This window comes from Phocoena sinus, chromosome 18 (genome assembly GCF_008692025.1).
Source record: "Phocoena sinus isolate mPhoSin1 chromosome 18, mPhoSin1.pri, whole genome shotgun sequence".
NCBI lineage: Eukaryota > Metazoa > Chordata > Mammalia > Artiodactyla > Phocoenidae > Phocoena > Phocoena sinus.
The window spans coordinates 2,631,296-2,755,253 of NC_045780.1; the positions used below are offsets into that span (position 1 = coordinate 2,631,296).

Consider the following 123,958-nt stretch of genomic DNA (forward strand, 5'->3'; position numbering starts at 1 on the left):
TGTAGTGAGGATTAACTAAGTTAACACGTGTAAAACATTGCAAAGGGGGACCCGGCATGTGCTGAGTTTAGAGTTACACCTTCAGATCTGGGCTCCAGGCGGGTTAGACAGCAGGTGCACAAGTGGGAGGCCAGGCAGGGCTGCTAAGGTCATCGTAGGCTGGGAGGACACAAAGGTGACCTAAAACTGGAAGGGGTGGATTTAAGAGATACTTAAAGGGAGGATCTCAGAATTCGACAGGGTTGGATATCTGAGTGAAGCCTCAAGGATGACATCTCTAAGGTTAGATTGTCAGGAGAATGGAGTGCTAGAGACTAGGACAAGAAAAAACCCATGTTTGGAGGAAGAGGATGTGTGTGACTAAGACGGGATCGGATTTGGATGTGTTTAATTTGGTCACTAGTGGAATACCCAAATAGAGGTACAGAGTAAGCAGTTTCAAATGCTTCCCAAAACACAGGAGAAACAAAACCTATAAGATTTACCCTCTACTATTATTCGCATGGTGAATCTCCACTCAGTCCTCAAAATGTAGCTGCCCCCTCTGTGGACACTATTGTATTTATCAAATTGCACTGTATTTGTTTATACGTGTAACTTACTGAGCTCCTTAAGGAAAGTAACATGTCTTGTTTTCATCTTTTTTTTTTTTTTTTTTTTTTTACCGTATTTGGCTGAATTGACAAAGGGATATAAACATCGTCTTTAGAGTGCTGCTAATTTAAATCGCAGAGATGTACGAGGTTCCCAGGGAGGGTGAAAAGAGAGAGGAAACAGAAGACCAAGGGTAAATCTCCCCTTTAGGGGACGCCTACATTTAACGGTAAGAGAAAGTGGGGAAAGCAGTGAAAATCGGGCACAGAAGGAGAGGTAGCTGGAGAGTGCTGCCTCGGATGAGACAAGAGAAGAGATTTAGAAAAAAGAGGTCAGTGGTATCAGGCCGAGAGAGGCACAGGAGAGGGAAGGAAAACACAAACGCTGTGGGTGCCAGGACACGTGAAGTTGGCTGGGAGATACACTGGTTAGGGGTTGGGGGAAGGACCGTGGCCTCATTATGGGGGGCCAGCCTGCAGGGGACGTGGGCTCAGTAGATCCAAGTCTTCTGAGTTCTGAAGGAAAGCCAGAATGCAGATGCGCGTGTGAATATTCAGCAACTAACTCCAGTTCAGAAAATAAAAATGTGATGGCCAACGCTCTGTGGGGCAGACAAATCCCACCTGCCCTGGAGGCAGCCAGTTTCCAGCACCCAGGCCAGAGTGATGGGGCAGTGGGGGGAGAGGACAGACGCCGAAATGGTGTTCAGTGGTCAGTAGTTGTCAGGACAGGGCAGAAGTCACGTTACAAGGCGAAGCAGTGAGTAGAGCGTTGAGGACACAGAGGCAGGACACACAGCAAGTCATACCTCCTTGTGGTCTCTTGACTTCCTGACCAGGAAGAACAGCCACCTACGGGCGAGCTTGCCTCAGAGGCACCAGGCGCTCGCTTTGGCTCAGACAGCACGGGGAGTTCCATTTACTCATTTATGAAAGGAAAGCTCAGCGCAGGGAAAATGGAAGTTATTGTCTCTCTAAAAGCCTTTTCCTCTAATACCTGCAGGGGCCAGATAGCCCAGACTGGATTTAATCAGTTAAGGTCAGAGCCATTAGCATCCATTAAGGCGCTGCTATCTGGGGTGTCTTTTGAAGTTCCGTGTGGACCAGGCAGATCCTTTCAAGTCCTGAAGTGATTTTGTTTTGGCTGCGGCCAGCCAGCGGGGGAGCCAAGCCAGGGCCTCAGGGGACCCAGGATACGCTGCAAGCTGGGGCCCCGCCATCACCCAGCACAGAAAGGGCTCTGAGTGGGGTCTGCTCCAGGAGATGAGTCTAGCCTCTCAGAGGGTCTCTGCTCTGTCAGCACAAACTGAGTGTCTAGGTCAAGTTATCCCATCTACAAAATGGAAATGATGGTAATAAGGCTAAAACCTGATCCAGGAGGTTCCTGCATTTATCATAGTGTAACATGAAATTGAGTACTTAATAGAAGTGTGTGTGAGTGTGTGTGTGTGTGTGTGTGTGTGTTGAATAGAGAGCTTCCATCTAGTTAAAGAATTTAAAAACAGAGATTTTTTTCTCTTTAGTCCATTAACTCCAAATCACAGAACAGACAGACGTTACAGACGCGCATCCAATGGGCTGTTTATAACCACATTCTTCATTTCGTTGGAGGCACTCGTAATTGTTTCATTTCAAAGACAGTGCTATTTAAAGGTTATGACAAATCTTATTGGAAAGCTCCAGTAAACATACGTTATTTCGCTGAGCATTTCTGGAAATTACCTCAGAATTGTTCAAGATGGTACAGGGAAGGTTTGCTTCCCTCAGAAAGAAGCAAATGGTAATTTAGTAGCTGTGGATTCAAACTAAATAATGTTGCCAAAACAGCAGGAAACATCTCACTCAGGACCTTACCTTAATCAGTGGTGATAATTCTCATTTTCATGAAAGCTAAATACAACTTAGGGCTTCTGAAGCTCTCTACTAATGCACAGTTGGTTCGTTTAATGTTTCATCTTTCCACTGCTTTGATGTATGGATTTGTTTATTTTGTCATCATTTTGTTTAAAGACACTCTATGATTATTTGACGGCTATGCCCATTCTTGCCATCCTTGAGATTTTAAAAACTACCTGTCATGGGCAATCACTAGGACCATTCTGCTGAAAGAGAATAATGGGATTAAAATACCACACACGTGCAAGGAATATCTAGGAACATAGTGGAGTCGATTTAAGTGTATACTGAATCAAGGATAAATGCATTGGGTGGAACACAGATACAAGTTCATTCCACTTCAAGGTCTGTGAATGCAAAGCACATCTTTCCTCCAGGTAGTGCTGCTTGCTGGTGGCGAAGGGCTGGCTTTGGGTGGCCCTGAGACGTCTGTCTCCTTTTGGGTAACTCTGCCCCTGGCAAGGAGCTGGGTGAGGGTCACAGGCATGGCAAACTGTTCCACTGTGAACAGGGATTCTCACAGGCTTAAGAGAAAACGTTTTCTCAGAGCACAGCCCTCTGCCCTCAGATTCCACTTCTCACCTTCACCTGGACCTGCTCATCCCTTCAGAGCAAGGGCCACTCTCCCAGTGATGGGCTCCAGGGAGGGGTGTGGGTGAGAAGGCTACGGAGAAGCTGCTGAAGTTCCCTCCTGGACCACAACCTGGGAATTTTACAGACCTCTCACTGTACCACTTTCACCTTAAAAGGTCTGCTGCAGACTGAATGTGTCCCCCAGATCCCTATGTTGAAGTCCTGACCCCCAAGTGGGGGTATTAGGAGGTGGGCCTTTGGGGTTGATGAGGCCATGAAGGTGGGGCCCTCATGAATGGGATTAGTGCCCTTTTAAAAGAGACCACAGGGAGCTCCCTCACCCCTTCCACCATGTGATGTTACAGCTAAAAGACGACTGTCCGTGAACCAGGACTCCCAAGTCTGCCTGCTGGCGCCTTGATCTTGGACTTCCCAGCCTCCAGCACTGTGAGAAATAAGTGTTTGCTGTTTATAAGCTGCCCAGTAGATGGTATTCTGTGACAGCAGCCAAACTGATTAAGACAACACTAGAAGTAGAGAACCTCATTCAGGTTTCTCATAATCATGGTTTTTCATAATTAAAATTATGATATGACTTAACAGTGCTTGGTGTCCAGGTGCTTTTAAAATAAAAATGTGATCTCTATAATATTATTATGCTGTAAATAGTATGAAATAGAGTTAGTATGGTTCTTAATAGTCTGCAAAAGCACTTCCCTACAATTTAACTTGTTCAAGCCTAGAATGGAGGTAACAAACACAAGTGTTCTTACTGTGATGCTCATCTCAGGTGCAGATACTGAGATTTAGAGACATCTAAACTTAATATGTGTCAGAGTTGTCATCTGTCTGACCTACTAAAAGCCATTCTTTCCCACTTCACACCGTTATCCTTGATCAAAATTTTGTAAAATTCTTTTGTCATGCAGTCCTGGGGCAGGTGAAGTTCCTCATCCATTTACACAGTCACTGTAAAGCTAGATCAATAGTGCTGGAAACCTGGATCTAATAGAATCCTTTAAAACGTGACAAGCATTCAGTATACCTAAAGTAACAAAAAGAACTTGCTGTAGTGTTACTCTGCCACATATAGGCCTGAAAATGCCAGTCTGGGGACAGAGTTAATGAAACCACTGCCATTTTCTCTGGTTACAGTGGCCGAGTCCTCTGCAAACCATGGAACCCCAGCCCCCAGCATCGCTCCTGCCGGGAGCAAGCGTGCGGTCCATGTTTCCTGACTGCTTGTTGAAACATGCGGTTTATTTCTTGCTAAACACTGATTAACATTGGATTCATTTAAAGTGTTGAATAATAGACACATCATCAGGCCCACAAATATATCTCTCCTGTGACTAAACGAAATGTCCACCAACTTAGTCTATTTTCCCTCTTTCCTGACTTGCATTCCTATCACGAACAGAAGTCCTCTCTAGTGAGCTCTGTGCACCTCGGAAATCTCTCATCACTGTCTTTTTTTCCTCTAATGTCTTTGCCTCAGTTCAGCGACTCCACAATGTTGCTGATTTGATCCTTTCTAAGCTGCTCCTTGAAAGGCAGGCTGCCCGTGTCTACTCACAGGGAAGCAACTAGCAAATGGAGTTCCTGAGTTCGTGGAAACCGGCCAAATGCTTCTGGGGCTCCTGCTGGGGCTCCTGCTGGGGCCCGTCCACCTCTGCCGTCACCTAATCACAGTGTTGCTTTTCTCAGGGGACCAGAAACAGCCATCTTTCTTCTGTCATTCATTATTTCCCTTTTCAAACAGTTTTGAACCATGTTTTCTATCCATCCTCTTACAGAACTGGATCAAATATATTCTCTCACGAGGCTAATCTGAAATGTGAGTCTAGAGTACGGGATCTCGAACAATCCTTCCAGTTCAGAAGACACGGGCCCACAGGTAGGGGAAGGTACCTCTTTTGATTTAAAGTTGTTTCATCCAGAGGGAAAAAAAAAATCAAAGGGATTACTTAATAATTATTTCCAAGGTCCGTAAAGCCGGCCTCACCCTTAGTAGCAATGCTTTAAGACAGAAGAGGATGAATGGTCAAAATCAGCGGTTCTCAAGTCGAGGGGGCTTTTTGCCTCCCAGGGGACATTTGCAATGTCTGGAGATACTTTGCATTATCTTGACTGGGGCTTGGGAGCAGCTGCTACTCTCTTATAGCAGGTAGAGGTCAGGGGTGTGGCTGAACATCCTGCAGTGCAGGGGACAGCGCCCCCCACCCCCCGCAAAAGAATGTCGTTGTGTGAGATTGACACCTTCCTGACCACCACACACCTGTCTCTGAGCCACGACTAGGGGAGTTTTCCCAATCTTGTGACGCAGAGAAAATGCATAAGGGTGATGCTTATTGCCTTTCTCTTCTCACCTGCTGCTGATGCTGAGAAATAACTCCATGGTTGCATGTACATCCGTCCCTTCACTGTTGCTCTTCCCTTTGACAAGATTGTGGGGAATGCAGGCTTGCAGAGGGTTTTCAGAAGACCCATGTAATTTTAGACATTCTGGTCTGGATATATTTTTTCTCTTCATTTTCTGAACTGACTTGACTATAGATTAATATTGTCTTTACTCTGGTTTTAAGGTCTTAAAAGCAACTGTAGCCATTTAGAGGGTATCAGATGTCATTGAGGTGAGCAACCACGATCATCATTAGATCTGACTTGTGTTCCATCTGCCCACTCTGCCTTAAACTGTAGGCTCCATAATAACTAAATTTAACTTGGAAATGTTTTCTGTCGTGTTTATATAACATGTTTTGACCAGCTCTGCCTAGCAGCAAGCCAGAAGAGAAAACCGTAAATAGATTTTAAAAGTTTTATGATTCAGTGCAAACAGTAATCCACATTCAGGGTTAAACCTTGAAATTCCAGAAAGATTTGAAGGTTTTATAAGGTTTACCTACCTATTATGTTAACTTCTACCTTCTTTAGTATCTAACTTAATTGCTTTGAAAGACAGTTCTTACAATGACTGGTTTTGCTTTCTTTTGTGTTTAACCTAGATTTTGCCAATATATGTAGCTTATTTCACTAACTCTCAAATATTTGCTGCCTTTGGGGGATAATATCTTTAAAACTATAATAGATGACAGTAAGTCTGCCAGGATGCTGTCTTAGGTGGATAAGATTTCCGTGGTGGAGCTAATTATATAGGACACTGGGTGGTGTAGCATTTAAAATCCAGAACCAGAGTCCAACAGCCTGGGTTCATATTCAGCTTTACCACTGGAAGGTGGGAGTGTAGCCATTTGATTCAATCTCTCTGTTTCCTTGTGTGTAGCATGGGAGTAATAATTGCATCTCCCTCACAGGTATTTGTCAGAAGTAAATTAGTTAAATCAGTGGTTTTCAAAGTGTGGTCCGCAATCTGGTAGCAGCATCACCTGAGAACTATTTGAAATGCACATTTTCTGGCCCTGCCCAGACCCACTAAATCATAAGCCGTCCAGGTGGTTCTGATGCACACAAAACTTTGAGAACCACCAAGTTAAGCCACGTCATAATAAGCACACAAGTAAACCTTAGCTATTATTATCATGCAGTCTCCGTAAGGCTTCTCTTTTCTAAAGCAGTTTATACCACTGTCTGCTTATTTCTTTGGAAACATCTATCTCTGACGCGCCCTGGCTTCCATACCCTCCTGGCTTTCAGTCAAGCCCAAAGCGACTCACCCAGCCCAAAGCGACTCACCCAGACTCCGGCTCCTCCCTCACCCCTCCTCCTTCCTGGCTCTGGGGACTCCCCACCACCCGCTCCCTGCCCCGTGGTCCCCACCCTTCCTCCGCGAGGCCTGCGCAGACCTCGAGGCAGGGGAGGTGCTCTCTTTGCTTTCCCAGAACATATGACAATGTGAGAAAGGGCACATGCCCTGATGCCAGAAACCACAGGGACGTTGTAATGGTTTCCTTTAGGACACAGATCTCCACCTTTGTGGTTCATCACACCGCACAATTGCAGGGGGCACCGTTCGTACCATATTCCATGTAACCCTGCCCAGGTGTCTTCCAAAAGGGAATTTTTAGGACAGATAGGGAGGAGAGAAGATGACCTCACAGCCCTGAGAACAGTGTTTTTGGTGAAGTGGGGCCCCCGGCACGTCTCAGAGTGCTGGCCTTGCTTGCACAGCAGAAAGGAAAGGCTCGTTTGGGACTTGGACACCAAGCAGAAAGCAAAGAGGCAGTGTCATCCTAGAAGGACTTCGGAGAAAGAAAGCCTGGTGTGATACCAGCAGCATCCTTGTCCTCACTCAGCTTCACAGATTAATTTAACTGACAGAAAAAAGAAGAGCAAGCTTCCTTCTGAGGAGCGCAGCACAGAAAGGGGAGGGGAGAGAGTGACAAACACGACCTTGGCCAGGCAACCCTGGGCAACATCAACAGTCATAAACCATGCTGACAGCACATGCCCTTGATTTCATACGATATGGTGAAAAGGGCACTTCACCTCTGTGGTCTTCCTCCCCAAAGCCCATAGCCCTGGTCTAATCGTGAGAAGAACATTAGATGATCCCATCAGAGGGACAGACCACAAAATACCTGATTAGTGCTCCTCAGATGTCCAGGTCAGCAAGAATAAGGAACATCTGAGAAACTGTCAAAGACCAGGATCGACTAAGGCACCATGAGGACTAAATGTGACGTGTCCTCGATGGGCTCCTGCAACAGAAGAAGACATTAGGAAAAACTAAGGAAATCTGTCTAAAGTATGGACTTCAATAACAGTGCATCAATATTGATTCGTTCATTGTGACAAATGTACCATACTAATGTAAGATGTTAATGATAGGGGAAACTGGGTAAGAGGTATATGGGAAATCTTTTCAATATCTTCATAAATTTTCTTTAAATCTCAAATATTTCTAAGAGTTAACATTTGTTAAAAAGAAATAAAACAGTAAGACTTGAGGGGATTCAGCCACTATGGAGAGCAGTACGAGTTTCCTTAACAAACTAAAAATAGAGCTAACATATAATCCTGCAATCCCACTCCTGGGCTTATATATATCCAGAGAAAACCATAATTCGAAAAGGTACATGCGCTCCAATGTTCATAGCAGCACTATTTCCAATAGCCAAGACATGGAAGCAACCTAAATGTCCATCCACAGATGAACAGATAAAGAAGATGTGGTATATACATACAATGGAATATTACTCAGCCATGGAAAAGAATGAAATAATGCCATTTGCAGAAACCTGGATGGACCTAGAGATTATTATACGAAGTGAAGTAAATCAGACAGAGAAAGACAAATACCATATGGTATCGCTTATATGTGGAATCTAAAAAAAAGATACAAATGAACTTATTTACAAAACAGAAATAGACTCATAGCCATGGAAAACAAATTATGGTTACCAGAGGGGAAGGGGGGGCATAAATTAGGAGTCTGGGATTAGCATATACACACTACTATATATAAAACAGATAAACAACAAGGACCTACTGCATAGCACAGGGACCTCTACTCAATATTTTGTAATAACCTATAAGAACTTGAGAAATATATATATATATATGTATAACTGAATCACTTTGCTGTACACCTGAAACTAACACAACATTTGTAAATTGATTACACTTCAATTAAAGAAAAAAAGTCTTGAGGGGCGAGTGTGACAGTGGACATACATGACATTCATGTTGCAGTTCCAGCCAACATTTCTAGCCTTATTTCCTCTATTTAAACCTTACACATCAGCCAATATGACTATGATTTCCTTAAGGTCAGGATTTTACTGTTTATTCTCCACAGTCTTGCATACAGGATGTGCTTAATTGTTTGAGAAATTGACAGAAGGGAAGAGAGAAGAAGAAAGGGAGAGATATAACCTTTCAGAGAAACAAATGAATTTTCCTAATTTCTTGGAAGATACAAGAGATAAAGCTGAGGTCATAAAGTACAAGTTAAGGAAAAGTTCTACCTGAAGAAACTTCTAACACAGAACATGGTGGTGAGGAAAAGTAGTAGTGTTTAATTTATTATAAAAGATTTAGCAAATCAGTGGGGGAGCACATTGGATTTTAAAGGCTCTGCTTCAAGACATGCAAGCATTTTAAGGTCCTCCCTTAAGCACAAAGCCTGCTAGAGCTCATCAGTTCCAACAAAGCTTTGGTTGTGGTCATCTGCGGGATGTTTCCCTATCATGTCGTGTCTCCCACGAGACTCTTTAAACAAGGGCTCTGATGGTCCAGACTTCCTTTGCAGGCGCTGCTGCTGCTGGCCCACCCGATATCCATTCCCTCACCTTCCTTGCAAAGAACCCTGTCTGTTCAGGAGGCTCCCAGCATGCTCAGGAAAGGTGGGCTCTCCTAGGCCCAGGTGGTTACCTTTGATTGCCTATGACATCACGGTGATCCCAGTCACCTTTGCCACTGATGGTTTAAGGGTAGGGATGTTACTCATTCTGGTCAAGGATATGAGAGAAGTTTATTGGGAGGGGTTGTTTGCTTACATTGTTTAATGAGTACGGAGTTGCAGTTTTGCAAGATGAAAACGTTCTGGAGATCGGTTGCATGGCAATGTGAATATACTTAGCGCTACTGTACATTGAAAGATGGTTAAGATGGTAAATTTTGTTAAGTGTATTTTACCACAGTTAATACTTGAAAAAAATATATTGAGTATTCCAGTCTATAAACACAGTGTATCTATTTGTTCAGATATTCTTTCGTTTCTCACAGCAATGTTTTGTTGGTGGTGGTGGTTTTGGGTTGTTTTGTGGTACGCAGGCCTCTCACTGTTGTGGTCTCTCACTAATGTGGCCTCTCCCGCTGCAGAGCACAGGCTCCGGATGCGCAGACTCAGCGGCCATGGCTCGTGGGCCCAGCCGCTCCGTGGCATGTGGGATCTTCCTGGACCAGGGCACGAACCCGTGTCCCCTGCATCAGCAGGCGGACTCTCAACCACTGCGCCACCAGGGCAGCCCTCTCACAGCAATGTTTTTCAGTTTCCAATGACCAGATTTTACAATATTTTGTTAAATTTATTGCTAGGCACTTCATGGTTTTGATGTCATTGTAAATGGTGTTGTTCAAAGACAGTTTTACTACTTCCTCTTAATTTGTATTTCTTCCTTCCATCCTGCCTTCCTTCCTTCTCTTCTTTCTTTTTTGGCGATGTTGAGCTCAAGTGGGGAGACAGGCATCCTTGCCTTCCTCCCAGTCTTAGAGAGAAAATGTTCAGTCTTTCTCCATTAAGTATGTTGTTAATGCTAGGTTTTTCACAGATTACCGGATGGAGGAAGTTCCCTTTTATTCCTAGTTTGTTTAGAGTATTTACTATTAGCAGGTGTTGCATTTTGTCAAATACTTTTCCTTGCATGCACTGAGATTATCTGGAAGTTATGTGTATTCTGTTAATATGGTGAAGTATCTTGATGACCTTTAGCCATCCTTAGATTCCCAGCAGGAAACCCACTTAACCATGGTGCACTGTCCACTTCATGTATTAATGTGCTTGATTGGCTAACATTTGCTAAGGACTTTTTGCCTCTGTGTTCACAATATATCTTTGTAAATGGCTTTTTTCTTGTAATGTCATTCTCTGGATTTGGTATCTGGGCAATACTTACATCATAAAATTAAGAAGTATTCATTTCTGTATTTTCTCAAAGGTTGATAGAAAGACTTCGGGTAGAATTCAGCAGTCCAAAACTATCTGAGTCTGGAATTTTCTTTATCGAGAGATTTAACCACAGATTAAAATATTTAATAAGCATAGCCTATTCATATTTTCTGTTTCCTCTTGAATCGTGTTGGTAGTTTGTGTCTTTTGAGTGATTTGTCCATTTAAAGTTTTTTAATTTATTGACATAAAGTTGTCCACAATATCTCATTATCCTTTTAATATCTGCATGATCCATATGATGACCCACTCTCATTCCTAACATTAGTAATTTGTCTTTTTTTCTTAACCACTCTAGCTAGAGATTTGTAGATTATACTGATAATTACAGAAAATAGCTTTTGCTTACACTTATTTTCTCTACCGTTTGGTTGATTCCTAATGTATGAATATGTGCTCTAGTCCTTATTTTTTTTCCTTCCTTCTACTTTGGGTTTCATTTGTTCTTCTTTTTCTAGCCTATATAATACCTCTAAATACTACTTAAACTGCACCTTACAAATTTTTATATATTGTGTTTTCATTATCAACAGTACGTTGGGTATCGTTTGATTTCCACATACTTACAGACCTTGCATTTTTATTCAGTTTAGCAATCTCTAACTTTTAATTCAGTTGTTTAGATAATTTTTTTTTACAAGTCTGCCCATTTGGGTTTAAATCTGGCATGTTGCCGTCTATTTTTTCATTAACTCATCTGTTCTTTGCTTGTTTATTCTTTTATTCCTGCCTCCTTTTGGATTAATTTAGTATTTTTTACATATTCTCTTTTATCTGCATTATTGACTTATTGGCTATTCACCTTTTATTAGTATTAATATTTATTAGCTACTCTATATTTTACAATAAATATCTTTAATTTTTGTCTTATCTTCAAATAATATTGTAACTTTTCATGTGTAATGTAGGAGCCTATAACAGGATACTTCCCTTTCACTCCATCGCATTCTTTGTGCTGCTGTTGTCAGACATTTTACTTCTACATTTATTACAAACTACACAATACGTTCTTCTTTAAACTGTCATTTACATTTGCCTATACATTTCCCATTTCTGATGTTTTTCTCTCCTTTTTAAAATTCAAGTTACTGATATGATTTTACTTCTTCCTGAGGAATATCTTCTAACATTACTTACAGCACAAGCTGGGGAGAAGTCTCTCCAGATTTTGTTTGTCTGAAAATGACCATTTTGTCTTTATTTTTGAGGAATATTTTCACTGGATATATACTCCTGTGTTCCCACTTTTCTTTCAGGAATTTAAAGATGTCTTTCCATTGTTTTCTGGCTTTTACTGGTTATGATGAGAAGGATGGGACATTCTTAATTTTGTTCTTGTGTACATAATGCTCCCTCCCACCCTGGGGCTGCATTTAAAATTTTCTCTTCATCATTGGTTTTCAGTAATTTGAGTGTGATGTGCCTTAGTATGTTTTTTTTTCATGTTTCTTCTGCTTGGAATTTATTGAGCTTATTGGTTTATAGTTTCAATCAAATTTTGAAAATTTTGACTCTTATTTCAAAAAAATTTTTCCTGCCCTCTTCTCACTCAAATGATATGTTAAATCACTTATTTTCCCACATCACTAAAGCACTGTTCATTTTTGTCCAGTCATTTTTTTCCCTCTCTCCATGATTCAATTTGGAGTTTCCATTGCTATGTCTACAGTTTCACTTCCTTCTGCAGTGTTTAATCTGCTGTTAATCTCAGTGAGTGAGTTTTCTCTTTCCAGGTATTGTAATTTTCAACTCTAGAAGTAATACGATATGTGTACATCTGATTAAGTTCTTCCAGGTCTAAAGCCCAGAAGACAGTAGGACTCACACTGCTGGTTTCCCCTCCATCCAGAATCACACCCCTGTACTCGCTGTGGTCCAACATCTTCAAGCAGCTGTTTCAAAAATTTTGTCTCCTTTTCTGGTTCTCCATGGCAGAAGGCCAAGTCCATGACAACGATGACAGCATGACTGAAAGTGGAAGTTGTTGATAAGCTTTTAACACACTAATTATATAACCTTCTTCCCCTTACCCACCTTTTCTTGTTTTCAGTTTCTCCTACTAGAATGTAAGTTCTGTAAGGTCAGGGAATTCAGTCTGTTTCCTTCCTGCTACATCTCCATTACCTAAACTATACCGTAAATATTTGTTACATTATTGAATCAATTATTTATTTTTTTATGCAATTTGAAGTACTTTAGCCAAGAAAGAATGACACTATATTTGTTCCAGTAAACTCAGGTTTTGACATGGCACAGTCAATATTCGCGATCATGAGTCCACATTCAGGGGTGTTCAGCTAGTATCACACCAGTCAGCATGTGAAGCATCACTGATGAGCAAAATGTATGTGAAAAATGGGCTCTCATTGGTGAAATTGAAGGTATTCGGAATATGGGGCTAGGCTAGCGTATTTCAGAGACATTCCTCACCCTTATAGGACATAAGAATTCAGTGAGGCTGTAGTCTGAACCCTTAGTGATAGTATGACGCTCAATCTTTTTTTTTTTAATTAATTAATTAATTTTGGCTGCATTGTGTCTTTGTTGCTGCGCACAGGCCTTCTTCTGTTGCATTGAGCGGGGGTTACTCTTCGTTGCGGTGCATTGAGCGGGGGTTACTCTTCGTTGCGGTGCACAGGCTTCTCATTGCGGTGGCTTCTCTTGTTGTGGAGCATGGACTCCAGGCACCCGGGCTTCAGTAGTTGTGGCTTGTGGGCTCTAGACTGCAGGCTCAGTAGTTGTGGCGCACGGGCTTAGTTGCTGCACGGCATGTGGGATCTTCCCGGACCAGGGCTCGAACCCGTGTCCCCTGCATTGGCAGGTGAATTCTTAACCACTGCGCCACCAGGGAAGCCTGAGGCTTAATCTTTAAACAATCCTGTCTCCAGCCATTTCCAGGCAAATGTGTTTGCCTGACAGCAACTATGGAATGTTGTCATGCATTTTATGCAGAGCACTCAAATGTACAGAGAGCTGGAATTTCATCTAGATTAGAGAACGAGTTTCATATCTACTTTTTAATCAGTATCTGTTTAGTAAATGTTAGTATGTGAGCAGAAGTTGGCCTAAGATATGCTTTCATTATAGCTGGTAGGGAGGTTTTGGGGCAATAGCTAACCTTCTCCCACCACAAATTTTCAGGGGTTCCTGCTTTCTGCTAAATAGTAGCTAAGAGTTATGTGTAATCAAATTCACTTAGATCAGTTTGTGATTGACCAACTTGATTTATTCCCAAAAAAGTTAACTTAAGAAAAATCTAGTAAGGTGATTCATCTCATCAGTAGATAAAAGGAGGAAAATCTCATGATCATGTTAGAAGATGTATCACAGCTTTGACATATAATTTCTAACAAATTCATGATTTTGTAAAAGTTTAGCAAACAAGAAATGGAAGAGACCTTCTTTAACTTGAAAAGTATTATACCCAAATCTAAGATTAAATAAACTTACAGAATAAAATGAAAACCAAGGAACAGGTTTTTTTTTAATATATATGTGATACTATAGATGTAGCTTTACGAATCAGTGAGAAAAGTACGAAGTATTCAACCAATTTTGCCCCTTTTACTACCTGGAAGGAATTGACTTTTTGTTTTTTTCTGTGGTAATCTTAAGGTCCTAGCAATCTTTGATTAAAAAGTCTGAACTACTTTAACAGAACACTAAAAAGCTGAATACCTCATCTCTTACTAATAATATCTCAGATACAATCTTATTGTGTGCAAATAGTTATGTTGCATATGCTGGGATAATTGGCAGTCCCCTGGGGGAAAATGCATCTATTTCATTCCATGCACAAATGCATTTAAAAATCTAAGTGTAAAAAGTAAAAGGCTGAAAACTAGAAGGAAGCACTAGAGAATATCTTTATAACTTTGGAATAGGTTAAATATCCCTTAAACAAGACAGAAAAAGCAAACACCTTATCCATTCATCAGAAAGATTTATAAATTTCATTACATTAACATTCTTTAACTTCAGTATAAAAAAATAACTTAGGCAAAGATAAATGGTAATTGATACACATACAACCGGCCACAAATTAGTATCAAAATTTACGTGTAACATTCAGCAAATCAATAAGTAAAAGACAAACTGTGGCAGAAATTGGCAAAGTATATGAATGGGTAGTTCAAAGAAGAAGAAATAGAAATCGCTAGTAAGCATTTGAAAAGATATTCAACCTCACTCGTAATCAGGGAAATGAAGCTAAAAATAATGAAATATTATTTCATACTTATCAGCTGGCCAAAGCTTAAAGCCAAGCATTGGTTGAGGAGTGCTGGGAACCAGAACAGCCTCTTGGAAAGCAAGTTGGCAACAGCTAACAAATCCCTAAATTCCACGTTTAGATCCCCTTGTGAAGCTCTCGTATATGCGTACTTAGAGCTGTAGATAAAGACGTTTAGCGGATGTCCATTGCAGCATTTTGTAACAGTGAAAAGCTGGAAGCAACCTAAATGCTCAGCACCAGGGCAATGAATAAATATTAGACATTAAGATCTACATGGCCGAGGTGATTCTCAGCGCCTAGAACCATGCCCAGCTCTTAGTAGATGCTCAATTAATACTTGTTATATATACGTGTAAGTGAATTCTAGTACATTCACACCGTCTTGTCATACAGCACATAAAACAACCTACGTGCAAAAACATCAATGAATCTCAGAGAAAAGACTGCAAAAGAATTTGTGGAGCATAAATCCATACATGTAACTTTCAAAGCACACGTCTTCTCACCTAACACTCCATATATTTTACTTCGTATTTACTGTCTGTCCCTGCACTCTGTCAAATGTCAGCTCCAGGAGAGCAGGACTGTTTGTTTTATTTACTGCTGAATCCCCAGAAACTGGAACATTGCCTGGTGCAGAGTAGGCTCAGAATGAAATATAAAGGCACAGCGGTCAGGAGGCTGACCTCTTTCAGGACAGTGATTGCCTCTGGGGACCGAGAAATGTGGGTGGAATGTGGGGATGGCTCCAAATATATTTTGTACTGTTCTATGTTTTAATCAACAACAGAAGAATAGAAGCAAATGTGGCAAATGCTGGCATTAAACAAATCTAAGTGACACATCTTGTTGTCTGTTATATAATTTTTCATATTCTTTAAATTGATGAATAATATCTGTATAACAAAACACAATCATCTCAAATGTATAGCTTGATGAGATTTTATACACGTATATGCCCACGTGACCACCAGCTAAATGAACACTCACCTGTTCGGCACCCTGTGAAGTTTGCCTGTGCTCCTTCAGGTTCATACCACTTCTGACCCAGACAACCACTGTCCTGACTTCAGTAACTAGTAAATCTACCTGTGCTTGATATTCGTATGAATGGCTTCATACAGCTATGCTCTGTTAGTCAACTTAATGTCATTGAGATGTATCCATGTGCTTGCATGTAGCCGTAGATCACTTTTTAAAAAAATGTATAGTATTCCCTTGTGTGAATAGATCACAATTGTTTATCTGACCTTCTATGGTGGGAGTTTGATTTTGTTTCCCCTAGTTTTGGGCCTTTATGCATAAAGCATCTATACATTTCAGGAACATATTTGTTTGTGTACATATGCCTTCATTTCTCTTGCATAGATCCTGGAACTAGAATTTCTGAGTCTTAGGTTAGGGATATAACCTGCCGAGTGGTTTTCTGAAGTGGTTGCACCATCAACACCAGTGGTGTCTGAGTTTCAGCTTCTCCGGTCCTCACGAGCACCTGCTGCTACTGTCCGTCTTCTTAGGTTTTAGCTGTTCCGGTGGCTGTGGCAGCTTCTTGTTTAAGGTTCTAATGTGCATTTTCCTTCTTTTTTTATTATTATTTTTTACATTTTTATTTTATACTGGAGTACAGCTGATTAACCATGTTGTGTTAGTTTCAGGTGTACAGCACGGTGATTCAGTTATACATGTACATGTATCTATTCTTTTTCAAATTCTTTTCCCATTTAGGTTATTACGAAGTATTGAGCAGAGTTCCCTGTGCTGTACAGTAGGTCATTGTTGGTTATCTATTTTATTTATTTATTTATATTGGAATAGAATTGCTTTACAATGTTGTGTTATTTTCCACCATACAGTGAAGTGAATCAGCTGTATGTATACCTATATCCCCTCCCTCTTGGACCTCCCTTCCCCACATCCCATCCATCTAGGTCCTCACAGAGCACTGAGCTGAGCTTCCTGGGCTTTACAGCATGTTCCCACTAGCTATCTGTTTTACCGTAACTGAAAAGGACACATGCACCCCAGTGTTCATTGCAGCACTATTTACAATAGCCAGGTCATGGAAACAACCTAAATGCCCATCAACAGATGAATGGATAAAGAAGATGTGGCACATTATATACAATGGAATATTACTCAGCCATAAAAAGGAATGAAATTGGGTCATTTGTAGAGATGTGGGTGGCCCTAGAGTCTGTCATACAGAGTGAAGTAAGCCAGAAAGAGAAAAACAAATATCGTATATTAATGCATGTATGTGGTTATCTATTTTAAATATAGCAGTGTGTACATGTCATTCCCAAACTCCCAATCTATCCATCCCCTCCTTCCCCTCTGGCAACCATAAGTTCGTCCTCCATGTCTGTGCATCGGTTTCTGTTTTGTAAATAAGTTCATTTGTATCATTTTTTAGATTCTGCTTATAAGCAGTATCATATGATGTTTGTCTTTCTCTGTCTGACTTAACTTCACTTAGTGTGATAATCTCCAGGTCCATCCATGTTGCTGCAAATGGCATTATTTCATTCTTTTTAAAGGCTGAGTAATATTCCATTGTATATACGTACCACATCTTCTTTATCCAATCATCTGTCAATGGACGTTTAGGTTGCTTCCATGTCCTGGCTATTGTAAATAGTGCTGCAATGAACATTGGGGTGCATGTATCCTTTCAAACCATGTCTTTCTTTGGATATATGCCCAGGAGTAGGATTGCTGGGTCATATGGTAGCTCTATTTTCAGTTTCTTAAGGGACCTCCATACTGTTCTCCATAGTGGTTTTACAAATTTACATTCCCACCAACAGTGTAGGAGGGTTCCCTTTTCTCCACACCCTTTCCAGTATTTATTGTTTGTAGACTTTTTGATGATGGCCATTCTGCCTGGTGTGAGGTGATACCTCACTGTGGTTTTGATTTGCATTTCTCTAATAATTAGCGATGTTGAGCATCTTTTCATGTGCCTCTTGGCCATCTGTATGTCTCCTTTGGAGAAATGTCCATTTAGGTCTTCTGCCCATTTTCTGATCGGGTTGTTTGTTTTTTTTGATATTGAGCCACATGAGCTGTTTGTAAATTTTGGAGATTAATCCCTCGCCAGTTTCACTGTTTGCAAATATTTTCTCGCATTCTGTAGGTTGTCTTTCTGTTTTGTTTATGGTTTCCTTTGCTGTGCAAATTCTAAGTAATAACACTGAGCACCTTCATTTACTTGTTGGCCTTGGGAGCCCACTTTCGTGAAGTGCCCCATCTAACAATTAGGTTGTTTGCCTTTCTTATCATTTGTAAGAATTCTTCATCTGTTCTGAGACAGGCTCTTCAGGTCCTCATATCGTGAATATCCTTCCCTAGTCTGGCTTGCTTTCCACGTTCTTAATGATGTTTTTTGGTAACTAGAAATTTAGAATCTTGGTAAGATCCAACTGCATGTTTTTGTATATTTAAAATACTTTGTAATTTAAAGCTTTTAATTGAAAATAACAAAGAGAGGGCTTCCCTGGTGGCACAGTGGTTGAGAGTCCGCCTGCCGATGCAGGGGACGCGGGTTCGTGCCCCGGTCCGGGAAGATCCCACATGCCGCGGAGCGGCTGGGCCCGTGAGCCATGGCCGCTGGGCCTGCGCGTCCAGAGCCTGTGCTCCACAACGGGAGAGGCCACAACAGTGAGAGGCCTGCGCACTGCAAAAAAAAAAAATAAAAAAATAACAAAGAGAGAAGGGCCTTTTCCTTTTCCTCCCAGTTAGAACATATGGTTGGAAGGATCCTTCCTCCCTCCTTCCCTTCCTTTCCTTCCTCTTCCTTCCTTCCTTTTTCCCCTTCTTTCCTTCTGTATTCCTTCCTTTTATCTCTTCCTTCCTTCATTTGCTATATATTCTATGACTTGTCTCTAAGTCCAGGGTCAGCATGGAGGGTAAGCTCTTCCTGCTGTCTGCGGCCCTCCCCTCCTTCCCCTCAGCCCTCTCCCCTGTGAGCCTTCCTTGGGGGCAGAGGCAGGTCTTCCTCCCTGGGGACTGGGGACCCGCAGGCCTGGAGGGGAGTGGGGGTGAAGGCCCAGCGCGCAGCCCCGCAGCCCCACGCACCCCAAAGGACGGGCAGGCGGGGGGCAGGTGCCGTTGCACAGGGCAGGCTGCTCCCGCCCCACCGAGTTTCTGAAAAGTGTCCCCGGGGCATAAATGCTGGGACAAACTGTGTGGAGAGGTGGGGCGGCCCGGACACACTCACGTTTGGAGAATAATACCACAGAATTTATAGAGGAAAACCAGAGATAACATAGTACAGCATAAGGCATAGCTTAGAAAAGAGAATACATGCTAATCTATGCATCAAAAGAGTAATAGAATCAAGGGGATCAAATTTGAGAAACAGGTCATTCCTAACAGAAATTAGTCATTTATTTATTCAACCACTATCTATTGGCCATCCACTGTGCCATACCCCACGTGAGATGCTGAGAATTACTAGTAACTCCTAAAAGGCATTGATCTAGTCGCTAAAGGAGCTCAAAGGGCAGGGCTGGCCTGGAGCCACATTATGAAATATACAATACAATATGTACCATTGCTTTTCTTAATCTTCTTTTTGCAAGCTTCTCCCAGCCGCTTTCCCGTCTCTGTGGTTCATCTTTGAACTTTAGACACCAGAACTAAAAATTTATTATAGGAAATATATATATATAGTTAGTGTAGTTGTGTCTTAGTGAGAATTTAGGTCTCCCAATAGTATTCCTGTTTTAAAGTTTATCTATTTTAATTGAATACATAAATAGTTACGTCTTAGTGGGAATTTAGGTCAACTATCCTCTCCCAGTAGTATTCCTATTTTAAAGCTTATCTACTTCAGTTAAAATGGTTGACTGGCTCCAGTAAAGGAAATCAGAAAAAGGTAGAAACAACCCATCAGCAGACGATGACGATAAAAGGTCCTTTCTGTTACTCCTCCTCCCAGGTAAACTATCTCACATTTTATTATTGTTAGGAACTTGAAAGGCCAGTTTATTTAACTGTGTGCTTGAAATAACCTCAGTTAGAGTGAAAAGGAAAGTCTTGAGCCGGATCAGACGCTCCACGGATTTACATCACGGAACAGCAAAGGAATATTTTCTCTGCAGTCTGCTTCTCCAGAGAGGACCGCTGGGCTGCGCAGAGCAGTGTTTGTTAACAGGAGTAAGTTGATATCGTTGAGAGGGTCCAGAGCAAGGCACCAAAATGATCAAAGGAGCGGCTGTGCATTAAGGTCAAAAGGCCTGGCAGAGTGTAGGCTGGCCGAGCAATGGTGGAGAGGGAGGGGATGCTGCCTGTGTGCTCGGTAAGAGTTCTACAGATATTTGAATGGCGTTAACACCCGTGAAGGCAAGTCCTTATTTTGCTTCCTTGGAGGTGACATAATGTGAAACAGTAAAGGTAAAAGTAAAGAAAGAACAAAGTACCCAGAATATCAGGAAATATTTCCTACAAATAACAACTGAAATTTTTGAAAAATGTCAAACATTAGATCCACTATGCCCATAGTAGAAACTGACCATGAATAACTTACCTTGTTTGAGAATCATTGTCTTTCTTACCTTATTACCCAACATTGAATGCTTGCTAACCCACCTTCTTCTACCTGTTGCTCAAATTCTTTCATATCCTTAGAGATCCCATCAGTGATGTCTGGATCAGACGCTCCACGGATTTGATTTACGCAGCCAAGTTATATAGACATATACAAATAAGAAGCCTTCTAAAGTGGCCATCGCTGTATGTGTTCCATATGTAGCATCTTTGTTAATCAAGGAATGCAAAGGTTAGAATCACAGGGTTTTGAGAACCAGAAGCAAGCTTGAGGGAACCGCTGTCATCAGAGAGGCTGGTTGACTTCTCCAAAATGCACCCGCCTGGTGACTGAGGAGAGAAAAAAAGCAGGTCTCACCACCGTGGGGCCTGATTCCCAGTCTACGGCAAAAACTTTTTCTTTCCAAAAATGCAGTGCTCTCTGACCCTATAGGACAGTCTCGATTTCATTTTTCTTAAAGCTACAATTAGGACATTTTAGGAAATGTTACTTTGCCAGATTTCCAAATTCTCCCACTTTTATTATTGCTAAGAAGAGATCTATTTAAATTTGCACATTAGGTTCATTCACAGAACAGCTCTTGTCCTAGTGGGAAGATGACTTTGGACAAGACTTCCCCGAGTGTCGGCCCATCACTGTCCTGCACACGGCGGGCAGCTGGAGCCGAGAGGGATGGTTTCTCCCTCAGCGCAGAGGAGCGGCCCTGCTCCGCGCAGCTTCTCTGTGGAGATAGAGCTTCCCGTTGGGCACACCTAAGTCTGACGTAGGAGGACGGAGTTGCCAAGAACCCTGTAACAGTCTCCCCAGAGTCTGGGACAGTCTTACCAAGGGAAGTGTCGAAGGTTGGGACTATGGTTATTTCTTTCTACCTAAGAAATTCACTAGTGGCGAGACGATTGTGGTGAGCGAACTGCATCGCACAGTGGTGCATGGTACATTTCACCCCCTGATCTCACCCTCCACTGACTGTTTGGATCTCGGCGCTGAGCTGGTCTTGGGGCCGGCCAAGATGAGTGACTCGTGGTTCCTGCCTTCCAGGAGCTCAGGGTCTGATGTGCAAAGTGGAAACAGAGACCAATTTATAGCACTGTGTGGTGGGGAGCTATGATAGGGCCAGCACGTGCTGTAGAGATAGAGAGTCCCACGGAGATAAGTACTGCCGACGGAATATGTGTTTCTTACTGTAAATCACATCATACATACAAATGCTGAAAACCCTTTAGTATGTCAACTACTCTGGAGGTGACTTGCTAGCTTGACATTGGTGGTAAAATCAAGGAGACTAGCTCGGAGAAGTCAGGCTTCCTAATCATAACACAAAATCTAGAAATCAGGGGCAAAATAAAATGTAAAATTGTTTCATTGTGCATTGATATGCAAGGGTAGATACTGGAGGAAGGGAATAGGAAATGAAGTTAGGAATGAGGATAGAAGGGAAACCATGTAAAATAAAACAAAGTAAAATACAATACAGCAGAACAAAATAGAAGAAAGTAAAATACGTCAGAAGAGTCTGTAAGCAGATAACAGTGTGCCTTGAGCTAAGAATAACGATTGATTGTGTTAAATGCGTATACAAACACGGAAATGTCTGAAATGCAGTAGCAGATTTGAAGACAATATTTGCAACATATATAACAGATAAATTATTATTTATAATACCAAAATTATTGTTTCAAATCAATCAGAACACATTAAATAAGAGAAAAAAACAGGAAATCACAATAGTGGAAACACAAATGACCAATAAATATGTGAAAAGTTGCCGAAGTTCACTTGTAGTTAATACGGAATGCAAATTAAACTGAGACAATACTGTTCGCCTGTCTAACTGGCAAAAAAAAAAAAAAAAAGTGGAAAATACCGATAAGTCTCAGTGTGAAGCAAAGGTGAAGGTTGGGGTAAAAGAGCTCATTTTTATATGCTGCTGGCAGTAATGCTAAATGATAAAAACATTTTGGGAGAGTAATGCAGAGATACCATAAAATGTTGTATCATTTCACCTAGCAAGGTTCTAGGAGCCTTTCCTGAAGAAATATTAGCATTTTCTGGCAAAGATATTAACTATGGTACTGTTTACAATAACAACATAATTGGGAATAACTTAATATCCACTAATAAGGAAATACCATGCTAGCATCCTGATACATTTAGTGTACAAAAGGTAAGTTTTAAAAACCATAGAGCAGAATATAGCAAAACCACATTTTTGTTTAAAAATAAGTAAGTGTGTGTGCGTGTGTGCATGGTGTGGTGCGTGTGTCGTATATGTGTATGGTGTGGCGGGTGTGTGTGCAGTGTGTGTGGTGTAGGCGTGGTGTGGTGTGTGCACCAGTGTGTGCGTACCTGCAAAGACGCACGTTTGGAAGGGCTCCCGTCACAGGGCTGCAGAGTTGGCCTGTGTAATGGGATTAGAATGGAAGGAAGGAAGGGAGTTCCTTCCCACTGTACACATTTCGGCGTACTTTGAATTTTTATTACGGATTCCTGTACCGATGTTCTGATCTGAGTCACATTTCTCTTTTCATGCTAGACCTTTAGAGAGGAAATCGTGCAATTTCTATTCAAATTCCAGCACAAGAGACCTTTTTCTTAGCAACCTCATTTGAGGACAGTGTCTTATTTTGCAGTCTCTCCCCCAGTGTCAGAGGTTTCCAATAAAGGGAGTGATTTTCAGAGATATTTGTTTCCTAAAGCTTTGCATGTAGATGTGATTATGAGATAAAGCAGCAGCAACGCATTTCCTGTATTAAATATCACACTGAAGTAGCACTTAAGATACCGACCAGAAGGTTAAACAAACATGAGTGGAAGAACACCCTTGTCAGAAACCAGCTTGCTAGCTGCCTTCTCCATTCAGGATTTGCCAGTAATGAAAAGCTTCTTGCTTTTTAAATTTTTTAAAAATTTTATTTATTTATTTTGGCTGTGTTGGGTCTTTGCTGCGTGTGGGCTTTCTCTAGTTGCGGCGAGTGGGGGCTCCTCTTCGTTGCGGTGCGCGGGCTTCTCATTGTGGTGGCTTCTCTTGTTGCGGAGCACGGGCTCTAGGCGTGTGGGCCTCAGTAGTTGCAGCACGCGGGCTCAGTAGTTGTGGCTCGCGGGCTCTAGAGCACAGGCTCAGTAGTTGTGGTGCATGGGTTTAGTTGCTCTGCAGCGTGTGGGAACCTCCCAGACCAGGGATTGAACCTGTGTCCCCTGCATTGGCAGGCGGATTCTTTACCACTGCGCCACCAGGGAAGTCCCAAGCTTCTTGCTTTAATCGTTTGAATCCATACAATTTTTTATAAAAAAGAATAAATTAGAATTATGGGTGATATGGATAATGTTTTTTACTTTGTTTTTCTGTACTTATCCAATTTTCTATAATAAATATATACTGTTTCTGTAATCAGAAAAAAAGAACCCAGTCCTTGAAATTTAACATTTTTAATAGGGGTACCCATAAGCCTCCTATGGGGGATTTCTGTAGTCCAAGAAACCAAGGTTAATTTACAGAGGCTATTAACACTTAAGTTGCCAGGGCTCCCTACTTGTGAAAACTAAAACAGTGTTTTAAAAAGATAGTTAATTAACAGAAAAAATAGTGCAATAGTGTAAAACAACACAGGTTTGGAGTCATACACTCCTGAAATTGATTTTAGCCATGTGACCTTGGAAGGTTGATATATCTTTTCAGACCCTTGGTCTCCTGGCCTATGAACTGGGGGAGTTGATTATGAACCTAGCAGAGGACCAGGTTGAAGGGAAATGGTTAACCAGGAACTATTGTTAATAGCTCTGCAGAATGCACGTGAAAGCTGAGTGTTCCATTATGTTCCCCACCTCTTGGAGACCCCAAATGAGCTGTCAGATCATCAAGGCATTTGAGGAGAACTGGGCACTTTCCTGCTTCTGATCATAGACTGTCTCCTGGCAGCGTCTCAGGTGCACTGGGCCCCAGGGTCCTTCACTTCTGACTTTTTACCGGTTGGACTTGCTACATCTTTCAGGGACTGAGGTCTTTGCTATTCATCATGTCATGTGCAGCCCCTCCAGACCATACCCTTAGTCTTAGCACAAGAAGTTCTGGGCCTTCCTGGCATCTCAAGGTCTGTGCCCTCTCTCTAGGCAGCCTGCACCACACCAGGATGGCAGGCTCACAAAATGCTGCCCCCAACCCCAGCACACACAGGCCACTCCTATTGTCTTCCCATCATTCCTCCCTGTCTCCATGGTGACTCCTGCCCTCCACCATACCCTTAGCTGGTGAAGGACCAGACATCCTTCTCTGTTTGGGGGCACTCTTCCCCTCCAGTAGTGGAGGACTCACTCACTGTCTAGCTGTGCCTGTATATGAAAGTCTTTTTAAATCATTGAAGTTTATGCATACAATATACACTTCATTTCTTATTTTGAGAGAATCTTATTTATAATCTTATACATTTATCTAAGGAGTGGTGAATCCTTAGCCTCGAACATGAATGAAGTATCCCCTCTGAAAATTGTCATAATACTCTTTGCACTTTTTGATGGTATAGTGTAATACTAAATATAATACTGAACATAAAATATCACAGTAGCAGTTTAAAAAAAATCAAAGTTGTCCACTTTCAAATGCTGTAAAACATGTTGCTTGACAAAATGCAAAATATCTTTTGACTTCACCATGAGAAATGCTTAGAAAAAGCAGAATACAGGGTGCTTTTCTCTTCCAAAGAGAATTTTTTCTCACCTGATACAGTCAGAAATGACTTTCTTTTAGCAATACTTTAAATAGCTGGGAGTTAAGATGTGTTCCATACTTACTATATGCCAGTACTATTCTAAGGTTGACAAAAACCTTAGGGAGTAGGTACACTTATTGTCCCAAATTTTAGAGATAAGGGATCTGAAGTTTAAAGTGACCTTACGCACACTCGGAATTTCATGTGGAAATACTGGAATTCAAGCCAACACAGCCTGGCACAGGCAAGCATTCACGTAAGCAGTGTGGCTCCAGCTAAGACATTAGAAAGTTGAAAGTTGACTAGAACAGTTTCTTTTTGCAAAATTCCTTATATCTACTTCCAACAATGTCTGCATCTCTTACTTGTTTTTAATGATCTGTGAAGATGGAAAATAAATAGAGGCTAAACTCTGAGGCTCATACAACCTATAGGCTATGACCTTGAATAAAGTTAGGAAAGGTCCATAATGTAGTCATTTTCTACAAGTTAAAAATAGCAACTGCATAGTATATGCTTTATTGAAAGGTAATTTTATATCTAGGGAAGAAATAATACCAATTCTACACAAACTTTCATAGAAAATAGAAGAGGAAGAAAGATTTCCCAACCTATCAGTATTTTATGAGGTTGGCATTACTCCATACGAAAACCAAACAAAGACACTGCAAGAGAAGAAAACTACAGATCACTATCTTTCATGAACATAAATGCAAAAAAATTGAATCCAGCAATATATTAAAAAGCTCAGACAGCACAACCAAGTCCCATGAACGCAAGACTGAGCTGACCCAACATTTACAAATTAACCAGTGTAATTCACCACATAAGCAAGCTGAAGAAAAACCATATGATCATCTCAATAGATGCACAAAAAAGCATGTCACAAAAGTCGCCATCCATTTAAGATAAAAACAAAACCTTAGAAAATTAGGGATAGAGGAGGCTTTCCTCAATTTGGTGAAGAACAAAATCCCAGAAAAACATCCCAACAGCTGCCATTGTACGTAGTGGTGAAAGACGGATGCTTTATCCTTGATATTAGGACAAAGGCAAGGATGTGTTCCCTCCCTGCTCCAATTCAGCATCCTAATGGAAGCCCTAGCTAGAGCAGTAAGGCAAGAAAAAGTGTGAGAAAGTGAATGATTAGCCATCTACTCTAACACTTTAGTTTGCAATTCAGTTTTATTTTCCAGGACTGCTCTATTACACTTCTTTTTAAAAATAAATTTTACCTTTTCCTGATTTTATTCAGCAGTTATAATTATTCTGTGTGTTTTATGCCCCCAACTATGTATTAGGTGCTTTTCAATTTCATAAATGATTGCATCATTAAATGTTTTGACTTTAGATCAGCATTTCTTAAAGTAGATTTTAAGGGCAGGCTTTTCTTTATCTAACATTGTACTTCGCAATGAAGCCAAAATCTCTCTCTCTCTCTCTCTCTCTCTCTCTGTAGTATTATTCTGAAGACATTCATTACTGTATCTTTCTGTACTTTCTCACCATTCCATTAGCAGTCTAATTACCTCATATATCATGTCCAGCTTTCAACAAAAAATCATAAGGCCTGTTAAAAGGCAAGATAATACACAGCCTCAAGAGACAAAGCAAGCATCAGAGCTAGACTCAGACATGATACAGATTTTAGAATTATCACATAACTAACTGTGATTAATATATTAAGGGCTCCAATGGAAAAAAGAAGACAACATGCAAGAACAGATGTAATGTAAGCAGACAGATGCAAATTCTAAAAGAGAGAATAAAAAAGAAATGCTAGAAATCAAAAACATTGTAACCGAAATGAAGAATGCCTTCGATAGGCTCATTAGTACACAGGACACAGTGAAGGAAAGAACCAATGAGCTTGAAGAAATATCAGTAGAAACTTCCAAGCTAAAATGCAGAGAAAAAAATGAAACAAATCTACAGGATACTTACAAAAGGCATAACACACAAGTAATGAGAATGTCAGTAGGAGAAGAAAGAAGGAAGGAAGGAAGGAAGGAAGGAGAGAAGGAGGGAGGGAGAGAGAAAGAAAAATACTTTAAATAAGAATTTTTTTTTTTTTTTTTTTTTGCGGTACGCGGGCCTCTCACCACTGTGGCCTCTCCCGTTGCGGAGCACAGGCTCCGGACGCACAGGCCCAGCGGCCACGGGCCCCAGGCCCAGCCGCTCCGCAGCATGCAGGATCCTCCCGGACTGGGGCGCGAACCTGTGTCCCCTGCATCGGCAGGTGGACTCCCAACCACTGCACCACCAGGGAAGCCCTAAATAAGAAATATTTTAAATAACAATTGCTGAGAATTTTCCAAAATTAATGAAAAACACCAAACCACAGATCCAGGAAACTCAGAAACTACCAACCAGGATAAACACACAAAAAAATCTACACATAGGCATATCCTATTTAAACTGCAGAAAACAAAAAAGACAAAGAGAAAATCTTGACAGAAATCTAAAAACAAAAATCAAAACAACAAAAAGACTTGACCTATCAAGAAACAAGGGTAAGAATTACATGAGACTTCTCATTGGAAACTATGAAAGCAAAAAGAGAGTGGAGAGAAATATCTAAAATGTTGAAAGAAAAGCAAAAAATCACCAAATAATTATTCGAAGAAAAGGAAAGTAATATAGGTCAAAACTTTAAATCTACATAAGGCAAGAATGAGTAAATGAAGGTAAAATAAAGGCTAAATTTAAAAAAATTCTTAATGGATCTAAAAAATAACTGTTCAAAGTAGCAACAGCAACAGTGTATTGAGTGATATAGCATATAGATAAGTGACGTGAAAAAAATGACGGCAGTGTTATGAGAGATGTGAGAGAGGAATAGGAACGCTTGGTAATGAGGTAACTGTACTACCCACGGAGCCAGCATAGTGCTCTATGAAAGTGATTTTAGATTAGTTTTTAATGGTTGCCCTAGAGTTTGCAATATACATTTACAACTAATCAACGGATTGAGAAGGAAGAAATTAAATTTTCTTTGTTCACAGATGACATGATTACAGACAATCCAAAGAACTGACCCAAATAATTAACAAACTCCTGGAACTAAAAAGTGATAACAGCAAGATTGTAAGATATAATACACAAAAGTCAATTGTTTTCCTATATACAATCACCGAACAGTTGAAACTTGAAATTATAAACACAATATCATTTATATTAACTCCCCCAAAACCTAAAATACTTAGGTATAAATTTTTTAAAATATAGGATCTATATGAGGAAACCCACAAAGCTCTGATTGAAGAAATCAAAGAAGATCTAAACAAATGGACAGATATTCTATGTCCCTGAATAGAAAGATTCACTATTGTTAAGATGTCAATTTTTCCCAATGTAATCTATAGGTTCAATGGAATCTCAGTCAAAATCCCACATATGATACGTGACATTGCATTTGTCAAAATCGATACAACTATTCTGTATAATACCATAATGGCAGTGAAACTATTCTGTATGAAACATGATATTATGCATCTGTTAAAATCCGTAAGAACTGTACAACAGAAAGAGTGACCTTTAGTGTGAACTAAGGACTTCAGTTAATAATAATGTATCAATATTGGTTCATTAGTTATTGCAAATATATCACACTAACATAAGATGCTAAAAATGGGGAACTGTGTATAGGGCACAGGGAGTATATGGGAAATCTCTGTACTAACTGCTCAATTTTTCTGTAAATCTGAAACTATTTTAAAAAATGGAGTCTATATGTATAAAAATGGAAGCAGTAGCATCAGCAACATGCACATTAAAACCATCGTGAGGCACCAGTAGACTCCATCCGAATGGCTAAAATGATAAAGACTGGCAATAACAAGTCGAGTTTTTAAATTAATTTTTAAAAGTATTTATTTATTTAGGCTGTGCCGGGCCTTAGTTGTGGCACACAGGATCTTCGTTGCAGCGTGTGGGCTCTTTAGTTGCGGCATGCATGAGGGATCTAGTTCCCTGACGAGGGATTGAACCCGGGCCCCCTGCACTGGGAGCGCTGAGTCTTACCCACTGGCCCACCAGGGAAGTCCCAACAACAGCAAGTATTGTCAAGGCTGTAGAGCAAATGGAAATCTCATACATTATTGACAGGGATGTAAAATGGTACAATCACTTCGAAAACTTTGGCAGCTTCTTAAGAAGTTAAACATATACCCTAGAACGCAGAAATTGTACTTCTAGGTATTTACCTAAGAGAAATGAAAATATATACCCACTCAAAGACTTGTACACAAATGTTCATAGCAGCTTTATTTATAATAGCCAAAAATTGTGCTTTAATCCCTCTCTTCAATGACTTTCAGTAATACTCTGCTTCACTCAGCAGTACCCCTGGCTGGCACTTTGGGAGAAGGAAGGAGTCTTCTGGCCACCAGAGAGGACAAGTCCAGCCAGAGCAGGGGGTGAGAGGAATTTTTAGGAAGCAGATTGGAGGGCGTATTGATCAGGAGACTGTCAGCCTTCTGAGATGTTGGATCGGGGCTCTGTATTGATTTTCTTGAGCTGCCCAAACAAAGCATTACAGACTGGGCGGCTTAAACAACAGAAATTGAAATCAAGGTGTTAGCAGGGTTGGTCTGTTCTGAGGCTGTGAGGGAGAATCTGCCCCAGGCTTCTCTCTTTCCCTATTGGGTGGCCGTCGTCTCCTACCTGTGTCTTCACAATCTTCCCTCTGTGTGTGTCTGTGTCCAAATTCCCTCCTTTTATAAGAATATCGGTGATATTGGATTCAGGCCCACCCTAATGATCTCATTTTAATTTGATGACCTCTGTAAAGACCCTGTCTTCAAATACGGTCACATTCTAAGGTACTGGGGATTAGGATTTAAACGTATGAATTTGGGGGATACAATTCAACTCGTAACAGGCTTGAATCATTTTCTTTTTATAATCACGTATAGCGTGGTCCCAGATCATGCCAAAGTGGTCCCAGGACTTTGGAGAACTTAAGGACACCTGACTCACCCAGGATTCAGATTAACCAGACCCAGGAGCTATGTGATAGCCTACCCTTCCCTTTCGACTACTGACCCCAACTCTAATTTGAGTTCGATATCCCAATTAAATATTGTTCTTTTATCCTCACAGAGAAGGAAAAGGAACTTAGCTTCTCTTGGAGGGTTTATTCTGCTTGACGCTTTTTTTCCCCCAATTTTAAAATTGTGGTAAAATACACATAATGTAAAATTTACCACCTTAACCGTTTTTTTTGTTTGTTTTGTTTGCAGTACGCGGGCCTCTCACCGCTGCAGCCCCTCCCGCCGCAGAGCACAGGCTCCAGACGCGCAGGCTCAGCGGCCATGGCTCACGGGCCCAGCCGCTCCGCGGCGGACCGGGGCACGAACCGGCGTCCCCTGCATCGGCAGGCGGACTCTCAACCACTGCGCCAACAGGGAAGCCCCTAAAATGACTATTTAAATGTTATACTGAACTCATTAACTGTTGAAACCAAAAATTTTGCTGTCAAAATTTGTTCGAGGGGCTTCCCTGTTGGCGCAGTGGCTGAGAGTCCGCCTGCCGATGCAGGGGACGCCGGTTCGTGCCCCGGTCCGGGAGGATCCCGCGTGCCGCAGAGCGGCTGGGCCCGTGAGCCATGGCCGCTGAGCCTGCGCGTCTGGAGCCTGTGCTCCGCGGCGGGAGGGGCTGCAGCGGTGAGAGGCCCGCGTACCGCAAAAAAAAAAAAAAAAAAATTGTTCGAGAATCATAGAAGTCTGGAAATAAACACACCATAAACTACATTTTCAAATATCACATCAGGAGAAAATTAGATGAAAGTAATTAGGAAGGGAAGGTTATGTAAGTTATATAAATTAAATTCTGTTGTCTTCTAAGTTTTGCAAAAATATTTTTAACTGGCCTTCTAAAAGTTGGCAAGTTGCCATTAGAAAATTTTCCTTCAGGCCGTAAAAGAGTGGTCTGGAATTCAGAAATGCACTGTAACCTAGATCGTAAAGAAGATGAATTTTTTTATTTTCTATTTGGATAAATACTAAAAATAAAGTAAGCTTATTTTACTGAATCTGCTACTGTTAGGGAAGGGTAGGAAGACAATTCTAGATAATGTGTAATAAATTTCTTTATTTTTTGAAGCATATTTTCTTTTTTTTAAAAATTAATTCATGTTTGGCTGCATTGGTTGGTGCACACAGGCTTGGTGCGAGGGCTTCTCATTGCGGTGGCTTCTCGTTGTGGAGCACAGGCTTCTAGGCACGCGGGCTTCAGTAGTTGTGGCACACGGGTTCAGTAGTTGTGGCTCACTGGCCCTAGAGTGCAGCCTCAGTAGTTGAGGCACACGGGCTTAGTTGCTCCGCGACACGTGGGATCTTCCCGGACCAGGGCTGGAACCTGTGTTCCTTGCATTGGCAGGTGGGTTCTTAACCACTGCATCACCAGGGAAGTACAAAATTTTAATTATGGATAAATAGACTAATGTGATGATTTTTAGTGAGTAAAGAGTTCAAACTGTGGATTTAGCAGAAACGGCCCTAAAAGGCAAGGAGCACAGCTTTGGGGTAAGCACGGGGCAAGACAATCCTCTACGTCATTCTTCTCTTTTGTGGATTTTAATGCTTCACAAGTGTTAATAAATTACACCTATCTAAGAAGTACACGTTGTTTTAAAATCTAATTTTCTGAATCCCAGACTAAGACCAAGACTAAGATTAAGTGTCCGCCCAGGGCCTTAAGTGAGAGGGTGACAGATATCAGACACTAGGTAACTCTTGGTTATCTGCTCGTTAATTACTTTAATTAAAGTACCGCTGTTTAATTGGCAAAGTCTAACAATGTAAATTTCAAAGAAAAGACAGTTTACTTAAAATCCTTAAGGACTTGTCACACGGCAAACAAAAACACCCTTTGAAGAAGTCACCGTCTCCCCCTGGCAGTGTCCTGGTGCTTCTCCGAACCATTCTGGATTCTGGACCCCCGGTCTTTGGGAAGAACTGTGATTTTTCTAAGGGAGAGGCAATTATTACATGCTGTCCTCTGGAGCCAGGGTGGATCAGGGGGCCTTTCCCGCTGGAATCACCCCGCAGTACCGCCAGGCCTTCCAGCTGGGCAGCAGATGACAGAGCTGCGCAGCGTGAGTCGCAGGCGTGCAGCGCGATTAGAGGCCGGGCCGATTAGATGCTTCCCGGGGCGGGGCGCGCTCCCCGCGGGCGGTGCAGCCTTCCTGCCAGGCCCAGCGCGGTGATGTCATGGGATCCGCGGCTCGGCGAGATGAAAGGGATCCAGCGCGGCCCCCTGGCACCAGGCGCAGCTTCCAGCGCGCAATCAGGGCGCAGCGTGGAGACCCGAGCGCTGCGGTCCCGCCACTCAGCCCGGGCTGGGGGCACCGCCGGGCCAACGGGGTGCAAGAAAAAAGGAGGAAAGCAACGTGATCCGGGTCAAACAAAAGAATCCGAGGACGGGGAGGCGGGAGGGCGACTACCTGCTGAAAGGAGCGTTCCAAGAGCCCTGCGCGCACACACGCAAACTTGGCCTGCCTTTGATGTGCTGCAACTGATCACCGATCAGATTACGGGCATTTCATCTCGCTGCTCGTCTGCCTTTGATCTGCAGGGTTCTTCTTCTCCTGGATTGGAAGATTCGTCTGGGCTTGCACTGACATACATTTTGGGGAAGGTAGAGCTTTTGGCCCAGAAGCGCTGCCAAGGAGAAGCTCAGCTGCCGAAAAGGGTGAGTACTGCAGAGAGTTCAGCACGCTGAAGGCACCGCGTTCATGTTTCGTTGTGGCTTTCAGTTCACTTTTCCTGCGTGTCCTCAGAAAAGCTGGTTTTAGTGCAGAGGGCACGAGCATTTCTGTGCTTGAGTACTATGTGTATGGATGAGAGGAAACACGGTACTCGGTGCCGTTTCAGTAGTTCGTACAAAGGGTTTGCAATCTGTCGTGCACATTTTACTTGGAAATGAGTTGTTCCAACAGGACAGAAAGGGAGAGAGCTAACTTTAGCAATCACCCACCGCTGCAGAGCCCGAGGTCTGTAGGCTGTAATTGCTCTAAGTATTTACAGGTTGCTTTACTTAGTAAACGGGCGGAGGAGCTCTACTGGATGCCAATGTTTTCCTTGTTTTCTCATAGAAAAGAGTCCAGTGCATCTCTGGCAATACTGTTTCTTTATTTATTCTCTCACCTCCAAGACTACAACCTATCAAATACATTTCCTTATGCAGTGTGTATCCTCAAAGGAATCACTGGAGAGGCATTCAAGTATGATTAAAGCCTTTTCTGGGTAAAACTGAAGAATTTTCAAACAGGGAGGTTTAAGTTGTGCTAAGTTTGTTTTAAAAAAAGAAAATCCTCTAGTGGTTTTCTGGAACCTTTGGCACTAGCACAAGCCTCATGTACAGAAACATTCACAAAGTTAATATTCCTAAATTAAAATGTACTTTAAATGTAGTGACAGCTGTTGAGTTAAAATTCGCCAACTCTTTATGAAAACTGAGTAATCAACAGTTATGATGTTACATACAGTTTTTAGCGACATTTTCACTTTAGTTTACGCTCAACATGGCAAAACCAAAATATATTGCTGTGCTGAATTTGAAAGTTAACTTGTTTTGTCAATTCAGTGATCACATGCGTGCACGCGTGCACACAGAGTGAAGTCTTTACATGGAGATGCAAGAAAATACAGTGGAAATGTAAGAGCACCATGTTCACATTAGTTCATTTTAATATTCTGGTTCTAATTTTGGGGGGGTAAAATATTTATCATCACAATAGTCTATTTTAATACTAGCCGAACCACAGAGAAAGTGTAAGTGATGAGAGAGATGGGTTATTCTTTAGTCTGAAATTCTGATGAGACAGGAAGGGCCTAATGAGTCTCATTTCACGTGTAATTAATTTTTCAGAGCCAATTAATTAAATTACTTTCTAAACTTTCCTCCTGATATTCTAAGGAGGATAATTAGCATTGTTTGCTTAACTTTAAAACTGATAGCAGTTAAGTGGAGATTATTTAAAACCATACCAAACTGACTGTATTTTTAAGATGTGTCGGTGAGAATTTGAAAGATTTAACTGTTGTTTTTAGTCATGCCAAGAGAGGCATTTAAATTTTTGTTCTACTGACAATGTGACAAAGCATGTTCACAAAATCCTGAATTATCGGCTTAGGTTGATTTTTTTCATTTGTTTGCTGAAAAAGTCCTCTTTAAATCACAAAAGCAGTAGTAATGTTCACATTAGGATAAAGAAAATTAAACTTTTAAGATAATGACTGGAGAAGATGCCCAAAGAAATAGTGTGCTTAAGAACTCCGTCATTTAGTTCATGTTTGGGACTTAAAAAAATTTTTTTATGACTGTTTATTCTGCTACTAGATTCACTCTAACAAACAGACTTCCTTCAACACAAAACAAAAGGGAGAATTAGCAATTATCTGATTAATTTAGGTTTTGTAGAAAACTAGCTTGGGCGAGTCAGGTCATTGAAAATTCACTTCAGTGTCTGAATTAATTCAGTTAATTGTTTACTTCTTGTGTCTTGGTTGAGAAATGAAACAGATTGTATTTGATTTTAAAAGAAAGATGCCTATTGCTGAATGTACAGGTACAGTCTCAAAAGCTGTCTCTGAATTAATTTCCACCTGAAGATCTTGACTGTGATTTAAGAGGGGAAACTCCATAAGATTTCCGCTGAACGAAAGCCTTACATTACATTTTTTAAGCACTTTCCTATCTGTTGCTTCAATGGCAGCTTTGTTACTGCAGAAAGTCCAAGACTTCAGAAGACTTATTTCTAGTCCTGATTCTGTCACTGATTAGCTATGTGACCTTAAGGGATTTGCTTCACTCCCCAGTGTTCTCATATGGGAAATGAGGGAGTGGATCAGATCATCCTCCTGAAATAAGCAGGGTGGAATTTTTATAGCCATCTTACAGATGAGGAAACTGAGATTGCAGAAAAGTCACTTGACTTTCTTAACTAAGTTACATGGCCTGTTTTCCAAGTCCTGGTCCTGTGCCCTTCCCAGTTCACCATGGATATTTTCCAACACCTGCTAAAACAAATGCACTGCTGACTGGAGAACAGTTTGAAAGATCAAGATAACCACTTCCTTCTGCTATGCAGTTTTTGTTTCTGTGATAGATGTGTCAGTCAACTGGATTAGTCCGCTGACTTCCAACAGTTGCTTTTGCTTCCGTATTTCTAACCAGTCTGAACACAATTACTGCTACGCATAGTTTACCATGACATTTAAAATAATTTTCACAAAAATTTAATATATCAATGCAACGTGGAATTATATATATTTGTGTGTCTGTATGTATATGTACGTGTGTGCACATATATATATTATGTACATCTTTTGACATTATATGCACATCTTTTTGTGTTTCCAAGGAATTGACACTTTCTTAGAAGATGTCAGTGGTGTGCATGAAGAGTTCAATAGTTAATTAAAGGCTGCTGTTCCTCCAGGGAGATTCCCAGTGGGATTTTGTGAGAGTTCAGTTTACATATTCAATATGGGCTGGTACATGATATATATTCCCTATTACATTTGATTATGTTAAGAATCCTTGAACATGTTTTCACTAACTCCTTCTGGGTTTTTTCTTGGAAAAAAAAAGGAATATATTTCTTGTGAATAAATTTATTTATTGACTCTAAATTTTACACATATGCACTGCTCTCAAGGCCAAATATCTCTCATGTCTTATCACCCTCATAAAGGTTTCATATAAAGCTTTACAGATTATTACTTAGTAACATTCACTAATATTTATTAATGTGCTAGTTATTAATTCAATAATATTTATTGAGTACTTGTGTGCAAGGCACTCTGACAGTATTTTTCAGGACACCATCTCATTTAAATTTCCAGCAATTAAGTTTGTCATTCCAATTATACAGATGAGAAAAGTGAGGCTCGGAGGGATTAAATAACAAGTGCACGGTCACAGGGCTGATTAAGTGGCACCGCTAGAGTCTATCCGATTGCAATTCAGGTTCTTTTGTTCTAGGGCTGGGCAGTTAATTCCTTCTATTATAAGAATTACATACAGCTGAACTTAACTGTTAGCAAACATTACAGCCAAAATTTGGCAAAAACGTGCTCTGTTTTTCTTTCTTTCCTTCTTTTGGTATATTTTATGAGCACTATTAGAATTTTTTGATAGGGTTTTCCATCAGTTGGCCTAGAATCTTCAACTATAAAGGACCTCAGGACGTAATTCTTCCTCTGCTTCAGGACTGGACCACACTCAAGCATCCACCATTGGTCTGCCTGGTCAGACTCCCTGTGATGGCAGGGCTGGTCCAAGGCACCCTGGAAACATTCAGAAACTGGTGTGCCTTTAAAGAGTGGTTCTTTAAAATGTCAGCACCGTTTAGAGGAACGTGCTATGAAAGGGGGGGCAGGAGGAGGCTCCCTGGTGGCCATGCCTCATTCCTCCTCAACTGTCACAAGCCATTCAGCTTTGCTCCAAGCTGCCCCGCAGATCCACCCACTTGCTGAAATCACCACTCTGAAGTGACCAAGTCTCACATCCTTCGATTGAGAAGTACTTTAGCATCGTCCATTGTGACTTAGATCTCTGGTGAGAAGGTGGAGGGAGGTGAGATGGGGGCGTTGAGTGACTTTATGAAACCATTTCTTCCAACACAACCCACTCCCTTTGTGAGAAGAGTTCCGAGAAGTACAGCTTTCCCCATCCTGTTAATGGTCCCCAGTACTTAGACAGCCCTATGGCCTAGCCTCATTGGCTGCTGCCCTGCGAGCCTGTTCCTTAATTCTGCCACGTGCGGAAGAGTCCCCTGTATTTATCGGGAAGCAGAGAAGGAGAGTCAATGGCTCGTTTCTCCTCTCAGTAAACACATGAGAAGAGTCTGGCCAACGCAGTGTCATAAACTCACCAGGGTCAGTGCAAGTCCTGCAACTTATAGCACATTTGCTCTATAAATGTCATGAGTTTGACATTATATCAACTAAATAAATACCCTCCTTGGCCTTTTCATGTGTATTAATTTAAGCGTTCGTGGTACGGTGATGATTATATTAGGGTTCAGGAAGCCTGGATTTTGGATCCTGCTTTGTTATTAACTTGGTGTGTGACCTTGGGCAAGTGGCTCCCCATCAGGCCCCAGCCCTACGCTGATAGTCTGATTGGCAGCAGTGGGTGCTGGGAATTACTTAAATAGCTGGGTCTTGGTTATTTTCCCCCTTATTTTCTTAACTATATTTGGCAAACTTTACAACTCTTTGAGATTGTGGCCCCCCATTTATTCATTCATTCAACCAATTTTTAATGAGTACCTACCACGTGCTAGGCACTGTGAACAAAGGGACAGAATTCAGGAGTCTCATGTAGCTTGCTTTCTATTCCTTTTTCCCATGAAATAGTGCTTTACATGGAAATTACTAGAAAGTCAAACAATTTTCCATTAATTTTGCTTCCAGTGAGCTAGCTTATCACTGAAATTATTTTCTCAAGAAGTTTGTTACTTCATTGGTTCAACTTTTTTAGGAATATATTCTAAACAAATAGACTGCGTATCAGCTTAGATATTGCTAAAACTAGCTTCAGAAAACCAACCCGTAACATAGTCTTAAAAACAACACCTCTGCCGAGATCTTCATAAGAATTTGGCTTTTTCAGGGAATTCGCTGGCGGTCCAGAGGTTAAGACTTCGGGCTGTCACTGCCATGGGCCTGGGCGCAATCCCTGGTTGGGGAACTGAGATCCCTCAAGCCACAGCGGCCAAAAAAAAAAAAAAAAATTTAGCCTTTTCACTAAAATTTCAATTCATTCATGATAGTCAGTGCTCTAAAGGGAGAGAATGCTTGCAGCCCTAATTCTAAGCATTGGCTTCATTCTGAAAGAGCCTGGGAGTCATATGATTCTTCTTGTACCACCACTGGGTCCTCCTTCCTTCAGACACTGTCCCCAGGTCACTTACACTCAAAGTGAGGTAAGTGGGGAGCATTTGTTAACTTAAGCGACCTCTTCTTTAACGAGTAAGAGGCACTTGACAGCTACAGTGCAGAGGTTCAACGGCTCTCCACTGCCGAATACCATTTCAGTTATCATCGATTTTTGATGCTTGGCGTTGTGTGCCTGACAAAAGGTACAGCCCTGCCAACGATGGCTGCCATTTAATGAGCACTTACTGTGTGCCAGGCATTGGGCGAAGCTCTTTAAATACCGCATCTTATTTAACAACGACCAGTGAAACAACTTATTTCAACGGTAGAAGATACAGAAAGTTGGGAAGGTCAAGTAACTTTTCCAAGGGCGTGCAACTAGCCAACGGCCAGTTGGCCTCCAAGGCCAGAATATGCGATGCCAAAGGCTGTGTACGTTAATAGGATCTGTCCGCAGAGAGCTAGCAGCGGGCTCACGGGGAAGAGCAGTCACATACAGATGACATGATGCAAGAATGAGTGAACTAAATAACGTGCCGCTGTCTCTAAGTAGAAAGGGAGGCCAGAGAAAAAACAAAGTAGCTCCTGCGCTGGCAGATTAAGTTCCTCTCAGAAAACACTTAGTGAACATCCGTGTGAATGTTTGATACTCTCGGAGATGCAAGTCTGAGCAAAATATGCTGCTTCTCGAAAGCAGGACTCCTTTTAAGTCCTTGGGGAAGAAAGCTAAGTCACAGGAACTCCGGACAGGAGGGTGCTGTCATTGTGGTAAAAAGGCCTCAGACCTCGCCGTGACTCCTGGGAGCTGTGGCTACTGAGCTGGTCCCTTACCAACTCAGGGGAGGCAGCATAAAGAGGAAGCTTGGGGCGCAAAGGAAGGGCAAGTTCAGGGCACACAGGAGGCAAGGCACGCAGACCAGTTTGGCCAGAACTCCAAGTGTCCCGTCTAGAGGCAGGAAAGATAGAGCTGGAGATGTGGGTGGAGCCCAAACATGGAAATCCCTGACTGGAAGCCATTCTTCACGGTGAGGAATCTTTGTCAATCTTTTCATTGGACAGTGACCATGATGAAAGGCAGGGGGAAGCAGGACGGGTGGAACAGAGCAGTCGGGAGGGAGGTTCGAAGGGAGATTTGACGGCGGGACATTCAGGGGAAGGGTGCGGAGGGCCTGTTTGGCAGTGGACGGGGTGGTGGGATGAAGAGAAAACGAGGAGGAAGGGGTGAGTGTGTGAGACCTTAACAGAGAAGCAGCAGTAAGTCAGCTTAACTACGGTTGCCGGAGGATGCCCTGTGTGCTGGGCTCTGGGCTACGAAGAAAATAAGCTGTACCCTCGGGAAGGTGAGGTCTAGTTAGACAAATAGGTAACTTCCATCTAAGGGCGAGCTTGTTAGGGAACCTTGGGGTGTGATGTGGTCCCAGATCACAACCGACAGGTAGGCTGGGGACAGGCACACTCGCCTTGACGTTCAGGTAGGACAGTGCGTATCATTTGTAAATGGTTAAAAATAAGTCGTGATTGCGGTTTCTGTTCCGGCCATGACAGCCTTGAGGCTGACACTTGGAAGGATATTTTTAATGTATTTTTTACAAGTACCTAGTAGCGCATTCCCCGTTCTCAGTGCGGGGTCATGAGACAGGCGGATTGGTGACCAACTGTGACAACTTATTCATTCTCTCAACAAACATTTATTGACCGCTACCATGGGCCTTGCGGTATAGAAAGGAAACATGGGATTTGGTTCCATTCAAAGAGACGTGCAGGTGTGCCGGGGAAATCAGAACCAACACAGGAAGTGGTGGGCGCCCCTGCACCAGTGCCGTGCGTGCGCAGTCTCTTGGGTTGGGGGGAAGTTTGTCCACTTACTCACTGGACGGATGAACAATTGCTTACATTTCTACAGCATTGTAGTGCGGAAAACCTATTTGTTCTGTACATGGTTCTTTTAGTCCTTCCACTAAATCTGTAGAGCGGGCACCGTTAGCCTTGCTTCGTAAGCGCGCAAAGTGGAGAAGTCTCGACACCGTCCTCGAGCCGCGTGTGGAGGCACGAAGCCCGGACCTGCGCGGCCCACGATCCCCGGGGGACTGGGCCGGACCGGGCTGTGCCCGCGCCGAGGCGGTGGACGCACCCCGACCTCTGGATGCCAATGTCCGGCGAGCGAAATGGGGAGGGCCCGCCGGGAAAAGCATCTGCGAATGACGAGGCGGCTGATGGGCTGGGTCCTGGTGATTCGCACCCGCCGCGCACACGTGTCACATAGCTTCCCGGGCCTTTCCTGGCGCAGAGGCGGGCGCGGGGTAGAAGGTCACCGGCAGCGCAGAGGCACAAGGGCCTGGAAACAGGTCCAGGTGGACGCGAAGGCGTCCCCCTAGCCGCAGGCAGGTTCTCGACACAGCCCCGCTCTCCGTGGTCCTGGTGAGCCCCCTCCTTCCTACCCAGGTCCGCCAGTGGGATGCAGTCAGCAGCTCCCGCAGCCCGGGGGCCACCAGCGGCTGGACCGCGGCCTGGGGCACCCGGGGGACTGCGGGGACGCAGCCCGGAGCCCAGAGGGTGGGTGGTGGGCGGTGGTTCCGATGTGGGCGGGGCTTCAGGTGGGCGGGGCCGGAGGCGGTGGCCGTTGCCGGGCTACGGGGCAGCGCGGACCCGCGGCGCCTGGACGTGCCGGGTGTGCGCGCGCGGAGGGGACCCCGGCCCAGCTCCGCACCGAGTGCCGCGCGCTCAGCACGGTTCAGCGCGTACCGGAGCGTCAGATCGCCGCCGAGACCTGCGGAGCAGCCTCCAGGCACCCGGGAAGGTAGGTGCCCCGCCGCCCCCGGGGCCGTGGCGCCGCGCCGCGCGGCGGATCCGCACGGGACGCGCGCGGAGAGGAGGCAGCTGCGGGGTGGAGGGAGGGAGCGCCGGCCTGGGCTGCTCGCGTGCAGAGTAGGGGGCGGGAGGACAGGACCGGCGGAGGCGACTCCCGGGAAGGCTGACAGCAAGGCCACCGAGATGCTGCAGCTGGAGGCAGCGGTGGGTGTGAGCACCCCCCGGCCCCCGTGGGCGACGGGAGTGGCCGCGCTGAGCCCCGCTGTGCAGGGATCTTGTAAATAGAAAGGCTGCATGTAGGCGAAGGTGCGTGAGTGTGTAAGTGTGTGCGCGAGTCTCTCCCGGGGCCTGGACGGGGGCGCTCCAGCCCGTCCTGGCGGGAAGCGGTCTGCAGGCCGGCCGGGCCAGAGGGAGCTAGGGAGGGGAAGGGAGGGCACTCGGAGGATGTGCCAGCAGCCCGTAGACACAGTGATGGGAAGGGCCGCTCTCACAGCCCTGGTCAAGGGTCTCATGCCATTTCATGGAACAGAAATTTAGCTCATACACGCTTGAGGTTGACGTTTGGAAGCACCCAAATACAGCGATATGTTTTGATGGTAGCGAACTATGCGTCAAACCTGCAGTTACCATTGTAAGGAATCCAGGTCACTTTTTTTTTTTTACATTTTAATAAAAGGACTCAATTTGAAAACAACGAAAAAACATAAGCATTTTTCGATATTTCTTTAATTGAAACAGTTTAACAAACTACTTATGAATGGGTGGTTTTTACTCTAATGACAGTTTTCCTTTACTAGAAGACGATTTCTTTATACAAACAGGAAACAGTTATTGTTAAACATGACTGCCGCAAACAGAAGGATTTATTTTAATATGTTGTTATTTCATGACCAGATACTTGTATGCAAAAGAGAAGATTATATTGCATTCGCTCAGGATTTACTCCATATGTTTCCTGTTGTACAGCTTCACCTTAGGTGTAGTTTAAAAGCATGTTTATTTCAAGCACGACTTATTATCTAATTTAAACATACATAACTAGAGGGGGTGAGAATAGAGTCCTTCCCTGGAAGACAGTTTTTGACAGTTATTCACAGAGAATGTCGGTACTTAAAAAGAGTTTTTCTTCGCATAATATTTATTAAGTTTTGAGGATAATACAAGACACAGAAATGCAATTTCATTTTGAAAATACTGCCTTGACATGAATACATAGTGCATTATCATGAGCTCTATGTTTGTTCCTTTTTAACCTATGGAAGTGTCTCATGACATCTACTTTGTTACTGAGGCCACATGGCTTTATTAACTTTGGAATGTTTTTCCATACTAAGTGCTAGCTCTAGGATGTTGTGTTAGCATTTTCTGGGACATTCATGGAAGTTATTTGTTTCTTTGATGGGGGTATTTTTAGGCTCTGAGTCCAGGCTGGATTTTGAATTTGAAAGGTAAGGACATAGGAAGGCTTTTTATGCACTTGAAATTGCGATGTAAAGTGCCTTTCCTATCCAGAAGACTTGAATAAGGGACACTACTAAATTTAAGTAACCTTTAAGAGGCTTTTTAAAAGAACAGAAAAAAAATTTTTTTTTACTTTAGATGGTCATCAAATTTAATTTATATATAATGTGTTTGTACATACATGTAATAATCACATGCCGTGCTTAATATGTTCATTTAATTTACTAGTTGTAGCTCTAATATGTGAATCCAGGGTATGTTGGGGACATTTGAAACCTAAGTGAGGAATTCTGCCAACACGAGGAGAATATTCTTCTCCTTCTTCACCTATTTAAATCTCTGAACCCAAGCTTAACCCAATCCTCTGCAACCAGTTCAACCATTCAAAATATAACACAGCACGAAAAACTGAAGGCATCTTTAATGAAGAAAGCCAAGTCCTCTTAAATATGATGAATCAATATTTAAAGTCAAGCATTTAAAAATCTGGAAAAGGCCAGCATGCGCTGTCTGTTGACAACAGGTTGAATAAGAATACCCCCCTCGAGTAAACGTACACCCCAAATAAAGAGACGGCTGCTTATGTGATAGGAGAGCCAGGAACAGTTAAACAGTTCAAGGCGTTCGTCTCATGGCAGCTGATTCTTACATGTTCATAGCCTTTCTAAAATGACCTTCTGGCTGAAGAAAAAGAACAGTCGAGCAGTAGAAACGCAGTTTCCTTTCATGATTTACCGGCTGAGCAGTGAATTTGTTCATCGTATTTATCTGCCTCAAATGTTTACATTGAAAAGTAAGATGTCTAAACAGTATTGGGTTATCGTCTAGTCCACACATCACAGAATAGGTACCTTTTAAATTGACGTTTTAAGACCTGGGTTTTTAAAAAGAGAACAGCCAACCTCAGCAATTATATAAGACAAAGGGGCTTGTCTACCTCAAGATTAGATGTTATTCAGCCAACTCTTCCCTCCGTCTGCTCGGATGGCTCTAATCTGAGGAAATCCTAAAAGAACGGAGGCCTCTTATAACGGAGAACACTACACATGTTACAAAGAAGGACTTTGGAATCCATCCAGGCTTCTAAAATAAAAATTTAAACAGCTGTGTGGTAGACATTATTATGCACAGTTCTCTAGAATAGATTGTGTCAATGTTTGGGGTCCCCTCAGACCTTGATGCTACAATTGTCCTATTTGTATTTTAGGATTGAGAAACATTTGTGAATTGGAGGAAGAGTACATTAGTTACAAGAGCTTGTTGATTGAACATTCTGAGAACACGATGACTGATTTTCCTAAAGCAAAAATGACAGCATCTACAACTCAGAGAAATGAAAAGAATTAGTCTCAAAAAACCGTATCCTAGGTTAAGTTCTGTTGAAAAAAATTATAGGAGCCTGGCAGTGACTGGCCCCTAATGTTTTTGAACTTTGGAGGAATTGAAGATACTGTATTTGGCAACAGAACGTTTTAAAGCTTGTAGAGTTTTTAGTAGAAGATATTTCTTGACTTGAAAAGGGAAATCATTCTCATTTCCCAGCCAACAACAATATGTATATTTTTATTACCGCATACCTTCGTGAGCTTCCTAGGCTACAAAAAGGGCTGCCAACCCTACTGTGTAGGAAGAACAATTTTCAGGATATAGTGAAATTGAAGACAAAGATAAAGAACAGCTAGAGGCTAGGGGTTATTGCCCCGTTTGGAAATAGCAGTACCCTAAATTTCTAATTAATTTTTTAACATAAGGTAGATAGCTAGTGGGAAGCAGCCGCATAGCACAGGGAGATCAGCTCTGTGCTTTGTGACCGCCTGGAGGGGTGGGATAGGGAGGGTGGGAGGGAGACGCAAGAGGGAAGAGATATGGGGTTACATGTATATGTATAACTGATTCATTTTGTTATAAAGCAGAAACTAACACACCATTGTAAAGCAATTATACCCCAATAAAGATGTTTACAAAAAAAGAAAATTAATTAATTTTTTACTCTTCACATATGGGACTGACATTATTCTCAGCCATTTATGATTCTGTTCCACCATTAAATGTAAAAGGCTGTATGTGTGGCACTGGCGTCACTTCAGTGCTGATTTTATAAATTGTAAGCCTGCCAGTGTACTTTAATGTTGACTTCTTTAAAAATATTTCAGCTTATTGCATATTGGAAAAATGTATGAGTTGGTTGTAGCTTCGTGGCCTAATATTCATACAGTTGTGCTAGATGAAAATGTTTACATGTTGCATGCCCTGTGTGCTGGACAATAAATGGCTTTGAAGGGATGGGGGGGAAAGAAAATTAAGCAACTTATTGTGAAACAAATTATCCAGATTTTTGAGTTATTTCAGATTCATATATTTTGGTCATTTATAAGATCACAAATAAAGACTGTTCTCAAAAAGGTTACTGAATTGTTAAAATTAGAAAGATACCTACCAGATCTTCCTCCTTGGTGATCTTTGTTGATATTATAGACCTATATTCAAAAATGGGGTCCTCACCTGAATTGTGTGCTACCACCATCACTTATAGTTCAAGCTCAAGCTGTGGTTGCACAGATTTTCCCCCTATATTATTTTATCCCTTACAACAGCCCTAAGAGTAAAAATATTATCCCTAGCTAACGAATTTCTTCATTTATTCAGCATACGTTGGGCACATATTTTGGGTGAGTTACCGTTCTAGAGGGAAATCGCAGTTCTTGTCATGAAGTCCTCAGACCCTAACTGATGGTAAACTCAAATGGCTTGGTTGATGAATGAAGGAAGGTTGCCCCCTGTGACAGTAGGGAGGAGTAGGGACTGGAGTACCAGACGCCTATGTTCTTCTATGGACGGGACAACAGATGCTCAGCTGTGGCTCATGTTGCCTTAATGTGGGACTCATGGATGCCAGGCTTTCTAATTTTTCATATTGAAAACGTGCCTTTTTTTTTTTTTTTTTTTTTCCTTTTTGCGGTACGCGGGCCTCTCACTGCTGTGGCCTCTCCCGTTGCGGAGCACAGGCTCTGGACGCACAGGCTCAGCCGCCATGGCTCACGGGCCCAGCCGCTCCGCGGCATGTGGGATCTTCCCGGACCGGGGCACGAACCCGAGTCCCCTGCATCGGCAGGCGGACTCTCAATCACTGCGCCACCAGGGAAGCCCATTGAAAACTTACTTTTAAAATTAAGTGCTGTACTGACAGAAGGAAACGATGCATCCTGGCAAGATGCAATACAAGAGCTCCAAAGAGAGAGAAGGAACCAGATAATGATCCTGTGAGGCAGGGAGATATCCAGGGTGCTATGGAAGCACCAAGGAGGGTTCCCGTGCCAGATTTAGGGAGATCCCGGTTTGACAGGTTCAGGGAAGGCATGGTAGATGAGACACAGTGTATAGGAGAGCCCCAAGGCAAAAGACGGGGCAGCAGTGGAGGGACCTGCAGGTTGAAGCAGCCACCGCGGTTCAGATCCAGGGGGCTGCCCCTCCGCAGCTGCTCCCAGAAACCCTGAGCTTTGCCTGGTGACGCACCAGCCCAGGCCTTCAGGATCTGGACGAGGAAGGGAAGGGGGCTGCACTTCGTGTCAGCATCTGTTGGATTTACCCCGTCTAGAGGCTGGCCAATCAGGACGCCTCCCTGTTAATTACCGTTCATTCAGATGAGCATGGCCAATCAGGACGCCTCCCTGGTCGTTACAGTTCATTCAGATGAGCATGGCCAATCAGGACGCCTCCCTGTTAATTACCGTTCATTCATATGAGCATGGCCAATCAGGACGCCTCCCTGTTAATTACCGTTCATTCAGTTGAGCATGGCCAATCAGGACGCCTCCCTGGTCGTTACCGTTCATTCAGGCGAGCATGGCCAATCAGGACGCCTCCCTGGTCATGAGCATGGCCAATCAGGACGCCTCCCTGGTCGTGAGCATGGCCAATCAGGACGCCTCCCTGGTCGTTACCGTTCATTCAGGCGAGCAGCCTGAGCAGGTTAACTTGATAAGCAGCCACTTTCTCTGCCGCTTAACAGAGTGTCTGCCAGCTCTGTGCTTTGGGCTCCCACCTCTTCTTTTTTGCTTGCCTGGTTCTCCTGACGCCTGCTTGCATTTGCTGTAGAGCAGATGGTGAGGCAGGAATGCCACACACCTAGATTCCTGCAAACCAGCATCCTTGGTCTTCTCCTGATATTTAGGCAAACTGTGAAAACCCTTGTGGGCCCGTTGTACATAATCTCATAATGTGTGTATCTTGTGCTTGACAAGCCCTCCCCCAAATAAACAGAACCCGGAATTCCATCTATAAAAGCATTTCTTTACCTTGGCCAGACCCAGAAGTTAAAAGCAATTTCAGTAAATACCTTTTTATGGCCTTGTTTTTATTTTAAATATTATTACTTAAATGCTTGTTATTTCATTAACTTTTCCTTCTTTTTATGAATGCCAAAGCATTTCATAAGGTATTTCATTTGTTTCCAGGAAATTCAAGGTCGCGCTTATAACACTGCGAGGGCTAAATTGTTTATTTCTAAACAGTCTGTGGCCAGGTGGTATGAAAAGTCTCCGCAGCCCTGCTTAGCTGGGAGGCCCTGCAAAGCACAGCTGTGCGGCGTCCTCCCCCAGATGGCACCACCTCCTTTCAGGCACCTAATAACTTCTTCATCAGAGTTGGTGCTCGTTCAACGTGTTACGTGGTTACATAGCTTTGTTCGTGTTGACCGGTTGGATGTAGTCCTACTGTGCTAAGTGGAAGGGACTTGGGTGCTAAGCCCTTGGATGTACTTGGATGGGTACAGCCCTTAGTCAAGCTGGCAGAGCGCCAGGGCCCTGCCTCGGAGTCACCAAGCATGAATTTGCTTTGGTTTCCACTGTTTCTAGTACATGTGTCCTTCGGCCCTCAACGTTCTCCCCACTGTGTGGGGATACTTGATACCATGAATGCTGAGTTCACACTGACCCTGTTCTCAGTCTTTGAACGCTTTCTGCAGCCTCAGTCCAGAGGTCTGAAACGCTACCTGCCCCTCGATTGCGACTGTCTGCATCATGTCCCACATTTGTCCAGAAGGTTGCAGCCTTCAGGGACTGTCACACATACTGGACCATTTGCTCCTCAAGGGTAATATCACTAACAGTGGCGGCCACCATTGCTAATGAGTATGGAGCACTTATTCTGGGCCAGGAACAGTCACATCTTCCAGCTGTTAAGCTCACTTATTCCTCACAGCCGTCCAGGAGGCGGTACTGTCACAACGCCCAATTCAGAGAGAAGGAAACAGACTTGGGTCAGGTCCACAGCTAGTAAGTGATGCTCCCAAGAACAGCAGGAACCACGGCAACATCAGCTTTTACCGTGGGTAAAACCATGAGCTTTTAGTCTGTCCCAGGCCCTGGGCTACGCATCTTACCTGCATTATTTCAGCAGACCCTCAGCTCACCCCATGAAAAGGGGTCTGTTTTTGTCTCTGTAGATGTGTGGTCTCAGAGTGACTTTGCTAAGAAATGGGACTGAAAACCCAGGTGTTCCGGTTGCCATTTTCCTGTGACCATTCTCAATAACGCCCAGGCTGTTTTCAGTTATGGGGGGTTTACCTGCAGAAGACTATTTGAACTTGGCCTTTATATCACCCTGACGGCTCTCAGGATCACCCACCCAAGTCTAAATTACATCCCAGCCTCTTGGCGTAAAAAGCCAGGTTAAACAAGAAGCCACAGAAAACAGAAGTGGCGTATTTCAGTGGCACACTTCAATCCCCAGCTCCCAGTGTAAGAAATCTTCTGTGAAGAGCTGTTTGCGTTTTTTAAGCCAATTAGGATTTTTAAAAATATGTCACTATATCATTTAATCCTGTGTCCTAATCTAAGGCACTGAATGCCTTGAGAAGGCAATAAGATTTTATATAAATCTGAAACAGAATGTTTATTTTATCCTGTTCACCACAGAAGAATTAGATCTGTTACGTGCAAGCAAATGTCAGGTGTTTCCCACAATGTATTTTTCATTGTTTTGTGCTTCTTCATTCACTTAGTTAATTCCGGAAACGTTCACTGAGCACCTTTGTGCTCGACACTGGGAACACAGAGAATTCTAGGTGTGATCCTAAAATTGAATGCTTTAAAGGAACATTCAATCTGGGAGTGAAACTGACCTGCAATGTGATGGGTCTTGTCCATGGACGTGGAAAGGGCTGTGGAACCCCAGGGAGCACCTCTCTTCACTCTGCTTGGCTGTGGACCGCATTCAGCAGAGTGATAGTTGAGCTGGTTCCCAGAGGGACCCAAAAAGCGAAAGCCTGTCCAGACCAAGAGGGCAGGATCACGGGTGTCCAGAAGAACTGTGGGTATCGGGGTACGGCTGAGCTAGGCGGGCAGTGAGAGCAGTGACCCGTGATGGGACCGGCAGGCCGGCGGGTGAGATTGTACAGGGCATAGGTGCCGGGCCGAGGAGTTCAGAAGATAAACTGCAGGGACAAACCCACCTGTACCCCTGGAAATTTAGGTGTAGCAGTGCCCTCCTTGTATTTCCCATTCAAACTACTCAATTTAGCCTGTGTGTTGGGAAGAGAAGACAAATCAGCACATTGGATCTAGTTCCATTAATGTTTTTCTACCCTATCATCTAAAAAAGACCCAAAATCTTTGTGATGCAAAAATCATAGTACACTTTGTTCAAATTTTCTCCTTTTTTTTGGTAGTGTATATGTGGTTTTTATCTCATCATCTTTTTTAGTTTATAAACTTTCAAAAAGGATCATGTTACTTACTTACCTTTTTTGCCCCAAGAGCACTATTCATATATTTTTTCCATTATTAATGAAATATTTACACTACAAAGATTTTTTTAGGGTAAAGAGGGATCACCTGGATCCCTGGATCACCACAGTATAAACCTAAACCATTGATAATATGTTGGCATATTTATTTTTGTACACAAAATGGGTGTATCTTACAAAGTCAGAAGCATAGCGCCATGACTTCTAGATTGATGTGCCTTTCCAAGAAGAGGCTGCAGTGTTTGTGTGCCTTACACAGTAATCCGCACCGTATCCCAGGAGAGTTTTCTGTGTCAACTGGATGCTCGATTATCGACCGATTATGGACAGACTCTATTGATCTCTTCATTTCTCATGTTTTATGTAAATGCTTTGGTATTTATACCCTCTTTTCCACATTAGTTTACTTCCATGTAGATTTTATGTTGTTTACTTTTAAAAAATTAACACATTTTAAAAAAATCGAAGACCCCGCTGGGAAAGAGACAGCCTAACGCATACCTTTCAGGGAATGTGATTTTATCTTCTGACCCCAATCCTTTGTCTACACAGCAGCAGGTTGCATGGTTGGGTAATTGCTGGATGATTTTGAGATATGCAAGGGGAAAAAAAGCTATGACCAAGAAACTGGAAAAGAAAAAAAAAAAAAGCCGTTTGAATTCACTCAAAATGGGTCTTTCATTCAGCCAAGCTTAAAAATGATTTTTCATTGCCCTGGTGGTTGGAGCTGCTGGGGCAGCTGGGATGACCACCTGGGTTGGTCTCCAGGCGGGGGTGGGGTGCACCCCTGGCTGGCTGCTTGGTCCCCGGTTAGGACAGCAGCCTGCTCAGCCCGCTTCCTTTCTTGTTATTGTTGCTGTTTTTCTTGAGCTCTTTGGTTCTGGTTCTCTGCTCTGGTTTCTTTCCAGTTAGTCAGGTTATCTGCTCTGGGTTTCTGTTAAAGAGAAACGGAACCATTTTTTTCTCTGATCAATGGAGCAACCAGGCGAGTCTTCACTTTTTAAACATTTTCAAATAAATCTCTTCTCTTGACATTGAGTGAATCTGTAAAACAAAACAAAACATTCATTTCTACATTTTCGATCATTCCTGGTAAAGATAAGGAGGCTTAGTTTATCTTTTCCTGAAATGTCAGGATAGTGCCTCCAATTCATCACTTGTAAATGATTTTTAGATGGTTTTAAATAAATGCTCATTTTTCTGCTAGTAGATGATTTGCGCTGCACTGGTTTGGGGAAGAGCTCACAAATGCCAGATGTTAGCTATTTCTGCTTCTTAGTGGAGCTGAAGGCCCAATACCCAAGCACACAGTTTTTATTAAACGGAGCAGGTTGTTTTCAGGTGTATGTGACACGGCGACATTGGAGCCACCCACCTGGGTTTGCATCCAGCTCTGCCTCTCACTGGCGATGTGACCTTGGGCAAGTGACTCAGGCCTCTCTGAGCCTCAGTCTCCCCATCTCTAAAACGGGGATAATGACAGTATCCACCTTCTAGAGTAGTTGTGAAGATGAAATGAGTTCTGCTAAAAATAGTACCTGGTATGGCGTGCTTAGCATGTGTTAATTGTTATTTTATCATTGTTATCATCCTGTATGACTAAACCCGTATAAATGGAAGGTTTCTATAAGTCACAGTTTGAATGTGATTCTCTGCTGGGTGAAGTCGACTGGACGCTGTAGAGACTTGGATAGAAAGAAAATAAAGGCATGTGTAGCCTGGGAACTCAGAGCCAGCAGGAGTTTTGTATATACTGTGTAGGTAGACAAAGCTTCAATTCTCATAACCTAAATTTGTAAAGAATTACATCGTACTTGTCTATGGTATCCTTTAAAAAGGTGATTCCTTTTAAAACATAAATAGTGTTACGTTTTACTAACATACTAAATAATATCATGTTTTACTAACATACTAAATAATATTATGTTTTACTAGTGTATATAGTAAATGGTAACATTGTATAGTAAATACAGAAAGCAGTCACTCATGTTATTAATGTTAACTGTATCTTCTTATCTTTTAGAGCTCTTCAACCAGAAATACATTTAACGAGAGCAATGGCTTTCAAAGTGCTACTAGAACAACAGAAAGCATTTTTCACGGTTGTAGTTTTACTAGCCTGTTTGGTAAGTCAGCTCTTTACTTTCATAACGTGGGGAAAGAATTCATAGAACTAGTACCCAATCTATTTTCTATTTCTAAACCCATATCTTAAAATTTTCTTTCAAATTCATTTTATCATTGTTGCATTTAATTAATAAGTCAAAGGTTGCTGTTGGGTCTTGACTTGTGTAACAGTGATCGCAATTATTTATTTAAATCTAGACGAAATCATAAAATCACAGCATCACTCGTTGCTGCATGATAGTGCTGCTCCATCGAGTTTATAGGCAGATGCCTCTCACAGCACAGCCTAACAAGACCTTAGAGTCTAGTTTGGAGCCCATGACTTCACAGTTTGTGAAAAATTAGGAATCATTTCTTAAATGCTATTGTTTTATATAGTTATTTATATCCTTCTTGGTTTCAAAAAGCATCAAAGACAGATGGAGAATTGTAATGTTTGAAAGTTTTAACACAAAACATCTATGAAGGTGTTCAAAAGAATGACTGAAACATTTAATCTGGAGATGCAGTCATGATCTACAAATATAAAAAGAATTATTTACACTGAAGACAGTTCCTGAAGTCTTCTTGGAAGACAAAGTAAGAGGAAATGGGGTCTGATTGGAGTCTGACATGCAGATGGATGTAAGGAAAACATCCCTTCCTTGAGTTGAGGTTGTTAAACATTGGAAGAAATGGTCCACAAGAGAAGCTGTGGCATTTCTTTCTCAAAGCGATGCAGTGTCTTTGTGGTGGAGGGGAATCTCCTCTCTCCTTCAAATAAAACCAAACTCCTCAAAGATTGGTTGTTAATGAGGGTTAAGAAAGGTGGGAGGTGATTACTAGACCTTTAGCCCCAAGTCATAGTTTGGTCTTGAACCCCACCTTGGATTCTCCCTCCTGCCTGTTCTAGAGGTTAAGGCTGTGATTTTATTTAAGGAGGTTGGCTGACTTCATTATAGATATTTGCTCCAAGGTGGAGACAGTTTGTACTGAATAACCTCCCATTGTTATAACCATCAAAAACCATTTCTGTGCACTTGTGCCGTGGACATGACACACACCAGCCTCTGTTCCCCCAGTGCTTCCTAAGGTTCTCAGTTTTCCTTTAGGGAAACAAAATTGTGTCAATAGTCAGGAATGTTACTGAGGGAGTCCCTGCTTGATGTAAGGGTTTAAACTGAATGTTGTCACCAGTCTGAGATTCTGTTAATATCAACATTTTTAATGAAATACCGTCTGTTAAGAAGCAGATATACACACTTTTGTAGGATGGTGTGTATAAGATGAACTTACATTTTTAGGTAAAATAAGAAATAAAGACTATATCTTGAAAATGACTTACAACCTTTGTTTTTGCAAAGCAGATAATCTTTGCATTTAAGTCCTATGCTGTGAACCAAAGTTTATTGTTAGGACATAGAGAACAGACTTGTGGTTGCCAAGGGGGAGGGAATGGGGGAGGGATGGATTGGGAGTTTGGGGTCAGCAGATGCAAACTATTACATATAGGATGGATAAACAACAAGGTCCTACTATATAGCACAGGGAACTATATTCAACATCTGGAGATAAACCATAATGGAAAAGAATATGAAAAAGAATGTATATATATGTATAACAGAATCAATTTGCTGGGCAGCAGAAATTAACATAACATTGTAAATCAACTATACTTTAATTTTTTAAAACAAGTATATTGTTAGGTCCAATTTAAGTGGCAAGATGGCAATCAGTAGGAACGTAAGTTCATGTTTACATGACACTTTTACTCTGAAGCATTCAGAGAATTGGGCCATTGTTATTTTCATCATTCTCAGGAATCTTACTGATGTCACGATTGTCAGAATTTTTTGAATGATGAACTCTAAGTAAATGGAATTCAGCTGAAAAACTTCTGCATCAAAGCTGGGTATCAGATATGTCTAAAGGATAATAGCAGAGCTCTTGGGACTAGTATATGTATTCCATTTACTTATTTATTCAACTCATTATGGGAGATATGTTTTCTTAAAGAGCAAAAATATAATTCTTGAATTCAGACTTTTTCAGGTTGCAAAAGGACCTCGGTCTCTGCATAACTGTTCTTTTATACATCTTCTTACTTAGAAAAGAGAGCAGTTTCTACCTGTTTTTTACCTTGGGTACTCAGAAAAGTGTCAGAAGAAGACAGCAGTTAAATCCAGAAAAAGAGAACTCTCATTCAAGGAATACAGAGAGGAATCAGGCTTGTTGATTGAATTGTCCCACTGACTTTTCCAGAAAGTGGTTATTCTTCCTGAAGTGAAAACTGAGTTGGCCTCGCTCTGAATTAATGTTTACATTCAGTGATTATGCAAATAACACTGAAGATACTATTCCTTTTTTGTGAAAAATAGAATTAACCTCCCTTAAGATAACGTGTTGTGAAACATTTATTTCAGGCATGTAGAGTGATCTGTGAAACAGGAGACTGTGGACAACAGGAATTCAGGAATCAGTCAGGAAATTGTGTTCTCTGCAAGCAGTGTGGGCCAGGCATGGAGTTGTCCAAGGTAACTGTCGGGTGTGTGGGAAAGTTGTAGACCTCTGTCTTTAAAATGTGTTCTTTTCAGCTAAATTCTTTCAGTTAATGACTAGTGAAGATTTCTTGGTTTCCCTTTAGCCAAATATTGCACAATTCCCTTTTCAATACATTCGATTCATGTGTCTTACTGAGATAAAAGAAATAGATTCTAATAACCGTAATTCAATAAATGTCATTGTTGTGTATAATTTAGTGTTTATTGTATTTTATTGAAAGAATAGAATCATTAAACAACAAGGTCCTACTGTAGAGTACAGGGAATTATTCAGTGACCTGTGATAAACTGTAATGAAAAAGTATATGGATAATGGGGTCACTTTGCTGTACAGCAGAAATTAACACAACATTGTAAATCAACTAGACTTCAATAAAATAAATTCTAAAAAAGAGTAGAATCATTAAGGTTTATTTGCCTTAATTAAAAGAATCAGCATTCTGCTAAAGATTTATAAATAAAGCATTGATAACAGAAAATGGTAATAATACCATTTACTGGGCCTTCTTTTTCTTAAAATTAAGGTTACAATTGCTAGTCAAGAAAAACAGGGCCCAGCAGTGTCTTAAGTAACCAGGCTCCAAGGTCGCAGTTCTTTTCCAAGCCAGGGTTTTGAACATCCCTTTGACAGTGCCAGTATGATTATTAATTTTCCCACTTTGAGTATATGCTACTCCCAGGATCATCTTCAATGTATTCATTTTCACCACTGCTTGTGAGGCAGCTGTGTTCCAACTGGGTGGACTCAGAGTTCTGGGCGTTCCTGGGCACTTTGTCGTGAGCATGTTCAGAGCCGCACATGCATTTGCTTTATTTTCTGACCTTTTGAAGACGTTGCCAGTTGTGGACAATTGATGTATCGTTTTGTTCTAAAGAATGCACCAAGGTCTTCCTGTTAGAAAAGGAACAAAAGATGTGTCTTTTTATTTTAAGTGACTTTTCAAAGAGAAGTCCTTTCCCCTACAGTCTGCTGTTCTCTGAATTTGAGTCTTGTCATTCATAGATTTTTGATCGATGGTCTGCAAACAGCAGGAAACAAAGAATTATGCATTCCACAAGTGATTCCTGGTGGATGGCCTCTCTGGGTGTTGTGTCTGATATGTTGGCTTTCAGCTTCTTGTGCCATCCGCTTGGAAGGAACTGGCTGAAGTTTGAACTCCGCGGTGTCTAGTTGCTGGAGCACCCTGGCCGATGTTTTTTAAATCCCTGTGGATTGTAGTAACATGAGTTTTCAGACATAGGTTTTGCTCTGTTGGATGTAAAAAGGTCCTTTATAACAGGAGGGCTGCATATCTAGGATCTGTCAACAAAGTAGTTAAGAATGCGATTGTGCCCGCGAGGAAAACAGTGATGTTTCTACCCCTCAGAGTTCTTTTGTCAAATCTCTGTGAAAATATGAATGAATCACAGATTCGAAGAGATGAGTGAATCATTTCTAAGAAATTGCTCCCTAACCTTCATCCTTTATCTAGAGAATGAAGATGAAGGTTCTATCAGCTCGCAGTATTTTTTTTTAAATCCATCCTCTGAGATTATCTGATAACAGTTTCTGTATTTCATAATTTCCCACAGATATCCATAAGAAGTATTTTTCATTAGGTAGTAATTTTCCCCGAGTATTGCAGTAGCTGTCCAACTTTATTGGAGCAGCCAAAAGGAAACAATCTGAATAACCCTGCCTGTGTGTACTTATTTTAGTTATTAATATTTGTGATCATTTTCCTCATAAAAAAAAGACCAGGACAAAACATTGAGTGAGAAAGAGTAAAAGTAAAGGTAACGACGCCACTGAAATATTAGATTCTCAGGACCCACTCAGAAGCACAAACTTACAAATGTAGAGCGTGTTCCTGCCTGTCCTGAGGTGTCCACCCTGCAGGCAGGCAACCCCTCAGCTTTCACCCTCACTGTCTAAACAGACCACCCAGCTCCTTGTGACAGACACTTAGCGAATCTTTGCTCAAGGAGTGGACGGATCTGTCAACCTCGGATAGGTTTTGGAAAAGAAGGTGACAGTTAAATCTAGTAATATAAAAGTTAATGAATGTGTGATTGTGTGTTGCAAATAATGTTTTGCCAAGTCTTTTAGCTTGGTTTTAGCTCTTAGTAAATAAAATTAGCAAGTGAGCCTCGCTCAGGGTCTAAAATGTAAAACATGAGAAAGGCAAAGGAGTCAAATACACCTATGGAAGTAAAAATACATTTTTATTTTCTAGTTAGTTAATCAAGGCAAAGGATGTGAGTTTTTTTATAAACCATTACTTTGGAGCTGGAAGTTTCTAAACTGTCCACTCAGAAATTTGCAGTTGCTTCCTTCCAGGCTGCCTTTATTAAATCTTTAGCAAGAACATACATCTTTCGAAGGAAAGAAGAGTAAGTTCTGAGTATATTAAAATCAGATAAATCACTTAAATCAACAAGTATGTTCAGCTGGTTAATTGTCACTTCCAAGCTTTGCAAATCAAGGCAAAATTTATTCTTTTCACTGAGACTAAGTTTTTGTTAAATTGTTAGATAACCACATTTATAAATAGTCTCTTTGCTTGTTGCTTGGAATACTGACTATATCATTGCGGGGGGGTTACCTGTTAATTTGTAATGAAGCAGGTGAGCCCAAGAGTCTTTACTTTTTTAACTGAGCTGTACCCTTTTGGCTACCAGTGGTGTTTGAAATTTTGAAAGCACAATAAATAGCAAATATTTTATAATTAGTTATGAAAAAGTAGGGAAGCTGGATCAAATTATTGATAGCCACAACTAAAGTTTTCTTTATATTAAGAATTTTTAAAAGAGCATTTTCACCAAGCGTAGAGTTTCTAATAATCTTGATTCTAACATTATTATGTAACTTATTCTGCTGTACTGAGCATAATTGAAAACTTCTGTCCATTTTTCTACTATCATGTCTATCCAAAATAAATTCTGGGTCATGAGGTTCTTCGAATTACAAACATATATCTATACCTTAAAACTCAAGCTTGGAAATACTTTGGGTAAGCAGGTGTAGTTAAAATTTCCATCTGTGGTTTTATTACTCCTAATTATTATTTTCTTTGGAAGGCATTCAGTCCTGCGTTTTCACGAGGTGTGGCTTACTCTCCCACGGTTAGGTCTCTACATTGGGACATGCAGTTGGGCTTGTTGGAAGGTGCTGGAAGAGCTTTCCAGGGGCAGCATGTGCTCTGCTCACCTGTGGTGTGTGGTCAGCGCTTCCCGACCGCTTTTTACTTCCTTTCAGTTGTGAGAGCGTAAGGAGTCTACGCAGCAGCTCCAGGTTCAATAAGACCCTTGATGCTTGTTGAGAGCAGTACCCTTCTCATCTTTGGCCACTTTTTAAACGAGTACTTATTTTCACCTCTCACCCTGGATACTTTGCGTGTGTTCATCTACAGGGTGTGTCTTAACCTAAAAAATATGGACTCTCTCTCAAAATGTCTTTAATTGTGAGTCTGTGATATATACCATGCAATGAAAATAGCTAACATTGGCCAACATGTATTATAGTGAACCAGGTTCTATGTGATCTTTGTATGACATAAGGAATTCTTACAGCATACGTCTTAAGTGGGGAGTATATATAACTACCCCTGTTTACAGATGCGACACAGAGGTTAGTCGCTGTGTCCACCATCACTGTAAGTAAGTGACAGTGTCGGGGGGAGGGGGGGCTCTTGGGGTCACCGTCTGCCTCCCGCCTTGATAATGCCCGAGGACAGCACACCTGGAAGGACTTTCTGTGCTGATGCACATGGTCTCTACCTGTGCTGTTCAACACGGGTGCTAGGAGCCACTGTGGTTATCGAACACGTGAACTGTGACTGGTGTCACCGAGGAACTGGGTTGCTTATTTTATTTCATTTTAAGTAATGAAATTTAAGCTTCCCCATGTGAGGTTATGGTTGTCATATTGGACAGTGTTGTTCTAGAATGATCGACTTCCCTCCAGAAGCAGTGGCTTAGGACCAACTTTGAAAACACAGACAAATATCCCAGCGTGTGCGATGCAGGAGCTGCTCCCAGCAGCCTTCTCCCCGCCCTCCTCCTCCGCTTGTCCAGGTCCCCACCCGTCCCTCCCACTCCGCTGGCTCCGCCCACCAGCGCTGCCCTGGGGCCACGCAGAGCGTTAGCATCTCAGCAGCCCTTTCGGTTCCCAGGTCCCTCCCACAGAGCCCCAAGCACCATCTCTGTCATTTCGGCTCTTTTTAGTAACTCAGCTTAGGAAGTCGTTTTCCTGAATCTTTGGGAAAATATGTGACGGGTCACCGAGCCACTTAGAATCTGTGTTGAGGACTTTATCCCCTTGAGCCCTATTTCCTCTCTCCCCCACCGCAGGGTTTAAGTTTTAGTCTTTGAAAGTTTATGATAAAGATAATGAATAATGTCTTTTTCCTATTTCCGAGGCAAAATATACCGAGTATGATTTCCACGTCTCTGTAAGCAAGCTACGCTGGGCGTTTTGACCACGACCGTGTGCGTGAGTGTTCGGTGGCGTCCTGGGGCTCGTGAGAGTGAGCGGGAGATGATTTTTGTTTTCCCGAAGTGACCACGTTAGACTTGAATTCTCACCGTCTAGAGTTTGCCCGCCCACGGCCCCTCCTCCGCACCGAGCATTAATGCCAACAGTGTACTTTTAACACGATCGCCTCCCGGCAGTAAATCAGGAAACTAGTTTTTGCATGAGCCTCTGGAAACAGACTTCAAGTCTCTGGAACGGTTTTCAAAGTAAGCTTTGCTAAGCAATTATTGGGATGACTTTAGTTAATGTGAAAAAAGTTAATTCTTGTAAACAACGGCACCCTTCCCTCCCCGCGGGTGCATGCGGGGCTTCCTATTTTTAAAGACATCTCCTCTTTGGAAAACTGTTTACATCCTTAGGAAGAAAATCACACAAAAATTAATGTAATTTTCAAGCATAAAAAGATTCATTTCTGCCATTTAATTACAGTGTCGCTCACTTTGTGTTTAATTATACCTAATCAAGCCCAGTGGTGTTTGGCAGATATTAACAAGCTCTAGCTTGTAATTTTTCTTTAGAAAACTCAACTATGGGTTTTCACAAACCAAAAGTTGGGGGCATGTGTCTTTGGCGTTGTTTTCTTAAAGGAAATTAAAAAGCTGATTGCTGAACACCAGCCACACCTGAATCTAATTTGTCATTTCCATTTGTGCGCCCTAGATTTTCTTTATAAATAACTTCTTCTCCATCCAGTTTGAGCTTTCAAAGTTCAAAGAACCCAAGTTAATACTTATTGGCTGTACAAATAAATAGTGCTTTTGACCGGAGGCCCCTGGATGTGTTTCCTGGATAATTCATGGTCTGTGAGGATCTCCCCTGTCGGGGGGCGGGCCTGCTGCCCCAGCGTGTAGGTGGGATCCACTAGTGTTTTTTGTTCAGTTCTGGATTTGCAGAGGGAGAGAAGAAAGAAGGGGATATGAGCACTGTTTACTTCCAGTCATTTTGCTACTGGAAAGCCACCAAATGTGGCTTAAAAATATTGGGCAGAGTGACAGAGCCATGGCTGCCCCCAGCTCAGCTGGAAGAAGCCCAGCTGGGCCCAGCCCTCTCTTGCTTTGGAGCCAAGATAAGGAAGCTGCTCACACCTCCACCCGCCCAGGGTGCAGACGTGGCCTTACCAGCTAGGAGATGTTGCTGTGGCCCTTACAGGCTTTTGCTCCCTGGGATAAAATAATAGTAGTAGTACTAATACTAACACTGCTACTAATAATAAACTTTAGCAAATACTGCTTCACGCACTATTTGTTCATCGTCTGTTTGCCCAGCATCAGCTCTTTATTACGCACTGGCGTGACTATGGTGAGAGAAAAGATACGCAGTGGCCCTTGCTAAAGTTGGCAGGGCAGGCATTATTCAGAACCTTTGCAGTAGGCATGGGGATTTTACAGCGGGGGCGGGGAAGGGGCTGATCTCCGAATACAGCCTGGATGAGTGGGAATTCATAGCCGAGGAGTAGGGGTCGAGTCAGTGGTGGGAATTACTACCAGGAGACACGAGAGGCAGAGAGTTTCTGACCGAAGCCGACCCGACGGGTTCTCGCTGAACACAGGGTGGGACGGCCGGATGTCACCTGGGGGGTGGGAGGCTGAGGACCCTGAGGGTGAGGGCCCTGGTCAAACTGACCCCGCAGGGTTCTTGCTGGAACTAGATTTCACGAGGCCATGCGCAGATGGGCCGGGAGAAGGTTCAGGAGGCCGACTCAAGCGTGGTCACGCAGAGAACCTTTGACAGCTTCAGGGATGTGGGCTTTGGGGAAGGCGGGGTAGGGGGCGATGTCAGATGCCCAGGGTTAGTCACTTATTTTATGATTTGGGGAAGTAAGTAGGAACCCTATGGCAATGCATTCTTTTCTATCCATGTGTATATTTTCCCACCTCAAAGTTTATTAATAAAAAGGCCTTCCTGGTGATTCAGGGCAGTCCTAGGTATTTCCTTTAAGCTCTTAGGCACCAGGTCGTAATTTCAAAAATAAAGAACTGCCATATTGTTTTCAAGCCTCAATGCATTTCTAGCATTGATATTAATGGCAGACCGTCCTCCATAAGAATGAAACATGTAGCTAATTCTGGAGCCCAGGCAGTGACTGACTCACTCTTCCCTCCGCCTTCTCCTCCCTCTCCCTTAGCCTCCCACACCAAACACACACACACACACACACACACACACACACATACACACAGTCCTTCTAATAACTGGTGAGAGGGCGAACTCAGTACAACCTGGGAAGTGTCAAAGAAAACCAGAACAGGACAGAGGTTACAGCAGAAAAACAAATTCTATTCAGGAGCTTTTGCAACAGGAGAAGAGAGACCTCGCTCCAGAACCGCATTCAGCTCCACATCCAACGTGGACACATGGGGGTTATAGAGCAGAGCGGGGGGCAGGGTGGACGCTCACCAAGAGGAAACGGTGGAGGAAGGGGGATCCTGGCTAAATAGACGCCAGGATTCCTGCTGCAGGCGGACAGGGGACCAGGCCTCACCTGGGGCAGGGGGTAGGGTGGGTGGCTTGGGAGGTCAGATATGGAGGATAAGCAGGTACTGAGGGTGGGGGATTCTGGCTAAACCCACTGGACAGGATCCTCGGACAACCGGGTTCTTCAAGACCAGACCTAAGAACAGGGTGCAGTCGAAAAAGTGGCTCAGAGACGCCTGCAGACTTTGGTGAAGCAGAGAGTCTGTCAAAGGAAAGACTGAGCAGAGCCAGTGTGGGCAGCCTGCCCCTTCCTCCTGTCACCATGGACCTGTCCACACCTCTGCTTCTGTCCCCAAAGGAAGCACTGTGCCTGGGAGCTCTCCCCCCTGTGCCCCAAGGTCACATGGGAAAAACTAAAAGATCTAATACTGTTGGTATTTTCATGAGATGCCCAATTAGATCACGTGATGCTTGCCAGCTCAGTTGGTTGTGCTCGAAGGGTACCCTCTGTGCCCCAGCACCTGGGTGCAGTGATGAGTGAGAGCAGCTCCCGTGGGGTACCAACCTGCATCCCTGCGGAGGAACCCGCGCTCAGGGGCTGATGCCAGCGCTCCCCACAGTGCGCCGAGCGGGGTGAACGAAAAGGAGATGCAGGATAGTTCTCCACACACGAGGAGGATGTGTCTGGGAGGTTTCCCCAGACCTGGCACAGTGCGGGAGTAGGAAGTTAGGGACGGAGGACGGAAAGACGGGTTACCATGGGACAGGGGCTGGTGACCTCCCCCCCTCCCCGTCTCTCTCTCTGTCTCTGTCACTCTCTCTGTCTATGTCTCTCTCTCTCCGTTGTTTCACCTCCTTCCGTTTCTCTTGGTAGTTGTTTATTGAACTTAATATGGAAGATTTCAAGGCATTTTAACCACCTTGTTTTACTGAATGAAATAAAAACATCAAGGTAGACATTTATATGGGGGTAATTTAATATTTATATGCTTTTTACTTTATAGCCTGGATTTCAAATAATTATGACGTCTCTACGTTTATGGTGCTTTAGAACTCTGACAAATCAGCTCTAAATGTGGTTGCTGCCATGGATGCTATACAGTAATTCTTTGGAAATAACTGCTCTGAATTCCTAGTTAATTCAAGGTGTCTAGACTCTCATGAACTGAAAGTGATGATATTATTCTTAAAAGTTTAAAAATAATATTAGGCTGTGTTTCTAATAATCTTTTTTTAAATGGCAAATACTTTAGAGAAAGTGTATATTTTTAAAATTTTATTGAAGTGTAGTTGATTTACAGTGTTGTGTTAATTTCTGCTGTACAGCAAAGTGACTCAGCTATACATACATACGTTCTTTTTCATATTCTTTTCCATGTGGTTTATCATAAGATATTGAACGTAGTTCCCTATACAGTAGGACCTTGTTGTTTATCCATCCTACACATACTAGTTTGCATCTGCTAATCCCGAACTCCCACTCCATCCCTCCCCCACCCCCCGTCCCGCTTGGCAACCACACGTGTGTTCTCTGTGTCTGTGAGTCTGTTTCTGAGAGAAAATATATTTTGAATAAAATTCCCCCAAATAATCGATCTCTGTACAAGTATGGCTCCTGGTACCTGCTCTGTACATTTTGGTACTCTTTTGTGATAGTGATGATACAAAGCCTTATCTCAACCCCTCACCTAAATCTACCCCAAAGAGAATTGCTGCAGCTGCCACCAGAGCATATAAGCTGCAGGCAGAAATAGTAAGCCGGTATCCAGTTAATAAAGGCAAAAGCTGTGATGCACTTGGAGCCTGGCCTTTTCTTTCTGTACATGATTTGGTCCAGTGTAGAGTGAACCAAAAAAAAAAAAAAAGTTTCATGAAATCCTCATTCTATAAAATCTAATGACACGTAAATCACACACAACGATACATGGCAAAAACTCATTGGTCAAAGCGGTGCTTATGTACAGTATAAACTCTAGACACGGCCAGGAATCAAAAAAGAAGCACAAAGATTTCCCAACACTGAAGTATATGTTTTCTCAAAAGAGATGGAACTGTCAATAAATACACCTGTGTATATTCTTTCAAGTTCATTTCTAGTCAGATCATTTCTCTAGTTTCTCAGGACTGGAGAGGGGAAGTGAGTGGCTATAGACAGCGAGGCTCGGCAGGAGGGAGGGAGGGCCGCTGACCACGTGGCGGAGGCGTTAGAACAGCAGAACGGCCCCACAGGCCCAGGACTGCCTAGTTCTTTGTATGACGGCGCAACGCAGTAGTGGATTCAACCAGGAAAGGTTAAATTCTATCTTATGTACCCATTTTCAAAAGGAGGTACTTGGGGGCTTCCCTGGTGGCGCAGTGGTTGAGCGTCCGCCTGCCGATGCAGGGGACACGGGTTCGTGCCCCGGTCCGGGAAGATCCCACATGCCGCGGAGCGGCTGGGCCCGTGAGCCATGGCTGCTGAGCCTGCGCGTCCGGAGCCCGTGCTCCGCGACGGGAGAGGCCACGACGGTGAGAGGCCCGCGTACCGCAAAAAAAATAAAAAATAAAAAAAAAAAGAGGTACTCGGGATTCGATTTAGAAAAATTTTTATTCAATAAAAATGTTTTAGATGGAAAGTGATGTTTGAAGTAGCCTAGAAAAAATTGGGGTCTGAAGATCCCTTTATTCCCCAGTGAAGCTTTATTATACTGGAATCAAGAAAATCGGTCTGTTGGGCTGTAGAGAATCCGAAACAGTAATGGCCATGGGTATCATTTGTTTACGGACACCTGTGCTTGGTTTAGAGTTTAGAGGATTCATATGTTTTCCCTTTTATTCCTCAGAGTAACCCTGTAGGGCCTGCATTGTTATCCCATCTCACAGATGAAGAGTCTGAGGGTCAGAGAGTTCCCAAAATAACTTAGCTGGCAAGTGGCCGATGTGTCTTTGGCTCCAATGCAGGAAAATATACACTTTCCCCCGTATCAGCCTGGCTTGAAAAGCAACATTTCTGACGTTTGCTACCAGTTCATAGACGCCTACCTCTTTCCCTTTGTTTTCCTATCTTCCTCTCCCTCCCTTTTTCTTTCCTTCTCTTTCCTTTCCTTTCCTTAACCTGTATATGAGACCCTTACAGTCCCAGCTGCCTGGATCAAAGCGTGATGTTGAAATCACTGCCGCAGGAACTTTGAGGGATATGCCCAGCCTGTGAGTGAGGAGGTCCTGCCCCGGATGTCATGTGCACACGCTTTGATCCTGGGACTCGGGGTGGGAGGCTCCCTTCTGTGCCTAAAGAAAGCCTTTGGATGCCTGGGGCTCTCTCAGCAGCTAACACTGTCCTGGTGCAGATCCCACTGATGTGCACAGCCCCCCAAAATAGCAGTGGCCTCCTTCCCGCCAAGACCAAGTACACATCCTAAGAAATTCTTTCTCAGTGTGTGTCTGTATTGTTTTCCTGATTACTAGAGATGCTTTGTGCACGAAAATCAAATCATTACAGAAGTATAAAAACTGAAAACACCTCATAATTCCACTACCCCCCCCATGAAAGATAATCCCTGTTAACAATTCTAAAGAAATTCTAATTTGTGAATGAGTATTTAAACCCCCCCCCCCACCTTCTGTCTGTGCCTTTGGTTCAGAACATTGTCTAGCTGGAGCCCTCAGGGTTAGGAAGGTGCTGACCTTCTGCTTTGTTTTTCTCCCCTGCTCTTTGCTGTGCTTGGTCAAGACGCACATTTGAAAGACTGGCAGAGGAATTGCAGGGGGAAAGGAAGGGCTAGCCCCTCCCAAATGTGAGTGAGTTCATTAGTGAGGTCTGGATTGAAGTATCATTGCTAATATCCTTTATTGAGTGGCTTACTGAGTACAGGGAATACTATTCTTTGTGTTGGTTTTTGTTTTTTAGTTGAAGTATAGTTGATTTACAATGTCGTGTTAGCTTCAGGTGTACAGCACAGTGATTCAGTTATACATATATACACACATATATATGAATATATGTATGTATGTATATATACTCTTTCAGATTCTTTTCCCTTACAGCTTATTGCAAGATATTGACTAGAGTTCCCTGTGCTATACAGTAGGTCTTTATTGATTACGTATTTTATATATAGTAGTGTGTATATGTTAACCCTAACCTCCTAATTTATCCCTCCCTCCACCCACCCTTCCCCTTTGGTAACCACACATTTGTCTGTGAGTCTGTTTCTGTTTTGTAAATAAGTTCATTTGTATCTTTGTGTGTGTGTGTGTGTTGGTTTTGATTTAATTTTCAGCCAATAAGTACTGCTTAGTTGACTTTGTATAAAAATATGGATGAAGAAGTTAAATATATAAATTTTATGGAGAAGCGAGAATTCTGACCTCGCTGGATCTGTGTTCTGGCTTCCGTGGTTCCCAATGAGGAAGCTGAGGCTGTGGTTGGCAGCCCCCGCCCGCACCGCTGCCCCTCTGGCTGTGTGTGGGCTCCCAGCATGCCCTCCACGTGGGGCTCTGTTTGCAGCTCGAGAGCTGCTGTCTGGTTTTCTTTTTAATGGCCAGCGTTCTGTAGAAACCATCACATAGTGCAGATAACCGTGTTAACATTTGATATGTAATCTTTCAGACATCTTCCTGTGTATATGTCACATCAAGTGCCTGAAAGTCCCAGAGTGTAGTGGTATGAAGTCTGGCTCTGGAATTAAACCATGTAGGTTCGTACCATATGACTCAGCAATTCCGCTCCTAGGTATACGTCTGAAAAGAACAAAAACACTAATTTGAAAAGATACATGCACTCAATGTTCATAGCAGCACTATTTACAATAGCCAAGGTATGGAAGCAACCTAAGTGCCCATCCACAGATGAACGGATAAAGGAGATGTGGTACGTATGTGCGATGGACTATTACTCGGCCATAAACAAGAAAGAAATTTTGCCATTTGTGGCAACATGGAAGGACTTGGAGGGCACTGTGCTAAGTGAAGTAAGTCAGACAGAGAGAGACAAATACTGTACGATATCACTTGTATGTGGAATCTAAAAAATACAACAAACTAGTGAGTAAAACAAAAAAGAAGCAGACTCACAGATAAAAGAGAATAAACTAGTGTTTACCAGTGGGGAGAGGGAGGGAGAGGGGCAATATAGGGATAGAGGATTTTTTAAAAAGGATTATTATGGGATTATATGAAATCATGTGTGTGAAACTTTTGAAAATTGTAAAGCGCTATATAATAAATAAATAAATGAATTAATTAATTAATTAATGAAAAAACTGTGTAGGTTCAGATCCTAGTTCTGACATTAGCAATGTCTCTTTGGTTAAGGTGCATGCCTTCAGATCCCGATTCTGACATTAGCAATGTCTCTTTGGTTAAGGTGCATGCCTTCTGGGAAACCCCATACTCCCATCCAGGAAATAGGAGTGTGGGGAGCGCTTTCCTCATTGTGGGGGAGGAGGAATTAATGAGATCCTGGCATAGGGGAAGTCCCCCGATAAGTGTTAGCACTTACTATTAATGTTGTTGTAAGAAATGGGATCCTATCTCTCATTCTGTTTTGTAACTTATTTTTTAAACTATCATGAACACTCGTCTATGGCATTCTTTTTGTGACTGCATTTATAACGGCATCATATGACACACTGTGATTGATTTCGTGCTGGAACTTGTACGCAGGTCAAAGAGCCGTCTGTGAAGCCCATCCTTGGAAAGCAGTTCTGGGTTCTGATGGCCAAATCTAGAGATGCTTGAGACCTTTAGCATCACAGGGTTTGATCCAAACAAGGATTTAGTGTTCTTATAAGCGTTGTGTAAGCATCTTCCCTCTCTCAGACGGTAATAAACAGCTAACCGTTCCAAGTGTCTCTAAGGATATTGTCAGCTTCTGACGTTTCGTGTGCAGCTGTCCTTGTGTCCTATTACTTATCACAGCACTTACTTTCTGCCTTGATAAGTGCGTAGGTGTCTACATACTTCCCCGACTCTAGCTTCTGAGCACTCAGATGACCAGCTGAGTTGAAGAAAGTGCTGTCATTCTGCCCTCAGCTGGCGGTAACGCCGCAGCAGCGGGGGAGGCGGGGGAGGTGGGGGAGGGGGAGAGCCTTTCTTATTCAAATGCTCCTGCTCCTGGAATAAAGTGGATGAGTAAGTATACTTAGGTCGTAAGAGAGATTATTAGCAGGGGGAGACACATTGGAACTTGCTGAAAGAGCGGCCTTTGTGTCCAGAGAGGCGGGCGCTGGGTAGTCACCAGCCCAGTTCTCCACCGTCTCCTCGTCCCCCCCTTTCACTCTCGCGGGGTCTGAATAGCTGTCTCTTGCCTGTTCATCCCCGCAGGAATGTGGCTTTGGCTACGGGGAGGATGCCCAGTGTGTGAGGTGCTGGCCGCACAGGTTCAAGGAGGACTGGGGCTTTCAGAAGTGCAAGCCGTGCCTGGACTGCGCCCTGCTGAGCCGCCTCCAGAAGGCCAACTGCTCTGCCACCCGCGACGCCATCTGTGGGGACTGCCTGCCCGGGTATGTGGCCAGTCCTTCCCGCGTAATGAGTCAGTTAGTCTGAACAGGCTTTTCTCTGGTTCCCTTCCAAGTGCAGATGCCCGCCGATATTACCCTGAACACACTTGCTGAGGTTCGTGGCTCTTCTATTCTCTGGGCCTCCTGTGTGCCCTGCACGACGACAGGCGTGGTTAGAATGCAATGGATAAGCGTGGTGACCGAGGCTCCGTGTCCCGAAAATCCTCAGAGTTCCTGCAGATCGATAGAACAGAAAACGTGGACAAAGGGACGAGAGAAGAAACTAGACAGTTCACAAAAGAGGCACGTGTGTGGCCTGTGACCATACAAAGATGTCCATCCTCAACGTGATCGGAGAAATGCAAATACCGCCATCCAGTCGTATTTTGTAAGGCATCACTTTGGGGAGAGGGACAGAGATCCCCACCCACAGGCAGCTTATATCCTAATAAGATTTGACGAATACCTACACAGTAAATGATAAGTTATACAAAAAGGTGGAAGATATGATTGCTATAGAAAAAAAGAAAATCTCAAGCAGCTCAGGGCGTTGGGCGTGCCCCCGGGGGGTGCAGGGGATGCAGGCTGCAGGATCAAGGTGGGTCATCAGGATGGGCGATGCTGGAAAGGTGAGCTCTCTCTGGACACAGACCCTGGGGTGGACATGGCCTGTTGTATCTCAGAAAGCGCCGAGAGGCCAAGGCAGCTACAGGAGAAGAGGGAGAGGCAGTGAGAGCCGGGGGGGTGCAGCTGTACCGGTGGAGACCTTAAATGGGCACGTTGAAAAGGAACCCAGGCCGTGGACAGCAAGGGGACCACACCTGGGCCAGGTGGGGAGACAAAGCCCGGGAGGAGGAACTTGAACATTTTAAGTGCTTCTAGGTAACGGTTGGCCGGACATGCCAGATAAAACAGGCAGTTGGAAGCCAGAGTCCTGATGAAGCCCGGGACTCGGTGGGGCCAGTGTGGTGGTCTGTTAGGGACGAGGCATTGCTGCAGGAAGTAAGGAGGGGAGGGGACAAAGTGAGCATCAGGAGGACCTAATTAGTACCTAGTGGAGCCAGAGGAGAGATGAGGATTCCCGGAGCTTTCCTGGAACCCAGGCTTTATTGCAGAAGTAAAGCAACCAGGGCCGGCAGCATGACGGGAGCAGCAAACTGTATTACGTAGTGGCTAAGCAGTACGTGAATTATTGTCTGTGACGTTCACAGTGTCTTAAAAACGAAGAAAGTGAGCCTTATCGCTAAGGTTATTCAGGCGAGATGGCACAGGCAGTGCGCAGTGTGGCTTGGACTCTGCCACCAGAATCCACGCTCCAAGTCAGTGCAGACGGAGGACGCTGACTGCACCCTGCCGGCTCGTGCCCACGGGAGCAGGGATTTGACAGATGCTGGGTGCCCGCTCCGGGGCTTTTAGTGAAGCCAGAGGGCAGATGACGCTCTGGGCCCGAAGGCCAGAAACAGGGCAGGAAATAGCCTCATGGGTCAAGCAAGTCCTTATGCGAAGACTCAGAACCCAAACAGATGCAGAAAGTACTGGTCTTACACCAGCAGCACAAGTGACCAAAGGAAAAATAGCTATATTTGACTTCCTCAAAATTAAAGCCTTCTGTGCTTCACAGGATACCATCCAGAAATTGAAACAACAACCCCCAGAATTAAAGGAACTATTCGTAACTCATATATGTGATAAGGGACCATCTTATCTAGCACACATAAAGAGCTCTTACAACTCAATAACAAAAAGACAAATGACCCAATTAAAATATGGGCAAAGGATTTGAATAGACATTTCTCCAAAGAGACACAAATGACCAGTGAGCTCATGAAAAGATACACAACGTCAATTAGTCATCAGCAAACGCAAAGAAAGAAAAAAAAAGACCCACATACTTCACACCCACCAGGATGGTTGTAACCAAAAGACAGGCAGTGACAGGTGTTGGTGAGGATGTGGAGAAACTGGGAATGTAAAATTGTGCAGCCACTTCGGAAAACAGTATGGCGTTTTCTCAGAAAGCTGCACATAGAGTTACCACGCGACCCGGCACTTCTACTCCTGAGCGTGTAACCAAGGGAACTGAAAACGTGTCCACACAAAAACTTGTACACGGATGTCCATAGCAGCCTTATACATGAGAGTCAAAAAGTAGAAACGACCCAAATGTTCGTCAGCTGATGAATGGATAAACAAAATGGAGTGTATCTAGTGATGGAATATTATTCAGCGGTAAAAAGGAATGAATTACTGATACATATGGCATCATGGAGAAACCTAGAAAACATTATGCGAAGTGAAAGAAGCCAATCACGAGAGAACACATGTTGTAGGATTCCATTGGTGTGAAATGTCCAGAATGGGCAGATCTGAAGAATACAGAGTAAATTAGTGGTTGTCTGGGGCTGGTGGTTGGGAAGGGTTGAGAAGAAGGGGGAGTGATTGCCAAAGGGTACAGAGTTTCTTTTCTTCCCGATGAAAATGTTCTAAAAGTGACTGAGCTGATGTTCACACAGCTCCCTGAGTGTACTAAAGACCGTTTACTTGAATACTTTAAAGGGGTAGATTGCGTGGTATGTGAAGTATATCTCAGTGATCTGTTATGTTTTTAGAAAGTAGTGGCCTGTAATCTCAGAAGACACTGAGAGCTGTGAATATCATTCCCCAGAGTCTTGAGCTTGTGCAAACCTGATGGAAGGACAGAAACTGGGCACCTGACACCTCTCTGCTCCTGTTCTGACGGAACCGGGTCTTGACTCCTCTGCCCTCTCCGCCGGGGAAGAGGATGGGGGTCAGGGAGAGGAGGGGTCATTGAAAACATGGGATTTTCTCACCTGCTGGCCTCATTTGTGTTACAGCCCCCAAACTGATCACATATTTTAATAATTATATTTTTGGCAAATATATTTTGTTCAATTTCAGGGAGAGCTCAGACCTCCAAAGTGTTTTGTCACAAGTAGAATTCATTATTTTTAAAATGTTCAGGGGCCTCCCTGGTGGCACAGTGGTTGAGAGTCCGCCTGCCGATGCAGGGGACACGGGTTCGTGTGCCGGTCCGGGAGGGTCCCACATGCTGCGGAGCGGCTGGACCCGTGAGCCATGGCCGCTGTACCTGCGCGTCCGGAGCCTGTGCTCCGCAACGGGAGAGGCCGCAACAGTGAGAAGCCTGCGTACCGCAAAAAAAAAAAAAAAAAAAAGTTCAATAATGTCCACGTTTGATTCCCAGCACTTGTTTAGCTTATTTACATAGAAAGAGTTTTTCTGTTTAAAAACTATATTAGACTATCTCGATATTTAATTTAATCAACTTATAATTTGGCATGTTTTCTGTCTGAGATAAAGAGAATTAGTCCGCATATATTACAATGTTTAGCAAGAAGTACATCTAAGAAAGCTCCCTTATATTGTCATATGGTTTTTTACCTATTTTTAGATTTTTTAATGCATTTTTTAGGTGTGGTAAAAAAATGTAACATAAAATTTACCATCTTAACCATTTTTTAAGTGTACAGTTCAGTAGTGTATATTCACGTTGTCATTATACGCAGATGACATGATTCTCTATATAGAAAACACTAAAGACTCCACACAACACTATTAGAACTGATAAATTCCTCAAGGTAGCAGGATACGAGATTAACATACGGAAATCTGTTGCATTTCTTTAGACTAACAATGAAATATCAGAAAGAGAAAGTTTAAAAATATTCCTTTTAAAAATCGTGTCCAAAAAAAAAAAAAAAAACCCTAGGAGTAAACCTGACCAAGGAGGTGAAAGACTTATACACTGAGAACTAGAAAACATTGATAAAGGAAATTGAAGATTATTTAAAGAAATGGAAAGATATCCCATGCTCTTAGATTGGAAGAATTAATTTTGTCGAAATGGCCATACTACCCAAAGCAATCTACAGATTTATTGTGATTCCTATCAAATTACCCATGACATTTTTCACAGGACTAGAACAAAAAATCCTAAAATTTATATGGAGCCACGAAAGACCCAGAATTGCCAAAGCAATCCCGAGGAAAACGGACAAAGTTGGAGACATAACCCTCCCAGATTTCAGACCGTACTACAAAGCTACAGTAATCAAAACAGCATGGTATTGGCACAAAAACAGACATATGGATCAATGGAACAGAACAGAGAGCCCAGAAATAAACCCGTGCACCTATGGTCAGTTAATCTACGACAAAGGAGGCAAGAACATACAATGGAGAAAAGACAGTCTCTTCAGCAAGATCCTGGTTTCAATTCTTTTGGCTAGGACTTCCCTGGTGGAGCAGTGGTTAAGAATCCGCCTGCCAATGCAGGGGACACAGGTTCGAGCCCTGGTCAGGGAAGATCCCACATGCCGTGGAGCAACTAAGCCCGTGTGCCACAACTACTGAGCCTGCACTCTAGAGCCCGCAAGCCACAGCTACTGAAGCCCGCATGCCACAACTACTGAAGCCTGTGCGCCTAGAGCCCGTGCTCTGCAACAAGAGAAGCCACTGCAATGAGAAGCCTGTGCACCGCAGCAAAGAGTAGCCACCGCTTGCCGCAACTAGAGAAAGCTCAGGCGCAGCAACAAAGACCAAACACCGCCAAAAAAATAAATAAATGAATAAGAAAAAGTTTTTAAAAAATGTTTTTGGGTATATAGCCATAAGTGGAATTTCTGGATCTTATGCTAGTTTTATTTTTAATTTTCTAAGAAAACTCCATACCATTTGCCATAGCAGTTGCTCCATTTAATATTCCTGCCAGTAGTGCACAGGGGTTCCAGTTTCTCCACATTCTCACCAATGCTTTTTTTTTAATAGCAGCCATCCTAATGAGTGTGAGGTGATGACTCACTACGGTTTTGATTTGCACTTCCCTGATGATTAGTGATGTTAACCGTCTTTTCATGTGCTTGTTTACCATTTATATATCCTCTTTGGAGAAATATTCAAGTCCTCTGCCCATTTTTAAATCAGGTTATTTGATTTTTGTTGTTGAGTTCTAGGAGTTCCTTATATATTCTGAATATTGACCCCTTATCATATATATGATTTGCAAATATTTTTTCCCACAGGGGTAGGTTGCCTTTTCACTGTTTTCATTGTATCTTTTTTTTTAACCACCAAAGAAACTATTATTACTATAATTTAAAACTTTTTTTTTTTTGGTTGTGACATTTTTTTAACCACTTTGTTGAGGTATGATTGACAAAGCTATACATATTTATTGTATACAACTCCGTGAGTTTGGGAATAAGTATACATTGATAGTATCCTTTGATGCACAAAAGTTTTAAGTTTAATATATTCCCTCTTGTCTATTTTTGCTTTTGTTGCCTATTTATTATATGCCTTCTGGTTGCCTTTTGATGTCATATCCAAGAAATCATTGCCAGAGTCCATGTCATGAAACTTCTCCTATATTTTCTTCTAGGAGTTTTGTAGTTTGGGGTCTTATGTTTAATTAATTTTGAATTAATTTTTGTATATGGTGAAAGATCAGGATCCAACTTCATTCTTTTGCATGTGGATATCCAGTTTTTGCAGCACCTTTTGTTGAAGAGACTGTCCTATATCCATTAAGTGGTCTTGGCACCCTTGTCAAAAAGCATTTGACCATACGTGTGAGGGTTCATTTCTGGGCTCTCTATTCTGTTCCATTGGTCTGTATGTCTGCATTTATGCCAGTATTGATAATTGGGAGTTCATAATATGTTTTGATATCAGAAAGTGTGAATCCTCCAACTTTGTTCTTTAACTTTTACTTTATAAATTCTAAAATAAATATTTTTTATAAATTCTGGTGGAAAGTCACCATATTACAATCATTTAAACAGATTTTCACAGTCAGATGAAAATGGAAGGTTGAGCAAGTGCTGGGTGTGTCTGGACATTCGGTCTAATTATCTAGTTTCAAATGCACATTTTGCTTCAAGCACAGATCACACAGATTTGCTACTACATTATCAATTCCACAAAATAATTGCATCTACCTGTCTTTATAAACGTGATCTGTAATTTATTCTCCATGTCACGAAAAATTTGGAAGGTATACATATATGTAAAATCACTTGAATCCCCACCATGTAGAAATAATCAGTTGTTAATATGTGGCATATAATATCCTTCCAAACTCTTTACAGTGCAAATATATACACAAAAATTTTTCTTAGCTGCATTGGTAAATAAATGATCTGAAACAATCTATACCAAAGCGTGTGTCTGTGCAAAATGGCATTATGTTATTCACACTTCTTTCTTTTCCACTTAATGATATTTCATGAATTAAAAAAAATAGATATGTAGATCTGCATCATCGTTTCTAAAGGCCCCTTTGTATTCCACAGCCTTGGGTCTACCATGGCTGGTCATGTCTGCTTTGGGTATGGGACTGTGCCTCGTTGGCTTTTTTTCCTTTTATGAGCAATGCAGTGGTTACACTCTTTACATCCAGCTTCACCCACTTGATCATTTTTTGAAGATAAATTTCAAAAAATGAAATTACTGGGTAGAATGTAAACTATTCTATTGAGTTCTGATGGCCTCCAGCTAATTGCCCTCCTAAAGTGTCAATTTATATGCCCACTGACAACAAACACAAGTGCCTGTTTACCTAGGCTCACGCCAACACTTTCCCAATTTTCCAAGTGAAAATGGTATATCGTCACTGCAATTTGCACTTACTTGTTAGTAATGAGGTTAAACATTTTACTGTTAATTTTTAAAATTTAATTGCATCATCTTTTTAGTTTTAACTGTGAAGTTTGAAAATTATGAGATGTTCTTCTTTTGGGAATTAGTGTTTTTTGCCTGTTTTTCAGTTGCCTTGTTCACTTTCACCATAATGATTTTTAAGTTTTATCTTATAGTCTTAAGTTATAGACAATACCACGACTAGAACTATTTTCCAGTTTTCTTTTGTCCACTATGTTGATGATGCTTTGTTTTTGCTCTTCAGATGCCTCTAGCATTTGTGCGTCTGTGTGTGTGTGTGTGTGTGTGTGTGTGTGTGTGTGTGTGTGCTCAAAGCTGTTAATCTCTACCATCCTGGTTCCTGGGTTTCTTGTCATGCCTAGAAACATGCCCCCTTTTATCACGATTGTATCAGTATCTGCCTGCATTTTTCCAATGGTTTTATGGTTTGCTTAGCATTTTTGGTCTTCGAATTTCAAAGGTGAAAAACTAGCACTTCACAAGGCATTTTGTCATTTAAATGACAATAGAAATGTCCAGATTTCATACGCCCTCACGGGCACCCCACCTCAGTGTACGAAAAGTGGGGCTGAGTAGAACCTACAAAGTTACATTTAGTGAATTGTTACTTCTTAAGCGTTCACTGCGTGCTCAGAGACCTTTCTAAGGATGTGTCTGTCTGCTGTTATAGTTAAACCTTTGAGAACCTTTTTTTAAACACTAGAACTGGTAATGGAGACTGCCAGTAATTTATCACATAAGTCTGTTTGCTGCAACTGTGAGCTTAGATGAAAATGCTAACAAGGATTATTTCCCTTTCTCTTCTAGATTTTACAGGAAGACCAAGCTTGTTGGTTTTCAAGACATGGAGTGTGTGCCTTGCGGAGACCCCCCGCCCCCCTACGAGCCACACTGTGAGTAACGCCATACAAAGAGCAGAGGGGCTCTGGGCCTTTTTAAACACCTTTCTTCAGTGGGCACATGGAACAAAATCTCTCTCTACTGCGGGGCTTAGAGTGTGTGGCCTTTTATCAGGAGTCCAGCAGGACAGAAAGCCCTTTTGTTGTGTGTCTCAGTCAGCAAACTGCATCCATTGATTAGAATCTTGGGTGAAGCACAGAGGCGTTGCTGCTGCCATGTTCCATTCAGACTCTTATCTTTTTTTTTTTTGTTTTTTTTTTACGGTACGTGGGCCTCTCACTGTTGTGGCCTCTCCCGTTGTGGAGCACAGGCTCCGGACGCGCAGGCTCAGCGACCATGGCTCACGGGCCCAGCCGCTCCGTGGCATGTGGGGTCCTCCCGGACCGGGGCACAAACCCGTGTCCCCTGCATCGGCAGGCGGACTGTCAACCACTGCGCCACCAGGGAAGCCCCAGAATCTTATCTTTCATTCTAGATCATAACTCAGGCAACTCCAGTTAACTAGGGGGTCCACGTCCTACTGCGTCATGTCTTTGTGCCGGGCTCTTCCTAGGCCCCAGACGCTGTCATGGGGTGGCTCCCAGGCGTTTCTGGAGGCATCCCCCTCGGGGAATGGCAATCACCTGCCGAATGAGCGTGCATCCTAGTTCATTTCATTTCCTCCTTCACTTTTCTCATTTAACAAATAAGTAAAAGGAGAAAACCCATTACATGCTGGTAAAGAGAAAATTGTGCCTTTTCTTCTTTGTATTAACATTACTTGAACTTTTTGACCGTATTTTTTCCTTAGATGGAAAAGGCGTTTGTTTCAGGTTATCAATCTGCATTGATTTTGAATAGGAAAGAGTGATTCCTCACTCTTCTTAATCCTAAATACAAATCTGGCCAATGAAAACTCACAGGTGAGGAGCCAGGAGAGAAGTCAGAGGGCGGGCGCCCTCCAACCTCGGCCCCCCAGGTGTGCTCAGGGCAGGCTTGTCTCCACTGAGCAGGGCCTTCCTGAGCTGTGGGAGCAGCGAGGTCCAGGAGGAAGGCTGGAGGAGGGCGCCATCCCTGCATGGGTTGGTCTTGACTTTCGGGGAGCGTGAGTAATACAGGTGTTTATTTAGGGATTAGTCTGGTATAATTTTCCATGCATGGGATCTGACCTCTTGCTTCTTTTTGTGACAGAAGCCCCCTTTAATCCATTGAAATTCATTGCATTATTTGATAAGGTCACATGGTACTTTTGTTTCCAAGAATGTCATGGCGTTTTGCAGTCCCTACTATTAGGTCCTTTACCAAAGAGCATTACTTTCTACATTTGAAGTGACAGAAAGGCAGAGAACTTGACCCTTTCCAACTTCTATAGCAACGTACCCTGACCCCCTTCTTTGTAATAGGTCAACGCTCGCCAAATAACTCATTGCAGTTAACAGATGCAGTACTGAATACCTGTTATGTATTGGTCACAATTTGTTTTACTTGATTTTCTCAATCTCCTCATCAGCTCGCATTCGTCATTGAGGACACTGGGTCCAGAGGGTTAATAACTTCCCATTGTTGGCTGGTGATGGGCAGGGACAATATTCAATCCCAGGTCTAACTCCAATACTGTGTTCTTCCCCCCCACGCCCTACTGTCTCGCTAGAAAAACCCAGCTGTCCAGTCTATCCTCTGTTGGCTGGTGTAATCCACTCCATGTTGACTTTTTCCTGTATTATTTGCTTTGAGGTTCGTCATTTAACAAAAACTCTAAAAATCTAACATAGGGGAGATACTGAAAGAGTCTCTTTTTGCTACACAGCCCATAAAAGGACATGTCCCCTTGCCAGTTAAAATGTGGCCGCAACCTAGTCTAGCCAGTGGCTCAGCTCAGCCATCATTTTGGCCAGAAGGCCAAGATTATGCCCTTCCTGCTAAACGACCATAAAAAGATTTAGGGAAGAAATCAGTATTGCCCAATTTAGAGTTGGAAAGTCCTAGAGGGGTTTTTTTTCCCTTTAATTTATTGAGTTTAAATTTAATGTAATCTAGTCATAAGTCTGAGGCACTGGAATTTTTTGCCTTGGGGGATCTGGCGTAGCTTGGACATCATAACTTAGCCTTTCAATGTAGATTTCACATTTAACCTTTAATGTCTTGTAGAGCCGTAAGTTATAATTTGAAAAGAAAATTGGCTAGTTTAATTTATGTGTATAGATATGTCTCTCCCTATATGAGACTTTTTAGAAAGCAAAGAAATATAAATTATTTTTCAGAGTCAGAAATGCAGTACACACAACTGATAGCTTTTGGAATTATGAAACCACTGTCTGGTGGTCTTTAGTGAGCCTTAATCCTTATCACTTGGAAGGAAAGTTTGCTGCCTTTGGCACAGTTCTTGCGAATAATTCCAGAACGCAGCTAATCTCTTCAAAAGAGATCTTGAGGTCTTTGGGGGACATTATGTAAGGCGCCTTATGTTTTCATTTCTTCTACTTCGGGCTTTTCCACTCAATCACGAAAAACTGCTCCTTCAGTGATTTTCCCCGGAGGAGTTGCTGTGTTATTTAGACTCTAAGCTCGAAGGTGGTGGCACCTCTCAAGCTACCTGGAGCGATGGGGCTTGTTTCAGTGATACACGTGGCAGTGGGAGGCTGGACTCCCCAGGCCCAGCGGCAGCCCTGGAGTCTGGGGGCTGTGGCCTCTGCGGCAGGACGCTCCCCGCAGCTACTTTTTCAGGCTCTGCTTCAGTGCCCCGTCCCCCCCAACGCTCTCGGCGGGCTGCTGGTGTGTGTACTTCCCTGGTCAGGCTCCTGAAGGAGAGAATCCGACCGGTGCAGGTAAACACCATCGTCCTGGGAGGTACAGCCTTTCCCACTTACCTGCTGAACAAATACTTGGGTTCCTGCTGGGAGCGTGCACACCGTGGGACACACGTAGACCCAGTCCTTCCCTTCATGGAGCTTAGGGTGCAGGCGGCTAGCTGTCGAGTCACTCAGGCGCTGCACACCTGGACGCACCTGGCGACGGATCAGTCCCGCCTGGGAGGATGCGCGGCTTTAAGAAAAAGTGATGGGTGATGACTTGGGAGCCGGAGGGAGGCTGCCCCGACTGTGACTTTCCAGCTGTGATCTAAGGATCGGCCAGGGGAGGATGAGCCTGAGAAGGAGGAAGCTGGGGCAGGGGCGGGGTGGGTCGGCCGAGGCGGGAAGTGCCCCTGGACTTGGCCCCGGAGGTCTTTGGCGGCCATTTTAGGGAGTGATGGAAACAGAAGCCAGATGACGGTGATGTAGGAGGTTGTGCAAGGAGAGCGGCAGAGCCGACGGTAGGCCACTCGGTCCAGAGCTCTGGTTTCAAGGTGACGCGCGGGAGGGCGCAGGCAGGGCAGGGGTTTTGTTTTATGTTGTTCGCAGGCAGGAGACACATCTGCCTGTTTGCAGGTTGAGGGGAGGGTCCAGTTGAGAGAGGCTGACTGTTCTATGCGAGAGAACAAACGAATGATGTCACGTCAGGTTTGTTGAAGGATCCAGAGAAGGGTTGGCCTCTGGTGGCGGCGAGGGCTCCGTGCTGTAACCAGGGCCGGGCGGGGCGCAGGTGGGCAAGAAGCCGGGCTTGTGCGTCCAGAGTCCGGCGAGGCGCTCTCGTTCTTGGCTGTGTGTGCGGCAAGCACGAGGTGCCCCTATGCCGGCTGAGGCTGGACCGGCACAGGTGGCTGAGGGTCTCATCCCAGAGAGTGGACGGACTAGATTAGATTAAGTGGTGGGTTTCCCACGAACACCGAGGGTCCGCTGGAGTTAGTGGTCCTGGTGAGGCCTTGTTTGCCTCTGCTGTGATATCCGTAGGGGTTCTGCTGCCACAAGACATACCTAAATTGAACCCCAAATGCACAGCTTATAGCAAGCAACAAAGGAGTCCTTAAAGAGGATGACTGTCTGTGTTAATAACACCAGAATAATTTTAAATGACTGTAAATACATTTTTTATGACACCTGAAGCAAACCGACGATTTGCTTCGCGAGATTACGAGAAAACTTAACAGAAAGCACAAGATTGAAGACTTCCCATATTTCCGTCAACTCTCTGAAGGGCCACCCAGGCCCATCCCTGTCTTGGCTGGTGTAACTGTGGCGGGTGACTGAACTCCCCGGGGGCTGGGTTTCATGTCTGTAAAATGGGGTGGCCCCCCCCCCCGCTAAGGCTGATGTGAGTAGGAGACGGTCGGTGTCTGTGATCCTCTGTGTGGTGTCCGGGCGGGCAGGAGCTCCAAGCTCTCAGCCTCTTCCTTGCCCCTTCTACCACGCAGTGCTTCCTGGGTGCCTCGGCCTCACCTCCTAGCATTTGGGAGAAATTGCTGTCTGGAGAAAGGGCCGCGGGCCTGCCCGGGGTCTGGTGTTTAGCAGAGGCAGTGGTTCAAAGACCAGCAGTGAGTGTGGGAAGCCGCCCCGCTCAACTGGACAGGGGGTGACAGGAGATGGAGGACACGTTAGCCATCAGATAACAGATCTGTTCTCTGCAGCTTCGATTTGGGATCAAGAATGTCTCAATAGGCGTTTCTCTCCCTGTAGGGCATACCTGTATTCCTTGTAAACTGATTTCAAAACCTAGGAGGGACTTTGCTGGTGGTCCGGTGGTAAAGAATCCACCCTCCAATGCAGGGGACGCGGGTTCCATCCCTGGTCGGGGAACTAAGATCCCGCATGCCGCGGGGCAACTAAGCCCGTGCGCCACAAAGTACAGAGCCCGCGCGATACAACTAGAGAAGACCGCGCGCTGCAACTAAGACTCGACGTGGCCAAAAATAAAAATAAATAAAATAAATATTAAAAAAAAAAACTAGAAGGAAATTTCTATCCCCCCTGACTCTTTATATTGGCCCAGTCTTAAGGAGTCCTCGGAACCTTGGTGTCTACCGGCAGCAGAGTGTAGGACACAGCCTGGGACCAGCAAGAAGTCTGGATTCACGTCCAGGCTCTGCCTGGACCGATGGCGTCACGTCGGCCAAGTCAGCTCACCACTTTGAACCTCCACTTACTCCTTGGAAAATGGGGCTACGCATGCCATGTTGGCCGAGTTTAGATAGAACTGAATGGAATCGCGTCCAGAAGCACACCAGCCTTCTTCCCGATGGTGCCTGCGGCCCCGCCCACCCCAGGTGTACCCTTCGCGGGGTACGGGGGCTGGGAACTGCCCCACTCGGGGAGGGTCTCAGATGCAGCTGGCTGTGATGTTGCCTTGCTGGTCCTCCCCCTGCACTGGGGGCTGAGCAGTGAAGGTTACCTAGAAAGGGGCTGCGGTGGACATTTGCGTTTGGTTACTTGGCTGGCCGAAGAGTCCCTACTCCGGCCGGCTGCTCTCCTCTGTGTCCCATGGCGCAAGGCCTCATGCCCACTGCCCGGCCAACATGAGCCTGAAGCTCTCCTCCCCGCAAAGTAATGATGGACATGTGAACGTCAGCTAGTCTGCCTGTAGCATTAATTCGTGAGGAAGTCTGGTTGACATCGCTGTAGGCGCAGGTAAGTAAGTGGCAACCTTCACGTGGAAACCCCTGCTTCAGGCTTCGCCCCTCATCGTAGCTTCAGCTCCTGATAAGGTGCAGCCGTTTGGAGCGTTAGGAGAAATAGAGGAAAACACCAGGAAATTTTAGAACTACGTCCTGCCACGGGCCTGATAAGAAATGCAGATTTGGTGGGATTTCTTTTAGACCTGTTTACTTAATTTGGAACTGTAGTTGGAACAAATGGTTTCAAAAAAACTCAAAGCGGTTTTTATTTAAGGGTGTTTAACCTAGATGTTTGCTTTGTTGTTGGGGGCTTTGTAAAACGAGCCACGTGATTGCCAAGAGATAAGCGATCGGGTAAGTCGCCCGGTGGGGGAGAGGGAAAGTCAGGAGCTGTGCTAACCTGCGACTGTTTAGGAATTTACATGACTCAATACTCACAGAAAACCCGCGGGTCTCTGCACCAGTAACTAATACATCGCATTGGGAGAGATTGATTGTTTTCCAAAGGAAACTCAAACCGTCTTCTAAATAACGAATAAAACTAATTTCAGAGTAAACTTTTAAAAGAATTATTTGCTCATTAAAGATAGTTTTTAAAGTTTAATAGAAAAAAAGAAGGGGAGAACATCATAAACAAAACATTTCCAGCATTAGCACATACAAAACAAAATACAGCCTTCTGACAGCTTTCATTTCAGTATTTTTTTCTATCTCAACTACTGATCTTTTTTTAAAATAGGTGTAATGATGCTGTACATAGAATTTTGTATCCTTTTTCCACTTGAGATGTATATTTTTTCACGTACTGTTCTAAACATTAATGATATTTTCGAGTGAGTATGGCGTGGGCTTTGGACTTCAGGTGGATCGGATCTCAGGGCTGTCTCTGCCACACACATTGCTCTGTCCACGTGTGCGTGAGCCCTTCCACAGGTGGGCAGGTGGATGGATGCCCACAGGTGTTTGTGTGTCCAAAGACACTGATGTTTTTCTCTCTTGATCTGCAAAGCTAAATTGTTTTGAAGTAAGGGTGCCTGGTAAACACCTCTTTTAAAGAAAACCAATTTAAAAGGAAATAATGGGGAGTGTTCTGAAATCGATGCCAGTATGGGTTTTCCAGTTACTTGTGGTGAAACACGGGTGACCTCAGCTGCCACCTGCGTTTCAGCTGAACCCCTGAGGTTCAGAAGCCAGTTCCTGCCGTCCTGCCAGCACCCAGGACCCTTCATACTACCGGGGACTAAAACACTCACTGAATCTGATCAGAGCGAGTGACATAGAATGAGATGCAGAGAGATGCAGGCAATCCAAAAGAGTTATAGCGAATCCATTTGCTTTGCAAACACCATGTGATGTTATTGCATCTGTGTGTGTTTTCTGTTTCTGCGACAGAGAGTTCTTCTCCTGGGCTTGCTAATACTTAATGGCCTGACTTCCTGGAGGCCTTCCTGGATCCTCTGCAGGACAGGCCCGCAAAGCCACCCTGTGCTAATTAAGGGTTCAGTTCACAGAGGATGCTCGGGGAGTTTCTGGTCCTCAGGCCGTGACTCTAAGTGTCGGGCAGGGGGGGGTCTGGTGCCCTGGGTGTGCTGGTGGAGCCCGGCTTCCAGACTGCTTCAGGACAGATGGGGGCTCCTGGACCTCCTAAATGGTGGAGAAGGGCAGCTTCTTCAAGATTTGGGTCTTTCCTGTTAAACAGAACAGGGTGGAGAATAGGAGAACAATGAGATCAAAGAAAACAGCCTGGGCTACAGGACAGCCTCCCCAGGCATCTGAAGCAGGTTCCCCGTGCTGGTCACTCTTTATTCTTTGGTTTAGGGAACCGTTCTCCTCTCTTCCTTCCACTTTCCGTAGTTGTCTGCTTTTCCTCCCTTTCTTTCTCTCAGTATTATGTGATTCCCTTACTTTATTGACAAACCGTCTAAAACAGTGGTCACGGAAGGTTGCTTATGGGGGAACCAAAGAGACGGAAATCCACCAGGGCTCCCTGCAGGGTCCCGGCACGAATGTCCTGCCTCGAGGACACCTCGTGAGCCCCCGTGGGATCCACCTAGGCTTTACTGTGGGTGACGCTCTGTCGGCCCAGCCAGCCTGGCGGAGGGCAGGAAGCGGGGGAGCAGCTGAGACAGGCAGAGAGATGGACGCAGGGAGAAGCGCAAGGGCAGCCTGTGCGTCCAGCAGGGAAGACGCAGGACCCCACGGGGCAGCCACAGAGCGCCGAGCACGCCGTGACTTTGTGCCATTTAGTGTAGAGCAGAGGGGCCAATTCCACCTCAACGACTGACCCCGCCTGGGCTTTTCTAATGCCACTCACGACAGGCATTGCAGTTTTCATTATTGCTCTGGACCCAGAAAGGGTAAGAGAGGGGAGACCCCATCACATTTGTTGAAATCTTTTTCAGAAAACAGAAAAACTGCTGTAATTTCTTTGAAATGATTTCCATTGCAAATGGTTAACCTGTTTTTTAAGCAGGTTTGCTTCTGGAGGTAAACAACTGTTTTCTAAACATAGGTTGACAATTCATTATAGCAAACTCCTCGTTTTCCAAGGATATTGAAAAAGTAACAGGACAGTTTTAACATCTTGGCCTCTTTAGAGAGAAAAAAGTGCGCGGTAAATGCAGCTGCTTTGAACGATTATTTAGCTGTTTCGGGTATTTATCTTTCCTTGGCCCTAGCTTCATTAAAGTCATAAAAATCAAAAAATTCCAAGAGAAAGATGTTTCTTACACTCGTGCGCTCTATGTGCATTCTTTTCTCCCGATACAAAATTGCCAAATATTTGTAAGCCATTCACTTGGTCCCGCATAAGAAGAAGAACAGGAAGGGGCAGTTTAGCTGCCTTCACTGGGTCTGTGGACCGTGTCCCTTGAGTCTGGAGATGCTTTGAGAGCTCTGGTCAGCTGGCTGCCGTCTGGGAGGTGGGAGAGTCCTGGTCTGGAGACGCTGAAGGCTTTGATCCCGCCCTTCGAGCGGGGCGGTTGATTATTACCCAGTCGGCTATAAATCTAGCTTCTCGGCCTTTATCTTCAGTCTCTTTCAGACATTTAAAGTCAATGAACTCGTTTAAATATTTGCTCACGAAGAAACAGGTTGTGGTTTGTTAAAGGCCATCCCTAAATTAAATGAATATTAGATTAAGTGCAGTTTATTTAAAAAAATATAAAATCCAGCAGGCCTGTTTCATTAGGTTGTGGACTTTTACAAAGGGTACAGTGATTTGTGTGTGTACCCATTAAACGCTTGAAATAAATAGGTGTGGAGAAAAGCCGTCTCACAGTTTATGCCGGACCCGTAGTGGAAACACTCGAAGTTGCAGCTTAGTGATGACTCCCTCTCTTAGAGCAGAGTATTTATTCTCAGGAGGTGGTGTGCCAGGGATCCTGCTGCCTGGAAACCAGCGCTTGGTCCTTTAGGGGCCACATTCCAAGGGCGCCTGGAATACGTAGCTGCCCCCATGGAGAGGGGTCTTTTTGTCTTTAAACGTGGGTGAGCGCCCGGCTGCTTCCCACGCCAACTGCTTGACGAGGGATGTCACTGGAGGAACATTGCTTTGAGGAGGAAAAAGAGAAGCATCAGGAGAGTTTAAAATAGCAAGCAGGGGGGCTTCGCTGGTGACCCAGTGGTTAAGAATCCGCCTGCCACTGCAGGGGACACGGGTTTGAGCCCCGGTCTGGGAAGATCCCACATGCAGCAGAGCAACTAAGCCCGTGTGCCACAACTACTGAGCCCACGTGCCACAACTACTGAAGCCTGCGTGCCTAGAGCCCATGCTCCACAATGAGAAGCCACTGCAGTGAGAAACCCGCGCACCACGACAAAGAGTAGCCCCCGCTCGCCCCAACTAGAGAAAGCCCGCGTGCAGCAACGAAGACCCAACACAGCCAAACATAAATAAATAAATTAATTAAAATCAATAAATATAATAAAATAGCAAGCAGGGCTTGAGTTCCGGAGGGTACAACACTCCATCCGCGTCCCGCAGCCCACGCTACCCTCACAGAGCCAGGAGGTGGTCTCAGGGCAGAGAGGCAGGACGGGCGCCAAGTCGGGCCTGCGTCTCCAGGCCAGCTCGGAAGGACCAGGAGTAAGAGTTTAATTTCAAACTTAAGGAAGAAACATTGAAACTATACTTGAAATGTAGTTGAGTCATCCTGCTTGAGAAAGTAATGTAAAATAACTCAAAGGGAAAATAAAAAATTTAAAAAGATTTTAATAACTCAAAGGGTGGAAAAGGTAGTAGAAAGTAAAACTTGGAAGCTTAAACTCAAATATCAGATAGGAATTCAAAAAAAAATAATATCCCATTTCAGGTGTTTAAACAAGTATTTTAACTGCTTCGTTTATTATTTTGACCATATCAGAGAAATTAAGTGTTTGTGAGGGTTTTGTCTATATATTAATCATGTATCCATTTTCTTAAATATTCAAGATGTTTCTTTTCTCAATACTGTACAATTATAAGGAAAGGGAAGAAGTGTTTCTTTTGTCTTTAACTGTTCCAAAGTAATTTTTTAACTTTATTGAAATGTACTTGACATACAAGAAGAGACATCCATTTTACGTGCACAGTTCAGTGGGTTTTGACAGATGTGCACAGCTGTGTTATCATCTGCCCCAGGGAAGATGTGAAAGTCTTCCCAAAGGGGAGTCATCTCAAGCAGAGCCTGGAGTCACCTCAGAAGGGTTCTCTTTATCATACTTACCATTGTCTTGAAGATAGGGTTTAGACATCTTTTTGTTCTCTTGCATTTTAAAAAAATGTATGTACACATATATTACTGTTTTCTGTCCACGTTTCCCTGTCTACGTGGAGACCAAAGGGTTATGGTGTGAAATGTCAAATTTTGTGTTTAAATGATTTTCTGCAAAATCTCCAGTATCGAAGTTAAAAAGTGCACTGAAGATCAGTCATCCCTGGGAAGCTTTCCAGTGGTCATAAGAGGCAGGCTTTTCTTTAAAATGAGGAAAATTACTTTTTCAAATTTTTGGTGTTAGGCTGCTTAGCTCAGGAAGTCTCCCAGGGAGTCCTTTTTGGGGGCCTGATGCTAGTCTGGAAAGCAGAGGACATAAAGACAGCTCTCTGATGTGATAACTGTCGACCAGTCTGTCCTCTTGTTCACGGACAAATGTACTGGATCCTACTCTGGGCACTGACGTGGCACCAGGGACCCTGCAGTGAAAAACACAGACTAAATTCCCAGTGCTCGAGGAGTCGACGCCCTAATACTCCGGGGGAGGGGGGGTATTATGTAAGATAAGGTGGTCAGAAGAAGGCCTGTCCCAGGGTCCCTGATGCAGGGAGGAGGGCAGAGCATGGGCAGAGGCGGGAGCCCAGCCAGTGGGTGCAGGGCCTTGGGAAACTGTGCAGACCAAGGAGGACCCTGTCCTCTGAGGGAGAATGTTAACTACAGGAGTGACACGATCTGACTTCACATTTCACCGTCTGGGAGGTGGACTTCAGGAGAGCAAGGGAAGAAGCAGGGGACCAGTTCAATGCAACGGTTTTAGCTGACTCGATAAAAGTGTGCACTTAGAAGAACGGGCTTTCCACCCGTTTCTCAAGAGTTAATTTTTTGGGGGCTGCATGTATTAATAATGTAATAATATTTGTTATATTTTACCTGCTCTGTGATGTCAAAGCAAATTACAGAAGAATAGCGTTCAGTTGATTTGTTTCTAAACTTGGGCAAAACACAAATTTTGAAGAGGTGAACTTACGATTTTATATCACATCGTAAGATTTTACTGCACGATAAATGTTTTCTATTACTTTAGGCCCCGGGGACACAAGAAGGATCTAAAAAATGAGATCCTGGAGGTTTCTCTCTTACTTCTAATGCTCATTAGCACTGAAAGGACACTCACATAACTACCTCGTTTGATCATCCCAAGACTAATGCCAACCAATATCTACTTGATGTTTTTGTGGATTAGCTCATTTAATCTTCATCATGAAGAGGCTTGCTTTTGAGTCCTGGTCCTAACGGCTAACTTTCAGATGAATTATTTAACTTGTCTGTGTCCCAGTTTTTTCATGTACCAAAGGAAGATTCTTATAGGTTTAAAAGAGGAAATAAAGCCCCCCCAATTGAAGTCCTGAATCTGCTTCACATTCCAAACCTCAAGACATATGTGCTCTTTCCAACCTAACCCAGACTTGGGTTCTTTACCATAAGGTCTGTCAACTGTCAGGTTATAAATAAATTAAGAGCAGGGTCAATTGTGCTGTAACAGAGACAGCAAGAAACACAGTCCAAATCCAGATTTTCTCTTCAGTCTAGACCCAGCCACATGAAACTGGGCAGAGACATACACGTTTTTTTTTTTTCTTAGTTGGAAGTTAATGGGTGGAAATAATTTGAGTTTCATCATTTTAGAATAACTTCACAGAAGATTACTTCTTTCAGGGACTTCCCTGGTGGCGCAGTGGTTGAGAATCCACCTGCCAATGCAGGGGACACGGGTTCGAGCCCTGGTCCGGGAAGATCCCACATGCCACGGAGCAACTAAGCCTGTGCGCCACAACTACTGAGCCCGCGAGCCATAACTACTGAGCCTGTGTGCCACAACTACTGAAGCCCGCGCACCTAGAGCCCGTGCTCCGCAACAAGAGAAGCCACCGCAATGAGAAGCCCGCGCACCGTAAGGCAGAGCAGCCTCCGTTCGCCGCAACTAGAGAAACCCCGCATGCAGCAACGAAGACCCAATGCAGCCAAAAACAAAAAATTACTTTTCAATACTGCAGTGAGGTAAATAAGAATTATCCACTTTACTAATAACAGGGAAGCTGAGCCGTTCAGGAGGAGAGCCCTTAGGTGGAAGCGTGCTAAGCTGGACACTGCCTTTCCCGAGGATGAGGCCCAACGAACAAGGTCGTGCTTTCACGGGAACACGAGTCCAGGGCCCCCAGTGGAGCCTGGTGCTCAAGGGGTTAAGCACAGCCCCGCGCAGGAACTAGGAGGGCAGGGGCCCAAGTTTCGTGTCTTTGTTCCAATTCCCAGATGGCAACCCGGCCTGTTAGTCGCAGATGAAGCAAAACTATTTTTGAGCCTGTGTATCCTACAGCACAGATGGTTGAGGCCATAATAATGTGTTTCTTTTATGGTGTCTTTTCTGTTTCTTGGTGTAGAAGTTTAAAAGCTTCATTGTTTCATCAGTCAAATAAACGCAGCAAGACCTTATGGGACTGTGGGACAATAAAAGGAAGAAAAACATCCTTGAACGCAGGAAAAAATCTTTTTCTTTACTCTGTTTACAGAGGAATGCTATAGACAATCTGCGGCCATTGTGGGCTTTATAATTTTTTCAGTGTTAAATATGGTATTTATCATAATTACAGTACCAAACAGTTATAATCCACCCAGTGCCAAAGACGAGTCTAAAGTACCGAGCTCTCTCTGGGCATCACAGACTTTCTCCGAACAGCACCAGGCAGTGAAAGTCGCTGGTCGATCGCGCGGTTGAACTGCGGGCAGTGCTGGCCTGGGGTTCGCATCCCAGTCTCACCAGCCACTCTGCTGTGACAGTTGCCTTGTCTGTCCTTCCCTTCTTCTCCCCACAAAGATATGCGTGATAATATGTGGCACAGCTCTGGTGGGGGACAGGTCTCTAAGCCAAGTGATCTGGAAGCAAGATTAAGAAGAACAGAAACCAGCGGACTCCCCTGGTGGTCCAGTGGTTAAGAATCCGCCTGCCAGTGCAGGGGACGCGGGTTCCATACCTGGTCTGGGAAGATCCCACATGCCGCGGAGCAACTAAGCCCGGGAGCCACAACTAGAGAGAAGCCCACGAACCACAACGAAGAGCCCTCATGCTGCAACTAAGACCTAACGCAGCCATAAATAAATAAATAGATGGATAGATAGATAGATAGATAGATAGATGGATAGATAGATACATACGCTGCTTGTTTCGGCTTCAAAAAAAAAAAAAAGAGCAGAAACCAAGTTCAGTTAAATAATTGGCCAAGTCTCAGCTACTGGGACCTTCAGCCTCGTGGCAACAGGTCCCTAGCCAGGATTTTCCCCCTCCCGGGGATGCTTCTGCCTGTTGGGTTGGACTTCAGCATCCCCTCCGACCGCCAGCCTTTCAGGTCACTCCTCACACCCCCAGGCCTCTGGGGTTGTCTTTCTACCTTTTGGGAGCCTGAACCCCTCATCCTAACCCCACCCCAGCACCTCTCTTAACACCCTCCTGACCCCTTTGCCTGTCCGACCTCTTATCACACTTGTTCCAGGCCTATCACTGGGCTGCTGAGTGCCCTCGAATCCTGTTTTCCTTTGGTTTTTCCGTTGCATTTCTGACGGCACTTCCAAGGACACACACATTTTGAGGAGTAGAAAACTGTTTATCTTGTCCATCTATAATGGCCTTTTGTCTTGCTGAGAATACAGCTGTTCACTTCAATGCCTTATTTTTTTTAATTTTTAAAAAAATTTGTTTTATTTATTTATTTTTGGCTGCATTGGATCTTCATTGCCGTGCGCGGGCTTCTCATGTTGCAGAGCACAGGCTGTAGGCCCGCGGGCTTCAGTAGTTGTGGCTCGCAGGCTCTAGAGCGCAGGCTCAGTAGTTGTGGCGCATGGGCTTAGTTGCCCCGCGGCATGTGGGATCTTCCTGGACCAGGGCTCAAACCCATGTCCCCTGCATCGGCAGGCAGATTCTCAACCACTGTGCCACCAGGGAAGTCCTCAATGCCTTATAAATGTAGTTAATTTTCATTTTCTGGATAGAAACATTGACCTTTGGTACTAATAAATAAGATCCAAAGCCAAACTTAAAGAAACGAGAAAAGGAAAACCTTTACCACTCCCTGTTGGTAACAGTCGATCAGCAGTGACCGGTCAGCTTCAGTGACCAGAGCCCTTGGGGAACAACAGGCCTGGTGAGGACGAGGCTCGCTTCCCAGCTGCTTCTCAGCCCTCCCGCCAGGACCACGCCAGGGCTCAGTGCATCCGCCCCTGGGTGGGTTGTCCTCCCCTGGCGCCTCGGGGCTCCCGGCCGGTGTTGGTGAAAGCTGGTGGCTCAGAGTCCAGAGCAGCCACTGCTGGCAGATTCGGGCAGCAGGGCAGGGTCTGCAGGGCGCAGAGGAGATGGTGGGTGAGAACCAAGTGGAGGCTGGTGGGAGGGAGAAGACGACAGAGATCCAGGTATTTGGAAGGACAGTTTTCAAAGCAGTACATACCCTGCTGGATGAGAAAGGACATCCTTAAACCATTATTCTTCTGGCCATTGAAAGACAAAGTGCTCATTTTTGTAGTCAGAGTGAGTGATGATACTGTGGCTTTTCAGCTTCGAACAAAACAGAACCCTGCTGGCAGGATATAGTGCTTTGTCCTTCGGGGCTCGAGGGCTGTCAGCTCACTCGGTGTCTCCGAGGGCATTTGCACCAGTGAACACGCGGCTGGTGATGGATGGAGCAACGGAGACGCTCTGGGTGGTGCCGTCTCTCAGGAAGAAGGTGCTGGGCTCCCAAGAGTCCGTTCAGACATGCTGTGGGAGCCCATTTACTTAGTCGGATGAGGTTCGCAGTGGAAAATATGGCCTCAGTTGGACAGGGAACCAAGCCCATCTCTACACACACCAAGCGGAGACTTGGTGACTTCCGCCGACTTTTAAAAATCGTGTTTTCTAACCACGCAGGTTAGTAACTGAAGTCAGAAGATGTAGTTGGGTAGCTGTGTTGGTGAGAATCTGAACCCGCCACATTCCTCCTTGAGTTCACACCATCAGCTTATTGCAAATACATGCATCACCGACTTCCTGACCCTAAGGTGTCCCCAGGTGGGAGCAAGGGTGACTCTCAGCTAAAAGGTCACGGGTAAAGTCGAGGAGAGACAAGAGGGTGAAGCCTCGCCGACGTTGGGTAGAATTTCCCGTCGGTCAGCATGTCTTTTTGGTCGTGGACGCTGTGCCGGCCAGGTGGTGGTCCAGCCTGCTTCCTCTTCACTGTCTCCCCTTTACCCCTCTTCCTCTCAAATAAGAGGGTCTCTCTTCCCACGTTGGCTATCCACCAGGTTGCAGAGGCTCACCGAGCGTGACCATCCACCCTCAGGAAAGAATAAGTTAAATTCGTTTGTCCACAAAGACAGTTGTCACACGTCCATGGAACTGGCCTTTTTTTTCTGCTGTAATTTCACAGTGAGGCCAGACCATCTAAATATTGGCAATAGAACCAGGCAGATACATACATGACAAAATAGAGATTTCAAACAGTCATTTGTATTAATCCCTCTTCCTGCAATGCCCCTTTTTTATGCATTGAATTTAAATATGTATCATTGTTTATGCTTAAAGTCTGTTTCTGTTTCTCTGTCTGTATGTCGGTAATAAGTCCAAACTGTGGTCTTAGTGCTCAAGGAGCTGGAATAGAAAGAAGCATATTGTTTCAGTTTATTCTCTCCAAATCCTGTACCACCAGTGCTTAATACAAGGCTTTGAGAGAGGCTTGGCGGTCTTGGACAAACATTATACTCAGTTGAGACTCTCACCTTGTGTCTCACCCACACAGAATGCTCCGCCAGTGTATTTAAGAAGCAGTGAGGGCAGGTCCTATAGCTTCTGTGCCACATGCCACTAGAGAGGGACCAGAGGTTTGCTTCAGAGTCTTGGCAGGTGTACCCCTGCTCTGTATTCTCTGAACTATCTCTGTACCTGACCATTAATATTTTTCTGATTTGCCTAAAGTTCTTTTTCCCAAAGGCTTTTCTTAGTAGTAGCTTTACCATTTCATTCACAGTATTCCATGAGGTTGAGTTACTTTGCTCGTGGCCGCTTATTTTTATATAACACTGCTTCTGTTACCATTGGGAGATCATATGGTGGGACGCTTGGAGGTACTTAGATAGAAGTAGTGATAGCTGTTTCTTTTGTAAGAAACGCGTCTAAACTTCTGGGGAGAGTCATGTTGGTTTGTCTTCATTGTGAATTTTCCTTCTGAATTTTCCTGCCCTCTAGGGCCATGTAACAAGGACCCAGGCTGTCCCATCAGTGTATTCAGCGGCCTGCCTACTATGTAGGTGGTTCAGTTGGTTTAAAAGACACTCCAGATTCTGACATATTAACAGTTAGAATATAATGTCTGGTTCCAAGTAATAACAGGAGGAAGCATGGCTAACATAGAAGGTTCTCTGTGGGAGGCACCATGCTAACCCTCCATGTGCATCACATCGCTCAGGTCTCACAAAAATCCTACGAGGTAGTTACTGTTATTTCCTGATTTTACCAATAAGGAAACTGGGGTTGTCATTTGCTCATGGTAACACAGCTAGTAAATGGCAGAGCCAGCTCTTAACCAAGAGTATGTGCAGCCATATATACAATGGAATATTTCTCAGCCATAAAAAGAAACCAAATTGAGTTATTTGCAGTGAGGTGGATGGACCTAGAGACTGTCGTACGGAGTGAAGTAAGCCAGAGAGAGAAAAACAAACACCGTATGCTAACACATATATGTGGAATCTAAAAAAAAAAAAAAAAGGTTCTGAAGAACCTAGGGGCAGGAAAGGAATAAAGACACAGACGTAGAGAATGGACTTGAGGACACGGGGAGGGGGAAGGGTAAGCTGGGACGAAGTAAGAGAGTGGCATGGACATACATACACTACCAAATGTAAAACTGATAGCTAGTGGGAAGCAGCCGCATAGCACGGGGAGATCAGCTCGGTGTTTTGTATCCACCTAGAGAGGTGGGATAGGGAGGGTGGGAGGGAGACGCAAGAGGGAGGAGATATGGGGATATATGTATGTGTATAGCTGATTCACTTTGTTATACAGCAGCAACTAACACACCATTGTAAAGCAATTATACTCCAACAAAGATGTTAAAAAGAAAAAAATAAAAGAGTATGTACAGCATTTTACAGTAAATGTTAAAGCCAGGAAAAGAGAGGAGGAAAAAAGGATAAAGGCCCGCAGATGCCCATGTACCACACTTGGACCAGTGGAGGGAGGCTTCTGTCCAATCCTTTTTAAAAGTTGAGCTCTGGACCTTCAGCAGCAAAGCGAATTCATCAACCAGCAGTGCTTCTAGTTCCAGCAGCATCCACCTACACGGCAGCTCTGGGAGAAAGAGCTGTGTGTTTGCTATTTTAATCCTCACTCAGTAGAATCAGGTTCATGTGAGCACAACTTGCATGAGCTCCACTTATATGAGCTGATGTCCACTAGAACCTGCTAGTTGTCTGTTGTTATGTGTATTAACTTATCTGCATGGTCACTGCTACTATTTTCTGCTTCTACATCAGTAGGCCTAATTACATGCAGTTGCTCTACGTAATCAAAATCCTGATACTGCGTTCTTCTCATCTGTAACCCTTTGATTAGTAATAGTGTTCTGTCAGTTCCAAACTATTAACAATCAGTTACCTCATTTCTCCACTGACTTTAGTTAAGATTTTCTACGAGGGATGACTGTATAGCACAGGGAACTTACCCAATATTCTGTGCTAACCTATATGAGAAAAGAATCTAAAAAAGAATGAATATATGCATATGTATAACTGAATCACTTTGCTGTGTACCTGAAACTAACACAACATTGTAAATCAACAGTGCTCCGTTAAAATTTAAATATTTTAAAAAGTAAGAACAACAAAAAAAAAGGATTTTCTAAGAGCAGAGATATAGTTGCAGATAAGAACTGAGAGGCATGTTATTTAAAGAAGTTTCTTTAAATAACACACCTCTTCTTTTAATCACACACCTCTTCTAGGGTGAGAAATTCAGAAAAATGTTTTGATGAAAGCTTTCCAGAATACAAAACGGAGCTTTGATTCATATCACTAGTGTTTTCATTGCAAGATTCGGACTTTTCTTCTTCAATTCAAAAGAAAATAATGGAATAATTGGAACCATTTTGGAATATTGACTATAATCATATCTTTTTAAATGTCTTGTAATAGAGAGTAATGTTTATTAATAATCTAAAGGAAAGACTCTGTATATAAAGATTATGAGAATAGACATAAATGTGAAGGACACTTCTAAATGCTTTAAATTCAAGAATGCATAGAATTATATCCACCACCCTCCCGCTCCCTCCAGCTTCCAGCAGGACACTTCACATTTTCTTTATAGTTTCCTCCCAACAAACATGGTAACAAGCTGAGAATAGCAATAAGGCAGCGATGGGCAGGCAGCCCAGAGGGAAACAGAAATTGATCAAGGCAGAATGGCAGATGGAGAGAGGGCTCAGAGGTCCTCCACGGGGGTCTCAGGGTCTCCTGCTCTCAGGAACCTGAGGAGCCGCCATCCCATAATCCCACAACCAGGGCGCCCAACCGTGCCATCACAGGGTACCCTGGGTTTCTTTGGTTCTGTAGCCTTTCAGCTTTTACATGTCACTTTATTTATCCTCAGTGGTTAGCCCAACTTGGCCAAGTGGGAAATAAAGATACAAGAGTTTACTTCCCAGAGGTGGGTTCTGCTTATGATAATACCATATTTGTGACTCATCTGTATTAGTGTTAGAAGAAAGCAAGCTTGAGGCCACCTTGGGGTTCTGCCTTGATTCACTTGCATTTGAGTCATGAAAGGACTCGTAATTAGGGCAGTGCCCGCAAGGGAACTTAAGAGAAGGAAACGAGCTCAGAAGTTCTGTATTTATAAACAAATGTTAAAACATTGCTCAACAAAGGAAAAATGCTTGCCTAGCTGCACTGTTTTTGATGTGCTCTCAGTTCAAAAAGGAAAATCAATAAAAACAGTTTAGGGCACTAACTTGGGAACTCAGCACTCAGGGCATGTTTGAAAACTGGTGTGACACGATGAACTTTTGGTTTCACTTGCACACAACTGACTGCCCCAAATACAGATGTTAGAAGATGGTCTAGCCAATGTTTACTAGGCTCAGATTCTGGTAGACAGAAACGTCAAGTTGAATGATTTGGGTGGAGCTTCAAAAGTAAGGTCAGAATGCTTCCTTTTAAAAAAAAGATGCAAATCCTAGTATAATCCTTCTATCATTCCTTTGAAAAATGATACTTTCTTAATGTAAATAATCTGCTTAATAAGTAATGAAATCTTGCTTGAGTTGTGATTACTATTTGTTACAAACTCCCACTGAGCTTTGCTCCTCTTCTTTTACTTGGGGATATCATATTTTGAAACCACATTTTAGTTTCATTTTAATTCAGAGATTCATTCAACAATAAATTTGTAGGCAGCTGCAATGGGCAAGGTCAGTAATTTTTTAAAAATATGGTGGTTCTATTTGTAATTTTTTAGGAACCTCCATTTTATTGTTTTCCATAGTGGCTGCACCAATTTACATTCCCACAAACAGTGCAGGAGGGTCCCCTTTTCTCCACATTCTCACCAACACTTGTTATTTCTTGTCTTTTTGATGATAGCCGTTCTGACAGGTGGGAAGTGATATCTCACTGTGGTTTTGGTTTGCATTTCCCTGATGGTTAGTGATGTTGAGCATTTCATGTGTCTGTTGGCCATCTGTTGTCTTCTTTGGAAAAATGCCTGTTCAGGTCCTCTGCCCATTTTTTAATCAGGTTGTTTGGGTTTTTTTGATGTTCAGTTGTATGAGTCCTTTATATATGTTGGATATTAACCCCTTATCAGTCATATCATTTGCAAATATCTTCTCCCATTCAGTAGGTTTTTTGTTTGTTTGTTTCGTTGATGGTTTCCTTTGATGTGCAAAAGCTTTTTAGTTTGATTAGGTTCCAATTGTTTCATTTTGCTTTTGTTTCCCTTGTCAGAGGAGACAGATCTCAAAAACTATTGCTAATGCCAGTGTCAAAGAGAGTACTGCTTGTATTTTCTTCCAGGAGTTTTATGGTCTTTTCATTTAGGTCTTTAATCCATTTTGAGTTTATTTTTGTATACAGTGTGAGAAAATGTTCTAATTTCGTTCTTTTGCATGTGGTTTTCCAAGCACCACTTATTGGAGAGACTGTCTTTCTCCACTGTATATTCTTGCCTCCTTTGTTGTAGATTAACTGACCATGGGTGCATGGGGTTATTTCTGGGCCGTGCTGTTCCATTGATCCATGTACCTGTTTTTGTGCCAATACCATACTGTTTTGATGACTGTAGCTTTTGTAGTATAGTCTGGAGTCAGAGGGCAAAAAATCACAGATCTGTTTTAACTTTCCTCTGGAATTGTTGAAATTTGCTTTCTGTAACCAATCCCCCAAATAAATCCTGATGTTGCTTAGTTATTTGAGAATTGGAAGAATTCATCCCATTAACCTTTGTTTACCACTTCTTTCTTGAAATGAATTCTTTTTCAGGCTTCTCTTCTTCTTATCTCAGAGGCTAGCTCCTCCTCTTCTATCAGATTTCCTAATTTCACAGTGTACCTGAGTTCTGTCCTAGGTTCTCTTCTTTATCTACACTACGCATGTAGGTGATTTTACAGTCCTCTGGCTTTTGACATTATCTATACACAGAGTTTCAAATCTGTGTCTCCAATTACAATCTCTTTTATGCTTTGTTGGGATATCCAGCTGCCAGCTCAGCAGCTCCGGGTAGACAGGTAACAGGTATCTGAAACTTCACATTTCCAAAACAGAATTCCCTTCCTTCCCGACCCCCACCAAATGCAGTGTCCTTCAAGCTTCTGCCATCCTGATTAGTAAATGGCACCATAGTTTTTCTGGGTTCACTCCAAAACCTCATATCATTGTTGGTTCCATCTTTCCTTGCACATGACTCACAGCTAGTACATCCAGTTGCTCTTACAACAAATATTTCTCAAACGTAACCATTTGGCAACATCTCCGTGGTTACAGTCTTAACCCAAGCCATCATCATCATCATCTAGACCACTGCACACCCCCTCACCTGTTGTCCTTCTCTCTTCACCTCAGCATCCAGCAGGTGGTTATCTTTCTAAAGTGTGAGAGCATGTCACCCTCCACGTTTAAAACTCTCCAATCCCTTCCCATTATTATTATTTTTTTATTATGCTATGCTTTGGTATTTAAGGAACCAAATACCAAATCCAAGGTCATGAAGATTTTACCCTATGTTTTATTCTAAGAATTTTATAGCTTTAGTTCTTAAACTTAGATCTTTGATCCATTTTTTGAGTTAATTTTTTTAATGTGGTATGAGATAGTATCCAACTTCATCCTTTTGCACGTGGATATCCAGTTTTCCCAGCACCATTTATTAAAGAGCATGGTCTTGGCACCCTTGTTAAAAATCAGTTGACCATACACGTGTGAGTTAGAGTTAGGGTTAGGTCAGTGCAACCTCTTTGGAATCAGTTTACTCAAATGAATCTAGTGCTCTTGTGGACCAGGAATAGGTGAGAAGTATATGAGCAAAATTTACTCATTATGCTTGTATTTGGGGTAGATTCCAAGCCATCATTGCCCTGGCACATAAATCATCAAATGCAATGTCAAATCCAAAGCCTCAAAGGAAAGAGCTCAGTCCCCAAGAGAGCAGTGAGAGCTTAACAGTGTAAAACTTTGTCCAGAGTGTATCAGCATTAAATTAGCACCTTGAAGATTTGCAGTAATACCTGGAAGTTCCTTCCAATGTGCATATAAGTAGAATCCTGGAAGCTTTTTATATTACTTGTCTTATGGCCTTACAGATTTAATGAACCAAATGAAAACTGAATCTCTGTTCCACATCCCATCCTTTATCTCTAGGTAAGACAGAATCTATTCTTATTTCAAGGTAGAGTTTTAAGTGTCCATATTTCTTAGGCCACATTTAAAGGAATCATATCTTAAGTAATTTTAAATGTTGTCTGTCTTCATCTTGTACATAAAACTCCAGCAAATTTAATATTGGCATTCATCGTGCTCTTCAAAGCAATCAACTTTGGGATCCTCGACATTTCCGTGTCAATAAAATAAGGTGTGGAACTAGCAGATTCGATGAAGACCTGCTTCATCCTTGCCATACTGGATGTCTGGATGCCATTTGGCTTGGGTTTAGAAGATGGGGGAGTGGAGATGTTTCCAGGCCTGAGTCTCTTAACAGCAGAGATATGGAAGGGAGGAGGAGATCCCCAGGAGACCGGCTGTGGACTGCAGAGCACTGCCACTTGCCTCGTGGTGGCACTCGCTGGATTTGGGGCAGCTGCGGTGTTCTGAGAGGAGGACCTGAAAGTATTACAAGAGTTGTTGGATTTGAACAAATCTGCTTGGATCGGAGCAGCCCAGTCTGAGCCTGGCCACCACCGCTTTGCCCACATCTGTTCTGTGGGCACAGGGCATGTCTCTCTGGGTGCTGGGTGCTGGGTGTACGGAGAACCGCCGGCTCGGGGCAGACGCAGGCATGGACTCTTGCTGATATATTGAGTGTTTTTATCGTGAAAGGGTTAGGGTTTTGTCAAGTACTTTTTTAGCATAAATGAGATGATCATGTGGTTTTTTTCCTTTCATTTTTTTATTGTGTATTACGTTGACTGATTTTTTTTTATGATTAATCATCATTGCCTTCATGGGATAGATCCCACTTGGTCATGGTGTATAATCTTTTAATATGCACTGACTTTGAGTTGCTACTATTTTTGCTGAGGGTTTTTCATCTATATCTGTAAGGGATCTTGATCTGTAGTTCTCTTTCCTTATAGTGCCTTTATCTGGCTTTGGTATCAGGGTAGTGTTGGCCTCACAGAATGAGTTAGGAACTCTTCTTTCCTCTTCATTTTTTGGAAGAGTTTGAGAAGGAACGGTGTTGATTTTTCTTTAAATATTTGGTAGAATTCACCAGTGAAGGCATCTGGTTCTGGGCTCTTCTTTGTCAGGAGGTTTTTGATTACTGATTCCATCTCTTTGTCATGAGTTGGAATATGAGATAATAGTCTCTCCATTTTGGTTTTCTATCTCTTCTGTGTCCGTTTTGTTGGCTTGTGTATTTCTAAGAATTTTCCTATTTTACCTAGTTTATCCAATTTGTTGGTGTATTGTTGTTCATAATATTCTCTTATAACCCTTTTTATTTCTGTTAAGTCCATAGCAATGTCTGCTCTTTCATTTCTGATTTTAGTTATTTGAGTCTTCTCGCGTTTTTTCCTGTCAATCTAAGTTTCATCAATTTTGTTGATCTTTTCAAAGAACCAACTTTTGGTTTTATCGCTTCTGTTGTTTTTCTCTGTTTATTTGTCTCTGCTCTGACCTTTATTATTTCATTCCATCTGCTAGCTTTTGGTTTAGTTTGGTCTTATTTTTCTAATGTCACAAAGTTAAACATTAGGTTATTGATTTTAGATCTTTTTAAATGTAGACGTTTGCTGCTATAAATGTTCTGCGATTGTTGAGTACTTCCTATTACTCTTAGAATAGAATTCAAACTCCTCACTATGTTTACAGATCCCTACATGCACTGATCCTGACCAGTTCTCTGACGCTGTCTCCTTCCACTCTTCTCTTGGCTTGCCCAGGAATTGTGTTTATTTCCTGACTTACTAATTAACTTAGTGCTTTAGTGTAGTAACATTAAATAGGTGAGTGACTGATTAACTTAATTCCTTAGTGAAATGACAGTAACGTACCTTTTGATAGCGTGTGGAACCATTGCTGTGTATCTTCGTGAAAAGGTTAAACATACATGGGAAAAGATTGAACGTAAATGTTCACAGCAACATTATTCGTAGTAGCCAAAGGGTGGAGACAACTCAGATATCCACCATCTGGTGAGTGAGTAAACGAGATGTGGTCCATCCACACAGTGGCATGTTATTCAGTCATAAAAAGGGATGAAGTTCTGATGCATGCTGTAACGTAGGTGAAACTCGAAGACCTTCCACGAAGTGAAAGAAGCCAGACTCAGAAGGTCACGTGATACTTTATGATTCCATTTATATGAAATATCCAGAGTAGGCAAGTTCGTAGAGACAGAAAGCAGGTTGGTGTTTACCAGGACACGGGCGAAAAGCGGGAGGACAACCATCACTTTAGTGGTGATGGGTCACAATGTTGTGAATGTACTCAGTGTCACTAAATGTAAATTTTATGTTACGTATATTTCACCACAATAAAAAAAATCAATTCAGTTTAAAAAATATATTTTTTTCTGTGCAAACAGAAAAGAATCTCATTTTCAAATAATGTTTTTTTATCAGTTATTGAAAAACAAACCACAGAGTTCAAAGGCCAAAGTTTAAAATGAAAGATAAGTAAAATGATGAAGACTCACTCTTTTACGTTACGTTGTATCCAGTGTCAGAGTGTTGATATAAAATGGATTTTAAGAATCTGACTGTTTTATTTATTGTTTATTTCAGAGGCATATGCTGGTGGCTTGAACTCCAAAGGGTTTATCTCAACAGATAAATGAAATCTGGTGGTAGGCAGTGCAGAGGATGTAGAGCAGGGATCAGTAAACTACTGCCCTTTCTATGGGAATACAGTCCTAGCCATTCACGTACATATTGTCTGTGGCTCCTTTTCCCTGCAATAGCAGAGTTGAGTGGTTGCAAACCTTCCCAGGAAAGGTTTGCCCACCCTCAGTTTAGATACTCCATTTCGTATTTGACATCACTGAGGATTCAAGCCTCCTCTACAGTGTACTCCAGCGTCCTCAGTAACAGACTTTTATCTCCATGGCTGGCCAAAAAAAAACAACCCGGGCACATTTAGGTAAGGATATCTCCGTGAATAAGAATTACACAGTTTGTTCCTCCCAGCTGGATTATAACTTGCCTGAGGCTAAGAACCATACTTTATATTTACTTATATTCTTTATACTTTGCATTTAGAAAAGTAAGAAATAGTTTTATTAGGTCTATAAAAAAATTAGAAGAAAATACTCAGGGACACTTTTGATACTCTCTGTCTTCATTTCTCAGAAATAAATTACTGGTATTATTTCTTTACATGTTCCTTTGTTATCCATAATCAACAAATTCCACTTGGAAAGAAAAAGGAACAGTGCTATTCTAGCATGTCAAATAAAATGTAATCACGTCTTCTTGCCCCTCCTTCATCGTCATTATCATCATCATCATTATTTTAAATAAAACCAAGGATACTTCAAATGCCAAAAAAAAAAAAAGAATAGAAGCTTTCTTTTAATGTGTGTGTCCCTTGTAACTAGGGGCAGGCAGGGCAAGAGAAAGGGGAGGAGGTGAAAAAACAAATGTAATTCATAATTGCATATCAATACCCTCATCTAAATTAGAAGAGGATCTATGTATAAAATAAATAAGACACATGGATATAATGTGCCACACGGGGAAATAGCCTATATTTTATTATAACTATAAATGGGATACGGCCTTAAAAAATTGTGAATCACTACATCGTTACACCTGAAATTTATATAATTCTGTACATCAACTATACCTCAATAAACAAATAAATTAGAAGAGGGGAAAAAAATCCAACTATTTTGTTTATTGGCAGACTTCTTTAGTACATCTGGAATTCATACACTGAGTGTTACCATAGATATTTTTGTTTAACCAGTTTAGATTAACAAGATAAACCTTACACTCCGGGACTATATCCTTGCCTCAGTTAAGATTGCAAAATGCTGTTTATTAATGTATTTTTTTAATGAAAGAACATAGCTAGAAATAGATTCATCAGGTTTTCAATTTGCTAAACAGTTACTCAACATGGGGTTTTTCGATTGGTAGTGGTTGTGGTGATGAAAGAGCACGGAAAGCGATGGATTGATTTGTACTTTACTTGAAAGAGATATAAAAGTCAAGGATGAAATGTATTACTGAAAATTATTAGCAATCGCCTAAACTGTAAGTTTATCTTCCTGAACTAATTGTTAATTGAGTTGCACGTACCAAAGCATGGTCATCGACAAGTGAAAAGGCTCCCATTTCCAGTTCTGTTGGAGTTTCCAAAGTGATCTGTCACATAGTGTGACACCTGCTGTATTATTTTCTTATGTGAACCCTCTGATGAAAACACAAGGCATTAGTGAGATCTTAAACATGGAAGCCCAGACAGAAAGCGTAATTAGTTCATTTACAACTGGTTCTTCCCTACTCTACTTATCTGACACTCATCTAGTTCTACCATATAGACCTTACAAAGAACATTTAAAAAATAAATTTAAAGAGCCATATGTTCTTTTTCACTGCAATAACATGCAAGAGCCTGTTTAATCTCGGGGCAAGAGAGGTTGAATCTGTGAAGCTCTGTTTGTGTTTTAAGTTAGGTCAAGTTATACTGTATATGTTAGCTAATTAAGTAGAATTTACTGGTCTGTCCAAAATTTGAACTAGCAGTCCTTCACACCATAGTATATTTTTTGCTCTAAGCAATATTGTTGGAATATTGGAAGGAGCATAGCTTAATTTTTTTAAAAGAGCAGACGGACAAATCGGGCCTAAATCTAGATTCAAGCACCCGATGGTTGTTTAAATGAAAAACTGTTTATAGATTTGTACAGATGTCTTCATTTTTAAAAAATAATTTATCTTGTATTCAAGTTGTTGAATACTTTATATTACAGTAAATTTGGTTGAAAAAAATGAGGAAAGAAATCAATTTTTAAAAATATACTCATGTTGAAATCAAACAAGCCAGCCAAACGCGGTACGAACCAAGGAACCCTGTAGTTTGGTTCGCTTTCCAGAATATGAATACCCAATGGTGGTTTAAATGAAAAACTGTTTATAAATTTGAACAGACGTCTTCATCTGTAAAACCCGTGCTGTGAAGGATTATTATGACATTCCAAAAGTGGGTAGTAAGAGGCCGGCCCTCTGTAGGTGTTGGTGTGGGGTGTCTGTGATAATGTTGATAATTTGAATGACTTTCTACAAAAAAAATTCATGGGCTTCTGTTGTCAGCAGATCTCTAAATGTTCATGGAATTTTCTCCATCCCTCTGAGTGGTTTTAGGGGGAAGGTGTGGGTAAAAATGTAAGATAAAGATGCCTAATTTGGTAAAATGATAGGAATGCGATTTAATCGTTCCCTGGATCCAATTTGCCTAACAGTCAGTTTCTGAAATTGACACCAAAGCAGCTTTTGTTGGAAGATGTGATTGACGCCCTGAAGGTCCTCTTCTTTTCTGGCTTCTTTGGTAATTCACTATAAATCAGTTGTTGCTACGTGTGGATTTTTAACTGAGATTACACTTGGCGGATAATAACTTAAGTAAGATCCCTTTTTGACGAGCCCATGGGCTGCTGATTCAGATTGAATAGAGAGGGCTAAATTTTTGTTTCATTCTCATTCTGAGGTTATATAGCCAATGACCTTCAAGGCTTGTATTGATAAATCTGAGCAGCCCTTGCTTTTTCTCCCAGAGTCAAATTAACATAATGTAAAGTAAGTGCCTGCTGACAAAACGGTTATTTTCCCCCAGCCGTTTGCACCTGTACTGTCACCAGCCAGAGATGGAGGGATAAAGGACAAACGCATTGTGGGTATAATCTCATCTCAGTGACTGGACAGTTTGCCACTTAACAAACTTTGGGGAATGCTTAGGGTTTTCCAGTTTCTTTCACAGACATGCATTCGTTTCATCGTTTATATTTATTGGGCACCAGCTGTGTGCCCAGAACTCTTGTAAGTATCATCAGTACAGTGGTGAACAAAACCTGTGACATCTCTGCCCTTGTGGAGCCTGTATCTCAGGGAGGGATCTAATTGGTTGTGCTCAAGGCTAAGCAGTCGCAACAAGGAAGCCCCCCAGTAGCGCAGCCTCTGTAAGACAGCAGGTCCTCTCTGTTCTGTAACCGTGCACGTGGTGCAGCTGGTGGAGCAGCTGTGCTGCAGGTGTCCTTCAGAGGCCCAGCGCCTGGCCCCTGCTGCTTTGCCAGCCTTTGGGTAGCTTCCTCATCTGTCCTCCTCACCCATAGGATCCAGACTGGGCTGCTGCTACATGCAGCTCCAGCCCCAGTGAAGGGGCCTCTGGAGTAATTTGTCCCTAAAGTGGAGGTGACACAGATGCCACCCCATCCCTTCCGCTCATCCTCCCGGGCCCCCTCGACTCTGATTTGGACGTATCGCACTTGGCTACAAAGGAGGCTGGGAAATGTAGCCTCTTGCTGGACCAGCTTCAACACAAGGCAGGGGGGTGGGTTTGGGGAAGCAGAGTGGGCTGTACTGCTCCCACCACAGGGGAGAATGACAAGGAAGCACCCAAGTTAAATATATGAAACGTCAGATGGTGGCAAGTGCTGGGGAGGAAAGGAAAGCCGGGGGGCATTGGAGAGAGGTGACAGTTTTAAGGAGTTCGGCAGGGAAGCCTCACTGAGTAGGTGACACTTGAGGAAAGAGCTACAGCAGTGGAGGGGTGATGCTCGCGGCCCGGGGAGGGTGCTGCAGGCCGAGGCCATGGCAGGGAGGAGGGATTCATGGGGCGCAGGGCGGGTGCTGGGAAGAGGGTGGGTCGGGGTGGTGGAGAGCTCGTTTTTGGATATGCTGGGCTTAGGTGCTTCCCCATCCACATGGAGACGTCCAGCTGGCCGTTGGGTTTGTGACTCTGGAGTTGGGAAAGCAGCTTGGACTGGGAATGTAAAGTTCAGAGAAGTGACACGCAGCGTCTAACGTAATCCTGTTCTTTACTGTAAAGACCACTCTCATCTCCGTGGGGAGAAGCCGGCCAGTCCACAGGGAGGTCACGGGCTCCTGACCGCAGACCTGTCCGGGTGTGCAGGTGTGCATGGAAGCTCGTTCCGCCCTGAGAGAAGTTCTCATGGCCCCTCGCAGTGGATCTCGGTGCCACATATGAGCCCCTGTGTAATCGTCCCTGGGGAGGCTGAGGTTCAGGGAGGGGCCAGATGGTGCCAACCAGTTCCGTCCTCCCTGTTTAGCACCCTCTGTGGAGAGTGGGCTCTGGGAAGAGGGAGCTTTTGTTCAGCAGGTTTTTAAACACAGCCTACTCAGGCGTGAGGTTGAACAAGCAGGAGGCTCGAGAGGAAGCAGAGCTGCAGTTACTAGTGGAGGGCGTCTGGGCGCTGCCCCTCCTGCCATCTCGCCCTCGAATCCATTCCAGACTCAAGCCCCTCCCTAGAGTTTCCCCTCTGCCCAGCTCATCATGCAACACTGAGATCCACGCTGGGCCAGAGGCCCTCAAGTGGAACCAGCTTCCATGCACACCTGGACACGTGGACAGGTCTGTGATCAGGTGGCCCGTGGTCTCTCCGGGGCCCGGCCAGCTTCTCCCCACAGAGATGAGCCACATCCCGCTCGTCGTTACCTGACAGATGTCTTACCTGCATCCCTGGACAGGGTGGTCCACCAGAAAGGATCCGAAGGCCAGGTTCCGGTTCTCAAGCTGCCTGCGTGTTGCTGTGTGACCTTGAGCAAGTCCCTCAAAGTCTGGGTTTTCTCCTCCATAAATAGAGGGTGGTCAACGGACTTCACCCCGTCGTCAGGAGGGTGGGGTCACCGGAGGTGCATGTCAGCGTCAGGTGGAGGAAAGGTCCACTCCGGCCTGAGCTCTTCCTCGGACTTTCCCGAAAGCAGTCGGAGCCCGGCAACAAATCCCCCCAACACACACGTCTCCCCAGCCACGTTCCGAAGCTCTCTAGAGGCTGAGGTGCAAGGAGGGCGTCTCAGCTACTCGGATTCACTCACCTTGTCCCACTCCAAAGGCGGGAGCAGGCCTTATAGAAACACTTGCCAGGCCTTGCAAATGACCCCCGTGTTCTCATCTGTTCAGATCCGCACTTAGCCTTGTAGGACTGAGACGTCTTAGTCACTACAGACACTCACACATCATCGCCAGTTGAGCTGAGCCCACTGAAATGTTCAGCGTGAAACTGAACCCACGTACAGTGTGTCCTGTCATGTAAAATTTAAGCGAAGAGACAGCTCTCACTCTGAAGTAACTTGCCAAAGTGTAGTGCCGAGATCAGGGAGGAATCTGATAATTGGTGAGGGTAAGATGTGCCTTTGTGTTCCAGAAAAGTTAGAACTTCCCAGAGAACACGGGTGGTCCTATTCCTGGTTCCTTGGAAGTGCCCTCAGGATCCTAGCAAGGTGAGGGTGAGATGCCTTGTAGGCATCGAGGTGCTTGGCCAGGGAATTGAGTTAGAGCCGTGGGTGGAAAGAATCTTGAATCTGAGTATCATGGCAGCAATGACAGGTCAGAGAAGCAATCCGTTTTGGTTTGTAGTCAGTAAGTCCTTTTCTGAGCCAGAACTTAGTAGGGTAGAAGCCACTTCATACAGCTGGTGGTACTGCTCCCTCCCCTCTGTTTTTACTGCTCAAGTCGAAAGAATGATAAGAAAATAGGCTTTTATCAGGAACTGATGTGAATGAGTTTCTGAGGGTGGTTCTAAAATCTAGTGATACTCGGCCCAGTCTCTCATAGCCTCTGTAGTTATGTCTGCATTGCTGGTGTGACAAACTTGAGAATGATGAACCCATTTCCCATTAAAAAAAAAAAAAAAAAAAAGATGGTGTTTGCCGTCAGGGTTGTCATAAACTTGTCCATATAAACAAGAATAAAGAAGGTGGCTTTCGGAGCGTGCTTCCCATGGGGGCTCTCGGGAGGGGTGTTTGCATTAACAAGATGCCTTTTCGTATATAGGTGTCGAAAACTGAGAGGTGACATGTCTGTATTTTCTTGTTCGTCTTCAGATGCTCCTGCCTGGGAAATGCATAGAGAAGTAGCTTATTTGGTGTAATTATGCTGAAAATGGATGTTATTATGACAACTCAGTAGCACTGATACCACAGTATTAGTGCGCTTCCTTGGAAAGATACGTGTTACCAAGACTTTTCTGATTGGCTTGGGGAAAATAAGCCCGGAGTCACAAACCACCGAATTAAAAATATAATACCCATTTGAGGGCATTTCAGCTGATTTATGTTAGAAACAGTTCCTTTTCTGTGAAGGCAAGGAAGTTGACTAATCCATTTTAGAAAGGTTTTAAACAATAAGAACCCAGAAGACTCTAATCTTGTTCTACTTTAACCTGAATTCCTGGTTCCTCGTAGGGTTTTTCTGAATATCTAATACTCCACTGATCAATGAGTTTAACTTAATCCTTGCATCGTAGTTAGGAACTTTATCTTCCACTCAAATAATGTATTCAGTCTCATTTTGATAGCAGTCCTGCTAAAGCCTGGTATTGACTAGAGCTTGGTTATTTAGCGGAAAGTTTCAGCTAAGGGGCCTGATCTCACTCTGAACTAAGCCAGTTTCTCACAAACATAAATCAACTTCACCATTTGGTCGCAATAGGTACTACTTAATGTTTCCCAAGCGTAGCCCACGATTTTACTTGCATTCGATATAAATTCCTATTCGTGTATTTACTTACCAGTGTTTGCACAGCTGTGCTTGTGTTCATATGTCCTCTTGTGAATTTGTCCACTGACAGAGGCTGTTTCAGGTTTAGATTTCATCTCTATCAGGTCAGAGGTGTAATCTATTTAACTTGCTGTGTGATGAACATCTAACGTGTGCGATTTGATTATGACACTATGTCTACATAGCTAGAAGCGCTATTTGTTTATGAATATTAAAACATGTTTACAAACAGATATCCTTCAAAATGTATGATTGGATTAAGATTCTTATTCATCCAGGTCCAAGGTATATGGTTTATGTGCCTTTCCCAGTGGCAATAAGAAACGTGTATGAGGGTGGCCCAGAATCACTGAGTGTAGATACACCAAGATTCAACATTCCAAAACGATCGCTCCTGCGGTCGTATTTTTACGATTCAATAATATCAACCCTGAAGTTTCTCTCTGGCTCTAGCCGCAGGGGTCGTACAGTGGAAACCAGGCTTCAGGGGTTGGGATGGGGGTGGAGCCTGTGCAGTCGGGGGTGGGGCCTGTGCACTCAGGGGTGGGGAGAAAGTACCAGGTGGCCTTTTGTGCCGTGTGCAGCACAGATGCAGACACCAGCCTGTCATCTCTAGGGCTGCCAAGTCCATTACCATCACCGTGAGCCACAGGGGCAATCGGCCCTCCAGATGTGCTTCGTCCAAACTGAGAAGTGCTGTCAATCTGAGATCACAACAGTGTTCGGTTTTTTTCTCCAAAACTTAGGTGTTGTTCAGTGATTTAACAGCTAAGGCGTTAAAAAATGTTCACTGTCTCAGAAATTGGGGGCCTGCTGTGAGGTTATGAATGATCCAAGTCCTGGTTTTCCCCTAAAGTGGACCCCCAAAGCATACTTTAGTTCAGCCTGCTTAAAACTGTAGAAGGTCTAATTCCAATTAAAGGGTGCATATTGAGTGCTTGCTCTGCGGCCCACACTGCCAAGTGCTGGGGAGGAAGAACAAGATGACAGATTCCCGACTCGCGGATGGTTCTGGTCCAACGGGCCCGACAGCACACGTGTCGGGGCTGCGCGTGGTTGGTGTCAGGGGAACAGAGGAGAGTCGCAGGGAGAGGTGCGGTATTCAAGCGCTCTCCCGGGCGGAGGGAGAGTCTGAGCCCTCTAGAACACCTCCCCCTGGTCTCATTGATGTTGCATGAAGGCCACTGCTGCAGGGGACCCCGAGTTCAGTGTGAGCACCTGAGTCCCTTGGGTGGTCGAGATGTGCTGATTCCATCCCCGTGGTTTTCAGGTACCAGCAAGGTCAACCTGGTGAGGATCCCGTCCACGGCCTCCAGCCCGCGGGACACGGCCCTGGCTGCCGTGATCTGCAGCGCCCTGGCCACCGTCCTGCTGGCCCTGCTCATCCTCTGCGTCATATACTGTAAGCGGCAGTTTATGGAGAAGAAACCCAGCTGTGAGTTCTGAGCCCTTTCTGTGTCTTAGCATCCTGGTGAGGGTGTTGGTCATCACTGCCATCCAGGTGTTTGACGAGAACCTAAGAGGAGAGTCAGGTTGCAGCCAAAGGGACAGAGAGAGCACGTGGAAACAGGCGTCCCAGGGGCCTGCTCCCCAAGAGGCCTCCTGCCAAAAGGGCTGAGGGCGCGGCCACTGGGCAGCATCACTTCCCGGGGACCTGAGGAGGCAGGGGTACCCCCGCCCCTCGGCAGAAACACAGCTCGTCTGAGTTCTGGCAACACAAGTACCTTACATCTCGAGCTGTCTTGACTGATTGTTTCATATCTTTGCTTCCGTGTAAGAAGTATTTTTAGATGTGAACAACAGCTCTCCTTTCCTTTATAACTGCAAAAGCCGGGGTAGTTCTGGTTGCACTGGGATGTTTGTGCGCTCCTCCTGGGGAAGCTGTCTTGCTGACCGAGTTCTCGGCCTCCGCAGGGTCCCTGAGGGCACAGGACCTGCAGTACAACGGTTCTGAACTGTCCTGTTTCGACAGACCTCGGCTCAGCGGCCCTGCGCCCCACGCCTGTTGTCAGTGCCACCGGGACTCGGCCCAGACCTGCGGTAAGTTCAGCACTTGGGGGCCACTAGGAATGCAGGCACTGAAGCTGCAAAGAACTGCTCCCACTCAGTTTTCTAGTTAAAGCTAATCTAGTTCAGTCGTTCTCCCCCATCCCCTGATGTTTTGGGTGTTTTGTGTCTCTTAAGTATTTAACAGAAAAGAAGCATCTCATTAAAATTCTAGAATTTCTCAGTAACTTTTTAAGCAAGTTTGCCTTTATTTTGGAGTGAATTGATTTAAAATAATATGAGCCTTTTGTAGAGCAGGGGATCCATCTCCTTTCTTGTCTGGTGGATTCCACCTGAACCTGCATGTAAGTGTCTTAGTGTGTTTTGGGATATCTTAAAGAAGAGGAAGGAGGGAGACCTATTGCAGGGTTTTCCACAAACCATAATTGCCTCTGGGGTTATTGACAGAAGTGAACGTTTAGGGAAGTCCAGGCAGACCCCGGAGCTACTGTGGGTTCGGTTCCAGACCACTGCAATAAAGCAAATATTGCAATAAAGCGAGTCACGTGACATTTGGGGCTTTCCCAGTGCATATAGCGGTTATGTTTGCACTGTACTGAAGTCTGTTAAGTGTGCAACAACATTATGTCTAAAAAAATAATGTGTGCACCTTAATTTAAAAACACTTTATTGCTGAAAAACGCTCACCGTTATCTGAGCCTTCGGCGTAGTATAGTGGTAACATCAGAGATCCCTGATCACAGATCAGCAGAACAAATATAATAATAATGAAAAATAATGAAAAATTCGAAATATCGTGAGAATTACCATAATGGGACACAGACACAAAGTGAGGAGATGCTGCAGGAAAAATGCTGTCGACAGACCTGCTCGACGCAAGGTGGCCGCAAACCTTCACTTTGGGGAAAAGCAATAACTGTGAGGCACGACACAGCCGCGTCTGCCTGTGATTCAGATGGACTTGGTTTCTAACGTGGGCAAAAACGGGCATAGGTCACACCAGCTGGCACGCTTCCTGCCCCTGTCCCCACAAACTCACCTCCTCTGCAAAGTAAAAATCGATGCGGCCGCAGCCCTTCCGGAAGCCTGCCCGCCACCTGCCCCATCCACCCCTCACAGGTCCCCCGGCACCTGTGGTTGCAATAGCGCAGCAGCATTTTGTCTCCTGTAACCTTCCTTGAAGTTAAACATTTCCCAATTCAACTGCTTATTGTCTCAGAACTGTCCGATCTTTCTTTTCAAGAAATTGCAGGGTTCAGCTTTTCAGTCTAATATTTAATATGTGGGATAAGGCATCTTGAACGTAATTCTTTCTCTACTGGCCACTACTGTCTTCTGCTTTAGGGTTAAGCATAAAACATGGGATTGCCATAGCATGCGTGTTTCTGGTTTTGCCTTTGCCTGCGGAGATCGTAGACTCGGCTCCTGACAGCACCGATGCCTTGGTGATTCTCAAGGCGGCCCAAGCACCGCATTTTCTAGATGCGGCGCCAGGCACTGCCCCTAGATCAGAGTTAGCAAACAGGATTGCTTGAGAGAGACACTTGGGTTTAAATGTGATCAAGTACAGCTTTGTGCAAACTCTGCCTCATCCTCACTTCTACCTGAAAAGAAAGATTAAATACGTGGATGGCTTTGTGGCACGTTTTTGAAATAGAACGCGGAGACTGGACAGCGTCCGCCCCCGCTGTCACCCGCCCAGGCTCAGTGTCGCTCATCATATAAATTGCTTCTTCCTTAGTGACAGTGCCCATTTTCTTTTCACTTTTATTTTGACATAATTTCAGACTTACAAAAATGTTGAAAGAATAGGACAAAGAATTCCCACATACCCTGTCCCTAGATTCCCCCAGTGTTAACATTTTATCTCATGCCCACATTTGCTTTATCGTTTTTATCTCTTTCTAAGTATGGTGGGTGTACACAGTCGACCCTTGAACAACTTGGGGGTTAGGGGCACCCACTCTCCGCCCAGTCAAAAATCAACTTGTAACTTATAGTTGACCCTCTGTGTCTGCGGCTTCTCTGTGTTCACGGTTTCTCCGTATCCGTGGTCCTACATCCCCGGAACCAGATACCCGCTGATCGTGTGACACTGTAGTATTTACTGTTGAGGAAAATCCTCCAACACGTGCACCCACACAGTGCAAATCCATGTTGTTCAAGGGCCAACTGTGTGCTTTACACAGACATGTACACAGTTTTTAAATTTCCATTTAAAAATCAGTTGCAGGGAGTTCACTGGTGGCCTAGTGGTTAGGATTCTGGGCTTTCACTGCTGTGGCCTGGGTTCAGTCCCTGGTTGGCAAACTGAGATCCCACAAGCTGTGCGGTACAGCCGAAAAAAGAGAAAAATCTGTTGCAGATAAGGTGTCCCTTTACTTCAGAGCTTGTTTCCTAAGGACAAGAATGTTCTCTTACACAACAGCATGATTAATGCTAATTTCCTAATTTTGTCTGTATGTTTTACTATATCTATAGTTTTATAAAATCAGAGTTACATATGTCTGTATATGTAGAGAGAGAAGTCTAGAAGGCTGCTCAGAAATGTGGACAGTGTCTTGCAGCTTATGGAATTAAGGAAGATTCATTTTTTAATTTCTGATCTAATCGCTCTATTTTTCAAGTTTTTTTCTTCAGTGAATGTGTATTATCTTTGTAACCAAAAATACATACCGCTTCAGTGAACATAATAGTTTGCAAAGCTGTGTGCACATAGATAGTTATTCTTTAAGATACATTCCTAGCAGTAAAAAAACAAAAAGTTGTGTGCGTGTGGAGTTAAAGGGTTTAGACGTTTATGTTCTGCACTGCATGGCTAGCCCGCTCTGCAGAAACCCTGTGCTCTTTCCGCCCTCGTCAGCCATAGGTGAAGGTCTCGTTTCACGTACCGTCTCCTCATTCCTCTTCATCCTTATTTTCATCGTAGTAAAATAGACACATCACCTTAAATTTACCGTTTTAGCCGTTTCTCAGTGTACAGTTGGGGGTCGTTAAGCACGTTCACATCATTGTGCCACCATCACCACCATCCCCAGAGCTTCTCCACGACCCGAAACTGAAACCCTGGCCCCTTTAAACACTCACCCCCTATTCTTCCTGCCCTCCAGCCCCTGGGACCCACCATCCTACTCTCTGTCTCCAGGAATTTGACTCTTCCGGGTCCTTCATAGAAGTGGTCCATCATTTTTAAGATAAGAAAAAAGAGAAAAAAATTAAACCTCATGACCCCTTTCCCCCTGAAAGTCACCCAAAGGGGAATAGCTAAATTTTCGAGAGCAGTGTTGAACTGGTATAAACAAGCACAGCGCCTCACAGCCCTGCCGGCTTTCCTAGGGCCCGTGCATCTCATCCCATCCCCGTGCTGTGACGGGGCCTGCAGCGTCGGCCGGGAGACTCCTGCTTGTAGGGTGCACTCCAGGGCCATTCTTCAGGACAGGTAAATGGGTGTCTTTAATCTATGTAATTTCGTGTTCCCGCGTGCAAATATACAGGCTGCTCGTGTTCCAGTTTCCGTGGGAAACTACGGGGCATCACCTTTTAGTATCGTTCCTAACATTCTAGACATTGTAGGAGGTGGGAACTTCGGCAAGAATCAGGTAAGTGTCTCAGGGTTACTGATAGCCAGTGTAACGTTCTTTATTCTTTATATTCCACTAATTTTGTTTTTGTCTTATATTCATGATTTGTGACACTTCCATCATCTGTAAGTAATTTTTAGCGTGTCACATACTCAGGGAATTTTAGAACAGCGATCAAAGGAACTCAATTAAGACCCAGGAAACTGCCTATTTTAGACACCGGATTTAAGTTTATATTGGTTAGAAGTAGGTATAAAAATTCGGTTTTAAAGTAAACGTAGTAATTTAACTTACTGTATTGAAGCAAGTTTATAACAAAGGAAGCATGAGGATTCTGGCTCAATAACTTGTTGTTTATTTCATCTAGAAAACTGAAAAGCATAGCTGGAATGTTGCTTTGTAGTAGGTTTTTCTCCCAGTAGAGAACTTACAGCTCTTTCGAACATGTGTCCAGAAACACAGGTCCAGCGGGGGAAGCAGTGCCGACTTTCTTTGGATCCCTTTCGAGGTCCATCTGTGGCGAGTCTTCGGACGCCTGGCCTCTGATGCAAAAGCCCAGCTGTGGTGACGACATCTCTTCTTGCGGTTCTTATCCTGAGCTCCCTGGAGAAGACGTTCACTCCCTCAATCCAGAGAGCGCAAGTTCAGCATCCGTGGACTCAAACAGTAGTCGGGGTCTGGTTGGTGGAGCAGTTCCAATTCAAGCTCACCCTGAAAACTTTACAGAAACTACTGATCTATCGAGACTCAACAACTCAGTGCCAGAACCAGCGCTAACTCAGGACGCGCTCACTGCCAGAAATCATCTGGCTCAGGAGAGGGGAGATGTCCATCACCTGGCCACTCAGCCGTCACCCCAGGTAAGGCGGCGATGGATTCGGTGTGGGCACAGCAGTGACTTAAGGAAGCCCAGAGGGAACAGGACTCTGTCCCCCATTAAATGTGGGGGAACCTGGGGAGAAGATCTTTCCATCCTTTATAACTTCTTGTATGTTATAGGAGAATATATTTAAATTAAATTTCAGGAGTCTTTTTTTTTAACTAACAGCTTATCTCTAAGGCCGTCCAGGGCAGCCGTATTCTTTTCTCCTCTTGTCACTCCAGCTACCCAGCACCGCACCCCAGCACCATCCTGGCTGAGAGATGAATTAGTTATGGGAGCATCTTGGAAGCAGTTCCTCACCTTTGTCTTCCCCTGTGATGTCCTTACGCCCAATACTTACATGCTGTCCATTCACGGTCAAGTTAATGAGAATTTAGGTCCCCTGCGGCTACCCTTTTCCCTCCTCTCTCTTTCCCTGTGGTTCTTCTAGATCATTTTGCTTTGACTGATGGATCGGTTTGGTTGGAAATTGATTGTTGGTTGTGATCTGGCACCAAATACAGCAGAAGATCCTTCCAGATGGAAGGGTCTGAAATCAGGTTTTGGGGTGGGGCAGGTGGTGACTGAAGGGCGATGGGCTCTGACCCCGGGGGCACCTGGGCCCTGTCCCTGCTTTCTCCTCCAGGTGAGGAGGTGGCCTTTGCTGAATTTGGCTTAACGTGTATAAGCGTTCCCTGAACGTGAGCACATACATTGTTGGTGTGCGTTCTTCTGGAAGAACGATGCCGGCCTTGAGTATGAAAGGGCAGAATCGCAGCAACAGGGGCTCCCAGGCCCCGCAAGCCCTCTTCTGCACAGACGGGGCTGCTCTCATCCTCGGTCCTTCCTGCCCCAGATCAGGGACGCGGCCGATGAGCCACAAGCACGCTGCACGGGCTCCTGGATAGCGCCTCTGTTTCCTTGAGACGTCCTGTCTTTGTCTAATAAAATCAGAAACAGTCTAAAGTCAGTGTGGACGGAGATAGTTCCTTCTAAGAACACATATGTGGGTTTATGTGCATCTAAACCTGCAGTACTTTTTTTTTTGTAACTATGAAGAAAATCTATAAAGCATGTACAGGGAATTCTGTACTGAAAACATTTGTTGGCTTTGGAGAAAAAACGATGTTGGTTTTCTCATAATAACGGAAATGAAGAAGAGATCCATGAAAGGAGGAAGATCAAACAAATGAGGCAGTTTAAAAAGCACAGACTGCGTACCTCTGTAGCTGGGAAAGCTCACTCACTGGCCTTGTTCTTTGGGGCCAGCCTCTGATTTTCACACTGTTCATGAGGATAGTAAGAAAAGACGTAAGAGCTGGCCTCGGTGCATATAGGTCTCAGCATGGGCGTGGCCCACTGGCCTCGGTGCATATAGGTCTCAGCATGGGCGTGGCCCACTGGCCTCGGTGCATATAGGTCTCAGCATGGGCGTGGCCCACTGGCCTCGGTGCATATAGGTCTCAGCATGGACGTGGCCCACTAGCCTCGGTGCATATAGGTCTCAGCATGGGCGTGGCCCACAGACCTTTGGACAGAGAACCCCCGGCAGCCCAGAGCAGCTAACAAGCCCCGAGAACGGGTGAGAGGAGGACGCAGAAGACAGGACACGGGGCCCTTTGGCAGCTAATCCCAACATCCCAATCGGAAGCCTTGCCGCGTACTCTAAAATGAACGTCTTAGGACACTTAATATTTAATCTGAGTCACGTTTTCATTACAAAATGCTGAAGTTTCTTTCCCATCAAGTCACTTCGTTCTGATGATAAACTTGCTTGTGTTACCTTCACGAACTATCTGTTTCACCTTCTCGTGTATCTACTGTCAGAAGAAAGTCTGAGTGGCTGCGCCGACGGTGCTGCCATCGCACTAGCTACAGGTCTTCCGAGTATTGTCAGTACATAGAATTACTGCTCGTCTTAATTTTGTAGCCTGTCCCCAGTTTTGCGGTGTAAATTCTAAAACTAAGGAATAAAGCAACTCGAAGCCAAGTCGTGTCAGAAGCAACGCAGCCTGCCCTTTTTCCTGTCTGTGTTATTGAGGAGGTGGAGGTAGGGTGGATGAGCCCTTTTGTCCCAGCTACATGGATGCAAAATTGTAGAAACGTAGTTTAGTTTGTAAGATTGGTGCATCATGACATGAATTCTTTTCAAAGAGAGTTGTCAAGGTAATTATGATTACATAAAGATACCTTCAACTCAGAGTCTGACGGAAAGTTATAATTACATATAAGATGAATGAGGAAATGTTACATTCAGGTTGCTCCATGTAATTTATTTATTCATTTTTGAGGTAGTTCTCAGTGGCTAAGGACATCACCAAATATTTTTTTAATAAATTTATTTATTTTATTTATTTATTTTTGGCTCCGTTGGATCTTGGTTGTTGCACGCGGGCTTTCTCTAGTTGCAGCGAGCGGGGCTACTCTTCCTCGCAGTGCGCGGGCTTCTCATTGCGGTGCCTTCTCTTGCTGCGGAGCATGGGTTCTAGGCACGCGGACTTCAGTAGTTGTGGCACGCGGGCTCAGTAGTTGTGGCCTGTGGGCTCTAGAGCGCGGGCTCAGGAGTTGTGGCGCACGGGCCTAGTTGCTCCGCAACATGTGGGATCTTCCCGGACCAGGGCTCAAACCCGTTTCTCCTGCATTGGCAGGCGGATTCTCAACCACTGTGCCACCAGGGAAGCCCCACTCCATGTAATTTATTAATGAAAGGTTTTTATAGGCTTTCTAAGATGTGTTGTCTTATAACTATTAGATAATTTCGGCAAATCTAAATAAGACATCCTGAATTCAGGAAAGGGATTGTTAAAATGTAAATCATTTCCATTTTCTCCATGTAATTAAAAATAGCAGGGCTTCCCTGGCAGTGCAGTGGTTGAGAGTCCGCCTGCCGATGCAGGGGACATGGGTTCTTGCCCCGGTCCGGGACGATCCCACATGCCGCGGAGCGGCTGGGCCCGTGAGCCATGGCCGCTGAGCCTGCGCGTCCGGAGCCTATGCTCCGCAACGGGAAGAGGCCACGACAGTGAGAGGCCCGCGTACCGCAAAAAAAAAAAAAAAAGCAAATAATATTTTGAGCCCATTTTAAGCGAGAATCTTTTCTAAACTCTGAAAAACACTTCTCTTAGTCGTAGTTACTGAACTTACCTCTTGCAAAGAATTTGATTTCGGAAGCTTTCTATTAGTGGACCAGAGGGCAGGACTCCTGGCTCCTCAAGTTCAGGTGCAGTGAGCTTGGCCCCTGATGTGGGCTCACTCCTAACTCAGGAGGGCACTGTTTTCTGTTCCGGGGGTGGATGAGGGCAGCTGTTACCAAAACAGCCCCGCCCCTTTTTAAACCATTTCTTTCTATTTTATTTTCAATGAAACTTTAAATTCCTACCCAGGCACTCCCTTGTATTTTAACCTCTATTTCACGTGAGTACAAGTTTCATTCACTTGTATTTTAACCTCTATTCACTCTTTTTCCCCCAGCTTTGTGGAGAGGTAATTGACATATAACGTAGCAGAAGTTAAAGGTGTACAGTGTGATGATTTGATTTATTGCCAAGTGCACCAAGGGACTTTTGTCTGTATTTGGTGTGAGGCTCGGATTTCTAATGTGTGATGCATTTGCTTCCGAAAATTTATTTTTACACGGTAGTCTTCCTGTGGGTAGTTTAATGCCACCCAGAGTCTGATAATGATACCGTTCGGGATAAAGCAAATAGGAGAGAGAGCTGTCTTTAGTCTGTGTGATTCCATTTTAATCAAATGTTCCCTGGACACACCTCCCCAGAAGGGAACCAGGTCTAAGCTATTGAGACAGCACTTGCTAAGGTATTTGGGAGAATGAAGCCAGCCTGTTTAATAACAGGAAAAGCTTTCTTTGGTGGTGTTTCTTAACCAACATTTTAAATGTCAACATGAAATAATGGAAGGAATGGTAGAAAAGATATGAGATGACCTGGGTTCTAGTTTCTCAGTCTATCAGCATCTCTATTTTTTCCTTATTGGCCAATTGAGTATAATTTCCCTCCCTGGTAGCTTTAATATGGTTGTTATTATCATATCAGTTGATCAACATATATGATAAAACTATCTTCTTATTGAGAGAACCTCAGAAGTTTCTATTTCTAGATAATCTCCTTAGACCTTTGAAAAAATTTTTTCTGTAAATGTGTCTGATATGTCACTAATGCCAAATTAGTGGTAAGTTAATGAAGGGTTACGGCGTGAATGAAGGTTTCACTCACGTACAATAACACACAGGTGACCCAAGCCTCACCCCCTCCCAAAGTGAGATCACTGTGCTTTTGTGATAAGGGACAGATCTAAAGGCTGCTCTCTCCCGAGGACGTTTGCCCTGTGACGTATGTGTGAATATTCCAGGGAGGTCATTATAAGAGAAGTCTCATTCCCAGACTCTTTCTAAACTTTCTCCAAGACTTCACAGAAGTTTTAAATTCAAAGACTAAGAATAGCATTAATTATTAACCATCTTTGTTCTTTTAAAGAATAGACTAAAGAATCCTAAAATCTTTACCTACAGTTGCTTTAAAGGAGTGCAACACAGAAACGAGCGTTAAATGTTTGACTGAGGTTGAAAATCAGCAAAAGAATTGATACAGTTTGTTTGGGGCACATTTTCATCTTTTAAGGTCTGCACATGTGGAGTGACTGTGGGTTGTTAGGAAATCTTTGTTTTTATTCTCAGAGTACATGGGTACCTGGTACTGGGACACCCCTACAGGAACTTCTTGTCCATATGTTATAAAATTCATGTGCACGGTTAGTAAAAGCTGAGCACCGTAAATGTTTACAGTCACAGTTTAGGGCTTTAATTTGTCAGGTGCTGTGTTCAAAGCTGTCCTTCTGTCACCATTTCAGGAGGCCGAAAGGACTTGCTTCTTTCTGCAATGAAGTGTCGTATGGAGCCCAAAGGGCAGCCACTCCTCCGCTTATGGACTCAGCACCGTCTGGACCTCGCATGGCTTCTGGGGGAGGAAAGTAAATCTGAACCACACTGATGGCATTTTAAGCCTTTCGGCCAGTTGCTTCTGAGCCAGGCCAGCTGTAAGCTGAGACCTCAAGGAATACACTCCAAGCACTTCTGAGACTTTGCATCTTTCCTACACAAGAAGCTTCTACGCTACAGGCTGACTTCAGAGCCTGACGGGCCAAGTTTGCAGCCACCGAGCTTAGGGGTATAACGAGAAACAGAAATGCATTCATGCTTCTTTTTATGGTGGAGGTGGTTTGCCAAGACTGAAGACCCAGAGTATAAATTTTCATTTACATTTTCTTTCCAGAAATAATTTCATATATCCTACTAAAAGTCAGCGTCAGATGAGTTACCTTAGTTTTTAGGTAGCATGGGTTCAAAAGGGAGTGTTTTTATTTCCTGAAGGTCACTTTTTCATCTTCTAAATAATTAGCATAGGAGGTTAGAATTGACTTCACATGGCCTGCCTGAGTCTTGGGTTTATTAGATGATGTTAACTGTCCTAACTGGGAATCAGAAGCGACCAAATCTTGCAGAATTGAGGCTTCTCGCCTCAGCCACGGTCTTGCGAACGGCGGCTGAATTAGTTAACAAGAGGGGCCTGAGTTAGGACATGTGTTTGGGAAAGGACTGCCCATCCCTCTGAGTTAAAAACCCCTTAGCGTGCGCATCCTAGATTAGCAGATTTATGTGAAAATCCATTGATGTGGAAGCATTTGTTACTTGTGTCCCTGGGACTGAGCTTAAAAGATGCAGAATTTCTCTTTTATAGAGAATCGGTATTTATAATGATCTTTTATTTGCATCGTATTTTATACTAAAGGCTTTAGAAATGACAACATATCAGGTTTCCCTGCTACTGAAGCATGCCACCAGGTGAGCCGTCTTAGGAGACTCTGCATATTAGGACCAGAAGAAAAAGCACAGCTTGTAGGCAGCGTTTAGGTGAGTGGATTATAACTGCCGTATAGGGCTCCCACCAATCTCCTAAGCTGCTTCTTCACAGTAATTCCCACCGTAGCCCAACGGCGCTGGATTTAAGAGTCTGGTGCTTCTATGAAGGCGATCCATCCCCTACCACCTTGGTATTTACATACTAGAATTAGCTCTAGAGCTGAGACAGAAATAACCCAGCTCAGTCATGAACCAGGGGATGGCTCGTGGGCTCATCTCTGCGCCCTGGAGAGGAATTATTTGAGCAGAATTTATTTTTTTCCTGCTTGAACGTACGTGATCAGCTCTGGCTGTTGTCTTTTAAGTGATTACTATTAGCTCTGTCCCATTTGCACTTAAAAAAGAAATAGACCTTTGAACATCCCTGTGTTAGAGAATGCTGAGATATTTTGTTTCCAAATCAGTCTTCTACCTGACATTTAAAGTGAGCATTAGAGGGTATTCCTGGGCAGTCCACTGGTTAGGATTCAGCACTTTCACTGCCGAGGGCCTGGGTTCAATCCCTGGTCAGGGAATTAAGATCCCGCAAGCTGCATGATGCAACCAAAAAAAAAAAAAAAAAGAGTTTAAAGTGAGCATTAGAAATCTGCCTTTTCCAAGGACATTTTTATCTTCCCTCTTATTGCCCCGTGCTTTGCTCTCTTGCGGTAGTGAGCTCGCACGAGGCCTTTTCCCCGTGCTGGGACTGTCCCTCCATCTGCAGCTCAGGATCCCCATGCGGACATGAGCTCACGGTATGTCGTGCACGTGACCTCCGTTCCTTTGACTGAAATGGGAAATTAGAGGGTCTTATGGTAAGGCACAGCCTTTCCTGTCTACCTGGTGTCCAGTCATAGTTGATTGACTTTCTTTTTTCTCTTCCTTTTTTAGCCTAAACCAATGGTTCCTAAGCTCTGGTACTCACCAACTCTTCTGAGACTTGCCCTTAGGAAATATATGCAAAGTATTTAGGACCTGATCACAAGAGGTCCACGAAAATGCAAGTCTCACTCTAAGTCACATGTGTGCCGTTCGTAGTTTGTAATCTGATCGCTTTTGTGGTGACAGAGGGGTGATCAAAGTAGGCCAGGGTTGTGCTCCTTTTTGTAACCTGAGTATATTTTCCACATGTAGAGCCCTCTTTAACTTCAAAGGCAAAAACCCTTGCAGGAGAAAGCTAAGATGGATGGGAATGAGACTTTGGCCACAAATCCTGAAACATCACTTTTGATCAATAGAGAAACACTTAGGGTTAAAAAATTGATTTCATTTGATTCTGCATTTGAAAAATCCTGGATTATTTTGTTGTGGACCATTTTTAAAGTCTTTATTGAACTTGTTACAATATTGCTTCTGTTTTATGTTTTGGGTTTTTTTGACCCCAAGACATGTGGGATCTTAGCTCCCTGACCAGGGATCGAACCCACACCTCCTTAATTGTAAGGCGAAGTCCTAACCACTGGACCGCCAGGGAAGTCCCGATCCTGGGTTATTTTTATCCAGAGGAAGACGGTTTACTACCGTGTGCTACGGAAACATACAATGATGTTATAGTCTGCACTCTTTGTAAATGCTGTAGAGGACAATCCAGTTGGCATTTCATGTCAATATCCTGCAGAACTCAGATAGACTCGGCTGCTAGGGTGCTGATGCCAGGAACCGCCCTCAGCTAATAACAGGGCTGGGAGTACGGGCACTGCAGAAGCTCACTGACAAGGATGAGATCAGGGTTGGAGAACAAGCACATAAAGGCGTGGGGTTTTCTAATCTTGTGTGTATGGAATGTATTTTTCAAATGTAGATTTTTCTACTTTAGATAAAGTGTTAATGTTGCTGTTACCTAGGTTAAGCACCATTGTCTGTGCTAGTAAAAAAAAAATAGAAAAGGAAAAACTATCCATCATTGCTTTAAGGCAGTCAGCTTGCGTCAGTTTAGACCCCATCGTGACTGTTTTGCATACTGGAATTGATACATTTGTAAATGTTGATTTCCTTACATAACTAGTTTTGTAAGACCTTTTTTTTATTTGTGAATAAAATTGTTACCTGGTATTCTTATCGACACGTCTGGTGAGAAAATGGTTGATGGTGTGAATGCAGGTATGTGTTCCCCTCCTGCTCTCCATGGAGGGTCTCACTAAGATCTCCTCTTTCCCCATGTATCCCTCTCTGGATTTCAGACTCTAGGAGGGAGATTTGGAATCCTCTGGTTACACCTCTCAGGCTGGTCAAGCTACTGAAAAATGTACTGAGTTATTTGAGAAGCTTTAGTATCAAGGTTTTATCATGACCTCTTTTTTTTTTTTTCCTTCATTTTGTGACACTGAGAGGGAAGGTCTGAAGAAGGAGAAGTTTTCCGTCCATTCTCTTTTGAGGTCAGTGGGGCGTTCCCCTGGGAGAGGTGGGCTGTGGGAGTGAGGGACGCACACAGGGCAGCGCTGGTCACCATGAGAGCCCTTGTTTCTTCCCAGCTCCTTCCCTTCTCCCTTCTCAGCCCCCTCTTCCTTACCTTCCTTCCCTCAGTAAAGCTTTGTAAGCTGTTCCTAGATTTTGAGAGGAATTTAGACTTCCTGGAAAAAAATGGCTTACTTATTTTTTTTAATTTAATTTTTATTTTATATTAGAGTATAGTTGATTTACAATGTCATGCTAGTCTCAGGTGTACAGCAAAGTGATTCAGTTCTACATATACATGTATCTGTTCTTTTTCAGGTTCTTTTTCCAAAATAGGTTATTTGAAGTGTCACCGTATTCTCTCAGCTTGGTGTTAAATGTCCCTGTGGACTCCATGAGGGAAAGACATTCATTAGCTTCTCTCCTCTTTCCCAGTGTCCATGCAGACTTGGGAGAGGGGGCCTTGGGGGACCACCAGCTCTCTGAGGAAAGTAGCTCAGATCCTAGGAGGGTCTAACAGGAGGCCCAAAGTATTCTGTCATCACACAGATGACACGTTTGCATGATTACAACTATGATGAGTCTGTTTGCAGCTGTCCACTTGTCATTCTGAATATGTCCACTTGTCCCATTTTAACTTGAGAAGTTGTCTGATTTTTTAAAAACGTATTTGGCACCCAAGAAGGTAGGAAAGTACAGCTTAAATGCATCGTTCAGTTATATTGAAGCTAAACGGCAATCTGAGAATTTCCACAATCTTCTAGAATTTTGAAGACATTTCACGAAGACCCGGTGGATGATTCTAAAGACGTAATTATCCCAATCAGCCGTCAGCTCTCAGTAATATTGCTTATGTCACATTTCAACCAGAGGAAGGTTGCAGGGTTTCTACCGTAGAGATTCAGCAGGCCAGGGCCGGGTCCTTTCCCAAACCACCAGTGGCATTTGAAGTAGAGTGATTTCTGGCTGCTTTCAAATTAGCCTTTGCAAGAGACTTGAACGATAAAAAGTTAACCAGCAAAATACTTTCTCCGGAACCATGGGTGGTCTTCTGAAGCAGGTTTCAGTGATTCATCTGTGAAGACAGAGGATTCTTTCTTTTTTTATCTTAGTTTCTAATGGCATTAACTATTCCTCCTTAAGACAGAAATAGCTGTGTTCTCCCGGTTTTGTCTGGGGTTGCATGTAGCCAGCAGCGCCCTGCAGAGGGATTTTCCTCCCCTGGGTTGACAGTTTACAGTCAATAGAGGGTCTGCAGAATAGGCTGCAATCCTTTAATTGCAGGTGAGAGAGGCAGGTGCCCACAGCCTTGTACACATCACCCCTCGGTGAATCAGGTAAGAACTGTGTCCCCCGAAATCCAAGCACAATCTAGCTCCTCTCAGAGGCCTTCTCGGGGAAGAAGCTGTTTCCTGCGTCAGCCCCTCCTTCCTTCCTTCAGTATCTTGATATGCGTATATAGTTGTATAGGGTACGTGCTCGGTCATAAATGCGGTGCCGAGGGTGAAGCAGATACTATGAGGGAGACAAGCCTTCTAAGTATTTACCAAGTGGGGTGCGGTTAGGGAGAGTGCGGGTTCCCCTGAGGCGCGAGGGAGCAGCGACGATCTGCGGGCAGTCGGGACGAGTGCGGAAGCTGGGGAACCTTGTTCACGGCGGAGGTCCCCACGAGCAGCACGTGGAGAGGCCCAGCTTGTCCTGGGAGCGGTGGGACCGGGTCTGGGGGAAGCCGAGGCTCCAGCCTGATAAGGGCCTGGTGTGGTGCCCGGGGTGTCGACTCTGCCCTGGAGGGAGTTGACTTGCCTTTAAACATCTGATGGGTGATGTGCCTTGAAAACCCTGAAATCTCTAGTCTTCCAGAAGCTTGGAAGTTACAAAACTAGGTGAGTTAGACCTCTGGCTGGGAGCAGGGCTTGTGGCCAGCTGTGCACGGAGAGGCGGACGGTCAGTCCCCTGTTTGGAAATACCGGGGCTGAGACTCTTCTCTTACCGGGCTCACCTTCGTCCTGTTCCGATCTCAGGGGAGACGGGGCTGAGCGCGAGGCGCACGCTTGGGGCTTGGCTGAAGCACCTGCTAAGGTCAGATCCGCGCTCCCCGGTCCCCGAGAGGCCTCGGGTGGGGACGGGACTAACTTCCCAGCCCCGGGGTGGCCATATGTCCCACAGCAGCATTGCTCAGATGCCTGGCCTGAGTCGGCCACTGGGTGACAGGCGTCTGTCCGCTCGCTTCTAGATCTGAGCCAGCCGCCTTCATCTGCTGCCATTTTTCCTCAGCCCCTCGCCCTTGTCTTAGAAACGCTGCCACGTTTGCTGTTTGCTCCTCGGGTGGCCGAGCAGCCTGGCGCAGAAGATCTCGAAGGCTGGCCCCTGGTTTGGGGCGGGCGGCGAGGCCCGGGGAGCCTGTGTGCAGCCTTTCCTGTTCCCCCAGCTCTCGCTACTGCTCGCCCTGGTCCCCGCGGTGCAGCCTGTCGGCTCCCTGGCACTCAGCACCCCTGCAGGGAGATCTGCCCGGGCAACTTTAACCCCAAATAAATGCCCGGAGAGAGAAGTGGTCAGGTGGCTAGAGATGGAGCCCAAGCAGGAAGGTGAGGGAGGAGCTGCACAGAGAACCCAGGACTCTCCCTGAACCTGCGCCCTCACTGAGGGAAGCGAACCCCATGCGGGTTGCGGGACGGGGGGCGGAGCAAATGAGCGGCTGCAGTCACGTGACCCGAGGGTCCCGTTTTCTGCACAATGACTGTGTTAATCCTAATCTCCCTAAAGCCTAGGGAGAGAAACTGGGATTCAGTGTTTTTTCAGATGCGCCAT

The 123,958-nt window shown here is 43.8% G+C and overlaps 1 protein-coding gene across 1 annotated transcript; it reads left to right on the top strand.

Annotated features, from left to right (window-relative positions):
* The first annotated feature begins 32,563 nt into the window (after positions 1-32,563).
* On the top strand, positions 32,564-120,800 carry TNFRSF19 (TNF receptor superfamily member 19). Its single transcript, XM_032611748.1, has 10 exons — positions 32,564-32,875; positions 51,111-51,213; positions 53,617-53,727; positions 66,989-67,167; positions 74,671-74,756; positions 107,663-107,827; positions 108,307-108,432; positions 111,736-111,838; positions 112,435-112,840; positions 117,709-120,800. The coding sequence occupies exons 2-10, from the start codon at positions 51,145-51,147 to the stop codon at positions 117,739-117,741; spliced, it is 1,278 nt and encodes a 425-aa protein (XP_032467639.1). The 5' UTR covers positions 32,564-32,875; positions 51,111-51,144; the 3' UTR covers positions 117,742-120,800.
* Positions 120,801-123,958: the final 3,158 nt, after the last annotated feature.

What these genes read in the sequence shown, in the direction of transcription:
- TNFRSF19 (XM_032611748.1), top strand. Translation starts at nt 51,145, where the DNA reads ATGGCTTTCAAAGTGCTACTAGAACAACAGAAAGCATTTTTCACGGTT. An exon ending in TGTGGGGACTGCCTGCCCGG is followed by an intron (nt 67,168 to 74,670) that starts GTATGTGGCCAG and finishes TTTCTCTTCTAG; the next exon opens with ATTTTACAGGAAGACCAAGC. An exon ending in CCACTCAGCCGTCACCCCAG is followed by an intron (nt 112,841 to 117,708) that starts GTAAGGCGGCGA and finishes TCACCATTTCAG; the next exon opens with GAGGCCGAAAGGACTTGCTT.